Source organism: Nansenia antarctica, assembly GCF_963989245.1.
Source record: "Nansenia antarctica genome assembly, contig: SCAFFOLD_231, whole genome shotgun sequence".
In the NCBI taxonomy this organism is placed as follows: domain Eukaryota; kingdom Metazoa; phylum Chordata; class Actinopteri; order Argentiniformes; family Microstomatidae; genus Nansenia; species Nansenia antarctica.
Genome location: NW_027662923.1, coordinates 1 through 117,507, shown reverse-complemented (window position 1 = coordinate 117,507; position 117,507 = coordinate 1). Strand labels below are relative to the sequence as shown.

The 117,507-nt window shown below is 44.0% G+C and overlaps 10 protein-coding genes across 10 annotated transcripts; 3 read left to right on the top strand and 7 right to left on the bottom strand.

Moving 5' to 3' along the window:
- Positions 1–2,153: 2,153 nt before the first annotated feature.
- Positions 2,154–18,969, top strand: LOC308175390 (vasodilator-stimulated phosphoprotein-like; the record flags this gene model as incomplete). Its single annotated transcript, XM_080551062.1, has 13 exons — positions 2,154–2,325; positions 7,423–7,603; positions 7,999–8,065; positions 9,934–10,016; positions 10,151–10,386; positions 10,602–10,720; positions 13,588–13,639; positions 13,804–13,831; positions 14,043–14,085; positions 14,330–14,386; positions 14,978–15,047; positions 15,143–15,200; positions 17,033–18,969. Coding segments are annotated over 13 exons (1,204 nt in total), but the record flags the coding sequence as incomplete, so codon positions are not given.
- A 1,120-nt stretch (positions 18,970–20,089) lies between these two features.
- Positions 20,090–56,039, top strand: LOC308175382 (clathrin heavy chain 1-like). Its single transcript, XM_080551055.1, has 32 exons — positions 20,090–20,217; positions 25,686–25,893; positions 26,973–27,241; positions 27,773–27,934; positions 28,087–28,200; positions 28,338–28,511; positions 32,458–32,655; positions 35,308–35,508; positions 35,757–35,909; positions 36,034–36,156; positions 36,669–36,806; positions 37,292–37,456; positions 38,060–38,240; positions 38,388–38,551; positions 38,688–38,813; positions 40,618–40,760; positions 41,543–41,777; positions 42,338–42,460; positions 42,556–42,701; positions 43,126–43,309; positions 43,662–43,854; positions 45,604–45,761; positions 45,886–46,050; positions 46,760–46,867; positions 47,189–47,356; positions 48,729–48,878; positions 49,060–49,191; positions 49,634–49,744; positions 49,946–50,116; positions 50,861–51,082; positions 54,414–54,489; positions 54,686–56,039. The coding sequence occupies exons 1-32, from the start codon at positions 20,176–20,178 to the stop codon at positions 54,817–54,819; spliced, it is 5,037 nt and encodes a 1,678-aa protein (XP_080407181.1). The 5' UTR covers positions 20,090–20,175; the 3' UTR covers positions 54,820–56,039.
- A 1,267-nt stretch (positions 56,040–57,306) lies between these two features.
- LOC308175389 (cilia- and flagella-associated protein 45-like) lies at positions 57,307–61,273 on the bottom strand (the record flags this gene model as incomplete). The annotated part of the gene is made up of 12 exons (XM_080551061.1): positions 57,307–57,382; positions 57,506–57,730; positions 57,869–58,062; positions 58,304–58,417; positions 58,546–58,692; positions 58,864–58,993; positions 59,108–59,286; positions 59,471–59,641; positions 60,002–60,133; positions 60,311–60,454; positions 60,879–60,998; positions 61,253–61,273. 12 exons carry the CDS (start codon positions 61,271–61,273, stop codon positions 57,307–57,309), a joined length of 1,653 nt encoding a protein of 550 aa, XP_080407187.1.
- A 1,394-nt stretch (positions 61,274–62,667) lies between these two features.
- LOC308175391 (uncharacterized protein) lies at positions 62,668–70,034 on the top strand. Its single transcript, XM_080551063.1, has 3 exons — positions 62,668–63,146; positions 68,411–68,486; positions 68,683–70,034. The coding sequence occupies exons 1-3, from the start codon at positions 62,925–62,927 to the stop codon at positions 68,814–68,816; spliced, it is 432 nt and encodes a 143-aa protein (XP_080407189.1). The 5' UTR covers positions 62,668–62,924; the 3' UTR covers positions 68,817–70,034.
- Positions 70,035–71,301: 1,267 nt separating this feature from the next.
- LOC308175388 (cilia- and flagella-associated protein 45-like) lies at positions 71,302–75,375 on the bottom strand (the record flags this gene model as incomplete). The annotated part of the gene is made up of 12 exons (XM_080551060.1): positions 71,302–71,377; positions 71,501–71,725; positions 71,864–72,057; positions 72,299–72,412; positions 72,542–72,688; positions 72,860–72,989; positions 73,104–73,282; positions 73,465–73,635; positions 73,961–74,092; positions 74,270–74,413; positions 74,838–74,957; positions 75,355–75,375. 12 exons carry the CDS (start codon positions 75,373–75,375, stop codon positions 71,302–71,304), a joined length of 1,653 nt encoding a protein of 550 aa, XP_080407186.1.
- Positions 75,376–79,101: 3,726 nt separating this feature from the next.
- LOC308175386 (cilia- and flagella-associated protein 45-like) lies at positions 79,102–83,165 on the bottom strand (the record flags this gene model as incomplete). Its single annotated transcript, XM_080551059.1, has 12 exons — positions 79,102–79,177; positions 79,301–79,525; positions 79,664–79,857; positions 80,099–80,212; positions 80,342–80,488; positions 80,652–80,781; positions 80,896–81,074; positions 81,257–81,427; positions 81,751–81,882; positions 82,060–82,203; positions 82,628–82,747; positions 83,145–83,165. 12 exons carry the CDS (start codon positions 83,163–83,165, stop codon positions 79,102–79,104), a joined length of 1,653 nt encoding a protein of 550 aa, XP_080407185.1.
- A 6,223-nt stretch (positions 83,166–89,388) lies between these two features.
- On the bottom strand, positions 89,389–93,458 carry LOC308175385 (cilia- and flagella-associated protein 45-like; the record flags this gene model as incomplete). The annotated part of the gene is made up of 12 exons (XM_080551058.1): positions 89,389–89,464; positions 89,588–89,812; positions 89,951–90,144; positions 90,386–90,499; positions 90,629–90,775; positions 90,945–91,074; positions 91,189–91,367; positions 91,550–91,720; positions 92,044–92,175; positions 92,353–92,496; positions 92,921–93,040; positions 93,438–93,458. 12 exons carry the CDS (start codon positions 93,456–93,458, stop codon positions 89,389–89,391), a joined length of 1,653 nt encoding a protein of 550 aa, XP_080407184.1.
- Positions 93,459–97,184: 3,726 nt separating this feature from the next.
- Positions 97,185–101,260, bottom strand: LOC308175384 (cilia- and flagella-associated protein 45-like; the record flags this gene model as incomplete). Its single annotated transcript, XM_080551057.1, has 12 exons — positions 97,185–97,260; positions 97,384–97,608; positions 97,747–97,940; positions 98,182–98,295; positions 98,425–98,571; positions 98,745–98,874; positions 98,989–99,167; positions 99,350–99,520; positions 99,846–99,977; positions 100,155–100,298; positions 100,723–100,842; positions 101,240–101,260. 12 exons carry the CDS (start codon positions 101,258–101,260, stop codon positions 97,185–97,187), a joined length of 1,653 nt encoding a protein of 550 aa, XP_080407183.1.
- Positions 101,261–104,986: 3,726 nt separating this feature from the next.
- LOC308175383 (cilia- and flagella-associated protein 45-like) lies at positions 104,987–109,058 on the bottom strand (the record flags this gene model as incomplete). Its single annotated transcript, XM_080551056.1, has 12 exons — positions 104,987–105,062; positions 105,186–105,410; positions 105,549–105,742; positions 105,984–106,097; positions 106,227–106,373; positions 106,543–106,672; positions 106,787–106,965; positions 107,148–107,318; positions 107,644–107,775; positions 107,953–108,096; positions 108,521–108,640; positions 109,038–109,058. 12 exons carry the CDS (start codon positions 109,056–109,058, stop codon positions 104,987–104,989), a joined length of 1,653 nt encoding a protein of 550 aa, XP_080407182.1.
- Positions 109,059–112,784: 3,726 nt separating this feature from the next.
- Positions 112,785–116,433, bottom strand: LOC308175381 (cilia- and flagella-associated protein 45-like; the record flags this gene model as incomplete). Its single annotated transcript, XM_080551054.1, has 11 exons — positions 112,785–112,860; positions 112,984–113,208; positions 113,347–113,540; positions 113,782–113,895; positions 114,024–114,170; positions 114,338–114,467; positions 114,582–114,760; positions 114,943–115,113; positions 115,437–115,568; positions 115,746–115,889; positions 116,314–116,433. Coding segments are annotated over 11 exons (1,632 nt in total), but the record flags the coding sequence as incomplete, so codon positions are not given.
- Positions 116,434–117,507: the final 1,074 nt, after the last annotated feature.

Genomic DNA, 117,507 nt, shown 5'->3' with positions numbered 1-117,507 from the left:
GAGAGGAGAGAGGAGGAGGAGAGGAGAGAGGAGGAGGAGAAGAGACAGGAGGAGGAGAAGAGAGAGGAGGAGGAGAAGAGAGAGGAGGAGTAGGAGAAGAGAGAGGAGGAGGAGAAGAGAGAGGAGGAGGGAGAAGAGGTGGGAGGAGAAGAGAGAGGAGGAGGAGAAGAGAGAGGAGGAGGAGAAGAGGTGGGAGGAGAAGAGAGAAGAGGAGGAGAGGAGTAGGAGAAGAGAGAGGAGGAGTAGGAGAAGAGAGGAGGAGAAGAGAGAGGAGGAGGAGAAGAGAGAGGAGGAGAAGAGAGAGGAGGAGGAGAAGAGAGAGGAGGAGAAGAGAGAGGAGGAGAGAGAGGAGAGAGGAGGAGGAGAAGAGATGGGAGAGGATGGAAGAGGAAAAAGAGAGACATTAGACTGACAGCTTGCTACATATTTCTCTTTTTCTCTCTTTCTTGCCTCATCTCTCTTTCTTTGTTCTCTCTAACCTGACTGGGATCATGTTTGTTGAGGCAGAGCGGGAGGGTGGCACTCAGCATCTGTGTCTGTGTCATCCTGCCAACACACCTGTCAATGCCACCATACACACAGCACAACACCACAGTTCTATATATTGTTGTTGGTATTCACAGAACACGCGTCTTCTTTGAACGTGTACGTTGTTTCTCCGTCAGATATGGGGTAGCGGTGCCACAGAGCAGAGCAGTCCTATTTCCCTAAGGGGCTACTTTTCCAATCCAGTCACTTTTTGTTTGTTCTACAGGATCTGTTTTGTTTCTCAGTTGACTTAATGCAAATCTCTGGTGTGTGTGTGTGTGTGTGTGTGTGCAAATCTCTGGTGTGTGTGTGTGTGTGTGTGTGTGTGCAAATCTCTGGTGTGCGTGTGCGTGTGTGTGTGTCTGTCTGTCTGTCTGTCTGTCTGTCTCTCTGTCTGTGTCTGTCTGTCTGTCTGTCTCTCTGTCTGTGTGTCTGTCTGTCTCTCTGTCTGTGTGTCTGTCTGTCTGTCTGTCTGTCTGTCTGTCTGTCAGTATAGGTAGGAGGAGATGTTGATGCCGTGCAGGTAGAAGGCTCCAGAGGCTGAAACACGACACAGCTTCCTGTCTTTGTCAGCCTCCATTGTTGTTCACCGCCCATCTTGTTTAAGATCAGACCAATCTCTCCTCTCCTCATGAAATGAACAAATGACAACATTCCTATTATTTTCTCTCTCTCTCTCTCTCTCTCTCTCTCTCTCTCTCTCTGCCTCCTGTCATTCATTCTTATTTACACTCGCGCTCGTATTGCAAGTGAACACATATTCACATTCATATCTGGCGAATGCATCATGAATCCATTCTCATGCCAAGAGACGACCTAATCTTTAGACTAACTACACACTTCAGTCTGTGGGTTGTGCTGCAGACACGCCACTCAGTACCTGCTGCTGTCCTTCATTCTGGGGGTGTTATTGAGCTGCCCTACATCAGCGCTCGGGTCCATTGAGAACCACAGTGTTGTCAGCCTGTATGGACGGCCTCCCCTCTCAGGGAAGGTTGTCAGCCTGTGTGGACGGCCTCCCCTCTCAGCCTGTATGGACGGCCTCCCCTCTCAGCCTGTATGACGGCCTCCCCTCTCAGCCTGTATGGACGGCCTCCCCTCTCAGCCTGTATGACGGCCTCCCCTCTCAGCCTGTATGACGGCCTCCCCTCTCAGCCTGTATGACGGCCTCCCCTCTCCCCTCTCAGGCGTATCTTATTTATGGCAGTGTGTGATGTGACTCATTTTTGTGATTATTTTTCCGCCCCTCTCTTCTCTCTTCACCCCCCTGCTAACCTCCCTGAGCCCTTCTCCTCCCTACTGCCCTGCCAGTCATCAACTGTTCCTTGTTTCGCCTCTCTCTCCTCTATTGTTTTGCTATCTTTATTTTTTCTCTCCTTATCTCATCTCCACCCTTATTTCTTCTCCTTCTTCTCTCTCTCTCTCTCTCTCTCTCTCTCTCTCTCTCTCTCTCTCTCTCTCTCTCTTTCTCTCCCACACACTCACTCACTCACTCACTCACTCACTCACTCACTCACTCGCTCGCTCGCTCGCACACACACAACAACACAAAGGAAATGTTAATGTAACCAATGTTAATGATGAAGAGTCCAGTAACACTGTGTTCCTCTGTCCCTCTCTGTCAGTGAGTCGAGTATCTGCCAGGCTCGGGCCACAGTGATGATCTATGACGACGGCAATAAGAAGTGGCTCCCCGCGGGCACAGGAGCCCAGACCTTCAGCAGGGTCCAGATCTACCACAACCCCTCCACCAACGCCTTCAGAGTGGTGGGCCGCAAGATGCAGACAGATCAGCAGGTGTGGTGTGTGTGTGTGTGTGTGTGTGTGTGTGTGTGTATATATGTGTGTGTGTGTGTGTGTGTGCGCGCGCGCGCATATGTCTTTCTAGGTCAGCACGAGACACTTAAACGTGCTGTACACTATGTGTCTTTTAAGCATTTGTTTATACCATATACCTATATTGTGTACATGCATGCATGCTCAGCTATTGTATGTGAGTATGTGTTTATTCATGTGTAGGAAATGTTACGTCATCAACAGACACTGGATCCCAACTGTGCACGTCTAGTAGCAACAAGACTGACAGCTGGACAGTATAACACCCCTCTCTCACCCTAGGACCAACTGGAACTGCACCTGACCAATGCTCGTTAGCCTCCATAGTGACACTTGCACATGTGCCCTAACCCAGGTTCTCTGTGCTGGGTGAGAGCCGTATGCTTCGTAGACAGGGTTGCCAGATGGGCTGGTTTTTGGTGGATTTAGCGTTTTTAGACTGTGGTTAGGCTGGAAATTGTCAATCCCATCTGGCAACCCAGTCCATAGGCATCTATCTGGGCCAGCAGGGTCGCAAAAGCTTGTGCAACACGATGACGTCAAACTCTGAAACGTGCAACAAGAAGTCATAATGGTGGAGTCTAGGATGAAGAGGTCCGAAGCGTGGCTTCATGTCTCCGAAGCTGTGTCTCTCTGAATGCACCCTGTGTCTCTCTGAATGCAGCTGTGTCTCTCTGAATGCAGCTGTGTCTCTCTGAATGCAGCTGTGTCTCTCTGAATGCACCTGTGTCTCTCTGAACGCAGCTGTGTCACTCTGAATGCACCTGTGTCTCTCTGAACGCAGCTGTCTCTCTCTGAATGCACCTGTGTCTCTCTGAATGCACCTGTGTCTCTCTGAATGCAGCTGTCTCTCTGAATGCACCTGTGTCTCTCTGAATGCACCTGTGTCTCTCTGAATGCAGCTGTGTCTCTCTGAATGCACCTGTGTCTCTCTGAATGCAGCTGTGTCTCTATGAATGCACCTGTGTCTCTCTGAATGCACCTGTGTCTCTCTGAATGCACCTGTGTCTCTCTGAATGCAGCTGTTTCTCTCTGAATGCACCTGTGTCTCTCTGAATGCGCCTGTGTCTCTCTGAATGCAGCTGTGTCTCTCTGAACGCAGCTGTGTCTCTCTGAATGCACCTGTGTCTCTCTGAATGCAGCTGTCTCTCTCTGAATGCAGCTGTCTCTCTCTGAATGCACCTGTGTCTCTCTGAATGCAGCTGTGTCTCTCTGAACGCAGCTGTGTCTCTCTGAATGCACCTGTGTCTCTCTGAATGCACCTGTGTCTCTCTGAATGCAGCTGTCTCTCTCTGAATGCACCTGTGTCTCTCTGAATGCACCTGTGTCTCTCTGAATGCACCTGTGTCTCTCTGAATGCAGCTGTCTCTCTCTGAATGCACCTGTGTCTCTCTGAATGCACCTGTGTCTCTCTGAATGCAGCTGTGTCTCTCTGAATGCACCTGTGTCTCTCTGAATGCAGCTGTGTCTCTCTGAATGCAGCTGTGTCTCTCTGAATGCACCTGTGTCTCTCTGAATGCAGCTGTGTTTCTCTGAATGCACCTGTGTCTCTCTGAATGCACCTGTGTCTCTCTGAATGCACCTGTGTCTCTCTGAATGCACCTGTGTCTCTCTGAACGCAGCTGTGTCTCTCTGAATGCACCTTTGTCTCTCTGGGCGTTGGGAAATTCAGAGCGTTCAGAGCGTCCCCATTCGAAAATTCAGAGCACTGTGCTCTGGGAGCACTATATTATCACTATATTATCATTCACTATATTATCATTCACTATATTATCATATATATATTATCATTCACTATATTATCATATTATCATTCACTGTATTATCATTCACTATATTATCATATATATATTATCATTCACTATATTATCTTTCACTATATTATCATATATATATATTATCATTCACTATATTATCATATATATATATATATATATATATTATCATTCCTCAAACCACAGATGTAACGCTGACGCAGCACAAGCTGACCATTATAGCTAGCTATCGGCTTATCAAATAATGATCACAAAGCTAGTCAAAGTTGTGTGTTGCACGTTATAGCTACCGTGCCATTATAGACGTGCCGTTATAGCTAGTAATTGCAATATATGTGATTATGTCTGCCCATAGCGTAAATCATTTTTGCCCTAATGTTCAAGAACACATTTTGTTCCTGTTGTTATTATTATATGTAAACTAAGCATTGTGTTCAAACATTGTCAGGTTTTCACTAGTTCAAGTTCAAGTTTATTGTCATGTATTACAGTTTTTCCCAATTGCTAAAACACAAAAGCCAATTCTCTAAACCAAATGACCAGTTCTCTAAACACATTTATCAAAACTAGCCCCCATTTGCCAAAACCATAAACACATTTCACATGAAGACACAATTCACAAAACACAATCCTCCTTTTCTCATAAATCTAAACACATTTTGTCTTGCTAAAACACAAGTTGCAAAAAACTCGGCTCAAATTCTCAAATTAAAGCTCATGTGATGCAAAATGCTTGCCACAGTCAGCAACATTTGAACACAATGAACACACCTGGCTTCGTTCATTAAACATAACGACTCAAAATGTAAGACACTTGTTGCAAATGATTGTGGTGTGTGTGTGTGTGTGTGTGTGTGTGTGTGTGTGTGTGTGTGGTATAGTTCCATAAATAAATAAATAAACATCACACCCTGAACATTGTTTTCAGTGAGTATTGTTGTGTGTAATGGATCCTCTGTAGTGTTTGCATTGAGTTGTGATACAGTACAGTAGTGTACATGTTACGGTACATGTGGGAATACGGTACATGTGGGAAAACTAGGGTTAGGTGCTAGGGTGCTACGGTTAAGGTTAGGGTTAGGATTAGGGGTAGGGTTAGGGTTAGGTTTAAGGTTAGGATTATGGTTAGACATGCCAGCATGTTAATGAATGAATGGTCTTTATTGTCATTACTGTAATACAGTACAGGTACCGTACAACGAAATTTAGGAGGGGGGGGGGGCTCCCCTCCTAAAAACAAGAGAGCCAAGGGTAAAACAAAAAAGAGAAAACGAGCTGGTTGACAAAAATAAGATGTAATAATAATAATAAAATGTACACTATCTACTATACAATAAAACACTGTGCTGTACACTATGCTATGCTATAAATATCCTAACTTTTTCCTATATCTGAACCTTATGTAAACATGGGTTATCATATTGCACATAATACTTGTTGCGCATTCATTAAAGTGTCGCAGTAGCAGATTTAGAATGTTCACAGTTACAGTAATGTACCAAGTCACCCTAGCACCTAACCCTAACCCTAGTTTTCCCACATGTACCGTATTCCCACATGTACCGTAACATACATACTGTATTTTCTGTAGATTTACATACTGTTCATATGAAACACACAAATCTATGAATGCCCAATACTCTACAGTGATATATTCTGAGAACAGATACTGTAAGGTTTCTAAAAATGTGCTTTGGCAGTTGTGAAAAAAAAGAACATTCTCACACACTGAACATTGTGTTTTCAGTTGTTTTGTTGTAGTCTGTAATGATGCATATAGTGTTTACATTTTTGCAGGCTTTGAGCAGCTGTTTTGGTGTGAAAGTTTGAGTTTTGAAGAGAGAAGGTGTGGTTTTGTTTATGTAGCTTTAGAAAAGTGTGTTGTGTTTAGAGTTTTGGGAAAATGGAGGAAAGTTTTGGGAAATGTGTTTTAGCAATTGAGAAAAACTGTAATACAATGAAATTCTTCAGCCTCGTCTCTCTCTGTAGTATCACACACAACAACATAGTCCACAATACAAACAAAACAACAATACAGTACAAGGTGGTCAAAGTGTACCTGTGTTCTCTGATTGACGTTGAAGAACAGATTTCCAGAGCGTATTAAATAGACCAGAACAGATTTCCAGAGCGTATTAAATAGTCATAAATAAATAATAATAATAACAATAACTACTCAAGTATTAAATATTCATACACATTTATTAATGCACCCCTAATTTATATGTACAAATGTTACGTTCAGATATTATACACTGTGTTCACAGACTCGAGATAATAAAACAGCTGCGTTGACGCTGAAACCCTGTGTAGGCGTTACCTACTTTTTTTCCACACAGAATTTTTTTATCAGAAATCGATAAAGAATCGAATATGAATCCAAGCAAGAATCGATAATGGAATCGGTATCAATGACATCTTATCAATTCCCCATCCCTAAACAAGACACTCTCACGGCTATCTCACTACCCCATCCCTAAACAAGACACTCTCACGGCTATCTCACTACCCCATCCCTAAACAAGACACTCTCACGGCTATCTCACTACCCCATCCCTAAACAAGACACTCTCACGGCTATCTCACTACCCCATCCCTAAACAAGACACTCTCACTGCTATCTCACTACTATCTCACTAACCCATCTTCCTTCATCTCTTCCCCATCCTCTCCAGCCCTCTCTGTCCCACTCAGTCACACAAGTGTTCCCAAGAGACGTGCCTTAAAGTGGATCTTTCCTGAGAGATGGTTGTGACCATTAAAGAAGCCTCCCCCCCACTCTCCATAGCTCTCTCTTTCTCTGGGATCCAGTCCCTCAGCCCTTCTATCTCTGTATGTACCCCTGATATCTGTCCCCTGTCCCTGCCTGTCTCTGTTTTGACAGGCCTGAAGGTCAGGAATACCATTACGGTGCCTCAGTTCAACTCGCCAGCCTCTCTTTTTAGCGCGGGAGGCTTCCTCTCTCGCTCTTCTGCTCTGTGGAATTTTTTGGGGTTGTAAAACAAACAGAGAAATGACGCGTCAGCACATTCAGTGCGGCTCTAAACCCAGAGCACTCTTCCACCGACTCACAGGACGGGCACCACCTGCTGGTCTGAATACGTATCTCTGTGTGCTTGCGGTTATGGAATGTACTACCTTTGTTTATTATGCAACCTGACTACCAACCTGTCTGAAAGATTCTGTTCATTTTCAATATTACAGACTATTTACTTGGTGTACTTTGGTATGGACGTTTCTTGTCTTGGTGATTTAACTGGGTAGTGCAATTGTTGTTTAACAGGTGGTGATTAACTGTCCAATCGTGAAGGGTTTGAAGTATAACCAAGCCACACCCAACTTCCACCAGTGGCGGGACGCGAGGCAGGTTTGGGGGCTTAACTTCGGCAGTAAGGAGGACGCCACCTTGTTCGCCAATGGCATGACGCACGCTCTAGAGGTGCTCAACTCCTTGGCAGACGCAGGTACTGTTAAAATGTGTGTGTGTGTGTGTGTGTGTGTGTGTGTGTGTGTCAGGAGACAGGACTGTCAGTATTAAATGTACATGGCTGTCAAAGTACATGCTGCCTTAACAGACATTCCAGCAGCATGCCATGAACAATCAATCAATGAATCAATCAGACTTTATTGAACACATTTTATACACAAACATACCCAACCACAATGACTTTACAAGAAGAATAAATAAAAACATACGGAGATGATTTAAAAAAACAAAACAAACAAACAAGAAGATAAAAACAAAGGAGGATAATAAAAGTATGACCTCCGTGGAGGTTCAGGTGTGGGAACATGAGTACTCTCGCAGCTCTCCTCCTCAGAGTCATGCTAAGCCAGGTTACTTCCCCTCTTTCTCCAGGGTACGCTACCCTCCCCCGACCAGTGTCAAACGGGCCATCCCCAGAGGAGCTGGAGCAGCAGCGAAGGTACCAAGAGTGGGAACCCATGGTGGGGAGGGGAGAGTACACATTTGGGATGGTGGTTTCCCTGATGTAGGCTAAATCACACTCTTTGACTAAAGGTTTAATCTGTGTCAGGAAACCCAGCACTTTATCTTGATTTTTGCTAATTTACCTCTATATACAATTCCACTCTGCGGTCAAGTTAATCATTCTGTTTTAGTGCCAGTAAATAGATTGGGGGTGGGAACAACAGGTATGCCTATTTAGTGCCTCCAGTAGATTTCACAGATGGTTCAAACTGCTAACTGAGTGAAAGTTACTTCCCCATTGCATTGTCATTTGGGATGAACACTCAATGATCAACTGAAGACGATGGCTCTGTATAAACACGGTCCTGTTGGCACAGTGCTGCATAACCACATTTGCACGCTGAGAGGATTTGACAGGATTAGCGTCAGGCTGCTTAGCCCTCAGCCTGTCTCTTAAGGTCAGAGGTTAAAAAGCCGAAGAGGGTCAACGCCTCTGACAAGTAAATCCCTCCCTCCCTAGTCATTCTGGACCCACCATTTGCCCCAAATATGCCTGGCTTTAACCCTATCCTCATTTACTCTAACGGGCAAAATGTGACACAACTGAATAGGCTTTGGCATAGGTTGGCGAGGTTGTCTGTCAATTGGCGCCACTCATGGTCATTGATATGGGGTTCATCCAGTTGGACAGAATGTTTATAGAAAGGTATCATGTAGCATTGAACATTTTGTCCATCCTTCATGTCACATATATACATGGACAAAAGTATTGGGACACCTGAACATTACACTGATAGGTGCTTGTTGAACTTCTCATTCCAAAACCATGGGCATTAATATGGAGTTGGTCCCACCTTTGCTACTATAACAGCTTCCACTCTTCTGGGAAGACTTTCTACTAGATTTTAGAATATGGTTGTGGGGATTTGCTCCCATTCAGCCACAAGAGCATTAATGAGGTCAGGCACTGATGTTGGGCGAGAAGGACTGGCTCCCAGTCGGCGTTCCAATTCATCCCAAAGGTGTTCGATGGGGTTGAGGTCAGAGCTCTGTGTGCAGGCCAGTCAAGTTCTCCCAGGCCAAACTTGGCAAATCATGTCATTATGGACCTCACTTTGTGTATGGGGCCATTGTCATGCTGAAACTGGAAAGGGCCTTCCCCAAACTGTTGCCACAAAGTTGGAAGCATACAATTCTCTAGAATCCCATTGTATGCTGTAGTAAGATTTCCCTTCACTGGAACTAAGGGGCCTAGCCCAAACCATGAAAACAGCCCCAGACGATAATTGTGTCCACATACTTTTGTCCATATAGTGTATATAGTATGCTGCCAAGGAACAGCTCCTGTGGGTAACAGATGTGTTGGGGGAGGGAAGAGGGGCTGCCGTGGCCCGAATTAAGCTGTTTTGACCAGATGTGGACTTTAATTCCAGTGCTCGGCTAATCAGAAGCTGTGACATGCCTACCGATACACTGGGTATGGCCGCCTTGTCAGCAGAATCTAATCACAAAATGTGGTTTTGATTTTGACACTTCAAAATGCCACCTGTCACAATTAAACAGTATATCTAGAATTGTTTGGGCAAGGAGGTTGTTGATTAGATGAACAAAGTCGTCCTTAGTAGGAGGAGTCTTGTCCTTAGTAGGAGGAGTCTTGTCCTTAGTAGGAGGAGTCTTGTCCTTCATGGGCTACGGCGTCTTCTGACATGCTTCTGCCACTCCTTTTCAAGTGCTGCCATCTCATTCATACCTTCAGCCAATAAAACATTGAATGTTTTGTATACTAATCTCGATCCAGTAATTGTTTATGGGCATGCTTTCATGTGTCTGTTTGATTGTATGTGTCTGTGGTTGTCCCTCCAGACTAGAGCAGCAGAAGATGGAGCAGCAGGAGAGAGAGCGCCAGGAGAGAGAGCAGCAGGAGAGGGAGAGACAAGCTGCAGCAGGTAGCCTTAGTTAACTGAACTACACTGGCTCACAATAAATGCATATCATTTTGGGGGGGCAAAATGACACTATGAAATGTACAGTGAAAAGATAAGGAGTAGTCTGTCACAGTGTCTATGACTTTCTTGTTTAGTTCCCGTTCCCCCGGCCCCTCCTCCGATGGCCCCTGGAGGTCCCCCAGCACCCCCAGGCCCTCCTCCACCCCCCGGCCCCCCTCCTCCTCCGGGACCCCCTCCCTCAGGCCCACCCCCTGGCTCAGGCCCACCCCCGGCCCCACCGCTGCCCTCCTCTGGAGGAGACAGCGGCGGGGGGCTAGGCGGAGGCCTGGCAGCAGCTTTGGCTGCGGCCAAGCTCCGCAAAGTGGCCAAGGTGAGAGAACAAGGAGGAGGAGCTATATATCCTCTACAAGTCTACGTTTACATTGGCATCTGATATCTGAAGTTGTGTAGACTTAAATGCCAATGATTTAGTATGCTCAGCCATACCAAGAATTCAAACATTTACTGGATTGCTGAAGGTGTGCCCAGATAGTTTGATGTGTTCGTAACTCCTTTTTTCTGATGTTTATCTACTGACCTCTGCAGGATGACAGTGGTGCTGCAGCCCCAGCTGCCAAGGCTAGCAGTGGTAGTAGCAGTGGTAGTGGTGGAGGAGGAGGAGGAGGCGGCTTGATGGGAGAGATGAGTGCCATCCTGGCACGAAGGTGGGTGGCAGGGACCATGGCTCTCTCAAAGCATGAATATTGCCTTAAGCCCTGAATGTTGATCCCTCTAGCTCTAGTTGTTCTAAACCAGGGGTCACCAACACGGTGCCCGCGGGCACCAGGTCGCCCCCAAAGACCACTTGAGTCGCCCGCAGGCCTGTTCTAAAAATAGCGTCTAGTGAGCTGCGTCTAAAATGAAAAAAATGGAAAAAAATAAATAAAATAATCTATAATTTATATATATTTGATTCTGTTGCTATTCTTTTTTAATCACACTTGCATTCATATAGATTTAAAAATGACAATATCTTAAAAATATGTTTATTATACATAAGTTTAGATAGGTGAACTCTGACCTACTCTAGTTCTAACGTCAGTATTGTGCGCGACAAGTGGAGAGTAAGTTGGCGGGCGCAGCGAAGGTGGGCGCTTAATGCAGTTTAGTACCCCAAAAACATGGCAGAAAAAATAATGAAAACGTATCACTTTCACAACGATTGGGAGGAGGAGTTCTTTTTTACGACTGTGAAAGAAACCTGCGTGTGTCTCATTTGTGGGGCGACTGTGGCCACGGCAAAGCGGCACAATGTGGAGAGACACTTCACTACCTGTCACAAAAGCTACCATGCTAACTACCCACCAGGGACCGCACTACGGGCAGAAAAAGCCCGCGACCTAAAGGCAGCTTTGGGTAAGCAACAATCTTTTTTCACGAGGCCGGCGAAAAAGTCACAAAAAGCAACCGAAGCCTCGTTTAGAGCTACACATTTTCTGATCAAGAAGAAGAAGGCATTTTCAGACGGAGAAGTTGTCAAAGAAGCAATGCTTATAATTGCTAACACTGTACTAAACGATGAGAAAAATGTAACCGATCTAATCTCCGCTCTCTCCGACGTCCAACTGGGGGCATCTACGATGGCTAGACGAGTGTCAGCTATGTCTGGTAACTTGGCCGATCAGCTGGACCAGGATCTGGCTAAGTGCAGCTGGTTTAGCATCCAGTGCGACGAGTCCGTGGACAGCAGCAGTACAGCGCAGCTGTCGGTTTTCATCCGGATGGTGTTTTAAGATTTCTCCACAAGAGAAGAACTCCTGACACTACTGCCCTTAAAGACAACTACGAGGGGAGTTGACATTTATAACACGGTGAAGGAGTTTTTCGTGCAGAAAAAGATACCGTTGGAAAAGCTGGTAGCGGTGACTACAGACGGGGCTCCTGCTATGATCGGCCGACATACAGGTTTCATCGCTCACTGTAAAGGTGACCCAGACTTCCCAACATTTCTGCATTACCACTGCATTATTCACCAGCAGGCGTTATGTGCAAAAGTGATCGGCTTTGAGCACGTGATGACTCCCGTTGTGAAAATCATAAACAACATCCGTTCCAAAGCAAAGCAGCGCAGGATTTTCAAGGTGCTATTGGAGGAGATGTCAGCTGAATATGGTGACCTGCTGCTACACACAGAAATCCGATGGCTCAGCAGAGGACGAGTTTTACATCGTTTTTTGTCACTTTTGGGTGAAATCAAAGCGTTCATGCAGTCCAAAGGCGAAGATGTCTCACTGCTAGAGGACACAGAGTGGACACTTGACCTTGCATTTTTGACAGACATTACTGGGAAACTAAACAACTTGAACTGCGAGCTGCAAGGCAAAGGTAAGACTGTTGTTGATATGATAAGTGCTTTAAATGCATTTAAAGCCAGTTTTTTCTGTGGATATACAGAGAAAGAAGGTGCTGCACTTTCCCTCTGTGCAGTCGGTGCTGAAAGACAATGCTTCTGCATCTGAGACATTTGACAAAGTTGCAGAAAAGTACTGTGAAGTCAAACAGACTTGGGCAAGAGTTTGAGAATAGGTTTTGTGACCTTCATCGGCTTGAGCCATGTGTGTCATTCATTTCCAATCCTTTCATGAATGTGGACACAACATGCTGTGCTGAGCAACTAAGTGCAACGTTCAACTTGGATGCTGGACAAGTGGAGATTGAAATCATAACATTGCAAAATGACCTCCACCTCAAAGCCCACCAGGCTGCACCAAACTTTTGGTGCCTTGTTGATACAGAGAAGTACAGTGGTGTATGCACAGCAGCTATGAAGGTTGCCAGCCTGTTTGGTTCAACCTATCTCTGTGAATCAGTGTTTTCTGACATGAACTTCATCAAGAACAAACACAGAACACGCCTCACTGATGCACATCTGAAAGACTCACTTACAGTTGCAGTGTCAAGTTACACACCAGATTACAATATACTGGTGAACAGCATGCAATGCCAGTCTTCCCACTAACAAAGAAACAGATACCAGATGTTGTCAGTGGCAACATGGCAGTGCCATGGCAAAGTGTAATTAAAATATTGAAGAATTGTGTTCAATTTAAAAGTGTGTTCATGACATGTAACAGTTATAATTAGTTAAAAATGCAGCAGATTTGGTCATTAGTTCAAAATGTGACAAGATGTATTTAAAAATATGTAAGTTGATTTTTCTTTAACATTACATAATTGATAACTTTTTGAAACATAAGTGATCATCTGAAAATGTAACAATTACTGAGATTAATAGAGATAAAGTGCTGAATATTGATATCTGTTTCCCACCTTGTTGTCATTTTTGAGAATTATTGTGAGAAATCATTAACGTGATCAGTGTCTTCACATAGATGAGTATCATTAATCATTATTAATAATATATAACTAAAGGCAAACTGAGCAAATGTGTTATTTCAGAAGAGCGTATCAAACTGGTAGCCCTTCGTATGACTCAGTACCCATGAAGTAGCTCTCAGTTTCAAAAAGGTTGGTGACCCCTGTTCTAAACAGTCAAATGTTTATTCTTATATCATCTTTCTGTCCTCCTCAGGAGAAAAGTAACTGATAAGGTTGAGAAGCCAGCGGCTAAGACGGAAGATAATGTAAGTATTTGGTTTATTATTAGTCAGTTGCATGTGTGTACCTCTAATTACCCGATAGCCAGGTAGTCATGGAGGATCAGAAAACTAATAGGGAGCTTTTAAGGTGAATGAGGGATTTCAGAGGAACAAACTCAAGTCTAACTTTGCTTCTTTTCTTTGTACAGGATGACTCAGAATCTCAAGTCCAAAGTGGTGAGCTGTGTGTGTGTGTTGTGTGTGTGTGTGTGTGTGTGTGTGTGTGTGTGTGTGTGTGTGTGTGTGTGTGTGTGTATGTGTGTGTGTATGTGTGTGTGTGTGTGTATGTGTGTGTGTGTGTGTGTGTGTGTAATCCGTTTTTATAGTTATTGCTATTATTGTAATTTCCTGTTTTTATTTTTCAAATGGGCCTTCCTCTGTTTCTTAGACACACTTAGGAAACCTTGGGAAAAGTCAGCCACTATGCCCAGGTAAGAATTCAGCTTTGTGCGTGTGTGTGTGTGTGTGTGTGTGTGTGTGTGTGTGTGTGTGTGTGTGTGTGTGTGTGTGTGTCTGTGTGTGTTTGTGTCTGTGTGTGAAGAAGAGTTGCCTGTCAGTTCTTAAGAGCAACTTATGTTTGTCCCATTGCGTGTTTCAGTCCCCAAGTAAAAAAAGGGTGTGTGAGATTTGATTGATTTCTGTTCTAAGAGCAGAGTGTGTGTGTCTCACAAACAGGAATAACTCCATCCCCAAGAGCATGGACTCCACCACTTCCTTGCCCCAGGGTTCCAGGTACAATGCCCCTATCTCCCCAATGAAGAGACAGGGCTGTTGCTCTCTCTCTCATCTCCCTCTATCATTTGGTCAACTGTGACACGGCTTCTGAGAGGTGTGCTGGGGCATTGCACGTCACTGTTGATAGCGCCATCTAGTGGAATGACAAAATAGAATGAATATTATGGCATAGTTCATCAGGGATCAGAGCTTTGCGCATTCCTGTGTGATTGTTACATGAAATCATTCTGGTAATAAATGTTTTTGTGTTGGATCAATTGCATTTATGCTAAAATGATTTGTGTTTTATTTCTGTGACATTTCTGGGCATTTGGTGGTGTCAATCTAACTAAAACAAGAATAGGGTTGTCCGGGTGTGTGTGTATGTTGCTCCATGAGGCGCTATGGTGATGAGTTTGATTGTCAGCAGGGGTTGTCATGGTGATGGACTTGCCTGGCTCTGGCAAAAGGCTGCTCCTGGCTGCAAGATTTTAGCATGCAGTTATTTGAATGTCTCTCTCTCTCTCTCTCTCTCTCTCTCTCTGTCTCTCTCTCTGTCTCTCTCTCTCTCCCTCTCTCTCCCTCACCCCCCCCTCTCAATTCATTCAGGATGAAGCATGGGGGTGGTAGTAGTGATGCAGGAGCTGGAGAAGAGTCCGATATGGAGAGAATTAAGCAAGTATGTCTTCTTTTCTTACGACACCACTTCTAGTCCAAATCAATATAAGAATGAAAATGATAGAACTGTTTGTTTGGAATGTGGCCTTTCTGCAGGATATTCTGGAGGAGGTGCGGAAGGAGTTACAAAAAGTCAAGGAGGAGATCATTGGAGGTGAGACCATGCAGATTTATATGTATATACATATACATATATATATACATGATTTGAACAAAATGATGTTTCAAATGAAAAGATTGAAGTAATTTACTAAAATATATAATTTTGCCCATCATTGAAATGGTCCCCAAATATAATTATTTCAGTCTCAGAATGACTCATAGGAATTGTGCTAAAAGACAGTTATGACTAAAACAACTGTAGTTCTCTAGTACTGTAGGCAGTGGGAGTGTGTTATCAACACACTTACACACACTCTCAAGCAAGGAATAGAACCAACTTTTATGATTTTTGCTTGATGATTACATGATTACATTTCTTATTTACATATTTCGAGCTGCAAAGGACATTTTGATGATGAGATGATTGAATCCTTAGTTTGCATCCATGTATTGGGTTTGCTCCAAACACTCTAAATTAAAAATAAAAACACAAGTAGTAGCGGGTAGTGGTGGTCTAGTGGTAGTGAGATGGACTTGTGATCGGAAGGTTGTGAGTTCAAATCCCGCCTGAAACCACACCACTACTAGTGTGCCCTTGAGTAAGGCACTTAGCCCTCAGTTACTCCAGGGGGAATGTCCCTGTAATTCGTAATTGTAAGTCGCTTTGGATAAAAGCGGCCATACAAACCGATTTGATGCAGTGTGCGGTGTATGGTCTGGGCACTGACAGGCTGACATCGCACTTCTGCAACCTCTGCAGCAATGCTGGAAGCACTCGCACGTCTATTTTTGGAAACCAACCTCTGGATATGACGCTGAGCACGTGGACTCAACTTATTTGGTCGACCCTGGCGAGGCCTGTTCCGAGTGGAACCTGTCCTGGAAAACCACTGTATGATCTTAGCCACTGTGCTGCAACTCATTTTCAGGGTGTTGGCAATCTTCTTATAGCCAAGGCCATCTTTGTGAAGCGCAATAATCCTTTTTTTCAGCCGCTCAGAGAGTTCCTTGCCATGAGGTGCCATGTTGTCCAGCATTCAGAGAGATTGTGCCCAAAACACCAAATTTAACAGCCCTGCTTATCATTTACACCTGAATCCTTGTAACACTAACGAGTCACATGACACCAGGGCGGGAAAACAACATCATTGGGCACAATTAGGACATGTTCACTATGGGGTGTACTCACTTTTGTTGCCAGCTGTTTAGACATTAACAGCTGTGTACTGAGTAATTTTCAAAGGACAATAAATCTATACTGTTATTCAAGCAGCACACTGACTACTTTTAGTTATATCAAAGTTTCAGTAGGATAGTGTTATCCCCTGAAAGGATATAACAGAATATTTGCAAAAATCTAAAGGGTGTACTCACTTTTGAGATATACCGTACTGTATATGCATGTGTTACGGTACATGTGGGAAAACTAGGGTTAGGGTTAGGTGCTACGTCGACTTGGTACATGCTGGCATGTCTAACCCTAACCCTAACCGTAACCCTAACCCTCCCCCTAACCCTAACCCTAGCACCTAACCCTAACCCTAGTTTTCCCACATGTACCGTAACACATGCACTGTGCGTGCAGCATTTTATCAGCAACTCATAGCCTACTCATAATGAATTAGGAATTAGGACACATCTTGAGGACTCCTAAATACAGAGTTATTTTTTATCGTTTTTTGTTTTGTTTTTACCGGTTTTTTTTTCTTTAAAGAATCTTGATAACTTGGATAGCTGAGGTTTTTTATGCACAAAGTTATTATATTTGACCGTTTCAATGGTGGGCTGATATAAATAAACTTAAAATACATGTTGAGTAAAATTCCACTTTAAGCTGAAATTAGACAACGGTTGTATAGTTTTGTTTCTTTTCCCTCTTCACAGCTTTTATTCAGGAGCTGCAAAAGCGGGGCTCCACATAGTTCTGCTAAACGATTGCTGGGAGGGATGGAGGGATGGGATGGAGGAGCTTCTGGCCCTGTGTGGACCGTTGATGATATGGTGTGGGACTATCCGCCATCACCTCATCCTGACTAGCCCAGGGATTTCTCTTTCTCGCACACACACATGCTGTCTCATATACACATGCATACATACTCACACACACCTACTTGTTTATCCAGGGAACCCATTCACATCCAAAGCCAGGACCCTACTTGTGATGATACCACCTCTCCTCTGGCTCACACTCTCATCCCCTCTTCTGTCCAAATCCTTCTTCATTTCACGAGAACTACTGCAGAGCTGCTGAACTGTTACTCCCTGTCATGTACAGATGTATCTCTCCCTATGTAAATTCTCCATTTACTCCTTCCCTTTGTCAGACATACCAGTTCTTATTCTGGGGACTTCAGTATTCAGGGAAGATCATGTCATTCATACAAGTTACTGTAATATGAGTGCTGGCATGTGTGGCTTTGTAATAATCATCTCTCCTATCCTACCTGGCACCACTAGCTTCAACCTCAAATACTGCCTTCATAGAATCTTTTTGACAACCCTTAAAAACAAACACAGTGTCTTTGTTCACCTTGAGAACATTTGAAGATGAGAGGACACGATCTGATGGACTCCAGGGTGGATAGCTTTCACCCATAGAACACACTGCCCCCACAGGTCTGGGGGTAAAGTAGCAATCTTATTCTGCCCCCACTGCCTCATAGTAAGGGTTACACAGCTCCCATTGTCATTGGCCAAAAAAGAGACATAACACAAACATCAATGCAGAGCGTTAGAGGAGACGTTGACAAGGGAATGGGACAGACGACTAGAGTGCTGAGAGAGAGAAGAGGGCTGTGGTTTAACATAGCCACATAGGGAATCACAATTCTCTCTGCATTGCACTTGGCCCAGAGGAAGTGTGTCTTGTGTGCGATTCAATCGACACACACTCTTTTCCTCCCGCTCAGAATGAGACACTAATAGTTGGCCTGTGCAGTGGTTCTAAACTGTGCATCTCATGTATTTTTTCTTCTATTTTAGGTCTGTTTTCTAATAACATTGAAATATGAAAAAAAATGGCCATGACTAGGTCAATTAATTGACCGTGACCAACTGCCTTGAGAATCGATATATAAATATATATCAGGGGGAAAAAAATATATATATTTGTTGGGAAAATTGTTAGCAAAAAAATTAAATGCTATTTCTTTTTTTTAATTGAGAATGACTGGTGAAGGGGGATTTTTTTTTTTTATGATTGTTTTCTTTTTAATAGATGTTATTTTGGGTTTACTGTTATCTTTTTGTTTCTTTTTTTTCTAATAGAGTATAGGCTTTTTACACTGAAATATAAAGAAAACAGCGTAGAGACACTGGAGTAGAGATGCCTTTATAGTCGAATACAGCTGCTTCTTGTAATGCATCTGCGTCTTGAGTCTTCCTTTTTATTGGTCTTTCAATTGAATCACAATGCCTTCCAACCTCTCATTATAGGCCTACATTTTTATAATAGCATACCATCTACCTGTAGGCATTCAATGGTAGGGTATTGTTACATTCATATTTTGGGCATTTACCAGACATCCAAAGCGATTTACAACAAATCCATTCTGTGTAGACCTATGCATTGAGAAAACGAAATACATTTATTAAAATCAAGGGTGAACCAAGAGAATGCAATTATACTATTTTATATTTTTTTATATTAAACTTGACATCCTCAGGGAATTTGTTGTTTATTTTCACATAAAAACAACATGCACCATTTATCTGAATTACATTGAAGTCCGACTGAGATTAACATCTTTAAAAGGGATTGTACAAAACATTGCTTCATTCGATTGGTTCTGTGTGGACTGGACATGGCATCATAACCAATGTTTCCCGAATGGTTTGAAGCATCTTGGTAGACTGTCGACCTTGAAAGTGTCATAAATGGCAGGTGGATTGGGGGTAAATTGAAAAAGACATGTTATTGAAACAAACAGAAATGTATTTATAAGAATTCAAGTGTAAAGAAGAGCTGTCAAAATATGCGACCGTCCAAAATGTGGATCGATCTATCTCATATCAGTAAATGTGGATCTATCTATCTCATATCAGTAAATGTGGATGTATCTATCTCATATCAGTACTTGGTCTAAAGACAGCTCGCTGCATCTCTGCTGTGTTGAACGGGCCGGAACTGACGTCCCAGGGCGAATGACGTGGCAAAAATAGCTACTGAATATAATCCGAATATAGCCAATAAAGTATAAATATAACCAATAAAGCCTTTTTTTTTTTTTTTAAAGTGTTCCCTATCAATAGCAAAAGTCAAATGGCAGGTGGCATGTTGGTTTAGTGTGTTTGAGTGGGATGTCCTTCCAGAGAGAGAGAGGTGCCTGGCTGCTTCCGGTCTGAGACAGGCTGATCCATCTGACTGAGGCTGTGTTCGGAATGGCGTACTAGCATACTACTCATACTAGATATGACGTAGGTTTTGAGTATGCAGTGCGTTCACACTGTAGAGTATGTGAAATTTGAGTATGCAAGACATGTATGTAACTAGATTTTCGGTCGGCTGGTATTGGCATACTTATTATGAATTTAGTAGGCAGTATGCAGTATATACTAATTGAGTATGCTAGTATGCAGTATATACTAATTGAGTATGCTAGTATGCAGTATATACTAATTGAGTATGCTAGTATGCAGTATATACTAATTGAGTATGCTAGTATGCAGTATATACTAATTGAGTACGCTAGTATGCAGTATATACTCATTGAGTATGCTAGTATGCAGTATGCCATTTCGAACACAGCCTGAGACCCGCCGCCGTCCGTCGCGTTGAGGCAGTGGAGAGAGCCCGCTCACACCCGGCTGGGACACTTTGGACACATTCGACATTCCCTTGTGGCACCACAGCTAAAACATATAAAACATATCATATTCACATGTATCGGGACTGTATGTTCACTTCTGACTGACGCCCACCGAGGACCGCTCAGTGACGAGGTCGTTGCTAGGAGGCTGCCATTAGCCAGCTAGCTGCTTTAGCTAGCCTCTCAGACCCCCGGAGCAGCCAGAGGGAGACCACCACCATGGCCCAGATCCTGCCCATCCGCTTCCAGGAGCACCTGCAGGTACGTCAGCTAATAACATCTACACGGTCACAGCGGCTGTCAGGAGCGAGGTTAGCTGTTTAACCTAGCCAATTTACCCACACAGTCTGTCAGTAGCCCTACACGGCGTGATGTGCCTAGCTTACAAGCCAGCAACCCCCCAACACCCTGGGCCAGATGGATGACCTCCCCCCCCCCCCGTTAGCATACGAGATGACAGCTAGCTAGCTGCTATAGTACATGAGATGACAGCTAGCTAGCTGCTATAGTACATGAGATGACAGCTAGCTAGCTGCTATAGTACATGAGATGATGGCTAGCTAGCTGCTATAGTACATGAGATGATGGCTAGCTAGCTGCTATAGTACATGAGATGACAGCTAGCTAGCTGCTATAGTACATGAGATGATGGCTAGCTAGCTGCTATAGTACATGAGATGACAGCTAGCTAGCTGGCTAGTGCTGTGTCAAATGGCCATGTTTGATACAGCTAGCCGATTATTGTATCAATTACCCATTATAGCTAAGCACTGACTGACATGTTCAACATAAGGATACTTTATAGATGAACTAATGTGTATGAAACAGGGCATGTTGACACACGAGCCGGAGAGCGTCCTCCTCCACACATCCACTATGGACAGACAGACAGTCCTCCTCCATACATCCACTATGGACAGACAGACAGACCTCCTCCATACATCCACTATGGACAGACAGACAGTCCTCCTCCATACATCCACTATGGACAGACAGACAGTCCTCCTCCACACATCCACTATGGACAGACAGACAGTCCTCCTCCATACATCCACTACGGACAGACAGACAGTCCTCCTCCATACATCCACTATGGACAGACAGTCCTCCTCCATACATCCACTATGGACAGACAGACAGTCCTCCTCCATTCATCCACTATGGACAGACAGACAGACAGTCCTCCTCCATACATCCACTATGGACAGACAGACAGTCCTCCTCCATACATCCACTATGGACAGACAGACAGTCCTCCTCCATACATCCACTATGGACAGACAGAAAGTCCTCCTCCATACATCCACTATGGACAGACAGACAGTCCTCCTCCATACATCCACTATGGACAGACAGACAGTCCTCCTCCATACATCCACTATGGACAGACAGACAGTCCTCCTCCATACATCCACTATGGACAGACAGACAGCCCTCCTCCATACATCCACTATGGACAGACAGACAGTCCTCCATACATCCACTATGGACAGACAGACAGTCCTCCTCCATACATCCACTATGGACAGACAGTCCTCCTCCATACATCCACTATGGACAGACAGACAGTCCTCCTCCATACATCCACTATGGACAGACAGACAGTCCTTCTCCATACATCCACTATGGACAGACAGTCCTCCTCCATACATCCACTATGGACAGACAGTCCTCCTCCATACATCCACTATGGACAGACAGACAGTCCTCCTCCATACATCCACTATGGATAGACAGACAGTCCTCCTCCATACGTCCACTATGGACAGACAGACAGTCCTTCTCCATACATCCACTATGGACAGACAGACAGTCCTCCTCCATACGTCCACTATGGACAGACAGACAGTCCTTCTCCATACATCCACTATGGACAGACAGTCCTCCTCCATACATCCACTATGGACAGACAGACAGTCCTCCTCCATACGTCCACTATGGACAGACAGACAGTCCTTCTCCATACATCCACTATGGACAGACAGTCCTCCTCCATACATCCACTATGGACAGACAGACAGTCCTCCTCCATACATCCACTATGGACAGACAGACAGCCCTCCTCCATACATCCACTATGGACAGACAGACAGTCCTCCTCCATACATCCACTATGGACAGACAGACAGTCATCCTCCATACATCCACTATGGACAGACAGACAGTCCTCCTCCATACATCCACTATGGACAGACAGACAGTCCTCCTCCATACATCCACTATGGACAGACAGACCTCCTCCATACATCCACTATGGACAGACAGACAGTCCTCCTCCATACATCCACTATGGACAGACAGACAGTCCTCCTCCATACATCCACTATGGACAGACAGACAGTCCTCCTCCATACGTCCACTATGGACAGACAGTCCTCCTCCATACATCCACTATGGACAGACAGTCGGATACTCATCATGTATCTCAATCAGATGACCACAGTTTGTAATAAAGTCCTTCATTCACTCACTCTGATTGTTCCTCTTGTGATTGTCGTCTGTGGCGGGTATAAAGCTTGCCAAATGTGCCTTCCACTAAATAAATAAAAAAATAAGAATGATTTTAAAAAGAATAATACAAAGTTGATCACAAAACAATTAAATAAACGTACTTTTCTGCTACTCGAGGGGTATTACAAAGCGAGCTGAGTTAGCGAGCTAACATTAAGTCTTTACCATCATCCATCATCATCAGTCAGTGAAAGAACTACACTCACCGGCCACTTCATTAGGTACACCTTTTCAACTGCTCCTAAATCTATTAAGTCAATCACGTGTCAGCAACTCAATGCATTTAGGCATTTAGGCATGTAGACATGGTGAATATGATCTGTTGAAGTTCAAACCAAGCATCAGAATGGGTGAAATGCCTTGTTGATGGCAGAGGTCAGAGGAGAATGGCCAGACTGGTTGGAGCTGATAGAATGGCAACTGTGACTCAAATAACCACTCGTTACAACCAAGGGATAAAGAAGGGAATCTAGTCTGAACGCACAGCATGTCGAACCTTGAAGCAGATGAGCTACTGCAGCAGAAGACCACACCGGGTGCCACTCCTGTCAGATAAGAACAGGAAACTGAGGCTACAATTTGCACGGGCCCACCGAAATTGGACAATAGAAGATTGGAAAAACGTTGCCTGGTAGAATTTGCCATTTAGCAGACGCTTTTAATCCAAAGCGATTTACAATTACAGGGACTTTCCTCCTGGAGTAACTGAGGGCTAAGGGCCTCAAGGGCACACTAGTGGTGGCACAGGGATTAAAGTTCTCCGTCGCTACGACGGATTTCCGTCAATTTATTCCAAGTTGTGACGGATTTTACCTGGTGTAATATGATTTGTAGAGGCATACAATCTATTTTGATGTTGGTATTAGGTATATAAATGATATATAATAGCCTATATAGCCTACATATAGGCCTTTATTGGCTACAACTATGCGACAGTAACAGAGTAGTGAGAAGTAGGTGGACATGGTGCGTGGTGCTGAAATAGCCGACATGGTGTGTGGTTTGAAAAAAGTTACGCCAGCTCAGTAAATCATTCAAACTTAATGTTTACTTATAGGCTATGTGAATGTGACTGCACCACACATGTGAACAGTAACAAAGCAAATGCAGTTTAATTTCATGAAAAACATTGACAACAAAATCGGCGCAAAAAAAAGCTGAATCCGCTTAGCCTATATGCTCCTGAAACGACAGAGCAAACACGCTACATTACTATGGATAATAATTACAATGAGCCAATAGAAAAAATAATATTAGGCTATTTAAATCTCACTTAATGAGAAAACTGGCATCTCCCATCGGTCACTATTTGTTGGCTATCTGGTGATATGGACGTCTTTGAGTGTCTAGAAAAGCGCTATAAATATTTTTTTTATTTTTTTATTTGTTTTTCAGATTTTATCCCTTTTTCACCCAATTTGGTATCCAATTGCACCCAACCTAGCATCCAATTATCCCCTGCCTATTGCGTAGGATCCGCCGCACGACCCCGTGGCCGGCAGCCCCAGAGGAGATCGCCAGGCAGACTAGCTGTCTGGCTCCTCGAGCCCGACACCGTTACTCCAGCACCAGACTCTATTATTAATCTATTATTAGATTAGGCACATTTTCGTCATTGTGTGAAAATAATAATGGTACAGTCATGATACTCAAAACCACGGTTTAACCGTAAATCACAGTATTATTTGGAGACTGTCTATCTGTATCAAATATTGGAAACCACCCAAGCCTAGTGTGCGGGATATTTTCTTGGCACACTTTTGGGCCCCTTAGATAATAACAATTGAGCATCGTTTAAACGCCACAGCCTACCACTCATGGCTTTTGCACAATGCACTGGTTAGATGACGAGTTCTTAGTACTTGTACTCTGTCAATGACAATAAGGTTGAATCTTATCTAAAAAACAAACAAACAATGATTTAGGATAATAATACAAACAGAGATATCTGTTTTTGCAAAACAACCCCTAAATATGTTGTACAGTTCAATTGGGAATCATATTTAATTGGATCTGTAATTAGTAAACAATACTTGGATGTTATGAAATGTATTATCATAAATAATAAGGTGAACAGTACAACAAATAAAGTTTAAACTGATTCCGTTGTCGATGCAGTCTGGCACATAGATATTATATACGTATATATTATGGTCTGGCAGAGTTTTTCGTTGTTGTTGTTTTGTCGGGGGCGTTCCACTGACCATTTATAGGCAACTATGGGCATTAAAAGGGTGGGACAAGACGCTCGTTCACGTACGCAAAATGTAAAGTTCATTGTGATATATAAAAGGAAGCAAGCGTGAGACTTGCGTGCGCACCGGTTTATAAATCCGAATGTTAGTGTGCGTGAAGTGAACGTTCTTGCTTGTCTACGTACGCAATTTTACACCAGTTCTACGCAAAGCTTTGTAAATGAGGCCCCAGATCTCAATCCACTAGAGCACCTTTGGGATGTGGTGGAACGGGAGATTAGCATCATGGATGACGTGCAGGTGACAAATCTGCAGGCACTGCGTAATGCTATAATGTCAATATGGACCAAAATCTCTGAGGAATGTTTCCAGCACCTTGTTGAATATATGCCAGAAGAATTCAGGCAGTTCTGAAGGCAAAAGTGGGTCCAACCTGCTACTCCTAATGAAGTGGCTGGTGAGTGTATAAACTGTGTCTTGCTTGGCGGAGTAATTTTTTTGTTGATAAGGACATAGCCTCCGATTCCATCTGTCAATACCGTAGTATTACTAGGACTGGATAGAGGAGGATGCTAACACAGCGCTAGCTAACTAACTAACTAGCTAATCTAACTTAGTACGATATTGGGAAAAAATCACTTGACAGCCTACATGCATCTGTTTGAATTGAATAAGCTAGATAGTTATCTATCCATCACTCTTGATTTGAGCTTGGTTTATCTTAATATGCACACCAATAAGCTAGTCATTATCATTGAAAGCGACCTTTTATAAATGTTTATATAATATAGCTAGCTACATAACGAGATTAAAGTCAAAAGCATGCAAGCAATGTTACAGGCATACTGTATCCATTGGTTAAAGTAAATGGTTCAGGCTCGCTATCTGACATCATTAACTTATTTTTCTTCACTAGTATCTGGATCTATGATTCCAACTGTGTACTGTTGTTTTTCTTCACTAGTATCTGGATCTATGATTCCAACTGTGTACTGTTGTTATTCGTCCATCCTTTTGAACTAGCTCCAGAACCTGGGAATCAACCCGGCCAACATTGGTTTCAGCACCCTGACGATGGAGTCTGATAAGTTCATCTGTATACGAGAGAAGGTGGGCGAGCAGGCGCAGGTGGTGATCATCGACATGGCCGACCCCAACACGCCCATCCGCAGGCCCATCTCCGCTGACAGCGCCATCATGAACCCAGCCAGCAAAGTTATTGCCCTCAAAGGTAAGGCCTCCAACTCAGCATGAATACCAAACTGACCTCTGCAGAAAAGGATTCACCAAGACTGTCAGTATCAACTTAATGCACCTAAGCGCCATTTATTATAGATTTAGTTCTTGCATTTGTCAGTTATCAATCTAGACATATCACAATCTGCTTCACTTGTTAATGTCCTCAACAGGCCTATATTTCTATGTTGTTTTGTAAAACCCAGCCAGTTAAGTACTTGTAATTTGCTAAATAAAGTGTACATTTTAATAGTTTATTAACAATAAGTCAAATATATTTGTCAAACTGTCATACTATCATGAATGCTTTGTCTATTTTTGCTTGATTTTGCTCTTTTTTTCTTTTCTTACTGCTTTCTTATATGTTTGCAGATGGTGAGTTGAATTTTATATATCACAAGTTGTGGTTGTAATCCTGTTTGGACCGTGTTTGCACAGTATATGTTACATTGCATATTTGTTTAAATCACCAGTATTATGTTTTTCAGTGTTGAGTTAGGCTCACAGGAATAGGCTAGAGAGGTAGAGAATAGCAGGTTCTAAAGCCAAGCTCAAATACTCACTTTTGCAGATAGATAGAATGGGTGTGAATGCATCCCAATGCTTCTGGCCACTTCTTATACCCATCACATCTTTTTGTTTTCTGGTCTTATTTTGGCCTAATCTGCATTCAGACACAACCAATACCTACATCCGTCGTCAACCTATTTTGTCATGAGTCCTGTAATTCATGACAAAATCCTGGTTGAATCAACGCTATTTCCTTATGTCAACAAAAATACAAATGGGGGGGGGGGGTTGGGGTGATCAGTTCAGCTGTCTTATGGCCTAAACTAAATGCAGGCCATATCACATTATTGGTTGTCTGTTGTTGATCATGCATTGCAACTACTGTCTTGTATGGTCATGTGGTGGTACTTGCACCAAACCATCACAACCAATATTTAGTGGAATTTGGTATTACCCTATTTTCATTTAATCTGATGTCTGTGTGTGGTAATTTGTAGTAGTCAGTAGTTAGTTATAAGGGAGTGCTAGACTAAGATTATCTAAACCTGCCTCTCTGAATTTCAGCTGCAAAAACACTCCAGATTTTCAACATTGAGATGAAGAGCAAGATGAAGGCCCACACCATGACTGATGATGTCACTTTCTGGAAATGGATCTCCCTCAACACTGTAGCGCTGGTCACAGACAACGCCGTCTACCATTGGAGTATGGAGAGAGACACACAGCCAGTCAAAGTCTTTGACCGACACTCCAGTCTTGCAGGCTGTCAAATCATCAACTACCGCACTGACGCCAAACAGAAATGGCTGCTCCTCATTGGAATTTCAGCACAGGTAGAGAAAAAGATGGAGAAAGTGATTTTATATTCTGTCAACTCTCGATAGTCTATACTGTATATGGGTCATTCCATAAATGAGGGGGCCAAAGTGCAAAAATGTATCCTGCAATGATAATAAATAAATGATAATAAATAAATAAGATGTCATGGAAGCGAGTGAGCAAGAGAAAGGGGGAGGGAGAGAGATAATGGTAGAAAGATAAAGAGACACCTAGGCCCAATCCCATTTCTTATTGTTACCCCTACCCAGTGGTTGAAATCCTCCCCTATGAAATGGAACAACATTTCAAGACCCTGATATGTCATCAGTGGTATGATAGAAAAGCATGTACGCTCGCCATTCATTCAGAACTTACACGCTAGTTACACGCTATCAATTGATCTTAGACGGTCCGCCTAAGACTTTTCACTGCAGGAAAGCCCTGCATTAATAGAATTGGAACATCATCTTGAGATGTTTACTTGCATTTCTGTACAATTGTAAACAGATAGTGCATCATCTGAGTACAGTATTTCCTGTCTCCAGCAAAACCGTGTGGTGGGGGCCATGCAGCTGTACTCCGTGGACAGGAAGGTGTCCCAGCCCATCGAGGGCCACGCGGCCGGGTTCGCCCAGTTCAAAATGGAGGGCAACACAGAGGAGTCCACCCTCTTCTGCTTCGCTGTGCGAGGCCAGGCTGGAGGAAAGGTATGACTCAGCCCAGCATGGAGATGTGAGGTAGCAGGGCTGTGAGGTAGAATAGGGAAACACAGCAAAAAAAAAATAGGTCATTTGACGAATGGGGAAAACAATTCTCTTGTTATATTTCCATTGAACGTGTCGTTGTGTGTCGCCTCTAGTTGCACATCATTGAAGTGGGGACCCCTCCGACCGGAAATCAACCGTTTCCAAAGAAAGCCGTGGACGTGTTCTTCCCTCCCGAAGCTCAGAATGACTTTCCTGTAGCCATGCAGGTACTCGAATCAGCTCAATCAGACATTCAAGTAGCCAAACCAGTTTTCTGCAGACATTCAGGCCCTTCACAGTAATACTGGTCACCGTACAGGTAGTGATGAAGCTCTGTCCCTGTCCTCTGTCCTCTGTCCTCTAGATCAGCTCCAAGCAGGATGTCGTCTTTCTCATCACTAAGTATGGCTACATCCACCTGTATGACCTGGAGACGGGTACCTGCATCTACATGAACAGGATCAGCGGGGAGACCATCTTTGTTACAGCGCCCCATGAGCCCACCGCTGGCATCATCGGCGTCAACAGGAAAGGACAGGTATGAGTCTCTAGTGTCCACAGGAAAGGACAGGTATGAGTCTCTAGTGTCCACAGGAAAGGACAGGTATGAGTCTCTAGTGTCCACAGGAAAGGACAGGTATGAGTCTCTAGTGTCCACAGGAAAGGACAGGTATGAGTCTCTAGTGTCCACAGGAAAGGACAGGTATGAGTCTCTAGTGTCCACAGGAAAGGACAGGTATGAGTCTCTAGTGTCCACAGGAAAGGACAGGTATGAGTCTCTAGTGTCCACAGGAAAGGACAGGTATGAGTCTCTAGTGTCCACAGGAAAGGACAGGTATGAGTCTCTAGTGTCCACAGGAAAGGACAGGTATGAGTCTCTAGTGTCCACAGGAAAGGACAGGTATGAGTCTCTAGTGTCCACAGGAAAGGACAGGTATGAGTAATTTTAATAATTTAATTTTGCCATTTAGCAGACGCTTTTATCCAAAGCGACTTACAGTTACGAATTACAGGGACATTCCCCTTGGAGTAACTGAGGGCTAAGTGCCTTACCCAAGGGCACACTAGTAGTGGTGTGGTTTCAGGCGGGATTTGAACTCACAACCTTCCGATCACAAGTCCAACTCACTATCCACTAGACCACCACTACCCCTCCACTAGACCACCACCACTGAGTCTCTAGTGTCCACAGGAAAGGACAGGTATGAGTCTCTAGTGTCCACAGGAAAGGACAGGTATGAGTCTCTAGTGTCCACAGGAAAGGACAGGTATGAGTCTCTAGTGTCCACAGGAAAGGACAGGTATGAGTCTCTAGTGTCCACAGGAAAGGACAGGTATGAGTCTCTAGTGTCCACAGGAAAGGACAAGTATGAGTCTCAGTATGTCAACAGGAGAACCTTCGGAAATGTGATGTTTCAATATGTTCAGTAATTAGAAGCTGTTGGGCTGGTCTATGAGTTTCCTGTACAAAACACAGAACCATCAAATATGCAGAAGGGTGGAAAGTTTATGGGCTACATATTGTCTATTGCTCCAGCTCCTCTTCTCAGCATTCAGATATACAGTACAGTGTTTAAGTGTTGGATTGAGAGCTCCATATAATGGCCTATATATGGCATTGTGAAAACAAGACTGTGTAGTAGGGGTGCAACGGTTCTCGGTTTTATATTGAACCGTACGGTTCGCCATCCACGGTTCAATACACTAGTGAATACACGGTACACAGTACCACAGTACCAATACACAGTACACGGTTCAATACACTAGTGAATACACGGTACACAGTACCACAGTACCAATACACAGTACACGGTTCAATACACTAGTGAATACACGGTACACAGTACCAATACACAGTACACGGTTCAATACACTAGTGAACCGTGGCAGTTTTTCGGTTCATGCTGCGTTTCATTGAAAGTCGGAGGTGGAGTTTGTCTGGAACGCAGTTGCACCTTGTTCAAAAGTTTGTTCATGGCGACTGGAGTTGAGAACATGGCAACAGGTTTAGGGCTTTCACACCGGCAAAGAACCGTGCCGGTTCGCGTTCGCGTTCGGAAACCTCAGAACGTTGGCGCTGTCTGGCGAACGATACACTGTATGAACGCGGGCTCGTTCGCCAGACAGCGCCAACGTTCTGAGGTTTCCGAACGCAAACGCGAACCGGCACGGTTCTTTGCCGGTGTGAAAGCCTTAGTTGAGGAAGCCCCGGATTGCTACAAATCTGCGTTGTGGAGTCATTTCGGTTTTTGCTTCATGAGTGTCGTATATGCGCATATGGTCTACCTGTCAAGCCTAAAGTGCTTTCACTTTTACATTTGAAAGTGTTTTTTGTTTATATATATTTATATTTTTTATATAATACTTTTGAGCTGTGAGGAATATGATATGGTTGTGTAATTTGTCTATCCTCACGGGGGGCAGGGGGCAGTGTGATCTGGCATTCTTAGTGGGTAAGTGTGAATGGCCAAGATAACGCTAAACAATCACTAACACAACGAACAGGAGGAAAGAGAGGGACGGTAGCCGCAAGTGATGACGCTGGCTGTCCCCAGCTTGTTGATAAGAAGGTGCCAGAAGATAAATCTCACATTATTTTGCTTATAGAGCTAATGATGACAGCTAGCCGACCGAAATCACAAAGCCTATTTTTAAAAGATGTTCCAAGGCTATGCAGTCAAACGGAGGCAACATGTCAAATGAGCCACGCATCTTTCCTATAGGCATCATTAAAATATTAATGTCATTGAGATGAGACCTGGGTCTGTATTATGGGCAGATTATATAACCTTATATTTAGTATAATATTTAATGTAATGTAATGTAAAAATGGAGAGAATTATTTTGTGTTCACTCATTTGTTGTTCATCATAGTATACTAAATGTCAGCTATCAAATCACATTATGGATTCATTATTTAATAGGATATTATTTTACTTTGCCTGATGTTTTTTTGGTTACTGTGGTATCGTTTAAGAATCAAAATCGTGATACTCAAGCTGGCGTTGGTCTCATTTTGGCATCGTGACAATCCTAGCGTGTATTTATTTCCCTGTGACTTCAGTGTATTTGTGTCTGCCTACATGTGGATTTCTGAGCATTCCATCTGAAATGTCAAACTCTAGCGTGTGTATCTGTTAGTGTCCATCGGTGATGTAGCATGTTACCAGATGACCTTAGCTGAATTCATTCTTGTAAATAACGTGCTGCTGTAGCCCCTCCAGCAGAGAGCAGCATGTGACACACACAGTGGGAGGGCCTGCCGGGCGTCCTCGTGTCCTTGGCTCTCACACCCCGAGTCTGCCTCAACAATACGAGCGGATGTATCACACACAAACACTGCTCCCTGGGGTTAGGCGTCTGGGGATTTCAGGAACCTCATGAATCCACTTCTCAGAATGTAACGTCATGTAATGGAATTGTCTTAACTGTATTTTTGCACACAAGTGAACTCAAACATAGAAATTAGCTGAACAAAAAAGCTGTACCATTGCATTGGAAGTAATTGTTACGTACATATGTATGGTTTGAGTAGAACAATATGAAAACCTGCTCTTTCTAGGGGTGTAACGGTACACGTATTCCTATGCATGCGCATACACGCCACAGAGAGATGGCCAGTAGTTTAGCAGTTGTTATGGCGAACGCAAATAAACTAGAGCTTGAACTTGAAGTCTCCTGTTTGGGAAAATAACGGCTTCTCAGTTAACCACAATGACAATTGTCAAAGACAGGTGGATCGGACCAAAGCTATATGCCAGCATTGTTCAACTGTGGTGTGCCGCTGGCTGTGTATCGAACTTGCTCACTCATTTGAGACGGCATCATCCGAATGTGAAATTCACAGGTACAAGAAAAGAAAAAAAACATCTGTCCAAGAAAGTTTGTGAGCCTAGGACTTTTTTTTTTTGTCCAGGCGGTTTTGGGCCTTTGTGGAACACTCTGAAACAGTTCCTCTCTAGATGCACATGCCCACATTACACTCTCCACAGCTTTGTGCTATGAATTACCATATTTTATTTTATTTTATATATATATATAATATATAATAATAAATAATATTTGTTATTTATTTGAGAGAAGATATATTTTTATTTACTTTTCAGTGAATGTAACTTTATTATACAAGTACAGCACAGTTCAAATACAGTTAATTTTCTAAATGCTGCACCTTAATGGATATTTATTTTATTTATTTTAGAGAATATTTATTTTGATTTACTTTTCAGTACATTTGTCATACTTTTTTATTAGTAGGTTGCAGCAGTATTGGCGGGCTGTTTTTATTTCAGAAAGAAAGACTATTGTGTGTTCAGTAAACATTGTTTAATTAATTAATTATTTTTATTTTTATAAAGCAATGTTATGGATCATTTTTATCCTGCTGTACCAAAAGATTTTTGTGTACCGTTACACTCCTAGCTCTTTCTCATATCAAGTCCCGTCAGTGTTTGTATTCATGTGTACAAATGCTTTTCTCCTAGGTGTTGTCAGTGTGTGTAGAAGAGGAGAACATCATCCCCTACATCACCAACGTGCTACAGAACCCAGACCTGGCCCTGCGCATGGCCGTCCGCAACAACCTGGCGGGGGCTGAGGAGCTGTTCGCCCGCAAGTTCAACACTCTGTTCGCAGCAGGGAACTACTCCGAGGCTGCCAAGGTGGCTGCCAACGCACCCAAGGTACTGCCAATGCACCAACATCTAGCCCAATCACTAGCCCAAGCCATCCATTACTCGCCCAATCGACATTGTGCAAGTGTTTACTAGTACATTTTTGAGAAATACATTTGCTTGGTTTGAATTGTATAAAAGAGGATGGCGTAGGGCTCGGCTACGTAGGGCTAGGCTATGCTAGGCTAGGCTAGGCTACACGGCGCCGGATTTGGCTGAAACAGCGATGATTTGATATCGTTTGCTCCTCACGGCTACACGACTCCGCCAAATTCGACAGCTGAGACGGCGACGATATGAAAACTCTGTGAGGGCGTTTCCATATCGTATTTGGAGTCGTGTGGTCGGCCATACGGAAGCGTGTGTTTAAAACGATGGGGTAGAGTCACTGGATAAAAGCGTTTATAAATAAAGTTTGATTGATTGATATACGTATATGCGCATTGCGCTACAGATTAATTTCTCACACGACAAACATGTGATGCATGTTCCAGTTTTATTCTTTGAACAACAGAATAGCAAACGTTAAGTTACACAGATTAATAACGTATGAAACTCAAGAAACTCTCCTTTATTCTCATCCAGCGAAGATATGCAGCCATATTGTCATTACAACTGAAATAAACCTAACATAAACCGCCTCCAGGGGTGGTTTAAATATAATTGCTAATCCAGGTTTAAACTAGGTTTAAAATTACTGGTGCAACAGACTTGATTTAAACCAGGTTTAAACCTGGATTAGCAGAGGCTTAGATTTAAACCAGGATTAAATTAAACTCGGTTTAAGATAGGATTAAAGTTTGGTGCAACAGGATTAGTAGATAAGCCTTGATTTAAACCGGTTTAAAATTTAAACCAGGTTGGTGCAACCCAGCCTAAGAGTTTTGGATTTTACGACATTACGATTTACGATATTTACGGTATACCAATGTCACATTCTAACAATGAGAAACGAACAGCGCAAATCCTGGGTTCTCATTGGCTGGACTGACACACCCTCTCTCTCTGCCCCCCCGTAGGGCATCCTCCGTACACCAGACACCATTCACCCTCTCTCTCTGCCCCCCTGTAGGGCATCCTCCGTACCCCAGACACCATTCACCCTCTCTCTCTGCCCCCCTGTAGGGCATCCTCCGTACCCCAGACACCCTCTCTCTCTCTCTCTCTGCCCCCCTGTAGGGCATCCTCCGTACCCCAGACACCCTCTCTCTCTCTGCCCCCCCGTAGGGCATCCTCCGTACCCCAGACACCATTCTCTCTCTCTGCCCCCCTGTAGGGCATCCTCCGTACACCAGACACCATTCTCTCTCTCTGCCCCCCTGTAGGGCATCCTCCGTACCCCAGACACCCTCTCTCTCTCTCTCTGCCCCCCTGTAGGGCATCCTCCGTACCCCAGACACTAGGGCTGCACGATTTGGGGAAAAAATCGAATTGCGATTATTTGGACAGATATCGCGATTGCGATTAATTTGCGATTAATTTATTTTTAAATAGCAAAAAAAAAAAAAAGGGAGTTTTTGTAAAGTGTGGCCATATCTCCGGCTAGGAAGGTCGTATCAACGTGCAGTTTGTTTGTACGTCTTCAGGGGACTTAGAGGCTCCCTCCTCTAGCACCCCCACAGCCCGAGCTACGAGTGAAAGAACTAAACTTACATTGGGTTGCTTTAAAGTTGGGTTGCTTTAAAATCAAGCTTCAGATTAAAACATGTGATGGAGCATTACTAACCTGACTCAGGTGGTTTGTTTCACACAACCATCTAGGAAAGCTTAATTGGAAGCTGTTTGGAAAAGGGCAGGTACTTTCAAAAAATACTTGGCAGGTGATTGGATGAATCTATCTATCACCTATTTTCAGAGAGCATTACCACATGATACCATCAAACTATTAACTGCTCTAATTCTAATGCAAGGATGAGAACTTAAAAGATATGAATTGGGACAACATATTTATTTATGTTTTTTTTAAACAGCAACACCATTTTGTTTCTCTCAACAAGTGTCTTTTTTTTTTACGTTCATTGACGTTGACGTTCATTGACGTTGAATCCGACGCGCTGTATGACGTATCCCATACGGGTAGTGGTGTTTCTCAACCCTCTCCTCGGGGCGCCCCAGCCGCTCCACATATTTGATCTGTTCCACCACCAGCACACCTGATTCAACTAATCAAGTCCAAAGCAATTATGATTGATTAAGGTTGTGAGTTCAAATCCCGCCTGAAACCACACCACTACTAGTGTGCCCTTGAGTAAGGCACTTAGCCCTCAGTTACTCCAGGGGGAATGTCCCTGTAATTCGTATTTGTAAATCGCTTTGGATTAAAAAAGAGTCTGCTAAATGGCAAAAAAAAAAAAAAAAAAAAAAAAAAAAAAAAAAATCGCAGGCAAATCGCAGGCTTTGCGATTAGCTAATCGCGACATTTCAAATCGCGATTTCGATTTAAAATCGATTAATCGTGCAGCCCTACCAGACACCCTCTCTCTCTCTCTCTGCCCCCCTGTAGGGCATCCTCCGTACCCCAGACACCCTCTCTCTCTCTCTCTGCCCCCCTGTAGGGCATCCTCCGTACACCAGACACCATTCTCTCTCTCTGCCCCCCTGTAGGGCATCCTCCGTACACCAGACACCATTCTCTCTCTCTCTCTCTCTGCCCCCCTGTAGGGCATCCTCCGTACCCCAGACACCATCCGGCGGTTCCAGAGCGTGCCGGCCCAGCCGGGCCAGACCTCCCCTCTGCTGCAGTACTTTGGCATCCTGCTGGACCAGGGCCAGCTCAACAAGTTTGAGTCCCTGGAGCTCTGCAGACCCGTCCTGCAGCAGGGCCGCAAGCAGCTGCTGGAGAAGTGGCTGAAAGAGGACAAGGTAACCATGGGAACCATGACTGTGATGTCAACCTGATTCTGTGTAGCACCCATGTTGGTGAGTTGTATTTGGTGTTGATCAGAAAGCTCAGATCATTGTATTGATGTAGAAGTCCATGAAAAGAGACACATCACATTAAAAAAACATCTTGAGGTTTAAAGTCTCATGATTATTGGTCTATGGTCCTAAATCTACTTTTATTTTGAAAGATTTTTTTGCATTTTCTCAATGTGTTTTCCTGTGTGTAGCTGGAGTGTTCTGAGGAGCTGGGAGACTTGGTGAAGTCTGTGGACCCCACCCTGGCCCTCAGCGTCTACCTCAGAGCCAACATCCCCAACAAGGTGATCCAGTGTTTTGCTGAGACCGGACAGTTCCAGAAAATTGTCCTCTATGCCAAAAAGGTTTGTGGTGTTCATGAAGGAATCCTCTCTAACATGACGGGAAAACTCTGGCTCCTGTGGAGTACTGAGGAAAGGATGATATCCGGTTTGGAAAGAGGTTTTGTTTCCCTTGTTCCTTGTGTAGGTGGGCTACACTCCAGACTGGATCTTCCTGCTTAGGAATGTGATGCGGATCAGTCCAGAACAGGGTCTTCAGTTCTCCCAGATGCTGGTGCAGGATGAGGAGCCCCTGGCTGACATCACACAGGTCAGAGAGCAAAGTGCCGTTGACATTTATAATTTAAAAAAGCTTTATGGTAATATTTTATTTTACAGCCCCTTTTTCAGCTGTTATTTAGTAAGAAACTGGTAACCGGTTTCTGGTACTTTCCTCAATAAATTCAGCACAATCGGTAACTACCTGAATCTAAATGCCACATAGTTGTGCTGGAGTCAGTGAATAGTGAGTGTAATTAATATCCAATGGACCTATCGCTAATCACAGCAAAAGTAAAAAAAACTCAGACAAACAACCCGCTAATATCTGATGTTGAAAAGCTTCTAAACAAAATATTCTTGTCATCTTTAAAAAAAAAACATGTCTATTACTTGCTGTGGTAAATCAGAAATTTGCCAACTCCCGCCATTGTAAGTCATTGAATGTCATTCAGTCACGGTCGCTCAGTCATGTTTTATGTGACGTTTGCCTCTGCAGATCACTATTATATATCCAGTAGGAGACTGTGACTGTAGCTGATGTGTCTTTCTCTCCCTGTGCAGATCGTGGATGTGTTTATGGAGTATAACCTGATCCAGCAGTGTACCTCCTTCCTGCTGGACGCACTAAAGAACAACAGGCCCATGGAGGGCCCCCTCCAGACACGCCTGCTGGAGATGAACCTTGTACACGCACCTCAGGTACAAGTCACACACACATCCAAACACTCGCTTTAACGGTGCTTTTCTACTGAGGCCTAAAGTCTCAGACTCCATTTCTTTCCGTCTCGGAGAAAGGCAAAAAAAATTAAAAAAATCCCATGGCCCCAAGGTCCTACCTTGACCTGTGACCTTGGGGAGATTGTTGGGACTCGGGGCGGGGTTTGGGTTCAGACGTGCAATGTCTACTGTGCCCTCCCATTGTTTGGCTAGGCTAGTCTATTGGACTGCTACTTTTTTTTAAAGGCATGTTAACGGTTAGTTACTTTGATTTGATGTCACATTCAGAAGCACGTATATCCACTGGTAAGTTTGCACAACTGCAGGTTTCATTTCATGGGAAATGATGACTGGCCCACCTGGCTGAGTTTGGGGGTAATCTTAACAGAATTTTTGCCACACAAACACACATTCTCATCTCGCCACCTCATGTCATGATGTGAGTTGTTGGGTGTGTTCTTTCACAGGTTGCCGACGCCATCCTGGGCAACCAGATGTTCACCCACTATGACCGCCCCCACGTGGCCCAGCTGTGTGAGAAGGCCGGCCTCCTGCAGAGGGCGCTGGAGCACTACACCGACCTGTACGACATCAAACGCGCCGTGGTGCACACACACCTGCTCAACCCTGAGGTACAGTACCCAACACACCACCGTGTACAGCAGCATCTGTTTGGAAGGGGGAAACGCAGCTCGTCACGGGTGATTTGAAATCATTTCACTGTAGTGAGTGTTGTATCGAGCTGTCTCCCAACTCCACGTGGACCGGTCAGCTGTTTATTTAAGCAATATCACACGAGAGGGAGTGTGTTATACTGAATATCACAGGAGAGGGAGTGTGTTATACTGAATATCACAGGAGAGGGAGTGTGTTATACTGAATATCAAATTATTATTATTATATATAGACAACAGATTATGATTTGTTTGTGTATTGAATCATTTATTTTGTCTCCGTCAACAAAAAAAAATTCCGCAACTGGACTGTTGCCTAGTAACCTGAACACAAACATCTGCAGGCTAGCTACTTTGTATTAACGGTCATTTCGGAGTGATACATATAGTTAAAAGTCCCAGTGCTGTTATACTGTATATATAATGCCTCTTGTCCAATCAAATTACTTGGTCGGAACTAACTGTTGTATAAGTACTGTTTGAAAACCAGTACCGTGTGTGTATCGTCTCTGGTCATCTGTGCACTGACTATGTGTATATCTGTATGACCTTTCTCTGCAGTGGCTGGTGAACTTCTTTGGCTCTCTGTCAGTGGAGGACTCTCTGGAGTGTCTGCGGGCCATGCTGTCTGCCAACATCCGCCAGAACCTGCAGATCTGCGTCCAGGTGGCCTCCAAGTACCACGAGCAGCTCTCCACACAGTCCCTCACAGAGCTCTTTGAGTCCTTCAAGAGCTTTGAGGGTAAGCTGGCCTTCCACCTGTTTACACTGACCACATCAGTTGTCCTGTCTCCAAAACCATAATACGGATCTCTGTTTTGACTGGAATTGTGTGGAGATGAAGGGAATTGTGTGGAGATTAAGTTCTTTGGTCTGTTGTTTGTTTTAGGTCTGTTCTACTTCCTGGGCTCCATTGTGAACTTCAGCCAGGACCCGGAGGTCCACTTCAAGTACATCCAGGCAGCGTGTAAGACGGGCCAGATCAAAGAGGTGGAGAGGATCTGCAGAGAGAGTAACTGCTACGACCCAGAACGCGTCAAGAACTTCCTCAAGGTGAAGGAGGTGTATTCTGCTTCTGAGGTTTCACAGATCAGAACACTCAAGTGTCTCTCTCGTCAACTTTCTACAAGGAAGGTTTGAATGTTTTTGTTATATCAGAAGCTGATCTGAGCCATTTCGTTCCTAACAGGAAGCCAAGCTAACTGACCAGCTCCCCCTGATCATCGTGTGTGATCGCTTTGACTTTGTCCATGATCTGGTCCTGTATCTCTACCGCAACACCCTGCAGAAATACATAGAGATCTACGTGCAAAAGGTACGTAGAAGGGCTGGCACGGTAATTGCATAACAGTCGCAATTTTTTTCGCGTGTACGCGCATGAAGCGTGCACTGGCACTCAAAACAAAGACGTAATTTCAACAAAAACTAGAGGGTGGCAACATTTTTAAAAATATATAAAAAATTGTTGTGGTTAAGTCATTAAAGCCGAACAGGTGATTTTATATAGAAGGTGATCAAATACCAAGATATCCTACAGCTGCAGCAGAACATGCGGAACGCGCATACAGCACTGAACATATAGCCTACATGTGACTGACAGACACACACACACACACACACACACACACACACACACACACACACACACACAGAAAGATCATCAGCTCATCGAATATGAAGTACACGAGAGTTAATCAGCTCATCGAATATGAAGTACATAAGAGTAGAGTACACAGGGAACCGGGAACGCGCATACAGCACTGAACAACATCCGTAGAATATAAACTTGGGACTGACAGTCACATACACACACACACACACACACACAATGAAAGATCATCAGCTCATCAATACGAAGTAGGCCTACATGAGAGTACACGCACAAAACGAGCTAACGTTACTCATTAACTGTTTACACAAGTAAAATCACAGTGTGACAGTCAGATGGAGCATTCGGTAAACAACCAACAGCAGGGTAATGCATCAGCTGAGTTAAAGAAAACCAACTCTTACACCGACATGAGCCCTGTTTTCCTGTACCTCCGCCGTTCTGTTCGTGATGATTTTAGAGGCAATAGATTATTTTTGCCCCGCCCATATTGCCCTGTAATTAGACCATGCGACCACAGCTCCGTTGTGTCTCTTATTGTCCAAATGTTCCCTGAATTTTAGCTGCATGTTTTTCCAGCATGTAAATCCGTTGTCAATAAAAATTAGACTCTCCTTCTTTTCCCCTGCCAATACTGTGTCGTTTGTGACATTTACCAACGTTTATGCTATGAATAGTTGGAAGCTAGCGTTAGGTGCGAGGCTGCTCGGGAACATTATTTGTTTCACAAAATAGGCTGATTTAGTTGACCATGAACATCAGAGACTACATTACGAATGTTCATTTAAAATACTCTATAGTGAGCACTGGTATAAGAACATGAACCAGAGAACAGCAGTAAATGCAATAACCCACAGTCGTCGCTGATGATGTTGCATTTTCAATTAGGATACGGGGATTAAAGGGACAGGCGATGGGCGAAGAGAGAGGGAAGGGATTTCCAGAAATCCAAATGTCCCGCTAAATTCGGACCAATCACAAAACTGTTTTGCAAGCGCGTTGCCGACGAGGTTAATTGCAACATTGTACCATATTGTAACTTACTACACCCTAAATCGGAACGAAATGTAGGTCTGAAAGCGGCCTAAACTAGCTTCAATCTGCTTTTTTTTCTGTTCTCCGGTCATAAAGTGGACTGAATCAATTAGTGGCGGAGAAAATGTATTTGTGGCGGGCCGCCACGAATCAATGCATGTAGAGGAAACACTGCAATTACAACCATGGAACAAATAAAACAACCACACATTTTTAGAAAACATTTTTAGACTGAGAGACTAGAATGAGTCATTGTTATAGCCCATAGCATGAGGGTTATTATAAGAAAATGCAGATTGTGTGTGGTTGTGGTTGTGTGTGCATCTGGAACCTGAGTGTGCGGCTTCTATTTCTTTCAATTGGAATTTGCTCCAATGCCAGCACCTCGCCTCCATTGTCCGTGGTGTGCGTTCTCTTCTTCTCAACGTGGATGTGTGTGTGTGTGTGTGTCTGTGTGTGTGTGTGTGCGCCATAGGTGAACCCCAGTCGTCTGCCAGTGGTCATAGGAGGGCTGCTGGATGTGGACTGTGCTGAGGATGTGATAAAGAACCTGATCCTGGTGGTGAGGGGCCAGTTCTCCACTGACGAGCTGGTGGCGGAGGTGGAGAAGAGGAACAGGTGAGGACCATGGGGGCAGAGATGTTCAGCAGCTGATTAGTTCATTGTGTTTTTCACCTGAAAGGGAAATAAGGATGCAGTATTGCTGTTGTGGTCCAATGAAATGTAGAAGTATGTGAAAACCTCCCATTTTAAAACTCTTAAATCCTCATTACTCATTCATCCTTGAAAAAGCTTGATGTCCTCTTTCACAATTCCAGGAAAAATATCGATAATATAGCTGTTTAGTAGCTATTATATCTATTAGTCACTTTTTAAAAAAGTTTTCTCTTTGCACAGAGCATAGACAGGGTTGGTGTTCCAACCTTAATGAATATGGTGGTTGTAGTACAGTCCATGAGCAGGTTGTTCCTCAGGAGACACTCAGGATCTGTCACACAGAGCTTGTTTACCTGGGATTGAGCAGTCTGAAGTGGATGGGCTGTTTTTTAATTGTATTTTTAAATTTTATTATTTGTTTATATTACTGACACATTCCATTTAGATTATTTTTTTCAAAGTTGTAAAACAATTTGGCATACATTCTAGCTCGCTAGCTTTGGTAAATAGCTCTGGCATGAAAATGAAAAACAACAGAGATCAAACTTGTGTGAGACGAGGCTGATGGGACAGCAGCAAACTCTGTGTTGTCTGACATAAACTGTACCTGTACCTGGTGTATATAAGACTGACTGACTGTGTGTGTGTGTGTGTGTGTGTGTGTGTGTGTGTGTGTGTGTGTGTGTGTGTGTGTGTGTGTGTGTGTGTGTGTGTGTGCGTGTGTGCGTGCGTGCGTTCCCCAGATTGAAGCTGCTCCTGCCATGGCTGGAGGCCCGTATCCACGAGGGCTGTGAGGAGCCTGCTACCCACAATGCCCTGGCCAAGATCTACATCGACAGCAACAACAACCCTGAGCGTTTCCTGCGTGAGAATCCCTTCTACGACAGCTGTGTGGTGGGCAAGTACTGTGAGAAGAGGGACCCCCACCTGGCCTGCGTGGCCTACGAGAGAGGACAGTGTGACCAGGAGCTCATCCATGTAAGTGGGGAATAGCTGCCTACATTCAGCTGGAGAAGAGCTCCAAGCAGGCCAGTCATGTATTGTACACTACACAGTAGGCTAACGACCCATCTATATTATTCAGTAGTTTCATGATATCCAAAAGCAGAAACTTTAATGCATCGGTACAGCTAAATGCTCTAAATTGACTAATAGACTGAAATAGGAATGAATCTACATTTTACATTTACATTTTTGGCATTTAGCAGACGCCTTATTCCAAAGCGACTTACAATCAATACATTTGACTAAGGAAGTGAATCATCAATCCACCAGTTCTAGCAGGAGGCGTAATCTAGCACAGGCCAGGGCCCCCAATTTTTTATAGACACTGGAGAGACAGTACAAGGGGGACACTGAAGAGACAGTCCCAGGGGGGCAGTAGAGTCTTAGGAGGCGTAGTATAGGGGAGCATCAGGTGTCTCAGGAGACTTAGTGCTGGTGGGTGGTAATGTCTCAGGAGGAGTAGTTAAGGTGTAACCTGAAGAGATGGGTCTCAATCTCTGCTTGTTTGTTTGCCTTTTGTGTTTCTTGTGTAGGTGTGCAATGAGAACTCCCTGTTCAAGAGCCTGTCTCGCTACCTGGTTCGTCGTAAGGACCCTGAGCTGTGGGCCAGTGTGCTGCTGGAGAGTAACCCCTACAGAAGACCCCTCATTGACCAGGTACTGGAGATGCCCACTCCTCTTAATGAAGCTAACTGGTTCCAACCATGTTCTACTTCTAACTGAAGTGTTGTGTGTCTGGCGGGGTGGTGCAGGTGGTGCAGACAGCCCTGTCTGAGACTCAGGACCCAGAGGAGGTGTCAGTTACAGTCAAGGCCTTCATGACTGCCGACCTGCCCAACGAACTCATCGAGCTGCTGGAGAAGATCGTCCTGGACAACTCTGTTTTCAGTGAACACAGGTAAGTCTGCGTGATGTTTAGAAATTTGCAGGTCCAAATAAAAAATTCCCTGTACCCGTGTACTAAAGCGGTAGAATGACAGTTCAATCGTTTTTTAGACTCGGATCTATTCATACAACAAGGGACACAGCACTTTCCCGTTTTTCCCATATTGTCAGCCTCGGAAAAGCGCTATACAAATATAATGAATTATTATTATTACTGAGGCATTTCGAAGAGAGTGCCTCAGCCAACGTTGGACCCGGAAACACGTCACGACTTAACAACCGAATAGGGAAGATGTATTATTCGTTCATCTTACCAAATGTTCTCTAGTAGTTGTATCAGACCAAATAGTATTAACTCTTGTTCATTTCAAGGGGTGGTTTGAATCTTTTGTTATTTCAGTGTACCAATGATGAGAATGGTCCCATGTTGTTTTCAGAAACCTGCAAAACCTGCTTATCCTGACGGCCATCAAGGCGGACCGTACACGTGTGATGGAATACATCAACCGCCTGGACAACTATGACGCCCCTGACATCGCCAACATCGCCATCAGCAATGAACTGTTTGAGGAGGCCTTCGCCATCTTCAAGAAGTTTGACGTCAACACCTCTGCTGTGCAGGTCAGTGGAGTGGTGGCGGGCCTCCCCTACACACCCTTTTAATCATCTCATCAGGTCGCTACTTTTTGTGTCCCTCTTTGCCTCATTTGGTTTATGTTTATGTTTATTTTATTTGTAAAGGGACAATGCATATTAATGTGATGAACATAAAAAATGGAAATACGCCAGTTTTAGCCTGAAGGCAAATTTTCATCCATAGTCCCTTGCCACTTATAAAAAAGGCATATAGACAACACAGAAACACAGTACAGACATATAGCGTTCAGCATAGACAACAGCGGACAAGCTGACATGACACAGAAACACAGGTTAAGAATGTGAATGTGATAAAGCTCTTGTTGGTTGTGTGCAGGTCCTGATCGAGCACATTGGGAACCTGGACCGGGCCTATGAGTTTGCGGAGCGCTGTAACGAGCCTCCTGTGTGGAGTCAGCTGGCCAAGGCCCAGCTGCAGAAGGGCCTGGTGAAGGAGGCCATCGACTCCTACATCAAAGCTGACGACCCCTCCGCCTACATGGAGGTGGGCCAGGCTGCAGCCCAAAGCAGTAAGAGAGACAACGCCACAGTCATCTTCTCTACACATTCCCCCCGACCCGTCCAATGGACCTTATCGCTAAGCCACGAGCCCTTTGAAAACCCGGGACAAACAAACAACGCTTCACTGACAGTGACTGACTGACCGACCGTGACTGAATGACATTCAATGACTTACAATGGCGGGAGTTGGCAAATTTCTGATTTCTGATTTACCACAGCAAGTAATAGATTTTTTTTTTTTTTAAGATGACAAGAATGTTTTGTCTAGATGCTTTTCACCATCAGATATCACCGAGTTGTTTGTCCGAGTTTTCTGCCTGTCGTGACTAGGGCTGCAACGATTAGTCGACATAATCGACGACGTCGACTAAAAAAATTCGTCGGCGTGGAATTTGATTGTCGACTAATCGTATAAAATAAAAAATTTAAAAAACAGGATTATTTTTTTTCCTTTTTTACGGGAGCCATGCAAGAATCAGCTGGGTAAGTTTTAGCTAACGTTGTTAGCCAACTGGCTAACGTTATATTGTTAGGGTCGTAATGTTTATGTTAGCTTTACTGTTACATGTTGGAAAACAACGTCTCATGGACAGGGCTGTACATGCTATGAGCGTTTGTGCTATTAATTTATTTGCCCTGTGGCACGCGTGTGACAGACAGAGGCGCTTGTATGTAACGTTACGTAGCAGGGGTTTTCCATGTTGAAGCCAGGAGAACGCGAGATGAAATGAAGTGAGGGGTGGTCGCTATTAAAATACCAGGTAGTCATGGTGGATGATCATGAATGATGCTTGATAAGTGAATGCTATTTCAATTATGTTGAGTCCACCAGCGAGCTGTCTGTAAGATAAACAGCGCCAAGCGTAGCCTACTAACGTGAGCTGTCTGTAGTCTAGCCAGCAATGCTAGCTAGCCAATCAACTAGCTCTGTGAGCAGCTGTAGCTTGGCGTAACGTTAGGTTAGATAGCTAGTTAAGCCGGATTTATGCTTCTGCGTCGCCATTTACGCGCTGCGAAAAGCCACACGACTAATCGCGACTAACCGGAAAAATAATCGACAGATTAGTCGACTACCAAAATAATCGTTAGTTGCAGCCCTAGTCGTGACTTTTGCTGTCATATGATTGGACAATTTCTATTTTGGGGGCGTGGCTTAGCGATAGGTCCATTCATGTAGGGTTTTACTCTAGGCTTGTTATTTGGATGTTGAGCTGTATCAAATAAAGTCAACGTTTATTAATCATATGCCCAAGATACAGGATGTAAATTGTCCAATGAAATGCTTACTTTGCATGCTTCTTCTCAACAGTGCAAATATCAGGACATAATAAAAATACAATAACACAATAGGCAGTAAGTGTAATGGGCATACATGTAAATAAGGTAATACATTTAACACTGAACAGCCATGAGGGGTCATTTGACCTCTGTGAGTAAAGAAAAGTGTTAGATCTTTGCACCCGATCAAATTTCAGGACCCTCCTTTCATGGCTTTTCCTAGATATGTGCGTTCTACCACCCAGTACCCTTACATTTTCAAAATCAGAATAAGCTAATATCAAACTAGTTTTTCTGTGTAGGAAGCAGGCCAATTTACAAGCGGCCAACTAATGGTCGTTGTGTGTAAATAGCAGCTTGAGCTCTTTTAGTAGGTAGAAAAGGCCTGGCTGTTCTAGTGTTAAGAATATGTATATGTTGGAGGTTGAGCTATGCATACTCCTACTGAGAGCTAAAAAATCCTCCCCAACTAACTCCAGGTAACTGGGAGGACCTGGTCAAGTTCTTGCAGATGGCTCGCAAGAAGTCTCGGGAGTCGTACGTAGAGACGGAGCTGATCTTCGCCCTGGCCAAGACCAACCGTCTGGCCGAGCTGGAGGAGTTCATCAACGGGCCCAACAACGCCCACATCCAACAAGTAACAAGTCCAAACCCTCCCAACAAACACCACTCATCTCTCTCTCACACTCTCACACAGACGGACGCAGCACAGGTCAGCCTGTCCATCTGCTGCATCACTGTCGTGTTTCACTTCCCTCCAGGTCGGGGACAGATGCTACGACGAGAAGATGTACGACGCAGCCAAGCTGCTCTACAACAACGTGTCCAACTTCGGGCGTCTGGCGTCTACTCTGGTCCACCTGGGGGAGTACCAGGCTGCTGTGGACGGGGCCCGCAAGGCCAACAGCACCAGGACCTGGAAGGAGGTTAGATATTCACAATATAACGCAACTATAGTCTATCTATATGCGTTACCGCATTGATTTTAAATGATCCCTGACCGTTTTTAAAGCACTAAATGGACTGGCCCCCCTTTACCTCTCTGAGCTCTTGCACCGCCACACCCCTTCCAGATCCCTCAGATCAGCAGACCAGCTGCTGCTGGTGGTGCCCAGAACCAGGCTGAACACCAGGGGGAACAGAGCTTTTTCGGCTGCTGCACCTAAACTCTGGAACAGCCTCCCCCTCCACGTACGGGCCGCTCAGACCCTGGAGATGTTTAAATCTCTCCTTAAAACATACCTGTTTTCCCTAGCCTTCCCCCCCACCTAGCTATTGGTCCCTGGCTTTTATTATCTTGCGGTTTTTGTTGTAGGTCCCTGGCTCTTATTGTCTTATTGTCTTATTGTTTTATTGTTTTGGTCCTTTTGTCTTCTCTTTTGATTTTGCCATGTTTTGTGTTGCATTATGTTGTGTGCATTGTGCTTGCTTGTTTCCTGCATTTTATCTATTTTTACTGTGAAGCACTTTGGCTCAGCATTGCTGTACATAAGGTGCTATACAAATAAAGTTGACTTGACTTGACTTGACTATAACTATCTCCACGGTAGCAATTGATTTACTTTTCAGACATGAATCGTTCTCGATTCAATGTTTTTTGTGTTTTAATGAATAAAAGTCTTTTTTTTTTCCCAGGTGTGCTTCGCTTGTGTGGACGGGAACGAGTTCCGCCTGGCCCAGATGTGTGGTCTGCACATTGTGGTCCACGCTGACGAACTGGAGGAGCTCATCAACTACTATCAGGCAAGGGTGCAAATGCCACTGAGCCATTATGCCAACACAGTGACAGACATACACTTCATCTACACAGTGACAGACATACACTTCATCTACACAGTGACAGACATACACTTCATCTACACAGTGACAGACATACACTTCATCTACACAGTGACAGACATACACTTCATCTACCACCAAGATCAGATACAGTACACAGTACCTGTGCTACTGCCCATATTCATTTAGAGAAATGTCTCTGTGTGTGTGTGTGTGTGTGTGTGTGTGTGTGTGTGTGTGTGTGTGTGTGTGTGTGTGTGTGTGCATCCGTCCGTCCGTCCACAGGATCGTGCCTACTTTGAGGAGCTGATCACCATGCTGGAGGCGGCCCTGGGGCTGGAGCGGGCTCACATGGGCATGTTCACCGAGCTGGCCATCCTCTACTCCAAATTCAAACCCCAGAAGATGAGGGAGCACCTGGAGCTCTTCTGGTCCAGAGTCAACATTCCTAAAGTAAGAGGCTTCCAAGAAACCTGTACCTGTACATCAGTCTGCATATTTTCACTCTAAATCGATATATGTTCTGATCTTATGTATATGCTGTTTGATCGACAGCAATGTTTTGAATGTATGATATCGTTAGCCTTATAGCATAATTGCCTACATCATATTTCGGCCAGATTGAGATATCTGCCTAACTCTTACTCTCCTAACACTGCCGATTCACTGTGCATTTATTGCCTATGCCATCAGCCTATCAGAATGCTTGTTACATTCCAAAAATCACTCTCTGCCCAAGTCATCTCTTTGACATTGGCATTTTTGACACTACATACAAAGATGGCTCGGCTGACCACAAGTGAAGCATGACTAAAGCCCGGTACACACATAAGGATTTTCAAAATCTTAACAGATTTTTTTTCTGAGACAGACCCCACACATGAAGATAAAAAATCTTGGATTGAACAGCCTTGATCGTATTGTGTGTGGTGTGCGCCGATATTCCCATTTCAGCACCCCACAGACATAAAGATTATCGTTACGACAATCTAGAGTCTCGTTCCCCAAGCCAGAAACCTCGCGTGATCAAACGTGATCTAATGTAGTACCCTGACTGACCTGTACGAGGCAGCCATGTGCGACAGGGCAAATAAAGTGCTGAAGAACGAAAAGAAGAAGTCAGCTCGCTTCTTGATTGGCTACATTCCATCCACGTCACAATCGGACTCGCGAGCAGGGTTGCCAGATGGGATTGACACTTTCCACCCTAACCACAGTCTAAAACTGCTAATTCCACCCAAAAAAACTGAGCCCATCTGGCACCCCTAGTCGGGAGTTGTCGGGAGTCGGGAGTTGCCCCCACACTTAAGGATTTTTGGTCGTAAATATTGAAGACGTTTAACATTTACGATTGTCGGCCCCGACCATTTTCTGAGCAGATTGTCGGGAGAAATTGACTCTTAACACACCTCACACCACAGGATAATCTTGTAGGATAATCTTTAGAGCCATCCGATAATCGGGCGTTTGCTGTCCTTGGTCGGAAGGGGGGAAAAATCGGCCAGATTATCTTTATGTGTGTCCCCGGCTTTAGGCAATTATGCTACGTGGCTAACGATATGGCAGTTGTCTCTGTGCTGCTGTGTGGATATAGCATGTGTTTATCTGTGCTGCTGTGTGGATATACCATGTGTTCATCTGTGCTGCTGATATACCATGTGTTTATCTGTGCTGCTGTGTGGATATACCATGTGTTCATCTGTGCTGCTGATATACCATGTGTTCATTTGTGCTGCTGATATACCATGTGTTTATCTATGCTGCTGTGTGGATATACCATGTGTTCATCTGTGCTGCTGATATACCATGTGTTCATCTGCTGTAGGTTCTCAGGGCTGCAGAGCAGGCCCATCTGTGGGGGGAGCTGGTCTTTCTGTATGACAAGTACGAGGAGTACGACAACGCTATCATCACCATGATGAGCCACCCAGCAGACGCCTGGAAGGAAGGCCAGTTCAAAGACATTGTCACCAAGGTAACGCCGCAAAATGTGCAGGCAGATCAATCGATGGTGTTTTTCCAGCTCTTAAATCTTTTCCTACGGGTGATTCAAATGGTGCGGTATGACACTTGTCAGTATTCAATTCGTTTTGTATTAGACAAGTGTCATTGAATACAGGTCTGACTCGTGAATGTATGATGATGTGTCATTCTAGGTGGCCAACGTGGAGCTGTACTACAAAGCCGTCCAGTACTACCTGGAGTTCAAACCTTTGTTACTGAACGACCTGCTCATAGTGCTGTCGCCACGACTCGACCACACACGAGCCGTCAACTTCTTCAGCAAGGTACTGGGGTCCTGACGCGCCTTTGTCCCCCTATTTTCTTCCAGTGATTTACATACATGTGATTTACATACATGTGATTTACATTCATGTGATTTACATACATGTGATTTACATACATGTGCTTTACATACATATGATTTACATACATGTGATTTACATACATGTGCTTTACATACATGTGCTTTACATACATGTGATTTACATACATGTGATTTACATTCATGTGATTTACATACATGTGCTATACATACATATGATTTACATACATGTGATTTTCATACATGTGATTTACATACATGTGCTTTACATACATGTGCTTTACATACATGTGCTCTATGGTATTTTCTGTTAGCTGAATGGTGATTGATGTTTGTTCAGGTTCAGAGTTATTTACCCGACCAATTGTTTTGAACGGCCCTTGCGTCTCTGTCCCTGTCCCCAGGTCAAGCAGCTCTCCCTGGTCAAACCCTACCTGCGGTCAGTACAGAACCACAACAACAAGTCAGTCAACGAAGCACTTAACAACCTCTTCATCACAGAGGAAGACTATGCGGTACGAAGATCTACAATCTAAGATTTTTTGGATGTTTGTATCGATAGAATCATCCGTGGAGACACTGGAGTAAGAGTATTAACATTGTTAAAAGGGGAAAGTTCCTTGATAATTATTTATTTTATGAACTCTTGACTGTTGCGTAAATAAGTTTCTTTCCATCTCGCCAACCCCTCTGTGCAATTCATCTGTACTATCCAGGCTGTACGCTCCTCCATCGACGCCTACGACAACTTTGACAACATCTCCTTGGCCCAGGGTCTGGAGAAGCACGAGCTGATAGAGTTCAGGAGAATCGCTGCCTACCTGTTCAAAGGCAACAACCGCTGGAAGCAAAGTGTCGAGCTCTGCAAGAAGGACAAACTCTACAAGGTTCCAGTGAAACACTAGTTTATGCCTATTGATCAGTGGCCATGAATTACACTTTAATCCAAAGTGAATTAATGAACACAATAGTAGGCTCAGATGGGAACCCACAACTTTATCCCAGACCTTGCTCCAACCAACTGAGCCATGGAAAAGCTTTGACCATATTTAGTTTAGTTTCAAGTTTATTGTTACATCCCATTATACAAGTATATATAGCCCTATTCCCACGGGACTAGTATTATCTTGGGACCTCTAGTAATTTGTAATAATTGCGGAGGACGTCTGTGACCTTTATCCTGTGTGAATCTGCCATGTTCAGATTCAGGAGGCTAATCTCTCTACACAGCGTGGGGCCCATTCAAGCTCAAATCCAGAGCGAAATCTCGCATATCTATGTTACACAGAGCCTTGACATCATATCCGGGGGATAATATCAGTAAATTCGAGTAAAATACAGACTTCGCTTATCCCGTGCAGACAGACGTGAGGGGTGGGGGTCATTTCTAAATCACATGAGGTCCCCAGGTAATACTAGTCTTGTGCGAATAGGGCTTAAGACAGACAGTAAAACAATTGGTTTCAGTTCCTCGACATTGGACATTGCCGTCTTGGATAGTGGCACAAATTAATTTGGCAGTAGTTGGTTTGGTAAGCTACTATTGCTTGCTTTTAATGCGTGTCATTGTTGCAACCGTACCATCGTGACCTCTTCTCAGGTGTGATACCGGTGCGTCTGTGTCTCTCCAGGATGCCATGCAGTACGCCTCCGAATCCAAGGACACGGAGCTGGCGGAGGAGCTGCTGGCGTGGTTCCTGGAGGAGGACAAGAAGGAGTGCTTCGCCGCCTGCCTCTTCACCTGCTACGACCTGCTGCGGCCAGACGTGGTCCTGGAGACGGCCTGGAGGCACAACATCATGGACTTCTCCATGCCCTACTTCATCCAGGTCATGAGGGAGTACCTCTCCAAGGTGGGTCGGCAAGGACAGGGACGGTCGTTCACAATCTACGGCCTTTCATGCAGCTAGTCAAGCAGGTTTCTTAGGTTTGTAGTGACTCGGAATTGCCTGCTGGATTTCTTTGGAAAGGGGGAAACTCAAAGGGAGTACACAGTGGCATACTGTTGAATAGGTTGTATGTAGTTGTCAGGCATTTGACCTAAGAGCAGGCCATTTGACCTAAGAGCAGCAGGCCATGTTACAGCCAAACTCCAGCAGATCACACAGTGTGCATGCAGTATATCGGGACAGCATATCTTTTTTGTTTTTGTTTTACTGTTTAAATTGAAGCCTGCAACTCAGTTTCTACTTCCTCCATATGATCTCATTCTTATCCTTCTTTGTTCCTGTCAATCATCTTAATCATGTTTTTCTTTTGATTTGTGTTTTTCCATCTCTGCTACTTTTCCATACAAATGTTTTCACAAAGATTCCCACTGTTAAGTTATTCCTCATAGCACACATGTTTGTCACATGGCAGAAAATACCAGTTCTTCCATGCCTGAGATGTCAAGTGATTAAACATCATGGAATGATATACTGGTACCAGAGACAAACGTGGAACGTCATTGAAATGTTGTGATTGAATCGTATGTTAACATGAAATTGTAAAACTGACTTAAACCTGACAATATTTTAGGTACATATTGTGCAATGTATGTACAATTGTTTTAGAAACACTTAATATTAACATCTATTTTTATACATAATCTGCTGACTGACTTAAATGACCACTAATACTTAAATAGCATTTAAAATGAGCATTTGTATCAAAAAATGGCTTATCTACATCTCTCACTGTGATTTTCTCTCCCTGTTTTCTGTTAACTTGATGATTCCATATTTCTTGCTCTCTTTCTGTTAGAGAATTCAGTTTGTTTTTCTCCTCAAGTTGCCTCTCTGAATTCCCTTTCAGGTTGATGCGATTAAGGAAAAGGTGAAAGACGAATCCATTTCAAATCATTATTTTTGCCCCCCTTGTAGCCTGTAGTTTGGAGGAGTGAACCTAGATGAAATTGCATGAGTCTGTCCCCCTCCCCATGTCACTTTGCTGCTTCTGAGTCCACATGCCACACCTTGACTAGAATACCCACCCAGAATGTTCTATAGTGGGGCTCGCCTATCCTGTGTCTGAAGAGCCACTGAGCCTGCTGGTAGTTGTGACGGCTGTTTGTTCCAGCTCTGTGTTCATGGTTGAAGTCAGTGACCAGTGGAAGGTTCTGATCAGAAACTCATTCATTCCAACAACTCAAACAAAGGGACAAATGTCACGCATAACACCAGATCCACATAAACCAGCAAGCTCAGTAATTGTCTGAGTATGAATGGAGATATCTGCGCTGGATAACTGACCTACTGTAGCTAGCCAGTCCTCTCTCCAATATACCTGTACATACTAATGCCAAACTGTGATTTCACTGAGCTGCAGTCAGCTGCTTCCCTACATAACACATGAACAATATGACTTCCTATTTAATGTGTAATGTAGGTGGGGACTGGGAATTGGAGAGCTTACTGTAACTCTAAATTGACTCTTTCCACCATGTTGAGCCTAGCCTGATGTGATATGATTGAGGCATTGGCTAGCGTAATGATATGTTACTATACTACCTACTCGCAAATAGTAATAGCTTTGTCTTTCTCAAACTGGATGAGATTATAATGAATGAATGAATCAATAAAGATTCATACAGCATTTGGACTGTAGACCAGCTCTAGGCTGCTGCAAAGTCTGAAGCCAGAAATTGAAGTTAGAATAATTGATGACGTGACCATTCTTTCAGAGTTTGTTCTTTATTTATTTGTATCTATTGTGGCTATGTATTGGCTATGTCTAGTATGTATTAGTCAATTAACGCTTAATGTGATATATCCCAAGATTTGGGTGTAAATTAATTCCCATTACATTTCCGGTATGCATTATTTGGGGGGTTTTGGTGGTTATATTTTTTTTCTTTCCATTTTATCATTCTTTGTACTGAAGTTGCTATTTTAGCTATACTAGAATGTGTGTGTGTGTGTGTGTGTGTGTGTGTGTGTGTGTGTGTGTGTGTGTGTGTGTGTGTGTGTGTGTGTGTGTGTGTGTGTGTGTGTGAGAGAGAGAGAGAGACAGAAAGAGAGAGAGAGAGAGAGAGATGCAACCTGCAACAAACCTATAGTGTGAATTGACCATGTTGTCCAGGTCAAGCATGCATTTATCCTTTCCATAGAACTAGCAGCACTTTGGACAGACTAGGAGACATAGTTGTTGGCTGTGCCTGCTTCTGGACGTACAAACCATCCCTCCACCCTCTCACTCCCTCCACTGTGGCTCTGTGCCTCTCTCTCATGCACTTTTAACAGAGAAATAACCAAACTGCTGCTTCAGCATGTTTCTTTTCCCTTCTATGGAACTACAGTCTGTTGATCGATCTTGAAACAGCCTACTTAACCAAACTTACTGTAGTTGTAGACGGCAAGTATGTAGAGAACTGAACCCTGTATTGTGATTTAGAGAAATTTACTTTTACATGACAAATATTTCTGAATAATTTTTTTCTGGTGAGTTTCTTTCTGCTTGCTTGATGCTGTGAATTTGATCTTTTATAAATCATGCTCAGACTTGCTTCACTAACCAAGAGGACAAAATAATAAAATTATTATTATTATTATTATATTATTTGCAGATGGTTGTTTATAATTGTATAATTGTAAATATGATCAATTTATCCCTGTAGCCTGTTCTCTTGATTGTAGTTTCTAGTTGATTGTGTATTTCTGTAATAGTTTATGATAGGGTACGTTTCTGAAGCTGTAGTATTGTGATATGTTTTTTAATCTATTGTAATATTATTATATTAAATCATATTTAATTGACTAAAGCTGAAGCATGTTCATGTTTAAATGGGTTTGGTTCTCTACATACAGTTCAAACACCTGAAAAAAAGATACATCTGGTGGCTGGATGGTGGGACCATTGTTGTACGCTGTGTTTCTATGTCTGCTTAGTCTAATCCAAAGTCACACTCCCTACACTTGGACTGTCATGGTCATTCAAGCTTGGTACTGTACTGTAGTATAGCCAATAGCACCTACTATAGTCGTAGCTCCTGCCTAGAAAGCCCTCCCACCTAGTAGCAAGGCCCGTCTCGGCCAGCCTATTTTAATCTTGATTTATTCATCTCTGCCTATCAGGAATGGTCCCATCCGTCAGCCAGTGAAATAACCCAGAGGTCAGTTATAATGGCGACTCAGCCTTGCTCATCAGAGCTCCCCCTGCTGGCTGTGTCAGAGTCCTACATGCTCACCTCTCTGCCTCTTACAGGTGGACAAGCTTGATGCCTCCGAGTCCCTGAGGAAACAGGAGGAACAGGCCACAGAGTCTCAGCCCATCGTTTATGGTAGGAGCTGTACGCTATGTTTATTGTTTATGGTAGGAGCTGTATGCTATGTTTATTGTTTATGGTAGGAGCTGTATGCTATGTTTATTGGATCTGTTATTTTCTTGGGCCACATGGTCTGTTATTCTGTTATTTTCTGTCTGTTATTTTCTTGGGGCATATGGTCACGTGTGTATCCCCTGTGCTTGTGTTTCAGGCACGCCCCAACTCATGCTCACTTCGGGCACCAACGTGGCTGTGCCCCCCCAGCAACCCTATGGCTACGGCGGATACACAGCACCGGCCGGCTACAGCCAGCCCCCCCAGCCTGGCTTTGGCTATGGCATGTGAACCCACCCCCCCCCCCCCCCCCAGTCACCTCTGTTTCTCCTTGTGTTCCTCACCAGCTCCCATGGTCTTTCTACTCACAACAGGGGATTCAAACATGCGCTCATTAAATTATTTTTTATTATATTCTCCATTATAAAACTGTAATGAAGGACTTTTTATTTGTATTGTTTTAAAATAAATTTGATCACATGTTTTTGTTTTGTTTTCCACATTCCATATTTATGACTACTTACATCACTAGAATGAAGGTTTTTGTGTGTAATGATGTATTTCTTTTTATGTTTTTTGTTATGTAATTAAGTGGACTTCAGAATGAAGTAACTGACCTTGGAAATAGGCGGAGAAGCAACTGATTTGCACTCTGTTGTGAGAAGAAACTAATATAGAAATCTCTTAATTTTGATGTACTGAACATGTGAACAGCTTACATTGTCTTTTGTCTGTCTGTATAATGCATTTCATTATTGTATATTCTGGAAAAGGTTACATATAATATTTGAACATATATTGCCACCCAATGGCTATAGATAGCAACACTAAGTAATGATAGTATATTCTGCACATGCGTGTAGCTTTATGGAGTTTTAAATGCATACAGACTGTATGTGTGAGATCTAATGATCTAAATAAGAATTTTAATCCCCCCTCAGCTATATTGGCTCTCTAGTCAATCCAGTAGATGTTAGTCCTCCTGTGTTGGCTCTGTGTGTTCTAGGTGACCTTCTGTTGTACCGTGTACAGTGCTTGTGTGTGAGTCTGTGTATGTGCAAGGGGACCAAGGCTGACTCCTAGGGACCTGTATGTGTATTTACTCACCACCCTTCTTGTGCTGAGGTCTGTGTCAGGTATTGTGGTGTTTCTAGGTCACCATAAGTTTGTGTGGACAGACCAAATGATACATTTAAAAAGTGGAGACCTCCACTGTCCTGTCTTGAATTTACTGAAAGCCTCCTAGCACTAAAATCACCGTTAACCATTTGCCCACAATGGACTTGAGAGTCTTAGTGCTGTGATGCTTTAGAGAAACGTACCCGTTGGGTTTAGTGTGATTGGCACTGAGAACAAATAGTAAATGAGATGAGGAGACAGTGGTTTGGTTTCCCAATGTCAACTTGATCAGGTCAGTAACACTCCTGTAGGTTAGATATTTAGATGGTTATTATGAATAATTAGATCTCAGTACATAATACAGTTCTTTGTCAAGAATGGTCTGAAATAAAAGCCTGTATTTACCTTGATGTATTCTCTCAATGCTTTCAATTGCGTAGAGTCCTAATCTGTTAGAGTGCAGGGAAATCCCTCGGGCCCAACTTGAATACTTTAAAGAAGTGGCCTTGCACCTAAGTACCTACCAACAGATAGAACCCAGGGCCCAGTTGTTCAAAACGTTTCATCTGGATCAGAATGATCCTGATTCTGTTTTGCTATCCAGGATCATTTAGGATATATATAGGGTCTATTTGGTTGATTTCGAGCCGTATAGGGGAAATCAGCTAGCTCGATCTGATCCAGATTAAAGGTTTTGAACAACAGGGCCCAGGAGATGGATATAACTGACACCATAGTGACTGGCTGACTCATTTGTACCATTACTACATAACATCCTAAATGAGTATAATACTGATCATAACAGAATCACGATTGAACAAAATATAATCATCATGACATGGTTATACTGACTTATACTTGTTACATTTACATTTGAACCATCTAGCAGATGGTTTTATCCTCAACTACTAGAGATTACAGGGACAGTCTCCCTGGAGTGAAATAGGGCTAAATGCCCTAGTGGCGTTCCCAAGTTACCCCAGGCTACACTAGTGGTGGTGTTCAGTGTCCAGTTGGGATTTTAACTCATGACCTTCTGATCACCATCATAGGGAATATCATAACAGATGAGAAATCTGTCCCCTCACAAATCCACCAGTTGTGTGTGCTGATGTCATGTACTATGTACTGACTACTTTTAATTAGCAAATCAATCAAACTAGTTAAATTATAACTTTCTTTATGATCATGACCTTTATGACCTGGCTGAAAGATAAATATAGTCTAAATAAAATTGTGTTCAGTTGGTCTTGGGTACTTTTAATGGATCAGTGTGAGGGACAGTCAACAATTGTACAAACAAACGATTTGATAATGTAACTTATTATGAGTAGATATTAAGCCACAATTCGTCATCTGGTACTATCAATAGTTGGAACGTTCAGGTGAACACATTTACATTTACATTCATACAGTTACATTTACACTTTTCAAAAACATTCATGAATCATAATGTGCAATGTATACAGACATCTTTATTCAGAAATGATCTAATGATTATGCTATACTAGTTTCCAGCCTGTGCAATTGATTTTCTGTTTAGTCAACTGTTAGTAGCTTTAGTCAATGTTAAAAAGAGTGACAGTTTCTCTTTTCAAAAAGTAGGATCTAGGACTTTTCCCACCTGTTTTTTTAAGTTTAGGATTTGCATTAATAATGCTAGTGTTCCAGAGTAGGTAAGGCATGTACCTTCCTCTCCACTTCATTGCAGTATTTTTCTGGAAGTCCAGCAGCCCTGAAAGAAAAAACGAGTAAACATGAATTGATTCGGCGTATCGAAAATGGCCTCTTACTGTAGTTTACACACTGTAGAAAGCTTAATGTAAATGCTCTGTCTTTTCTATTGCAATTCACTAACTTGAGTTCCTTCAGCTTCTTCTCCTTGATCTCATCCAGGCGTATGCGACGCTGGCGGGCCTCTTCGTCCAGACGGTCTCCCTCTTTGAAGACCTCCCTGCGCTGTGTGACGGCCTGTAGCTCACGCTCCCTCACCTGCTGACGTATCCCGTCCGCATGGCGAAGGACCTTCTGCCTGTGATTGTCCTCCTTGTCCTTCTCCTTAGAGATGGACACCTGCTGGGCTCTGGTGGAAGAGGAAGCAGGGCAAAGAGACTGTTTGGAACTATAGTTACAACTATAGTTAGTACTGTGTGTAATATTTACTTACGAGCTCAAAAGGCAGTGTTTGTCTTCCGAAGAAAGTGTGACATTGCGGACATACCTCAACACCCTCTCAAATTCAGCCCTCTCTCGCCCGGCCTCAATGGAAAGGAGGTGCTCTTTGTGGGTGACCTGCTCCAAGCGCGCTGCCTTCAATCTCTCCTCCTCCTCTACTTTCTTTTTGAGCTGCTCTTTCTCTTTTCTCCTCCACTCCCTCTCTGCAGCCTCCTGGTTCCTCCGGGCTCGAAGCTCATCCTGACAGTCACATAGAAACACTCCCTGTTAATGTCTCCATGTCCTCTACAGCCAATTAGGTATCATACTAGAATAGCAACTTGTTTGCCTGGTCGCCACAACAAAAGAAATAGGTGTTGGCTAATAGAACAAAGGGTTTGGTGCAACTGGGCAAGCAAAATGTCTTGAGCTGAAAATGAGTTCAGGATGGCTGTTATGGTTGTGTGTGTTAAGGGGATAAATAAGTGAACTTGATGCTAACCTGCTCAGCTTTGAAGTCTCTGTCTCTCTCCTGCAGGGCTCTCAGTCTGGCCACCTCCTTCTCCTTCTCTCTCTTGATGCGTGTCTGTTCAGCCTCATACTCAGCCTCCCGCTCCTGTAGGTCATACAGAAATGAGTCTTTGTCCACCTCAAAGACTAATCTATTGGTTTGTGTGTGTTGGAGGGGGGGGGGGGGTACTGCACTGATCCACACAGTACACACATTTTGTACTGTATTCTCACCATTTTCTTGCGGGTGTACTCCATGGCTCTGAGGTTAGCCAGTCTCTCCTCTTCCTTCTTGTGTTCCTTGGCCAGCAAGCTGTCCTCATTGATGCGGAGGATCTCCAGTTGCAGCCTCCGCTGCTCCTCCTTCTTCCTCTCCAAAGCCTGTACCCACACAACCACAGATTGATCAGTCAGCCACACACACACACACACACACACACACAGACATACAGTGCATATACCACACGCAGCCTACGTCCATACACACCACTCTGAGTTTTCAACTAGTTTGTTCCAGAATGATTATAGAATTGCTGTGCTGCACTAAAATACCTCCAGCTCCTCCACCTGCATCCTCTCTAGGTTCTCCAGCATCTGCTGCCCCTCCTGCTCCTTCACCTCATCCTGCAGCATCCGGTCCTCCAGACGCTCCTGCATCTGATTCACAATCAGCTGCTTTCCCCTGGACACTCACAAAACAGAGGAAAGAGTTGAGGTGTTGTATGGTAGAGACAGACTGACGTCTGGTGTGTGTGTGTGTGCGCGTCTGTGTGTGTGTGTCATAACGAGGCCTCACTGGATCCTCTGATGTTTGCGTTGCTCGACGATCTGGTCCTGGGCCTCCAGGGCTCTCCTGCGGTCCAGCTCCATCATGGCATCCAGATGCGTCTCCTCCTCTTGCAGCTCAGTCAGGATCTGCTGCTTCTCCAGTATCTGAGCATCACGCACTGCGTGGCATTGGGCACCTAGGATCAGCTGAGGACCAGAAAGGTACCCACATGGACAATAGGACACACACGCTTACACAGAGGTGGGAGAGTATGGTCAGTGAGTAGGTAAGATACTGCAGGAATGTGTTAGTTAAGTAATTTAAAATATATATATATTATAAAGGAGGTATGAACCACACAAGTGAAAGAGTGACCAGTTAATTTCCTACCTCATTGAGTTTCTTGACTTCATCCTCCTGCTCCATCCTCATGGCGTTGGCTCTCTCCAACAGGTACTGAGCCTTGTCCTTGGCCTCGGCCTCCAGCTCACTCAGACCCTGGTTCTTCTGACGCGACAGGTCGGCCTGACGGATATTAGCCTTCCTCTCCTCAGCAGCATCCTAGCCAGAGTTAACCATAGTAAACTTAGGTCAGTTTAGGCCTACACCTAATTGTTAAGGACAGGACTGTGGTAAGCTGAGCTGATCATAGATCTGTGTTGTAGGTGTTGAAGCAGATATATGACATAGTTCGTCATACAGCTGTGTCATGTATGAAGGGTTGCTCGCAGAAGAGCAACAGAACACACAAACATACACAGATACACACACACACACACACATATACACAGATACAAACACAAACACACACACACACACACACACACACACACACACACACAACACACACACACACACACACACACACACACACACACACACACACACACACACACACCCTCACAGAGCAACATTCCTCACCATGGCGTCTTCCCTTTCCTTCTTCTGGGCTCCCAACATGGCGTCCCTCTCTTCCTTGGTTGGAACTTGAGATGCTAATGCAATACGCTTAAACTCAGTCGGCCGGAAGATTATGGACAGACCAGGTGGATCCTTACTTGAGATCCTGGCAAAATGACAGTAAATTTGTTCCGAATTTGTATTTGACCACTGGTAAAGTCGTTGTACATGTTTACTGCTACAATGCTGCTTTTGCCAAGTCAAATACTTTAGGATAGGCTTTTCTTAATGTTCATCAGATAATTGCAGTGCATGTTAGTAACTGGATACTTGCTTCAGGTCACGGATGAGGTCCATGGTAATAATGCGAACTGTCTCTGGTTTCTGAGCCTTCTGACTTGTAGCAGAGCAGGGCTGGACCCTGGGTAATGAGCAGCCCCTTCTCTCAGAGTCTTTCACATCACAGGTTGACAGCTTGGGTGGGAAAAAAAATCCAACATAAATTTCCACCATATCTCTCTGATACTCACCTACTTTGAGGTGTAGTGCTGAGGCACAAACATGTACATTTCAAGCCTGCAAACTGTGACACTTTAAATAACGTGAAAAAATACTATTGTGCAATATGACAACCCTAGTTGACTATCTGTGCAGTATAGTACAGTGGATTGTGTACATAGCCTTTATTTATGTAAACCAGCTCCTTACCTTCTTGTGATTTTATTCTTTTTCTAAAAGTTTTTTTTTTTTTTTCCTTTCCTAACACCAGGGGAGCCACCCCTCCTAAATTTCGTTGTTTGGTACCTGTACTGTAGCAATGACAATAAAGTCCATTCATTCATTCATTCATTCATACTCTGCTATTAACCTCCCATGACCCACCTGACCTGTGGCTCACCTGTTTTGGGGTTCCAAAGAGACTTTCATCCACATGGGAGGTGAGGGCATGGGTGCGATAGCGGCGTGGATGGGAGCTGCCCAAGCCTCGTTTAGATGAAGAGCCAGAGGCACTCCGTGTCTGGAGGCGAGACAGGACATGAGACAGGACATGAGTCATGTACAAACCTCCACTTAGCTACTAATGATGCAACGAATGTCAGAGAAGTGTGTCCCACGATTCAAAACGTTAGCTACCATGGTCTTTCAAATTGTTCTCTCTCGCCAACCAACATGACATAATAATTAAAACATTGAACAGAAGATCAACAGAACACCATTATTATAATACGAGATAGTATTATGAAACAGCAGTCCGGTGTATGAAGCAGGTACCAGTTCCTTCGCCTGTATCATTGTAGGCTGTGGGACGTTTGCACGAAGGTGTTTTGTTGTTGTTGCGTCTCCATGGAAACTACTGCGCTGCACGCACGCGTCAACCCCAGCAGCGTCAGGCGCGCGTCTCAACCGTGTCTCACGCTGCTACCGCGGCACGCCACCTAGAACAAAAACAAAACAAAAAACAAATATTATGGACATATTACTACTAGCCTACAGATGGCATGTATAACTGTAGGGGGCCGGACTTATATTTATTTATTTTATTTAGGCATAATTAGCATATTATTGTTTAATATTTTAACTTTCTTTCCAAATGTATGTTATTAATGGCTTATTATCAGTGTTAACAGACTCCTGACACCTATACTGCAGCCAGCCACCAGGGGGCGATCAAGATATTTTGGCTTCACTTTGTTATTACACATTGTAATCATTTTCAGTTATCAATCATGCAAAATGTCACTCTCAGACAACCTGAAGCGTAAAATTCACGTGGAAAACCGCAGTTTTAATGAGGAATGGACTGACAAGTACGCATTCATCTGGCCAACATTTAGTAAAGCAAAACCTGTAGGCTATGCCTCATCTGCACTGAAACGGTAGTTGTTGAAAAACGATACAATCTTCGCCGTTACAATTATACAAGGCATGCATCTTTCAGAGAATCATACCCTGAGAAGTCATACCCTGAGACTGCTCCTCCTGAGACATCTACTGCACCCCAGAACTGCGTCTCCTGAAGACACCCGCTTTTCCCCTCTACTGTGTCCCCTAAAAACTTCTATTGACCCCGTTGTACTGTTTCTCTGTTTCTCCAGATATATAAATAAAAAACAACAACCTGAGCTGGATTATTCTTCCTGCTACGACTGGTCACTGGTGGATTGATGATTCATTTGCTTAGTCAAATGTATTGATTGTAAGTCGCTTTGGAATAAGGTGTCTGCTAAATACCAAAAAATGATGCTGCCATGAAAGGAAGCATTTCTGATATTGCCTCAAGGTGCAGTGCCCAATTGCCAGTACGTTCAGCTCTCAGAAACTTGCGAAGTATGTCCACCATATCCATGTACTGCAACCAGAGGGCAGCTGTCCTGCTACAGGATTTTAAGTATTCACTTTTGCTTTTGAGTTGTTCCTTTATTCTGAGTATCACATCAGCATTGCAAGCCTTCTCTGCAGACACTGATCCCTCCATCAACTGTGCATAGAGGACAGCAACTTCATCCAGATCAGATGCATGCAGGTATCTTTGACCCTCTTATGGAAGCTTGGGCTAGTAATATAAGTAAGTCCAAGATGGCCGCGCGCTTAGACGCTGCAGCTCGGGGGGCTACCACACTGGTGTTTCATTGTGTTTTTAATTACATTTGTATGTTCACTTTTTTTTTGTAGTACTTATAGGGAACAGTTGTGTATATAGTACCTACAGCAGGCTCGACTTATTAGAAGTCGGCACGCAAAACGACAAGATAGTTACGGCGGATTTCCTGGAGCAATACAGGATTGACAAGGACATCGCAAGGCTACCGGGAGAGCCCTGGTTCACAGTCCCCTCCCTGAGGCGGAAACGCCGGCGGCGAGACCGTAGGAAACGGCGAGGCCGCCGGTGAGGCCTGCTAGCAAGATTGAGACGCAGCCCAAACAAACCAGCCTGACGAACAAGATGGATGAACTGAGACTACAGGTGGCCAAAAACAACATCGTAGGGGATAGCTGTGTGATTATTCTGACCGAAACCTGGCTAAATGACAACATTGTGGACGCTACTGTTAGCTTGGAGGGACGAACGCTGCACCGCGCTGACCGAACGCTGCTTAGTGAGAAGACCCGCGGAGGCGGCCTCATTATATCTACGAAGGACAGCTGGTGCTTAAACACGAAAACTGTAAGTAGCCACTGCTCCCCAGACCTGGAATACTTGACTGTTAAATGCCGACCCACATACCTCCCTAGGGAGTTTAACGCGGTGCTAATTACATGTGTGTATATAGCGCCTAGCGCAGACAGCAGAGTAGCATTGGCGCGACTATATGAAGTCATCAGTAGCCAACAAAGCACTGATCCACAGGCTATTCACATCATAGCGGGGGACTTTAATCATGTCGACCTGAAGGCAGTACTACCCAAGTTCTATCAGCATGTGAAATGTGCAACGAGAGGAGAAAAAACACTGGATAAGGTATACACCAACATCAAACGTGCTTACAAGGCTAGTCCGCTAGCTCATCTAGGCATGTCTGACCATGTGTCAATCCTCCTGATTCCTGCATACACTACAATGGGGAAAAGTGCTCCCATCACCACTAAGACTGTCAGAACCTGGCCAGAAGGGTCCGCTCCACTGCAGATCTGCCTAAATGACACCCTATGGCAGGAATATGAGCATGAGGACCTGGAACAGTACACGTCGTCGGTTCTGAACCACATAGTGAACTGCACCAACTCAGTCACCGTGGACAAACGGGTCCGGGTCTACCCCAACACGAAGCCATGGATGACTGGGAAGGTCCAAAAACTGATCAACGAGAGGGACAACGCCTTCTTCGCAGGGAAGAGCACACCGCTGTACAGCTCCATCAGGGCCAACCTAAAGCGCGGCATCAAAGCGGCCAAGGCAGAGCACAGAGAGAAGATTGAGGAATGCCTCCTGAGCAACGACTCCAGGCGGATGTGGCAGGGGGTTCAGCAGATGACAAACTTCAGAGCCAACAGGCTCACAGCCGCAGAGGACGACCCCCTGCTGGCGGGAAAGCTGAACACCTTCTACGCCCGGTTCGACGAGGGGCGAACGGAGGTAACCGCAACACAAACACCACTCTCTCCAGCTCTCAGCAGCCTCACCCTCACAGAGCATGAGGTGAGACGCGTACTGAAGGCGGTGGACCCCAGGAAAGCCTCGGGCCCGGATGGCGTCCTGGGACGGGTGCTGAGAGACTGCGCCGACCAGCTGGCCGGGGTTTTCACCAACATCTTTAACCAGTCCCTGTCCCAGGCCACCGTCCCACCCTGCCTGAAAACCTCAACTATCATCCCAGTCCCGAAGAAAAGCACGGTGAGCTGCCTAAACGACTACCGCCCGGTGGCACTCACACCAATCATCATGAAGTGCTTCGAGAAACTAGTCCGGGCCCACATACTCACACGCCTCCCGCCCAACCTGGATCCATACCAGTTCGCCTACAGAGCCCACAGGTCCACAGAGGACGCCATAGCGACGACTCTCCACGCCACTCTATCCCACCTGGAGAGGGGAAACAGCTACGCGAGACTGCTCTTCGTGGACTTCAGCTCCGCCTTCAACACCATCCTTCCAGACAGGCTAGTGACCAAACTACTAGACCTGGGTCTATCACACTCTATATGTGCGTGGATCAAGGACTTCCTGACCGACCGCCCCCCGAGGGTGCGGGTGGGCCCCCACACCTCCACAGCCCTCAGCCTCAGCACTGGGTCCCCCCAGGGCTGCGTGCTAAGCCCCATCCTCTACAACCTCTACACCCACGACTTCACCCCCGTCCACCCCAGCAACTACATCGTAAAGTTTGCAGACGACACCACCGTGGTGGGATGTATCTCGGGGGGGGACGAGGCGGCGTACAGGGATGAGGTAGAGCAACTGAGCAAGCTGTGCAAGGTTAACAACCTGCTGCTAAACAAGTCAAAGACCCAGGAATTCATCGTAGACTTCAGGAGGACTTCAAAAGTCCGAGATCCAGCCCCTGCTCATCGACGGAGAGAGCGTGGAGAGAGTCTCAACCCTCCGATTCCTGGGACATCACATGTGGGATGACCTGGCCTGGAAGGACAACACAAAAGGCACCATCAAGAGGGCACAACAGCGGCTATACACCCTGAGATGCCTCAGGAAAGAACACAACAAGCAGGAGATACTGGTGGCCTTCTACCGCGGCGCAGTGGAGAGCATCCTCACCTACGGCATCTGCAACTGGTTCTACAGCTGCACAACAGCGGAGAGAAACGCGCTACAGAGAGTCGTGAGAACAGCACAGAAGATCACCGGCGCCCCCCTCCCCTCTCTGGAAGAGCTGTACAACACACGCTGTCTCAGGAAGGCCTCCAAGATCTCCAGGGACCCGACCCACCCTGGGCACGTACACTTTATCAGGCTGCCCTCGAAAAGGAGGTACAGGACCCCGGCCGCTAAGACAAACAGACTGAAGAACTGCTTCTACCACAGGGCCGTCAAGGCCCTGAACACAGCAAAGGCCTAAGTTCTGGGCCCAGGACAGTCTGGACGGATTGTATGGCAGCTAGTGCTGAGGCACAAACATGTACATTTCAAGCCTGCAAACTGTGACACTTTAAATAACGTGAAAAAATACTTTTGTGCAATATGACAACCCTAGTTGACTATCTGTGCAGTATAGTACAGTGGATTGTGTACATAGCCTTTATTTATGTAAACCAGCTCCTTACCTTCTTGTGATTTTATTCTTTTTCTAAAAGTTTTTTTTTTTCCCTTTCCTAACACCAGGGGAGCCACCCCTCCTAAATTTCGTTGTTTGGTACCTGTACTGTAGCAATGACAATAAAGTCCATTCATTCATTCATTCATTCATTCATAATACAAAAAATACTTAAAAAGTGTAAAAGGTCAATCTTTTTTTTTTAATGGGTTAGGGTTAGATGGTCTGATATATATTTTTAGGAATACCTGGAATATGAAATTATAAAAACCTTTCATTACGAATATATTGCAAGAAAACGAACCCACTGGTTCCTCTTGACCCACTTACCTGTATGCATCTATGGGTTAAGAATTTCCTTTTACACACATATAGTACTGCATCCAACTCCATGTCTCATGTAAAACTCATGTTTCTGGGTGATTGTGGACAGTATTGAACACTTTGTGTGGACATCAGACAAGAAGACATGCATAAAAACATTATTTAACATGGGCGTCAAGGGGAAATTGTGGCATCACCAGTTTCAGTATTTTTCAATACTTTCCACCACTTGGATTTCTTAAGACTTTTGATATGTTATGAAGGACATATCCATGAGACTAGGACAGTTGAAAGAGTTTCTGTTGCAATTTGTCTGAGGTCATATTGTATATGCCTGTACTATCAACCCACTTCTGTTCTCTCTCCATCTGTCCTCTTTTCACTCTGTGTCTTGTCTTGCTGTCTGTGTTTTGTCTGTTTCTGACTGTGACATGGCTGTTACTGTCTTCATTGTCTGCGTGTTTGTACTGTCCGTGTCTCTCTCCATGATCTACTCTTCTGTTTGCATGGCTCCCTTGTAAAAGAGACCTTGGTCACAGCTCCCCAGGCTAGACTGTAAAAAAAAGTACATACATACATGAAAGCGCACACACACACACACACACACACATAGACACACACAGACACACGCGCACATGCACACACAGACACACGCACACACACACGCACACACACACACATGTCCAGACACGATATCCAAACCCAGAAGCAAAGGGGAAAACAAAAGTAGTGAAGAAGATATATAAGTCAGAAAATATGCAACCGTGGCCTGTGGTGGTCCAGTGGTCTGGCACCGCTGTCTACAGTGCACACATGTGCCCATGTTGGCATGGGTTCGAGTCTGGCCCATGCCCTGCTGACATGTCCTCTCTCCTTACTTTCCTGTCTGTCTTTACTATATCTGTCCAATAAAATGAAATGTGAGTGGGACAACCCAACTCAGAAAAAATGACTTAAAATGTTATATATTTTTTAAAATATGCAACCGCCTTGAACCGACCTGAAAATGTGTGCGTAAAATGACACCAGGACACCGGACGCCCCGCTACAGGTTAACTCTGGCACATCTGAGCTCTTATCCAAGAGATCAGAGATTAGAAAGACTTCACACACAAACACAGGAGGCTAATTCCCCATGTCAGACAAGTGTGTGTGTGTGTGTGTGTGTGTGTGTGTGTGTGTGTGTGTGAGAGAGAGAGAGAGACAGAAAGAGAGAGAGAGAGAGAGAGATGCAACCTGCAACAAACCTATAGTGTGAATTGACCATGTTGTCCAGGTCAAGCATGCATTTATCCTTTCCATAGAACTAGCAGCACTTTGGACAGACTAGGAGACATAGTTGTTGGCTGTGCCTGCTTCTGGACGTACAAACCATCCCTCCACCCTCTCACTCCCTCCACTGTGGCTCTGTGCCTCTCTCTCATGCACTTTTAACAGAGAAATAACCAAACTGCTGCTTCAGCATGTTTCTTTTCCCTTCTATGGAACTACAGTCTGTTGATCGATCTTGAAACAGCCTACTTAACCAAACTTACTGTAGTTGTAGACGGCAAGTATGTAGAGAACTGAACCCTGTATTGTGATTTAGAGAAATTTACTTTTACATGACAAATATTTCTGAATAATTTTTTTCTGGTGAGTTTCTTTCTGCTTGCTTGATGCTGTGAATTTGATCTTTTATAAATCATGCTCAGACTTGCTTCACTAACCAAGAGGACAAAATAATAAAATTATTATTATTATTATTATATTATTTGCAGATGGTTGTTTATAATTGTATAATTGTAAATATGATCAATTTATCCCTGTAGCCTGTTCTCTTGATTGTAGTTTCTAGTTGATTGTGTATTTCTGTAATAGTTTATGATAGGGTACGTTTCTGAAGCTGTAGTATTGTGATATGTTTTTTAATCTATTGTAATATTATTATATTAAATCATATTTAATTGACTAAAGCTGAAGCATGTTCATGTTTAAATGGGTTTGGTTCTCTACATACAGTTCAAACACCTGAAAAAAAGATACATCTGGTGGCTGGATGGTGGGACCATTGTTGTACGCTGTGTTTCTATGTCTGCTTAGTCTAATCCAAAGTCACACTCCCTACACTTGGACTGTCATGGTCATTCAAGCTTGGTACTGTACTGTAGTATAGCCAATAGCACCTACTATAGTCGTAGCTCCTGCCTAGAAAGCCCTCCCACCTAGTAGCAAGGCCCGTCTCGGCCAGCCTATTTTAATCTTGATTTATTCATCTCTGCCTATCAGGAATGGTCCCATCCGTCAGCCAGTGAAATAACCCAGAGGTCAGTTATAATGGCGACTCAGCCTTGCTCATCAGAGCTCCCCCTGCTGGCTGTGTCAGAGTCCTACATGCTCACCTCTCTGCCTCTTACAGGTGGACAAGCTTGATGCCTCCGAGTCCCTGAGGAAACAGGAGGAACAGGCCACAGAGTCTCAGCCCATCGTTTATGGTAGGAGCTGTACGCTATGTTTATTGTTTATGGTAGGAGCTGTATGCTATGTTTATTGTTTATGGTAGGAGCTGTATGCTATGTTTATTGGATCTGTTATTTTCTTGGGCCACATGGTCTGTTATTCTGTTATTTTCTGTCTGTTATTTTCTTGGGGCATATGGTCACGTGTGTATCCCCTGTGCTTGTGTTTCAGGCACGCCCCAACTCATGCTCACTTCGGGCACCAACGTGGCTGTGCCCCCCCAGCAACCCTATGGCTACGGCGGATACACAGCACCGGCCGGCTACAGCCAGCCCCCCCAGCCTGGCTTTGGCTATGGCATGTGAACCCACCCCCCCCCCCCCCCAGTCACCTCTGTTTCTCCTTGTGTTCCTCACCAGCTCCCATGGTCTTTCTACTCACAACAGGGGATTCAAACATGCGCTCATTAAATTATTTTTTATTATATTCTCCATTATAAAACTGTAATGAAGGACTTTTTATTTGTATTGTTTTAAAATAAATTTGATCACATGTTTTTGTTTTGTTTTCCACATTCCATATTTATGACTACTTACATCACTAGAATGAAGGTTTTTGTGTGTAATGATGTATTTCTTTTTATGTTTTTTGTTATGTAATTAAGTGGACTTCAGAATGAAGTAACTGACCTTGGAAATAGGCGGAGAAGCAACTGATTTGCACTCTGTTGTGAGAAGAAACTAATATAGAAATCTCTTAATTTTGATGTACTGAACATGTGAACAGCTTACATTGTCTTTTGTCTGTCTGTATAATGCATTTCATTATTGTATATTCTGGAAAAGGTTACATATAATATTTGAACATATATTGCCACCCAATGGCTATAGATAGCAACACTAAGTAATGATAGTATATTCTGCACATGCGTGTAGCTTTATGGAGTTTTAAATGCATACAGACTGTATGTGTGAGATCTAATGATCTAAATAAGAATTTTAATCCCCCCTCAGCTATATTGGCTCTCTAGTCAATCCAGTAGATGTTAGTCCTCCTGTGTTGGCTCTGTGTGTTCTAGGTGACCTTCTGTTGTACCGTGTACAGTGCTTGTGTGTGAGTCTGTGTATGTGCAAGGGGACCAAGGCTGACTCCTAGGGACCTGTATGTGTATTTACTCACCACCCTTCTTGTGCTGAGGTCTGTGTCAGGTATTGTGGTGTTTCTAGGTCACCATAAGTTTGTGTGGACAGACCAAATGATACATTTAAAAAGTGGAGACCTCCACTGTCCTGTCTTGAATTTACTGAAAGCCTCCTAGCACTAAAATCACCGTTAACCATTTGCCCACAATGGACTTGAGAGTCTTAGTGCTGTGATGCTTTAGAGAAACGTACCCGTTGGGTTTAGTGTGATTGGCACTGAGAACAAATAGTAAATGAGATGAGGAGACAGTGGTTTGGTTTCCCAATGTCAACTTGATCAGGTCAGTAACACTCCTGTAGGTTAGATATTTAGATGGTTATTATGAATAATTAGATCTCAGTACATAATACAGTTCTTTGTCAAGAATGGTCTGAAATAAAAGCCTGTATTTACCTTGATGTATTCTCTCAATGCTTTCAATTGCGTAGAGTCCTAATCTGTTAGAGTGCAGGGAAATCCCTCGGGCCCAACTTGAATACTTTAAAGAAGTGGCCTTGCACCTAAGTACCTACCAACAGATAGAACCCAGGGCCCAGTTGTTCAAAACGTTTCATCTGGATCAGAATGATCCTGATTCTGTTTTGCTATCCAGGATCATTTAGGATATATATAGGGTCTATTTGGTTGATTTCGAGCCGTATAGGGGAAATCAGCTAGCTCGATCTGATCCAGATTAAAGGTTTTGAACAACAGGGCCCAGGAGATGGATATAACTGACACCATAGTGACTGGCTGACTCATTTGTACCATTACTACATAACATCCTAAATGAGTATAATACTGATCATAACAGAATCACGATTGAACAAAATATAATCATCATGACATGGTTATACTGACTTATACTTGTTACATTTACATTTGAACCATCTAGCAGATGGTTTTATCCTCAACTACTAGAGATTACAGGGACAGTCTCCCTGGAGTGAAATAGGGCTAAATGCCCTAGTGGCGTTCCCAAGTTACCCCAGGCTACACTAGTGGTGGTGTTCAGTGTCCAGTTGGGATTTTAACTCATGACCTTCTGATCACCATCATAGGGAATATCATAACAGATGAGAAATCTGTCCCCTCACAAATCCACCAGTTGTGTGTGCTGATGTCATGTACTATGTACTGACTACTTTTAATTAGCAAATCAATCAAACTAGTTAAATTACAACTTTCTTTATGATCATGACCTTTATGACCTGGCTGAAAGATAAATATAGTCTAAATAAAATTGTGTTCAGTTGGTCTTGGGTACTTTTAATGGATCAGTGTGAGGGACAGTCAACAATTGTACAAACAAACGATTTGATAATGTAACTTATTATGAGTAGATATTAAGCCACAATTCGTCATCTGGTACTATCAATAGTTGGAACGTTCAGGTGAACACATTTACATTTACATTCATACAGTTACATTTACACTTTTCAAAAACATTCATGAATCATAATGTGCAATGTATACAGACATCTTTATTCAGAAATGATCTAATGATTATGCTATACTAGTTTCCAGCCTGTGCAATTGATTTTCTGTTTAGTCAACTGTTAGTAGCTTTAGTCAATGTTAAAAAGAGTGACAGTTTCTCTTTTCAAAAAGTAGGATCTAGGACTTTTCCCACCTGTTTTTTTAAGTTTAGGATTTGCATTAATAATGCTAGTGTTCCAGAGTAGGTAAGGCATGTACCTTCCTCTCCACTTCATTGCAGTATTTTTCTGGAAGTCCAGCAGCCCTGAAAGAAAAAACGAGTAAACATGAATTGATTCGGCGTATCGAAAATGGCCTCTTACTGTAGTTTACACACTGTAGAAAGCTTAATGTAAATGCTCTGTCTTTTCTATTGCAATTCACTAACTTGAGTTCCTTCAGCTTCTTCTCCTTGATCTCATCCAGGCGTATGCGACGCTGGCGGGCCTCTTCGTCCAGACGGTCTCCCTCTTTGAAGACCTCCCTGCGCTGTGTGACGGCCTGTAGCTCACGCTCCCTCACCTGCTGACGTATCCCGTCCGCATGGCGAAGGACCTTCTGCCTGTGATTGTCCTCCTTGTCCTTCTCCTTAGAGATGGACACCTGCTGGGCTCTGGTGGAAGAGGAAGCAGGGCAAAGAGACTGTTTGGAACTATAGTTACAACTATAGTTAGTACTGTGTGTAATATTTACTTACGAGCTCAAAAGGCAGTGTTTGTCTTCCGAAGAAAGTGTGACATTGCGGACATACCTCAACACCCTCTCAAATTCAGCCCTCTCTCGCCCGGCCTCAATGGAAAGGAGGTGCTCTTTGTGGGTGACCTGCTCCAAGCGCGCTGCCTTCAATCTCTCCTCCTCCTCTACTTTCTTTTTGAGCTGCTCTTTCTCTTTTCTCCTCCACTCCCTCTCTGCAGCCTCCTGGTTCCTCCGGGCTCGAAGCTCATCCTGACAGTCACATAGAAACACTCCCTGTTAATGTCTCCATGTCCTCTACAGCCAATTAGGTATCATACTAGAATAGCAACTTGTTTGCCTGGTCGCCACAACAAAAGAAATAGGTGTTGGCTAATAGAACAAAGGGTTTGGTGCAACTGGGCAAGCAAAATGTCTTGAGCTGAAAATGAGTTCAGGATGGCTGTTATGGTTGTGTGTGTTAAGGGGATAAATAAGTGAACTTGATGCTAACCTGCTCAGCTTTGAAGTCTCTGTCTCTCTCCTGCAGGGCTCTCAGTCTGGCCACCTCCTTCTCCTTCTCTCTCTTGATGCGTCTCTGTTCAGTCTCATACTCAGCCTCCCGCTCCTGTAGAGGTCATACAGAAATGAGTCTTTGTCCACCTCAAAGACTAATCTATTGGTTTGTGTGTGTTGGAGGGGGGGGGGGGTACTGCACTGATCCACACAGTACACACATTTTGTACTGTATTCTCACCATTTTCTTGCGGGTGTACTCCATGGCTCTGAGGTTAGCCAGTCTCTCCTCTTCCTTCTTGTGTTCCTTGGCCAGCAAGCTGTCCTCATTGATGCGGAGGATCTCCAGTTGCAGCCTCCGCTGCTCCTCCTTCTTCCTCTCCAAAGCCTGTACCCACACAACCACAGATTGATCAGTCAGCCACACACACACACACACACACACACACAGACATACAGTGCATATACCACACGCAGCCTACGTCCATACACACCACTCTGAGTTTTCAACTAGTTTGTTCCAGAATGATTATAGAATTGCTGTGCTGCACTAAAATACCTCCAGCTCCTCCACCTGCATCCTCTCTAGGTTCTCCAGCATCTGCTGCCCCTCCTGCTCCTTCACCTCATCCTGCAGCATCCGGTCCTCCAGACGCTCCTGCATCTGATTCACAATCAGCTGCTTTCCCCTGGACACTCACAAAACAGAGGAAAGAGTTGAGGTGTTGTATGGTAGAGACAGACTGACGTCTGGTGTGTGTGTGTGCGCGTCTGTGTGTGTGTGTGTCATAACGAGGCCTCACTGGATCCTCTGATGTTTGCGTTGCTCGACGATCTGGTCCTGGGCCTCCAGGGCTCTCCTGCGGTCCAGCTCCATCATGGCATCCAGATGCGTCTCCTCCTCTTGCAGCTCAGTCAGGATCTGCTGCTTCTCCAGTATCTGAGCATCACGCACTGCGTGGCATTGGGCACCTAGGATCAGCTGAGGACCAGAAAGGTACCCACATGGACAATAGGACACACACGCTTACACAGAGGTGGGAGAGTATGGTCAGTGAGTAGGTAAGATACTGCAGGAATGTGTTAGTTAAGTAATTTAAAATATATATATTATAAAGGAGGTATGAACCACACAAGTGAAAGAGTGACCAGTTAATTTCCTACCTCATTGAGTTTCTTGACTTCATCCTCCTGCTCCATCCTCATGGCGTTGGCTCTCTCCAACAGGTACTGAGCCTTGTCCTTGGCCTCGGCCTCCAGCTCACTCAGACCCTGGTTCTTCTGACGCGACAGGTCGGCCTGACGGATATTAGCCTTCCTCTCCTCAGCAGCATCCTAGCCAGAGTTAACCATAGTAAACTTAGGTCAGTTTAGGCCTACACCTAATTGTTAAGGACAGGACTGTGGTAAGCTGAGCTGATCATAGATCTGTGTTGTAGGTGTTGAAGCAGATATATGACATAGTTCGTCATACAGCTGTGTCATGTATGAAGGGTTGCTCGCAGAAGAGCAACAGAACATACAAACATACACAGATACACACACACACACACATATACACAGATACAAACACAAACACACACACACACACACACACCCACCCACACAAACACACACACACACACACACACACACACCCTCACAGAGCAACATTCCTCACCATGGCGTCTTCCCTTTCCTTCTTCTGGGCTCCCAACATGGCGTCCCTCTCTTCCTTGGTTGGAACTTGAGATGCTAATGCAATACGCTTAAACTCAGTCGGCCGGAAGATTATGGACAGACCAGGTGGATCCTTACTTGAGATCCTGGCAAAATGACAGTAAATTTGTTCCGAATTTGTATTTGACCACTGGTAAAGTCGTTGTACATGTTTACTGCTACAATGCTGCTTTTGCCAAGTCAAATACTTTAGGATAGGCTTTTCTTAATGTTCATCAGATAATTGCAGTGCATGTTAGTAACTGGATACTTGCTTCAGGTCACGGATGAGGTCCATGGTAATAATGCGAACTGTCTCTGGTTTCTGAGCCTTCTGACTTGTAGCAGAGCAGGGCTGGACCCTGGGTAATGAGCAGCCCCTTCTCTCAGAGTCTTTCACATCACAGGTTGACAGCTTGGGTGGGAAAAAAAATCCAACATAAATTTCCACCATATCTCTCTGATACTCACCTACTTTGAGGTGTAGTGCTGAGGCACAAACATGTACATTTCAAGCCTGCAAACTGTGACACTTTAAATAACGTGAAAAAATACTATTGTGCAATATGACAACCCTAGTTGACTATCTGTGCAGTATAGTACAGTGGATTGTGTACATAGCCTTTATTTATGTAAACCAGCTCCTTACCTTCTTGTGATTTTATTCTTTTTCTAAAAGTTTTTTTTTTTTTTTCCTTTCCTAACACCAGGGGAGCCACCCCTCCTAAATTTCGTTGTTTGGTACCTGTACTGTAGCAATGACAATAAAGTCCATTCATTCATTCATTCATTCATACTCTGCTATTAACCTCCCATGACCCACCTGACCTGTGGCTCACCTGTTTTGGGGTTCCAAAGAGACTTTCATCCACATGGGAGGTGAGGGCATGGGTGCGATAGCGGCGTGGATGGGAGCTGCCCAAGCCTCGTTTAGATGAAGAGCCAGAGGCACTCCGTGTCTGGAGGCGAGACAGGACATGAGACAGGACATGAGTCATGTACAAACCTCCACTTAGCTACTAATGATGCAACGAATGTCAGAGAAGTGTGTCCCACGATTCAAAACGTTAGCTACCATGGTCTTTCAAATTGTTCTCTCTCGCCAACCAACATGACATAATAATTAAAACATTGAACAGAAGATCAACAGAACACCATTATTATAATACGAGATAGTATTATGAAACAGCAGTCCGGTGTATGAAGCAGGTACCAGTTCCTTCTCCTGTATCATTGTAGGCTGTGGGACGTTTGCACGAAGGTGTTTTGTTGTTGTTGCGTCTCCATGGAAACTACTGCGCTGCACGCACGCGTCAACCCCAGCAGCGTCAGGCGCGCGTCTCAACCGTGTCTCACGCTGCTACCGCGGCACGCCATCTAGAACAAAAACAAAACAAAAAACAAATATTATGGACATATTACTACTAGCCTACAGATGGCATGTATAACTGTAGGGGGCCGGACTTATATTTATTTATTTTATTTAGGCATAATTAGCATATTATTGTTTAATATTTTAACTTTCTTTCCAAATGTATGTTATTAATGGCTTATTATCAGTGTTAACAGACTCCTGACACCTATACTGCAGCCAGCCACCAGGGGGCGATCAAGATATTTTGGCTTCACTTTGTTATTACACATTGTAATCATTTTCAGTTATCAATCATGCAAAATGTCACTCTCAAACAACCTGAAGCGTAAAATTCACGTGGAAAACCGCAGTTTTAATGAGGAATGGACTGACAAGTACGCATTCATCTGGCCAACATTTAGTAAAGCAAAACCTGTAGGCTATGCCTCATCTGCACTGAAACGGTAGTTGTTGAAAAACGATACAATCTTCGCCGTTACAATTATACAAGGCATGCATCTTTCAGAGAATCATACCCTGAGAAGTCATACCCTGAGACTGCTCCTCCTGAGACATCTACTGCACCCCAGAACTGCGTCTCCTGAAGACACCCGCTTTTCCCCTCTACTGTGTCCCCTAAAAACTTCTATTGACCCCGTTGTACTGTTTCTCTGTTTCTCCAGATATATAAATAAAAAACAACAACCTGAGCTGGATTATTCTTCCTGCTACGACTGGTCACTGGTGGATTGATGATTCATTTGCTTAGTCAAATGTATTGATTGTAAGTCGCTTTGGAATAAGGTGTCTGCTAAATACCAAAAAATGATGCTGCCATGAAAGGAAGCATTTCTGATATTGCCTCAAGGTGCAGTGCCCAATTGCCAGTACGTTCAGCTCTCAGAAACTTGCGAAGTATGTCCACATCCATGTACTGCAACCAGAGGGCAGCTGTCCTGCTACAGGATTTTAAGTATTCACTTTTGCTTTTGAGTTGTTCCTTTATTCTGAGTATCACATCAGCATTGCAAGCCTTCTCTGCAGACACTGATCCCTCCATCAACTGTGCATAGAGGACAGCAACTTCATCCAGATCAGATGCATGCAGGTATCTTTGACCCTCTTATGGAAGCTTGGGCTAGTAATATAAGTAAGTCCAAGATGGCCGCGCGCTTAGACGCTGCAGCTCGGGGGGCTACCACACTGGTGTTTCATTGTGTTTTTAATTACATTTGTATGTTCACTTTTTTTTTGTAGTACTTATAGGGAACAGTTGTGTATATAGTACCTACAGGTTTCTCCTTGTGTTCCTCACCAGCTCCCATGGTCTTTCTACTCACAACAGGGGATTCAAACATGCGCTCATTAAATTATTTTTTATTATATTCTCCATTATAAAACTGTAATGAAGGACTTTTTATTTGTATTGTTTTAAAATAAATTTGATCACATGTTTTTGTTTTGTTTTCCACATTCCATATTTATGACTACTTACATCACTAGAATGAAGGTTTTTGTGTGTAATGATGTATTTCTTTTTATGTTTTTTGTTATGTAATTAAGTGGACTTCAGAATGAAGTAACTGACCTTGGAAATAGGCGGAGAAGCAACTGATTTGCACTCTGTTGTGAGAAGAAACTAATATAGAAATCTCTTAATTTTGATGTACTGAACATGTGAACAGCTTACATTGTCTTTTGTCTGTCTGTATAATGCATTTCATTATTGTATATTCTGGAAAAGGTTACATATAATATTTGAACATATATTGCCACCCAATGGCTATAGATAGCAACACTAAGTAATGATAGTATATTCTGCACATGCGTGTAGCTTTATGGAGTTTTAAATGCATACAGACTGTATGTGTGAGATCTAATGATCTAAATAAGAATTTTAATCCCCCCTCAGCTATATTGGCTCTCTAGTCAATCCAGTAGATGTTAGTCCTCCTGTGTTGGCTCTGTGTGTTCTAGGTGACCTTCTGTTGTACCGTGTACAGTGCTTGTGTGTGAGTCTGTGTATGTGCAAGGGGACCAAGGCTGACTCCTAGGGACCTGTATGTGTATTTACTCACCACCCTTCTTGTGCTGAGGTCTGTGTCAGGTATTGTGGTGTTTCTAGGTCACCATAAGTTTGTGTGGACAGACCAAATGATACATTTAAAAAGTGGAGACCTCCACTGTCCTGTCTTGAATTTACTGAAAGCCTCCTAGCACTAAAATCACCGTTAACCATTTGCCCACAATGGACTTGAGAGTCTTAGTGCTGTGATGCTTTAGAGAAACGTACCCGTTGGGTTTAGTGTGATTGGCACTGAGAACAAATAGTAAATGAGATGAGGAGACAGTGGTTTGGTTTCCCAATGTCAACTTGATCAGGTCAGTAACACTCCTGTAGGTTAGATATTTAGATGGTTATTATGAATAATTAGATCTCAGTACATAATACAGTTCTTTGTCAAGAATGGTCTGAAATAAAAGCCTGTATTTACCTTGATGTATTCTCTCAATGCTTTCAATTGCGTAGAGTCCTAATCTGTTAGAGTGCAGGGAAATCCCTCGGGCCCAACTTGAATACTTTAAAGAAGTGGCCTTGCACCTAAGTACCTACCAACAGATAGAACCCAGGGCCCAGTTGTTCAAAACGTTTCATCTGGATCAGAATGATCCTGATTCTGTTTTGCTATCCAGGATCATTTAGGATATATATAGGGTCTATTTGGTTGATTTCGAGCCGTATAGGGGAAATCAGCTAGCTCGATCTGATCCAGATTAAAGGTTTTGAACAACAGGGCCCAGGAGATGGATATAACTGACACCATAGTGACTGGCTGACTCATTTGTACCATTACTACATAACATCCTAAATGAGTATAATACTGATCATAACAGAATCACGATTGAACAAAATATAATCATCATGACATGGTTATACTGACTTATACTTGTTACATTTACATTTGAACCATCTAGCAGATGGTTTTATCCTCAACTACTAGAGATTACAGGGACAGTCTCCCTGGAGTGAAATAGGGCTAAATGCCCTAGTGGCGTTCCCAAGTTACCCCAGGCTACACTAGTGGTGGTGTTCAGTGTCCAGTTGGGATTTTAACTCATGACCTTCTGATCACCATCATAGGGAATATCATAACAGATGAGAAATCTGTCCCCTCACAAATCCACCAGTTGTGTGTGCTGATGTCATGTACTATGTACTGACTACTTTTAATTAGCAAATCAATCAAACTAGTTAAATTATAACTTTCTTTATGATCATGACCTTTATGACCTGGCTGAAAGATAAATATAGTCTAAATAAAATTGTGTTCAGTTGGTCTTGGGTACTTTTAATGGATCAGTGTGAGGGACAGTCAACAATTGTACAAACAAACGATTTGATAATGTAACTTATTATGAGTAGATATTAAGCCACAATTCGTCATCTGGTACTATCAATAGTTGGAACGTTCAGGTGAACACATTTACATTTACATTCATACAGTTACATTTACACTTTTCAAAAACATTCATGAATCATAATGTGCAATGTATACAGACATCTTTATTCAGAAATGATCTAATGATTATGCTATACTAGTTTCCAGCCTGTGCAATTGATTTTCTGTTTAGTCAACTGTTAGTAGCTTTAGTCAATGTTAAAAAGAGTGACAGTTTCTCTTTTCAAAAAGTAGGATCTAGGACTTTTCCCACCTGTTTTTTTAAGTTTAGGATTTGCATTAATAATGCTAGTGTTCCAGAGTAGGTAAGGCATGTACCTTCCTCTCCACTTCATTGCAGTATTTTTCTGGAAGTCCAGCAGCCCTGAAAGAAAAAACGAGTAAACATGAATTGATTCGGCGTATCGAAAATGGCCTCTTACTGTAGTTTACACACTGTAGAAAGCTTAATGTAAATGCTCTGTCTTTTCTATTGCAATTCACTAACTTGAGTTCCTTCAGCTTCTTCTCCTTGATCTCATCCAGGCGTATGCGACGCTGGCGGGCCTCTTCGTCCAGACGGTCTCCCTCTTTGAAGACCTCCCTGCGCTGTGTGACGGCCTGTAGCTCACGCTCCCTCACCTGCTGACGTATCCCGTCCGCATGGCGAAGGACCTTCTGCCTGTGATTGTCCTCCTTGTCCTTCTCCTTAGAGATGGACACCTGCTGGGCTCTGGTGGAAGAGGAAGCAGGGCAAAGAGACTGTTTGGAACTATAGTTACAACTATAGTTAGTACTGTGTGTAATATTTACTTACGAGCTCAAAAGGCAGTGTTTGTCTTCCGAAGAAAGTGTGACATTGCGGACATACCTCAACACCCTCTCAAATTCAGCCCTCTCTCGCCCGGCCTCAATGGAAAGGAGGTGCTCTTTGTGGGTGACCTGCTCCAAGCGCGCTGCCTTCAATCTCTCCTCCTCCTCTACTTTCTTTTTGAGCTGCTCTTTCTCTTTTCTCCTCCACTCCCTCTCTGCAGCCTCCTGGTTCCTCCGGGCTCGAAGCTCATCCTGACAGTCACATAGAAACACTCCCTGTTAATGTCTCCATGTCCTCTACAGCCAATTAGGTATCATACTAGAATAGCAACTTGTTTGCCTGGTCGCCACAACAAAAGAAATAGGTGTTGGCTAATAGAACAAAGGGTTTGGTGCAACTGGGCAAGCAAAATGTCTTGAGCTGAAAATGAGTTCAGGATGGCTGTTATGGTTGTGTGTGTTAAGGGGATAAATAAGTGAACTTGATGCTAACCTGCTCAGCTTTGAAGTCTCTGTCTCTCTCCTGCAGGGCTCTCAGTCTGGCCACCTCCTTCTCCTTCTCTCTCTTGATGCGTCTCTGTTCAGTCTCATACTCAGCCTCCCGCTCCTGTAGAGGTCATACAGAAATGAGTCTTTGTCCACCTCAAAGACTAATCTATTGGTTTGTGTGTGTTGGAGGGGGGGGGGGGTACTGCACTGATCCACACAGTACACACATTTTGTACTGTATTCTCACCATTTTCTTGCGGGTGTACTCCATGGCTCTGAGGTTAGCCAGTCTCTCCTCTTCCTTCTTGTGTTCCTTGGCCAGCAAGCTGTCCTCATTGATGCGGAGGATCTCCAGTTGCAGCCTCCGCTGCTCCTCCTTCTTCCTCTCCAAAGCCTGTACCCACACAACCACAGATTGATCAGTCAGCCACACACACACACACACACAGACATACAGTGCATATACCACACGCAGCCTACGTCCATACACACCACTCTGAGTTTTCAACTAGTTTGTTCCAGAATGATTATAGAATTGCTGTGCTGCACTAAAATACCTCCAGCTCCTCCACCTGCATCCTCTCTAGGTTCTCCAGCATCTGCTGCCCCTCCTGCTCCTTCACCTCATCCTGCAGCATCCGGTCCTCCAGACGCTCCTGCATCTGATTCACAATCAGCTGCTTTCCCCTGGACACTCACAAAACAGAGGAAAGAGTTGAGGTGTTGTATGGTAGAGACAGACTGACGTCTGGTGTGTGTGTGTGCGCGTCTGTGTGTGTGTGTGTCATAACGAGGCCTCACTGGATCCTCTGATGTTTGCGTTGCTCGACGATCTGGTCCTGGGCCTCCAGGGCTCTCCTGCGGTCCAGCTCCATCATGGCATCCAGATGCGTCTCCTCCTCTTGCAGCTCAGTCAGGATCTGCTGCTTCTCCAGTATCTGAGCATCACGCACTGCGTGGCATTGGGCACCTAGGATCAGCTGAGGACCAGAAAGGTACCCACATGGACAATAGGACACACACGCTTACACAGAGGTGGGAGAGTATGGTCAGTGAGTAGGTAAGATACTGCAGGAATGTGTTAGTTAAGTAATTTAAAATATATATATTATAAAGGAGGTATGAACCACACAAGTGAAAGAGTGACCAGTTAATTTCCTACCTCATTGAGTTTCTTGACTTCATCCTCCTGCTCCATCCTCATGGCGTTGGCTCTCTCCAACAGGTACTGAGCCTTGTCCTTGGCCTCGGCCTCCAGCTCACTCAGACCCTGGTTCTTCTGACGCGACAGGTCGGCCTGACGGATATTAGCCTTCCTCTCCTCAGCAGCATCCTAGCCAGAGTTAACCATAGTAAACTTAGGTCAGTTTAGGCCTACACCTAATTGTTAAGGACAGGACTGTGGTAAGCTGAGCTGATCATAGATCTGTGTTGTAGGTGTTGAAGCAGATATATGACATAGTTCGTCATACAGCTGTGTCATGTATGAAGGGTTGCTCGCAGAAGAGCAACAGAACATACAAACATACACAGATACACACACACACACACATATACACAGATACAAACACAAACACACACACACACACACACACCCACCCACACAAACACACACACACACACACACACACACCCTCACAGAGCAACATTCCTCACCATGGCGTCTTCCCTTTCCTTCTTCTGGGCTCCCAACATGGCGTCCCTCTCTTCCTTGGTTGGAACTTGAGATGCTAATGCAATACGCTTAAACTCAGTCGGCCGGAAGATTATGGACAGACCAGGTGGATCCTTACTTGAGATCCTGGCAAAATGACAGTAAATTTGTTCCGAATTTGTATTTGACCACTGGTAAAGTCGTTGTACATGTTTACTGCTACAATGCTGCTTTTGCCAAGTCAAATACTTTAGGATAGGCTTTTCTTAATGTTCATCAGATAATTGCAGTGCATGTTAGTAACTGGATACTTGCTTCAGGTCACGGATGAGGTCCATGGTAATAATGCGAACTGTCTCTGGTTTCTGAGCCTTCTGACTTGTAGCAGAGCAGGGCTGGACCCTGGGTAATGAGCAGCCCCTTCTCTCAGAGTCTTTCACATCACAGGTTGACAGCTTGGGTGGGAAAAAAAATCCAACATAAATTTCCACCATATCTCTCTGATACTCACCTACTTTGAGGTGTAGTGCTGAGGCACAAACATGTACATTTCAAGCCTGCAAACTGTGACACTTTAAATAACGTGAAAAAATACTATTGTGCAATATGACAACCCTAGTTGACTATCTGTGCAGTATAGTACAGTGGATTGTGTACATAGCCTTTATTTATGTAAACCAGCTCCTTACCTTCTTGTGATTTTATTCTTTTTCTAAAAGTTTTTTTTTTTTTTTCCTTTCCTAACACCAGGGGAGCCACCCCTCCTAAATTTCGTTGTTTGGTACCTGTACTGTAGCAATGACAATAAAGTCCATTCATTCATTCATTCATTCATACTCTGCTATTAACCTCCCATGACCCACCTGACCTGTGGCTCACCTGTTTTGGGGTTCCAAAGAGACTTTCATCCACATGGGAGGTGAGGGCATGGGTGCGATAGCGGCGTGGATGGGAGCTGCCCAAGCCTCGTTTAGATGAAGAGCCAGAGGCACTCCGTGTCTGGAGGCGAGACAGGACATGAGACAGGACATGAGTCATGTACAAACCTCCACTTAGCTACTAATGATGCAACGAATGTCAGAGAAGTGTGTCCCACGATTCAAAACGTTAGCTACCATGGTCTTTCAAATTGTTCTCTCTCGCCAACCAACATGACATAATAATTAAAACATTGAACAGAAGATCAACAGAACACCATTATTATAATACGAGATAGTATTATGAAACAGCAGTCCGGTGTATGAAGCAGGTACCAGTTCCTTCTCCTGTATCATTGTAGGCTGTGGGACGTTTGCACGAAGGTGTTTTGTTGTTGTTGCGTCTCCATGGAAACTACTGCGCTGCACGCACGCGTCAACCCCAGCAGCGTCAGGCGCGCGTCTCAACCGTGTCTCACGCTGCTACCGCGGCACGCCATCTAGAACAAAAACAAAACAAAAAACAAATATTATGGACATATTACTACTAGCCTACAGATGGCATGTATAACTGTAGGGGGCCGGACTTATATTTATTTATTTTATTTAGGCATAATTAGCATATTATTGTTTAATATTTTAACTTTCTTTCCAAATGTATGTTATTAATGGCTTATTATCAGTGTTAACAGACTCCTGACACCTATACTGCAGCCAGCCACCAGGGGGCGATCAAGATATTTTGGCTTCACTTTGTTATTACACATTGTAATCATTTTCAGTTATCAATCATGCAAAATGTCACTCTCAAACAACCTGAAGCGTAAAATTCACGTGGAAAACCGCAGTTTTAATGAGGAATGGACTGACAAGTACGCATTCATCTGGCCAACATTTAGTAAAGCAAAACCTGTAGGCTATGCCTCATCTGCACTGAAACGGTAGTTGTTGAAAAACGATACAATCTTCGCCGTTACAATTATACAAGGCATGCATCTTTCAGAGAATCATACCCTGAGAAGTCATACCCTGAGACTGCTCCTCCTGAGACATCTACTGCACCCCAGAACTGCGTCTCCTGAAGACACCCGCTTTTCCCCTCTACTGTGTCCCCTAAAAACTTCTATTGACCCCGTTGTACTGTTTCTCTGTTTCTCCAGATATATAAATAAAAAACAACAACCTGAGCTGGATTATTCTTCCTGCTACGACTGGTCACTGGTGGATTGATGATTCATTTGCTTAGTCAAATGTATTGATTGTAAGTCGCTTTGGAATAAGGTGTCTGCTAAATACCAAAAAATGATGCTGGTGTAGTGACTACATTATGGGTTCATGTTCTCCTCTTACTGTTGGTTGTGTAGTGGGAGGGAACCAGTTCTGGCACTAGGGGCAGAGGGGAGGATTATTAACGTTGCAACTTCCTGTTTAGACACAAGAGTTTTGGTGATCGATTTCCTGGTCCTGTACGGAGAGTACACGTTGTTATTTTGATTAAACAGTTATCATTACGTTGCCTACGTCTTTCCTTTTTCCTCCGGCACTACACTGGTGACCCGACGTGGATTTTTGTTAACGTAATTGTGTACAAAAACCAGCGAGCGAACATTACAATCCTGCAAAATGTCCGGGCGAGGAAGCAGCCGGTGGACTGGACGGCGGAGCGTGTCAAAGCCTTTCAGGACACCAAGGCGGCCCTGGCCCGCGCTGCCATGTTGGCCCACCTCTCGCCCTCGGCACCCACTGCTCTCACCACGGACGCCTCTGACTTCGCTGTGGGAGCGGTGTACGAACAGTGGGTTGGGGACGCCTGGCAGCCTCTTGCATTCTTCAGCCGCCAGCTGTCTCCCAGAGAGCAAAGGTACAGCACATTCGACAGGGAGCTCCTCGGGCTGTGGCTTGCTGTCAGACACTTCCGTTTTTTACTGGAGGGCCGCGAGTTTACGGCCTACGTGGACCACAAGCCACTCACGCACGCCATGTCCAAGGTGGCGGAGCCGTGGTCCGACCGCCAACAGCGCCAGCTCGCCTACATATCCGAGTTCACCACAGACATCCAGCACGTTGCTGGGAAGTCCAACCAGGTCGCGGATTGTCTCTCCAGGGCGGTGGTTGGTGCGGTCCAACTGGGTTTGGACTACGCGCGCATGGCTGCAGACCAGGCCGCCGACCCCGCCGTCCAGGCTCTCAAGTTGTCGGACACAGGACTGCGCCTAGAAGAGGTGGTTTTCGGTGACGCAGGGGCCACGCTCCTGTGCGACGTCTCCATGGGTCAGCCACGACCGGTGGTCCCCGCCAACTGGAGGCGCCCCGCCTTCGAGGCGATACACGGCTTGTCTCACCCTGGTAGGAAACCGTCCTCACGGCTGGTGTCGGAGAAATTCGTCTGGCATGGGCTCAAGAGGGATGTGAGGGCCTGGGTAGACACGTGCATTGCCTGCCAGCGCGCCAAGGTGCATCGACACGTCAAGGCCCCCCTGGAGCAGTTCTCTGTGCCTGAGCGGAGGTTCGATCATGTAAACGTGGACCTGGTAGGGCCGCTGCCCCCCTCGCACGGATACACCTATCTCTTTACCATGGTGGACAGGACGACTCGCTGGCCGGAGGCAGTTCCGCTCTCCTCAACGACAGCCCCCGACCTGGCCCGGGCGTTCATCGCGGTGTGGGTCTCCCGCTACGGCACCCCTGCTGATCTCTCCTCTGACCGTGGCTCACAGTTTACTTCAGAGCTGTGGGCAGCGGTGGCGGAGAATCTGGGGGTCAAGCTCCACCGCACAACCGCCTATCACCCGCAGGCGAACGGGCTCTGTGAGCGTTTCCATCGATCCATGAAGGCCGCCCTTCGAGCCAGCCTCACGGACAGCAACTGGCTTGACAAGCTGCCGTGGGTCATGCTGGGGCTCAGGACAGCGCCTAAGGAGGACCTCCAGTCGTCGTCCGCTGAGCTGGTGTTTGGACAGCCGCTGCGGGTCCCCGGTGACTTCATTCCCAAGTCAACGGAGCCCTGGTCCGCCGCCGCTCAGCGCGCCTCCCTGCTGGACAGCGCCAGGACCTTCGTCCCGGTCCCGACTACGCAGCATGGTGTCCCTACTTCGAGGGTGCCACCGGAGCTGCACTCAGCGAGGTTCGTTTTCATTCGTCATGATGGCCACAGGACTCCACTACGTCCTCCTTATGACGGGCCTTTCCGTGTCATCGAGGCCGGAGCCAAGAACTTCATGGTTGACATGGGGGGTAGGCCTGAGTGTGTGTCCGTTGATCGCCTCAAACCGGCCCACTTGGACCTTGAACTGCCCCTGGACTTGGCCCTGCCACCGCGCAGAGGCCGGCCTCCAGTCCTACCTCCCCTGCAGCGCCCTGGCCATTCCCCCCTCCGACCCCGACAACCCCCCGCAGCTCGCGAGCCCCCGGTCGTCACTGCCCCCCGTCCTTCCCTGCAGGAGGACGTGATGGGCGATGTCACACCTCCTCCCGCACCTCCTGACTTTACCTACGATCGTAGGGGCCGGGCCATACGCCCTCCTCGCCGTGAGGATTTCCAATATTGAGGTGAACACTGGGGGGGCTGGTGTAGTGACTACATTATGGGTTCATGTTCTCCTCTTACTGTTGGTTGTGTAGTGGGAGGGAACCAGTTCTGGCACTAGGGGCAGAGGGGAGGATTATTAACGTTGCAACTTCCTGTTTAGACACAAGAGTTTTGGTGATCGATTTCCTGGTCCTGTACGGAGAGTACACGTTGTTATTTTGATTAAACAGTTATCATTACGTTGCCTACGTCTTTCCTTTTTCCTCCGGCACTACACTGCCATGAAAGGAAGCATTTCTGATATTGCCTCAAGGTGCAGTGCCCAATTGCCAGTACGTTCAGCTCTCAGAAACTTGCGAAGTATGTCCACATCCATGTACTGCAACCAGAGGGCAGCTGTCCTGCTACAGGATTTTAAGTATTCACTTTTGCTTTTGAGTTGTTCCTTTATTCTGAGTATCACATCAGCATTGCAAGCCTTCTCTGCAGACACTGATCCCTCCATCAACTGTGCATAGAGGACAGCAACTTCATCCAGATCAGATGCATGCAGGTATCTTTGACCCTCTTATGGAAGCTTGGGCTAGTAATATAAGTAAGTCCAAGATGGCCGCGCGCTTAGACGCTGCAGCTCGGGGGGCTACCACACTGGTGTTTCATTGTGTTTTTAATTACATTTGTATGTTCACTTTTTTTTTGTAGTACTTATAGGGAACAGTTGTGTATATAGTACCTACAGGTTTCTCCTTGTGTTCCTCACCAGCTCCCATGGTCTTTCTACTCACAACAGGGGATTCAAACATGCGCTCATTAAATTATTTTTTATTATATTCTCCATTATAAAACTGTAATGAAGGACTTTTTATTTGTATTGTTTTAAAATAAATTTGATCACATGTTTTTGTTTTGTTTTCCACATTCCATATTTATGACTACTTACATCACTAGAATGAAGGTTTTTGTGTGTAATGATGTATTTCTTTTTATGTTTTTTGTTATGTAATTAAGTGGACTTCAGAATGAAGTAACTGACCTTGGAAATAGGCGGAGAAGCAACTGATTTGCACTCTGTTGTGAGAAGAAACTAATATAGAAATCTCTTAATTTTGATGTACTGAACATGTGAACAGCTTACATTGTCTTTTGTCTGTCTGTATAATGCATTTCATTATTGTATATTCTGGAAAAGGTTACATATAATATTTGAACATATATTGCCACCCAATGGCTATAGATAGCAACACTAAGTAATGATAGTATATTCTGCACATGCGTGTAGCTTTATGGAGTTTTAAATGCATACAGACTGTATGTGTGAGATCTAATGATCTAAATAAGAATTTTAATCCCCCCTCAGCTATATTGGCTCTCTAGTCAATCCAGTAGATGTTAGTCCTCCTGTGTTGGCTCTGTGTGTTCTAGGTGACCTTCTGTTGTACCGTGTACAGTGCTTGTGTGTGAGTCTGTGTATGTGCAAGGGGACCAAGGCTGACTCCTAGGGACCTGTATGTGTATTTACTCACCACCCTTCTTGTGCTGAGGTCTGTGTCAGGTATTGTGGTGTTTCTAGGTCACCATAAGTTTGTGTGGACAGACCAAATGATACATTTAAAAAGTGGAGACCTCCACTGTCCTGTCTTGAATTTACTGAAAGCCTCCTAGCACTAAAATCACCGTTAACCATTTGCCCACAATGGACTTGAGAGTCTTAGTGCTGTGATGCTTTAGAGAAACGTACCCGTTGGGTTTAGTGTGATTGGCACTGAGAACAAATAGTAAATGAGATGAGGAGACAGTGGTTTGGTTTCCCAATGTCAACTTGATCAGGTCAGTAACACTCCTGTAGGTTAGATATTTAGATGGTTATTATGAATAATTAGATCTCAGTACATAATACAGTTCTTTGTCAAGAATGGTCTGAAATAAAAGCCTGTATTTACCTTGATGTATTCTCTCAATGCTTTCAATTGCGTAGAGTCCTAATCTGTTAGAGTGCAGGGAAATCCCTCGGGCCCAACTTGAATACTTTAAAGAAGTGGCCTTGCACCTAAGTACCTACCAACAGATAGAACCCAGGGCCCAGTTGTTCAAAACGTTTCATCTGGATCAGAATGATCCTGATTCTGTTTTGCTATCCAGGATCATTTAGGATATATATAGGGTCTATTTGGTTGATTTCGAGCCGTATAGGGGAAATCAGCTAGCTCGATCTGATCCAGATTAAAGGTTTTGAACAACAGGGCCCAGGAGATGGATATAACTGACACCATAGTGACTGGCTGACTCATTTGTACCATTACTACATAACATCCTAAATGAGTATAATACTGATCATAACAGAATCACGATTGAACAAAATATAATCATCATGACATGGTTATACTGACTTATACTTGTTACATTTACATTTGAACCATCTAGCAGATGGTTTTATCCTCAACTACTAGAGATTACAGGGACAGTCTCCCTGGAGTGAAATAGGGCTAAATGCCCTAGTGGCGTTCCCAAGTTACCCCAGGCTACACTAGTGGTGGTGTTCAGTGTCCAGTTGGGATTTTAACTCATGACCTTCTGATCACCATCATAGGGAATATCATAACAGATGAGAAATCTGTCCCCTCACAAATCCACCAGTTGTGTGTGCTGATGTCATGTACTATGTACTGACTACTTTTAATTAGCAAATCAATCAAACTAGTTAAATTACAACTTTCTTTATGATCATGACCTTTATGACCTGGCTGAAAGATAAATATAGTCTAAATAAAATTGTGTTCAGTTGGTCTTGGGTACTTTTAATGGATCAGTGTGAGGGACAGTCAACAATTGTACAAACAAACGATTTGATAATGTAACTTATTATGAGTAGATATTAAGCCACAATTCGTCATCTGGTACTATCAATAGTTGGAACGTTCAGGTGAACACATTTACATTTACATTCATACAGTTACATTTACACTTTTCAAAAACATTCATGAATCATAATGTGCAATGTATACAGACATCTTTATTCAGAAATGATCTAATGATTATGCTATACTAGTTTCCAGCCTGTGCAATTGATTTTCTGTTTAGTCAACTGTTAGTAGCTTTAGTCAATGTTAAAAAGAGTGACAGTTTCTCTTTTCAAAAAGTAGGATCTAGGACTTTTCCCACCTGTTTTTTTAAGTTTAGGATTTGCATTAATAATGCTAGTGTTCCAGAGTAGGTAAGGCATGTACCTTCCTCTCCACTTCATTGCAGTATTTTTCTGGAAGTCCAGCAGCCCTGAAAGAAAAAACGAGTAAACATGAATTGATTCGGCGTATCGAAAATGGCCTCTTACTGTAGTTTACACACTGTAGAAAGCTTAATGTAAATGCTCTGTCTTTTCTATTGCAATTCACTAACTTGAGTTCCTTCAGCTTCTTCTCCTTGATCTCATCCAGGCGTATGCGACGCTGGCGGGCCTCTTCGTCCAGACGGTCTCCCTCTTTGAAGACCTCCCTGCGCTGTGTGACGGCCTGTAGCTCACGCTCCCTCACCTGCTGACGTATCCCGTCCGCATGGCGAAGGACCTTCTGCCTGTGATTGTCCTCCTTGTCCTTCTCCTTAGAGATGGACACCTGCTGGGCTCTGGTGGAAGAGGAAGCAGGGCAAAGAGACTGTTTGGAACTATAGTTACAACTATAGTTAGTACTGTGTGTAATATTTACTTACGAGCTCAAAAGGCAGTGTTTGTCTTCCGAAGAAAGTGTGACATTGCGGACATACCTCAACACCCTCTCAAATTCAGCCCTCTCTCGCCCGGCCTCAATGGAAAGGAGGTGCTCTTTGTGGGTGACCTGCTCCAAGCGCGCTGCCTTCAATCTCTCCTCCTCCTCTACTTTCTTTTTGAGCTGCTCTTTCTCTTTTCTCCTCCACTCCCTCTCTGCAGCCTCCTGGTTCCTCCGGGCTCGAAGCTCATCCTGACAGTCACATAGAAACACTCCCTGTTAATGTCTCCATGTCCTCTACAGCCAATTAGGTATCATACTAGAATAGCAACTTGTTTGCCTGGTCGCCACAACAAAAGAAATAGGTGTTGGCTAATAGAACAAAGGGTTTGGTGCAACTGGGCAAGCAAAATGTCTTGAGCTGAAAATGAGTTCAGGATGGCTGTTATGGTTGTGTGTGTTAAGGGGATAAATAAGTGAACTTGATGCTAACCTGCTCAGCTTTGAAGTCTCTGTCTCTCTCCTGCAGGGCTCTCAGTCTGGCCACCTCCTTCTCCTTCTCTCTCTTGATGCGTCTCTGTTCAGTCTCATACTCAGCCTCCCGCTCCTGTAGAGGTCATACAGAAATGAGTCTTTGTCCACCTCAAAGACTAATCTATTGGTTTGTGTGTGTTGGAGGGGGGGGGGGGTACTGCACTGATCCACACAGTACACACATTTTGTACTGTATTCTCACCATTTTCTTGCGGGTGTACTCCATGGCTCTGAGGTTAGCCAGTCTCTCCTCTTCCTTCTTGTGTTCCTTGGCCAGCAAGCTGTCCTCATTGATGCGGAGGATCTCCAGTTGCAGCCTCCGCTGCTCCTCCTTCTTCCTCTCCAAAGCCTGTACCCACACAACCACAGATTGATCAGTCAGCCACACACACACACACACACACACACAGACATACAGTGCATATACCACACGCAGCCTACGTCCATACACACCACTCTGAGTTTTCAACTAGTTTGTTCCAGAATGATTATAGAATTGCTGTGCTGCACTAAAATACCTCCAGCTCCTCCACCTGCATCCTCTCTAGGTTCTCCAGCATCTGCTGCCCCTCCTGCTCCTTCACCTCATCCTGCAGCATCCGGTCCTCCAGACGCTCCTGCATCTGATTCACAATCAGCTGCTTTCCCCTGGACACTCACAAAACAGAGGAAAGAGTTGAGGTGTTGTATGGTAGAGACAGACTGACGTCTGGTGTGTGTGTGTGCGCGTCTGTGTGTGTGTGTGTCATAACGAGGCCTCACTGGATCCTCTGATGTTTGCGTTGCTCGACGATCTGGTCCTGGGCCTCCAGGGCTCTCCTGCGGTCCAGCTCCATCATGGCATCCAGATGCGTCTCCTCCTCTTGCAGCTCAGTCAGGATCTGCTGCTTCTCCAGTATCTGAGCATCACGCACTGCGTGGCATTGGGCACCTAGGATCAGCTGAGGACCAGAAAGGTACCCACATGGACAATAGGACACACACGCTTACACAGAGGTGGGAGAGTATGGTCAGTGAGTAGGTAAGATACTGCAGGAATGTGTTAGTTAAGTAATTTAAAATATATATATTATAAAGGAGGTATGAACCACACAAGTGAAAGAGTGACCAGTTAATTTCCTACCTCATTGAGTTTCTTGACTTCATCCTCCTGCTCCATCCTCATGGCGTTGGCTCTCTCCAACAGGTACTGAGCCTTGTCCTTGGCCTCGGCCTCCAGCTCACTCAGACCCTGGTTCTTCTGACGCGACAGGTCGGCCTGACGGATATTAGCCTTCCTCTCCTCAGCAGCATCCTAGCCAGAGTTAACCATAGTAAACTTAGGTCAGTTTAGGCCTACACCTAATTGTTAAGGACAGGACTGTGGTAAGCTGAGCTGATCATAGATCTGTGTTGTAGGTGTTGAAGCAGATATATGACATAGTTCGTCATACAGCTGTGTCATGTATGAAGGGTTGCTCGCAGAAGAGCAACAGAACATACAAACATACACAGATACACACACACACACACATATACACAGATACAAACACAAACACACACACACACACACACCCACCCACACAAACACACACACACACACACACACACACACCCTCACAGAGCAACATTCCTCACCATGGCATCTTCCCTTTCCTTCTTCTGGGCTCCCAACATGGCGTCCCTCTCTTCCTTGGTTGGAACTTGAGATGCTAATGCAATACGCTTAAACTCAGTCGGCCGGAAGATTATGGACAGACCAGGTGGATCCTTACTTGAGATCCTGGCAAAATGACAGTAAATTTGTTCCGAATTTGTATTTGACCACTGGTAAAGTCGTTGTACATGTTTACTGCTACAATGCTGCTTTTGCCAAGTCAAATACTTTAGGATAGGCTTTTCTTAATGTTCATCAGATAATTGCAGTGCATGTTAGTAACTGGATACTTGCTTCAGGTCACGGATGAGGTCCATGGTAATAATGCGAACTGTCTCTGGTTTCTGAGCCTTCTGACTTGTAGCAGAGCAGGGCTGGACCCTGGGTAATGAGCAGCCCCTTCTCTCAGAGTCTTTCACATCACAGGTTGACAGCTTGGGTGGGAAAAAAAATCCAACATAAATTTCCACCATATCTCTCTGATACTCACCTACTTTGAGGTGTAGTGCTGAGGCACAAACATGTACATTTCAAGCCTGCAAACTGTGACACTTTAAATAACGTGAAAAAATACTATTGTGCAATATGACAACCCTAGTTGACTATCTGTGCAGTATAGTACAGTGGATTGTGTACATAGCCTTTATTTATGTAAACCAGCTCCTTACCTTCTTGTGATTTTATTCTTTTTCTAAAAGTTTTTTTTTTTTTTTCCTTTCCTAACACCAGGGGAGCCACCCCTCCTAAATTTCGTTGTTTGGTACCTGTACTGTAGCAATGACAATAAAGTCCATTCATTCATTCATTCATTCATACTCTGCTATTAACCTCCCATGACCCACCTGACCTGTGGCTCACCTGTTTTGGGGTTCCAAAGAGACTTTCATCCACATGGGAGGTGAGGGCATGGGTGCGATAGCGGCGTGGATGGGAGCTGCCCAAGCCTCGTTTAGATGAAGAGCCAGAGGCACTCCGTGTCTGGAGGCGAGACAGGACATGAGACAGGACATGAGTCATGTACAAACCTCCACTTAGCTACTAATGATGCAACGAATGTCAGAGAAGTGTGTCCCACGATTCAAAACGTTAGCTACCATGGTCTTTCAAATTGTTCTCTCTCGCCAACCAACATGACATAATAATTAAAACATTGAACAGAAGATCAACAGAACACCATTATTATAATACGAGATAGTATTATGAAACAGCAGTCCGGTGTATGAAGCAGGTACCAGTTCCTTCTCCTGTATCATTGTAGGCTGTGGGACGTTTGCACGAAGGTGTTTTGTTGTTGTTGCGTCTCCATGGAAACTACTGCGCTGCACGCACGCGTCAACCCCAGCAGCGTCAGGCGCGCGTCTCAACCGTGTCTCACGCTGCTACCGCGGCACGCCATCTAGAACAAAAACAAAACAAAAAACAAATATTATGGACATATTACTACTAGCCTACAGATGGCATGTATAACTGTAGGGGGCCGGACTTATATTTATTTATTTTATTTAGGCATAATTAGCATATTATTGTTTAATATTTTAACTTTCTTTCCAAATGTATGTTATTAATGGCTTATTATCAGTGTTAACAGACTCCTGACACCTATACTGCAGCCAGCCACCAGGGGGCGATCAAGATATTTTGGCTTCACTTTGTTATTACACATTGTAATCATTTTCAGTTATCAATCATGCAAAATGTCACTCTCAAACAACCTGAAGCGTAAAATTCACGTGGAAAACCGCAGTTTTAATGAGGAATGGACTGACAAGTACGCATTCATCTGGCCAACATTTAGTAAAGCAAAACCTGTAGGCTATGCCTCATCTGCACTGAAACGGTAGTTGTTGAAAAACGATACAATCTTCGCCGTTACAATTATACAAGGCATGCATCTTTCAGAGAATCATACCCTGAGAAGTCATACCCTGAGACTGCTCCTCCTGAGACATCTACTGCACCCCAGAACTGCGTCTCCTGAAGACACCCGCTTTTCCCCTCTACTGTGTCCCCTAAAAACTTCTATTGACCCCGTTGTACTGTTTCTCTGTTTCTCCAGATATATAAATAAAAAACAACAACCTGAGCTGGATTATTCTTCCTGCTACGACTGGTCACTGGTGGATTGATGATTCATTTGCTTAGTCAAATGTATTGATTGTAAGTCGCTTTGGAATAAGGTGTCTGCTAAATACCAAAAAATGATGCTGCCATGAAAGGAAGCATTTCTGATATTGCCTCAAGGTGCAGTGCCCAATTGCCAGTACGTTCAGCTCTCAGAAACTTGCGAAGTATGTCCACATCCATGTACTGCAACCAGAGGGCAGCTGTCCTGCTACAGGATTTTAAGTATTCACTTTTGCTTTTGAGTTGTTCCTTTATTCTGAGTATCACATCAGCATTGCAAGCCTTCTCTGCAGACACTGATCCCTCCATCAACTGTGCATAGAGGACAGCAACTTCATCCAGATCAGATGCATGCAGGTATCTTTGACCCTCTTATGGAAGCTTGGGCTAGTAATATAAGTAAGTCCAAGATGGCCGCGCGCTTAGACGCTGCAGCTCGGGGGGCTACCACACTGGTGTTTCATTGTGTTTTTAATTACATTTGTATGTTCACTTTTTTTTTGTAGTACTTATAGGGAACAGTTGTGTATATAGTACCTACAGGTTTCTCCTTGTGTTCCTCACCAGCTCCCATGGTCTTTCTACTCACAACAGGGGATTCAAACATGCGCTCATTAAATTATTTTTTATTATATTCTCCATTATAAAACTGTAATGAAGGACTTTTTATTTGTATTGTTTTAAAATAAATTTGATCACATGTTTTTGTTTTGTTTTCCACATTCCATATTTATGACTACTTACATCACTAGAATGAAGGTTTTTGTGTGTAATGATGTATTTCTTTTTATGTTTTTTGTTATGTAATTAAGTGGACTTCAGAATGAAGTAACTGACCTTGGAAATAGGCGGAGAAGCAACTGATTTGCACTCTGTTGTGAGAAGAAACTAATATAGAAATCTCTTAATTTTGATGTACTGAACATGTGAACAGCTTACATTGTCTTTTGTCTGTCTGTATAATGCATTTCATTATTGTATATTCTGGAAAAGGTTACATATAATATTTGAACATATATTGCCACCCAATGGCTATAGATAGCAACACTAAGTAATGATAGTATATTCTGCACATGCGTGTAGCTTTATGGAGTTTTAAATGCATACAGACTGTATGTGTGAGATCTAATGATCTAAATAAGAATTTTAATCCCCCCTCAGCTATATTGGCTCTCTAGTCAATCCAGTAGATGTTAGTCCTCCTGTGTTGGCTCTGTGTGTTCTAGGTGACCTTCTGTTGTACCGTGTACAGTGCTTGTGTGTGAGTCTGTGTATGTGCAAGGGGACCAAGGCTGACTCCTAGGGACCTGTATGTGTATTTACTCACCACCCTTCTTGTGCTGAGGTCTGTGTCAGGTATTGTGGTGTTTCTAGGTCACCATAAGTTTGTGTGGACAGACCAAATGATACATTTAAAAAGTGGAGACCTCCACTGTCCTGTCTTGAATTTACTGAAAGCCTCCTAGCACTAAAATCACCGTTAACCATTTGCCCACAATGGACTTGAGAGTCTTAGTGCTGTGATGCTTTAGAGAAACGTACCCGTTGGGTTTAGTGTGATTGGCACTGAGAACAAATAGTAAATGAGATGAGGAGACAGTGGTTTGGTTTCCCAATGTCAACTTGATCAGGTCAGTAACACTCCTGTAGGTTAGATATTTAGATGGTTATTATGAATAATTAGATCTCAGTACATAATACAGTTCTTTGTCAAGAATGGTCTGAAATAAAAGCCTGTATTTACCTTGATGTATTCTCTCAATGCTTTCAATTGCGTAGAGTCCTAATCTGTTAGAGTGCAGGGAAATCCCTCGGGCCCAACTTGAATACTTTAAAGAAGTGGCCTTGCACCTAAGTACCTACCAACAGATAGAACCCAGGGCCCAGTTGTTCAAAACGTTTCATCTGGATCAGAATGATCCTGATTCTGTTTTGCTATCCAGGATCATTTAGGATATATATAGGGTCTATTTGGTTGATTTCGAGCCGTATAGGGGAAATCAGCTAGCTCGATCTGATCCAGATTAAAGGTTTTGAACAACAGGGCCCAGGAGATGGATATAACTGACACCATAGTGACTGGCTGACTCATTTGTACCATTACTACATAACATCCTAAATGAGTATAATACTGATCATAACAGAATCACGATTGAACAAAATATAATCATCATGACATGGTTATACTGACTTATACTTGTTACATTTACATTTGAACCATCTAGCAGATGGTTTTATCCTCAACTACTAGAGATTACAGGGACAGTCTCCCTGGAGTGAAATAGGGCTAAATGCCCTAGTGGCGTTCCCAAGTTACCCCAGGCTACACTAGTGGTGGTGTTCAGTGTCCAGTTGGGATTTTAACTCATGACCTTCTGATCACCATCATAGGGAATATCATAACAGATGAGAAATCTGTCCCCTCACAAATCCACCAGTTGTGTGTGCTGATGTCATGTACTATGTACTGACTACTTTTAATTAGCAAATCAATCAAACTAGTTAAATTACAACTTTCTTTATGATCATGACCTTTATGACCTGGCTGAAAGATAAATATAGTCTAAATAAAATTGTGTTCAGTTGGTCTTGGGTACTTTTAATGGATCAGTGTGAGGGACAGTCAACAATTGTACAAACAAACGATTTGATAATGTAACTTATTATGAGTAGATATTAAGCCACAATTCGTCATCTGGTACTATCAATAGTTGGAACGTTCAGGTGAACACATTTACATTTACATTCATACAGTTACATTTACACTTTTCAAAAACATTCATGAATCATAATGTGCAATGTATACAGACATCTTTATTCAGAAATGATCTAATGATTATGCTATACTAGTTTCCAGCCTGTGCAATTGATTTTCTGTTTAGTCAACTGTTAGTAGCTTTAGTCAATGTTAAAAAGAGTGACAGTTTCTCTTTTCAAAAAGTAGGATCTAGGACTTTTCCCACCTGTTTTTTTAAGTTTAGGATTTGCATTAATAATGCTAGTGTTCCAGAGTAGGTAAGGCATGTACCTTCCTCTCCACTTCATTGCAGTATTTTTCTGGAAGTCCAGCAGCCCTGAAAGAAAAAACGAGTAAACATGAATTGATTCGGCGTATCGAAAATGGCCTCTTACTGTAGTTTACACACTGTAGAAAGCTTAATGTAAATGCTCTGTCTTTTCTATTGCAATTCACTAACTTGAGTTCCTTCAGCTTCTTCTCCTTGATCTCATCCAGGCGTATGCGACGCTGGCGGGCCTCTTCGTCCAGACGGTCTCCCTCTTTGAAGACCTCCCTGCGCTGTGTGACGGCCTGTAGCTCACGCTCCCTCACCTGCTGACGTATCCCGTCCGCATGGCGAAGGACCTTCTGCCTGTGATTGTCCTCCTTGTCCTTCTCCTTAGAGATGGACACCTGCTGGGCTCTGGTGGAAGAGGAAGCAGGGCAAAGAGACTGTTTGGAACTATAGTTACAACTATAGTTAGTACTGTGTGTAATATTTACTTACGAGCTCAAAAGGCAGTGTTTGTCTTCCGAAGAAAGTGTGACATTGCGGACATACCTCAACACCCTCTCAAATTCAGCCCTCTCTCGCCCGGCCTCAATGGAAAGGAGGTGCTCTTTGTGGGTGACCTGCTCCAAGCGCGCTGCCTTCAATCTCTCCTCCTCCTCTACTTTCTTTTTGAGCTGCTCTTTCTCTTTTCTCCTCCACTCCCTCTCTGCAGCCTCCTGGTTCCTCCGGGCTCGAAGCTCATCCTGACAGTCACATAGAAACACTCCCTGTTAATGTCTCCATGTCCTCTACAGCCAATTAGGTATCATACTAGAATAGCAACTTGTTTGCCTGGTCGCCACAACAAAAGAAATAGGTGTTGGCTAATAGAACAAAGGGTTTGGTGCAACTGGGCAAGCAAAATGTCTTGAGCTGAAAATGAGTTCAGGATGGCTGTTATGGTTGTGTGTGTTAAGGGGATAAATAAGTGAACTTGATGCTAACCTGCTCAGCTTTGAAGTCTCTGTCTCTCTCCTGCAGGGCTCTCAGTCTGGCCACCTCCTTCTCCTTCTCTCTCTTGATGCGTCTCTGTTCAGTCTCATACTCAGCCTCCCGCTCCTGTAGAGGTCATACAGAAATGAGTCTTTGTCCACCTCAAAGACTAATCTATTGGTTTGTGTGTGTTGGAGGGGGGGGGGGGTACTGCACTGATCCACACAGTACACACATTTTGTACTGTATTCTCACCATTTTCTTGCGGGTGTACTCCATGGCTCTGAGGTTAGCCAGTCTCTCCTCTTCCTTCTTGTGTTCCTTGGCCAGCAAGCTGTCCTCATTGATGCGGAGGATCTCCAGTTGCAGCCTCCGCTGCTCCTCCTTCTTCCTCTCCAAAGCCTGTACCCACACAACCACAGATTGATCAGTCAGCCACACACACACACACACACACACACACACAGACATACAGTGCATATACCACACGCAGCCTACGTCCATACACACCACTCTGAGTTTTCAACTAGTTTGTTCCAGAATGATTATAGAATTGCTGTGCTGCACTAAAATACCTCCAGCTCCTCCACCTGCATCCTCTCTAGGTTCTCCAGCATCTGCTGCCCCTCCTGCTCCTTCACCTCATCCTGCAGCATCCGGTCCTCCAGACGCTCCTGCATCTGATTCACAATCAGCTGCTTTCCCCTGGACACTCACAAAACAGAGGAAAGAGTTGAGGTGTTGTATGGTAGAGACAGACTGACGTCTGGTGTGTGTGTGTGCGCGTCTGTGTGTGTGTGTGTCATAACGAGGCCTCACTGGATCCTCTGATGTTTGCGTTGCTCGACGATCTGGTCCTGGGCCTCCAGGGCTCTCCTGCGGTCCAGCTCCATCATGGCATCCAGATGCGTCTCCTCCTCTTGCAGCTCAGTCAGGATCTGCTGCTTCTCCAGTATCTGAGCATCACGCACTGCGTGGCATTGGGCACCTAGGATCAGCTGAGGACCAGAAAGGTACCCACATGGACAATAGGACACACACGCTTACACAGAGGTGGGAGAGTATGGTCAGTGAGTAGGTAAGATACTGCAGGAATGTGTTAGTTAAGTAATTTAAAATATATATATTATAAAGGAGGTATGAACCACACAAGTGAAAGAGTGACCAGTTAATTTCCTACCTCATTGAGTTTCTTGACTTCATCCTCCTGCTCCATCCTCATGGCGTTGGCTCTCTCCAACAGGTACTGAGCCTTGTCCTTGGCCTCGGCCTCCAGCTCACTCAGACCCTGGTTCTTCTGACGCGACAGGTCGGCCTGACGGATATTAGCCTTCCTCTCCTCAGCAGCATCCTAGCCAGAGTTAACCATAGTAAACTTAGGTCAGTTTAGGCCTACACCTAATTGTTAAGGACAGGACTGTGGTAAGCTGAGCTGATCATAGATCTGTGTTGTAGGTGTTGAAGCAGATATATGACATAGTTCGTCATACAGCTGTGTCATGTATGAAGGGTTGCTCGCAGAAGAGCAACAGAACATACAAACATACACAGATACACACACACACACACATATACACAGATACAAACACAAACACACACACACACACACACACCCACCCACACAAACACACACACACACACACACACACACACCCTCACAGAGCAACATTCCTCACCATGGCGTCTTCCCTTTCCTTCTTCTGGGCTCCCAACATGGCGTCCCTCTCTTCCTTGGTTGGAACTTGAGATGCTAATGCAATACGCTTAAACTCAGTCGGCCGGAAGATTATGGACAGACCAGGTGGATCCTTACTTGAGATCCTGGCAAAATGACAGTAAATTTGTTCCGAATTTGTATTTGACCACTGGTAAAGTCGTTGTACATGTTTACTGCTACAATGCTGCTTTTGCCAAGTCAAATACTTTAGGATAGGCTTTTCTTAATGTTCATCAGATAATTGCAGTGCATGTTAGTAACTGGATACTTGCTTCAGGTCACGGATGAGGTCCATGGTAATAATGCGAACTGTCTCTGGTTTCTGAGCCTTCTGACTTGTAGCAGAGCAGGGCTGGACCCTGGGTAATGAGCAGCCCCTTCTCTCAGAGTCTTTCACATCACAGGTTGACAGCTTGGGTGGGAAAAAAAATCCAACATAAATTTCCACCATATCTCTCTGATACTCACCTACTTTGAGGTGTAGTGCTGAGGCACAAACATGTACATTTCAAGCCTGCAAACTGTGACACTTTAAATAACGTGAAAAAATACTATTGTGCAATATGACAACCCTAGTTGACTATCTGTGCAGTATAGTACAGTGGATTGTGTACATAGCCTTTATTTATGTAAACCAGCTCCTTACCTTCTTGTGATTTTATTCTTTTTCTAAAAGTTTTTTTTTTTTTTTCCTTTCCTAACACCAGGGGAGCCACCCCTCCTAAATTTCGTTGTTTGGTACCTGTACTGTAGCAATGACAATAAAGTCCATTCATTCATTCATTCATTCATACTCTGCTATTAACCTCCCATGACCCACCTGACCTGTGGCTCACCTGTTTTGGGGTTCCAAAGAGACTTTCATCCACATGGGAGGTGAGGGCATGGGTGCGATAGCGGCGTGGATGGGAGCTGCCCAAGCCTCGTTTAGATGAAGAGCCAGAGGCACTCCGTGTCTGGAGGCGAGACAGGACATGAGACAGGACATGAGTCATGTACAAACCTCCACTTAGCTACTAATGATGCAACGAATGTCAGAGAAGTGTGTCCCACGATTCAAAACGTTAGCTACCATGGTCTTTCAAATTGTTCTCTCTCGCCAACCAACATGACATAATAATTAAAACATTGAACAGAAGATCAACAGAACACCATTATTATAATACGAGATAGTATTATGAAACAGCAGTCCGGTGTATGAAGCAGGTACCAGTTCCTTCTCCTGTATCATTGTAGGCTGTGGGACGTTTGCACGAAGGTGTTTTGTTGTTGTTGCGTCTCCATGGAAACTACTGCGCTGCACGCACGCGTCAACCCCAGCAGCGTCAGGCGCGCGTCTCAACCGTGTCTCACGCTGCTACCGCGGCACGCCATCTAGAACAAAAACAAAACAAAAACCAAATATTATGGACATATTACTACTAGCCTACAGATGGCATGTATAACTGTAGGGGGCCGGACTTATATTTATTTATTTTATTTAGGCATAATTAGCATATTATTGTTTAATATTTTAACTTTCTTTCCAAATGTATGTTATTAATGGCTTATTATCAGTGTTAACAGACTCCTGACACCTATACTGCAGCCAGCCACCAGGGGGCGATCAAGATATTTTGGCTTCACTTTGTTATTACACATTGTAATCATTTTCAGTTATCAATCATGCAAAATGTCACTCTCAAACAACCTGAAGCGTAAAATTCACGTGGAAAACCGCAGTTTTAATGAGGAATGGACTGACAAGTACGCATTCATCTGGCCAACATTTAGTAAAGCAAAACCTGTAGGCTATGCCTCATCTGCACTGAAACGGTAGTTGTTGAAAAACGATACAATCTTCGCCGTTACAATTATACAAGGCATGCATCTTTCAGAGAATCATACCCTGAGAAGTCATACCCTGAGACTGCTCCTCCTGAGACATCTACTGCACCCCAGAACTGCGTCTCCTGAAGACACCCGCTTTTCCCCTCTACTGTGTCCCCTAAAAACTTCTATTGACCCCGTTGTACTGTTTCTCTGTTTCTCCAGATATATAAATAAAAAACAACAACCTGAGCTGGATTATTCTTCCTGCTACGACTGGTCACTGGTGGATTGATGATTCATTTGCTTAGTCAAATGTATTGATTGTAAGTCGCTTTGGAATAAGGTGTCTGCTAAATACCAAAAAATGATGCTGCCATGAAAGGAAGCATTTCTGATATTGCCTCAAGGTGCAGTGCCCAATTGCCAGTACGTTCAGCTCTCAGAAACTTGCGAAGTATGTCCACATCCATGTACTGCAACCAGAGGGCAGCTGTCCTGCTACAGGATTTTAAGTATTCACTTTTGCTTTTGAGTTGTTCCTTTATTCTGAGTATCACATCAGCATTGCAAGCCTTCTCTGCAGACACTGATCCCTCCATCAACTGTGCATAGAGGACAGCAACTTCATCCAGATCAGATGCATGCAGGTATCTTTGACCCTCTTATGGAAGCTTGGGCTAGTAATATAAGTAAGTCCAAGATGGCCGCGCGCTTAGACGCTGCAGCTCGGGGGGCTACCACACTGGTGTTTCATTGTGTTTTTAATTACATTTGTATGTTCACTTTTTTTTTGTAGTACTTATAGGGAACAGTTGTGTATATAGTACCTACAGGTTTCTCCTTGTGTTCCTCACCAGCTCCCATGGTCTTTCTACTCACAACAGGGGATTCAAACATGCGCTCATTAAATTATTTTTTATTATATTCTCCATTATAAAACTGTAATGAAGGACTTTTTATTTGTATTGTTTTAAAATAAATTTGATCACATGTTTTTGTTTTGTTTTCCACATTCCATATTTATGACTACTTACATCACTAGAATGAAGGTTTTTGTGTGTAATGATGTATTTCTTTTTATGTTTTTTGTTATGTAATTAAGTGGACTTCAGAATGAAGTAACTGACCTTGGAAATAGGCGGAGAAGCAACTGATTTGCACTCTGTTGTGAGAAGAAACTAATATAGAAATCTCTTAATTTTGATGTACTGAACATGTGAACAGCTTACATTGTCTTTTGTCTGTCTGTATAATGCATTTCATTATTGTATATTCTGGAAAAGGTTACATATAATATTTGAACATATATTGCCACCCAATGGCTATAGATAGCAACACTAAGTAATGATAGTATATTCTGCACATGCGTGTAGCTTTATGGAGTTTTAAATGCATACAGACTGTATGTGTGAGATCTAATGATCTAAATAAGAATTTTAATCCCCCCTCAGCTATATTGGCTCTCTAGTCAATCCAGTAGATGTTAGTCCTCCTGTGTTGGCTCTGTGTGTTCTAGGTGACCTTCTGTTGTACCGTGTACAGTGCTTGTGTGTGAGTCTGTGTATGTGCAAGGGGACCAAGGCTGACTCCTAGGGACCTGTATGTGTATTTACTCACCACCCTTCTTGTGCTGAGGTCTGTGTCAGGTATTGTGGTGTTTCTAGGTCACCATAAGTTTGTGTGGACAGACCAAATGATACATTTAAAAAGTGGAGACCTCCACTGTCCTGTCTTGAATTTACTGAAAGCCTCCTAGCACTAAAATCACCGTTAACCATTTGCCCACAATGGACTTGAGAGTCTTAGTGCTGTGATGCTTTAGAGAAACGTACCCGTTGGGTTTAGTGTGATTGGCACTGAGAACAAATAGTAAATGAGATGAGGAGACAGTGGTTTGGTTTCCCAATGTCAACTTGATCAGGTCAGTAACACTCCTGTAGGTTAGATATTTAGATGGTTATTATGAATAATTAGATCTCAGTACATAATACAGTTCTTTGTCAAGAATGGTCTGAAATAAAAGCCTGTATTTACCTTGATGTATTCTCTCAATGCTTTCAATTGCGTAGAGTCCTAATCTGTTAGAGTGCAGGGAAATCCCTCGGGCCCAACTTGAATACTTTAAAGAAGTGGCCTTGCACCTAAGTACCTACCAACAGATAGAACCCAGGGCCCAGTTGTTCAAAACGTTTCATCTGGATCAGAATGATCCTGATTCTGTTTTGCTATCCAGGATCATTTAGGATATATATAGGGTCTATTTGGTTGATTTCGAGCCGTATAGGGGAAATCAGCTAGCTCGATCTGATCCAGATTAAAGGTTTTGAACAACAGGGCCCAGGAGATGGATATAACTGACACCATAGTGACTGGCTGACTCATTTGTACCATTACTACATAACATCCTAAATGAGTATAATACTGATCATAACAGAATCACGATTGAACAAAATATAATCATCATGACATGGTTATACTGACTTATACTTGTTACATTTACATTTGAACCATCTAGCAGATGGTTTTATCCTCAACTACTAGAGATTACAGGGACAGTCTCCCTGGAGTGAAATAGGGCTAAATGCCCTAGTGGCGTTCCCAAGTTACCCCAGGCTACACTAGTGGTGGTGTTCAGTGTCCAGTTGGGATTTTAACTCATGACCTTCTGATCACCATCATAGGGAATATCATAACAGATGAGAAATCTGTCCCCTCACAAATCCACCAGTTGTGTGTGCTGATGTCATGTACTATGTACTGACTACTTTTAATTAGCAAATCAATCAAACTAGTTAAATTATAACTTTCTTTATGATCATGACCTTTATGACCTGGCTGAAAGATAAATATAGTCTAAATAAAATTGTGTTCAGTTGGTCTTGGGTACTTTTAATGGATCAGTGTGAGGGACAGTCAACAATTGTACAAACAAACGATTTGATAATGTAACTTATTATGAGTAGATATTAAGCCACAATTCGTCATCTGGTACTATCAATAGTTGGAACGTTCAGGTGAACACATTTACATTTACATTCATACAGTTACATTTACACTTTTCAAAAACATTCATGAATCATAATGTGCAATGTATACAGACATCTTTATTCAGAAATGATCTAATGATTATGCTATACTAGTTTCCAGCCTGTGCAATTGATTTTCTGTTTAGTCAACTGTTAGTAGCTTTAGTCAATGTTAAAAAGAGTGACAGTTTCTCTTTTCAAAAAGTAGGATCTAGGACTTTTCCCACCTGTTTTTTTAAGTTTAGGATTTGCATTAATAATGCTAGTGTTCCAGAGTAGGTAAGGCATGTACCTTCCTCTCCACTTCATTGCAGTATTTTTCTGGAAGTCCAGCAGCCCTGAAAGAAAAAACGAGTAAACATGAATTGATTCGGCGTATCGAAAATGGCCTCTTACTGTAGTTTACACACTGTAGAAAGCTTAATGTAAATGCTCTGTCTTTTCTATTGCAATTCACTAACTTGAGTTCCTTCAGCTTCTTCTCCTTGATCTCATCCAGGCGTATGCGACGCTGGCGGGCCTCTTCGTCCAGACGGTCTCCCTCTTTGAAGACCTCCCTGCGCTGTGTGACGGCCTGTAGCTCACGCTCCCTCACCTGCTGACGTATCCCGTCCGCATGGCGAAGGACCTTCTGCCTGTGATTGTCCTCCTTGTCCTTCTCCTTAGAGATGGACACCTGCTGGGCTCTGGTGGAAGAGGAAGCAGGGCAAAGAGACTGTTTGGAACTATAGTTACAACTATAGTTAGTACTGTGTGTAATATTTACTTACGAGCTCAAAAGGCAGTGTTTGTCTTCCGAAGAAAGTGTGACATTGCGGACATACCTCAACACCCTCTCAAATTCAGCCCTCTCTCGCCCGGCCTCAATGGAAAGGAGGTGCTCTTTGTGGGTGACCTGCTCCAAGCGCGCTGCCTTCAATCTCTCCTCCTCCTCTACTTTCTTTTTGAGCTGCTCTTTCTCTTTTCTCCTCCACTCCCTCTCTGCAGCCTCCTGGTTCCTCCGGGCTCGAAGCTCATCCTGACAGTCACATAGAAACACTCCCTGTTAATGTCTCCATGTCCTCTACAGCCAATTAGGTATCATACTAGAATAGCAACTTGTTTGCCTGGTCGCCACAACAAAAGAAATAGGTGTTGGCTAATAGAACAAAGGGTTTGGTGCAACTGGGCAAGCAAAATGTCTTGAGCTGAAAATGAGTTCAGGATGGCTGTTATGGTTGTGTGTGTTAAGGGGATAAATAAGTGAACTTGATGCTAACCTGCTCAGCTTTGAAGTCTCTGTCTCTCTCCTGCAGGGCTCTCAGTCTGGCCACCTCCTTCTCCTTCTCTCTCTTGATGCGTCTCTGTTCAGTCTCATACTCAGCCTCCCGCTCCTGTAGAGGTCATACAGAAATGAGTCTTTGTCCACCTCAAAGACTAATCTATTGGTTTGTGTGTGTTGGAGGGGGGGGGGGGTACTGCACTGATCCACACAGTACACACATTTTGTACTGTATTCTCACCATTTTCTTGCGGGTGTACTCCATGGCTCTGAGGTTAGCCAGTCTCTCCTCTTCCTTCTTGTGTTCCTTGGCCAGCAAGCTGTCCTCATTGATGCGGAGGATCTCCAGTTGCAGCCTCCGCTGCTCCTCCTTCTTCCTCTCCAAAGCCTGTACCCACACAACCACAGATTGATCAGTCAGCCACACACACACACACACACACACACAGACATACAGTGCATATACCACACGCAGCCTACGTCCATACACACCACTCTGAGTTTTCAACTAGTTTGTTCCAGAATGATTATAGAATTGCTGTGCTGCACTAAAATACCTCCAGCTCCTCCACCTGCATCCTCTCTAGGTTCTCCAGCATCTGCTGCCCCTCCTGCTCCTTCACCTCATCCTGCAGCATCCGGTCCTCCAGACGCTCCTGCATCTGATTCACAATCAGCTGCTTTCCCCTGGACACTCACAAAACAGAGGAAAGAGTTGAGGTGTTGTATGGTAGAGACAGACTGACGTCTGGTGTGTGTGTGTGCGCGTCTGTGTGTGTGTGTGTCATAACGAGGCCTCACTGGATCCTCTGATGTTTGCGTTGCTCGACGATCTGGTCCTGGGCCTCCAGGGCTCTCCTGCGGTCCAGCTCCATCATGGCATCCAGATGCGTCTCCTCCTCTTGCAGCTCAGTCAGGATCTGCTGCTTCTCCAGTATCTGAGCATCACGCACTGCGTGGCATTGGGCACCTAGGATCAGCTGAGGACCAGAAAGGTACCCACATGGACAATAGGACACACACGCTTACACAGAGGTGGGAGAGTATGGTCAGTGAGTAGGTAAGATACTGCAGGAATGTGTTAGTTAAGTAATTTAAAATATATATATTATAAAGGAGGTATGAACCACACAAGTGAAAGAGTGACCAGTTAATTTCCTACCTCATTGAGTTTCTTGACTTCATCCTCCTGCTCCATCCTCATGGCGTTGGCTCTCTCCAACAGGTACTGAGCCTTGTCCTTGGCCTCGGCCTCCAGCTCACTCAGACCCTGGTTCTTCTGACGCGACAGGTCGGCCTGACGGATATTAGCCTTCCTCTCCTCAGCAGCATCCTAGCCAGAGTTAACCATAGTAAACTTAGGTCAGTTTAGGCCTACACCTAATTGTTAAGGACAGGACTGTGGTAAGCTGAGCTGATCATAGATCTGTGTTGTAGGTGTTGAAGCAGATATATGACATAGTTCGTCATACAGCTGTGTCATGTATGAAGGGTTGCTCGCAGAAGAGCAACAGAACATACAAACATACACAGATACACACACACACACACATATACACAGATACAAACACAAACACACACACACACACACACACCCACCCACACAAACACACACACACACACACACACACACACCCTCACAGAGCAACATTCCTCACCATGGCGTCTTCCCTTTCCTTCTTCTGGGCTCCCAACATGGCGTCCCTCTCTTCCTTGGTTGGAACTTGAGATGCTAATGCAATACGCTTAAACTCAGTCGGCCGGAAGATTATGGACAGACCAGGTGGATCCTTACTTGAGATCCTGGCAAAATGACAGTAAATTTGTTCCGAATTTGTATTTGACCACTGGTAAAGTCGTTGTACATGTTTACTGCTACAATGCTGCTTTTGCCAAGTCAAATACTTTAGGATAGGCTTTTCTTAATGTTCATCAGATAATTGCAGTGCATGTTAGTAACTGGATACTTGCTTCAGGTCACGGATGAGGTCCATGGTAATAATGCGAACTGTCTCTGGTTTCTGAGCCTTCTGACTTGTAGCAGAGCAGGGCTGGACCCTGGGTAATGAGCAGCCCCTTCTCTCAGAGTCTTTCACATCACAGGTTGACAGCTTGGGTGGGAAAAAAAATCCAACATAAATTTCCACCATATCTCTCTGATACTCACCTACTTTGAGGTGTAGTGCTGAGGCACAAACATGTACATTTCAAGCCTGCAAACTGTGACACTTTAAATAACGTGAAAAAATACTATTGTGCAATATGACAACCCTAGTTGACTATCTGTGCAGTATAGTACAGTGGATTGTGTACATAGCCTTTATTTATGTAAACCAGCTCCTTACCTTCTTGTGATTTTATTCTTTTTCTAAAAGTTTTTTTTTTTTTTTCCTTTCCTAACACCAGGGGAGCCACCCCTCCTAAATTTCGTTGTTTGGTACCTGTACTGTAGCAATGACAATAAAGTCCATTCATTCATTCATTCATTCATACTCTGCTATTAACCTCCCATGACCCACCTGACCTGTGGCTCACCTGTTTTGGGGTTCCAAAGAGACTTTCATCCACATGGGAGGTGAGGGCATGGGTGCGATAGCGGCGTGGATGGGAGCTGCCCAAGCCTCGTTTAGATGAAGAGCCAGAGGCACTCCGTGTCTGGAGGCGAGACAGGACATGAGACAGGACATGAGTCATGTACAAACCTCCACTTAGCTACTAATGATGCAACGAATGTCAGAGAAGTGTGTCCCACGATTCAAAACGTTAGCTACCATGGTCTTTCAAATTGTTCTCTCTCGCCAACCAACATGACATAATAATTAAAACATTGAACAGAAGATCAACAGAACACCATTATTATAATACGAGATAGTATTATGAAACAGCAGTCCGGTGTATGAAGCAGGTACCAGTTCCTTCTCCTGTATCATTGTAGGCTGTGGGACGTTTGCACGAAGGTGTTTTGTTGTTGTTGCGTCTCCATGGAAACTACTGCGCTGCACGCACGCGTCAACCCCAGCAGCGTCAGGCGCGCGTCTCAACCGTGTCTCACGCTGCTACCGCGGCACGCCATCTAGAACAAAAACAAAACAAAAACCAAATATTATGGACATATTACTACTAGCCTACAGATGGCATGTATAACTGTAGGGGGCCGGACTTATATTTATTTATTTTATTTAGGCATAATTAGCATATTATTGTTTAATATTTTAACTTTCTTTCCAAATGTATGTTATTAATGGCTTATTATCAGTGTTAACAGACTCCTGACACCTATACTGCAGCCAGCCACCAGGGGGCGATCAAGATATTTTGGCTTCACTTTGTTATTACACATTGTAATCATTTTCAGTTATCAATCATGCAAAATGTCACTCTCAAACAACCTGAAGCGTAAAATTCACGTGGAAAACCGCAGTTTTAATGAGGAATGGACTGACAAGTACGCATTCATCTGGCCAACATTTAGTAAAGCAAAACCTGTAGGCTATGCCTCATCTGCACTGAAACGGTAGTTGTTGAAAAACGATACAATCTTCGCCGTTACAATTATACAAGGCATGCATCTTTCAGAGAATCATACCCTGAGAAGTCATACCCTGAGACTGCTCCTCCTGAGACATCTACTGCACCCCAGAACTGCGTCTCCTGAAGACACCCGCTTTTCCCCTCTACTGTGTCCCCTAAAAACTTCTATTGACCCCGTTGTACTGTTTCTCTGTTTCTCCAGATATATAAATAAAAAACAACAACCTGAGCTGGATTATTCTTCCTGCTACGACTGGTCACTGGTGGATTGATGATTCATTTGCTTAGTCAAATGTATTGATTGTAAGTCGCTTTGGAATAAGGTGTCTGCTAAATACCAAAAAATGATGCTGCCATGAAAGGAAGCATTTCTGATATTGCCTCAAGGTGCAGTGCCCAATTGCCAGTACGTTCAGCTCTCAGAAACTTGCGAAGTATGTCCACATCCATGTACTGCAACCAGAGGGCAGCTGTCCTGCTACAGGATTTTAAGTATTCACTTTTGCTTTTGAGTTGTTCCTTTATTCTGAGTATCACATCAGCATTGCAAGCCTTCTCTGCAGACACTGATCCCTCCATCAACTGTGCATAGAGGACAGCAACTTCATCCAGATCAGATGCATGCAGGTATCTTTGACCCTCTTATGGAAGCTTGGGCTAGTAATATAAGTAAGTCCAAGATGGCCGCGCGCTTAGACGCTGCAGCTCGGGGGGCTACCACACTGGTGTTTCATTGTGTTTTTAATTACATTTGTATGTTCACTTTTTTTTTGTAGTACTTATAGGGAACAGTTGTGTATATAGTACCTACAGGTTTCTCCTTGTGTTCCTCACCAGCTCCCATGGTCTTTCTACTCACAACAGGGGATTCAAACATGCGCTCATTAAATTATTTTTTATTATATTCTCCATTATAAAACTGTAATGAAGGACTTTTTATTTGTATTGTTTTAAAATAAATTTGATCACATGTTTTTGTTTTGTTTTCCACATTCCATATTTATGACTACTTACATCACTAGAATGAAGGTTTTTGTGTGTAATGATGTATTTCTTTTTATGTTTTTTGTTATGTAATTAAGTGGACTTCAGAATGAAGTAACTGACCTTGGAAATAGGCGGAGAAGCAACTGATTTGCACTCTGTTGTGAGAAGAAACTAATATAGAAATCTCTTAATTTTGATGTACTGAACATGTGAACAGCTTACATTGTCTTTTGTCTGTCTGTATAATGCATTTCATTATTGTATATTCTGGAAAAGGTTACATATAATATTTGAACATATATTGCCACCCAATGGCTATAGATAGCAACACTAAGTAATGATAGTATATTCTGCACATGCGTGTAGCTTTATGGAGTTTTAAATGCATACAGACTGTATGTGTGAGATCTAATGATCTAAATAAGAATTTTAATCCCCCCTCAGCTATATTGGCTCTCTAGTCAATCCAGTAGATGTTAGTCCTCCTGTGTTGGCTCTGTGTGTTCTAGGTGACCTTCTGTTGTACCGTGTACAGTGCTTGTGTGTGAGTCTGTGTATGTGCAAGGGGACCAAGGCTGACTCCTAGGGACCTGTATGTGTATTTACTCACCACCCTTCTTGTGCTGAGGTCTGTGTCAGGTATTGTGGTGTTTCTAGGTCACCATAAGTTTGTGTGGACAGACCAAATGATACATTTAAAAAGTGGAGACCTCCACTGTCCTGTCTTGAATTTACTGAAAGCCTCCTAGCACTAAAATCACCGTTAACCATTTGCCCACAATGGACTTGAGAGTCTTAGTGCTGTGATGCTTTAGAGAAACGTACCCGTTGGGTTTAGTGTGATTGGCACTGAGAACAAATAGTAAATGAGATGAGGAGACAGTGGTTTGGTTTCCCAATGTCAACTTGATCAGGTCAGTAACACTCCTGTAGGTTAGATATTTAGATGGTTATTATGAATAATTAGATCTCAGTACATAATACAGTTCTTTGTCAAGAATGGTCTGAAATAAAAGCCTGTATTTACCTTGATGTATTCTCTCAATGCTTTCAATTGCGTAGAGTCCTAATCTGTTAGAGTGCAGGGAAATCCCTCGGGCCCAACTTGAATACTTTAAAGAAGTGGCCTTGCACCTAAGTACCTACCAACAGATAGAACCCAGGGCCCAGTTGTTCAAAACGTTTCATCTGGATCAGAATGATCCTGATTCTGTTTTGCTATCCAGGATCATTTAGGATATATATAGGGTCTATTTGGTTGATTTCGAGCCGTATAGGGGAAATCAGCTAGCTCGATCTGATCCAGATTAAAGGTTTTGAACAACAGGGCCCAGGAGATGGATATAACTGACACCATAGTGACTGGCTGACTCATTTGTACCATTACTACATAACATCCTAAATGAGTATAATACTGATCATAACAGAATCACGATTGAACAAAATATAATCATCATGACATGGTTATACTGACTTATACTTGTTACATTTACATTTGAACCATCTAGCAGATGGTTTTATCCTCAACTACTAGAGATTACAGGGACAGTCTCCCTGGAGTGAAATAGGGCTAAATGCCCTAGTGGCGTTCCCAAGTTACCCCAGGCTACACTAGTGGTGGTGTTCAGTGTCCAGTTGGGATTTTAACTCATGACCTTCTGATCACCATCATAGGGAATATCATAACAGATGAGAAATCTGTCCCCTCACAAATCCACCAGTTGTGTGTGCTGATGTCATGTACTATGTACTGACTACTTTTAATTAGCAAATCAATCAAACTAGTTAAATTATAACTTTCTTTATGATCATGACCTTTATGACCTGGCTGAAAGATAAATATAGTCTAAATAAAATTGTGTTCAGTTGGTCTTGGGTACTTTTAATGGATCAGTGTGAGGGACAGTCAACAATTGTACAAACAAACGATTTGATAATGTAACTTATTATGAGTAGATATTAAGCCACAATTCGTCATCTGGTACTATCAATAGTTGGAACGTTCAGGTGAACACATTTACATTTACATTCATACAGTTACATTTACACTTTTCAAAAACATTCATGAATCATAATGTGCAATGTATACAGACATCTTTATTCAGAAATGATCTAATGATTATGCTATACTAGTTTCCAGCCTGTGCAATTGATTTTCTGTTTAGTCAACTGTTAGTAGCTTTAGTCAATGTTAAAAAGAGTGACAGTTTCTCTTTTCAAAAAGTAGGATCTAGGACTTTTCCCACCTGTTTTTTTAAGTTTAGGATTTGCATTAATAATGCTAGTGTTCCAGAGTAGGTAAGGCATGTACCTTCCTCTCCACTTCATTGCAGTATTTTTCTGGAAGTCCAGCAGCCCTGAAAGAAAAAACGAGTAAACATGAATTGATTCGGCGTATCGAAAATGGCCTCTTACTGTAGTTTACACACTGTAGAAAGCTTAATGTAAATGCTCTGTCTTTTCTATTGCAATTCACTAACTTGAGTTCCTTCAGCTTCTTCTCCTTGATCTCATCCAGGCGTATGCGACGCTGGCGGGCCTCTTCGTCCAGACGGTCTCCCTCTTTGAAGACCTCCCTGCGCTGTGTGACGGCCTGTAGCTCACGCTCCCTCACCTGCTGACGTATCCCGTCCGCATGGCGAAGGACCTTCTGCCTGTGATTGTCCTCCTTGTCCTTCTCCTTAGAGATGGACACCTGCTGGGCTCTGGTGGAAGAGGAAGCAGGGCAAAGAGACTGTTTGGAACTATAGTTACAACTATAGTTAGTACTGTGTGTAATATTTACTTACGAGCTCAAAAGGCAGTGTTTGTCTTCCGAAGAAAGTGTGACATTGCGGACATACCTCAACACCCTCTCAAATTCAGCCCTCTCTCGCCCGGCCTCAATGGAAAGGAGGTGCTCTTTGTGGGTGACCTGCTCCAAGCGCGCTGCCTTCAATCTCTCCTCCTCCTCTACTTTCTTTTTGAGCTGCTCTTTCTCTTTTCTCCTCCACTCCCTCTCTGCAGCCTCCTGGTTCCTCCGGGCTCGAAGCTCATCCTGACAGTCACATAGAAACACTCCCTGTTAATGTCTCCATGTCCTCTACAGCCAATTAGGTATCATACTAGAATAGCAACTTGTTTGCCTGGTCGCCACAACAAAAGAAATAGGTGTTGGCTAATAGAACAAAGGGTTTGGTGCAACTGGGCAAGCAAAATGTCTTGAGCTGAAAATGAGTTCAGGATGGCTGTTATGGTTGTGTGTGTTAAGGGGATAAATAAGTGAACTTGATGCTAACCTGCTCAGCTTTGAAGTCTCTGTCTCTCTCCTGCAGGGCTCTCAGTCTGGCCACCTCCTTCTCCTTCTCTCTCTTGATGCGTCTCTGTTCAGTCTCATACTCAGCCTCCCGCTCCTGTAGAGGTCATACAGAAATGAGTCTTTGTCCACCTCAAAGACTAATCTATTGGTTTGTGTGTGTTGGAGGGGGGGGGGGTACTGCACTGATCCACACAGTACACACATTTTGTACTGTATTCTCACCATTTTCTTGCGGGTGTACTCCATGGCTCTGAGGTTAGCCAGTCTCTCCTCTTCCTTCTTGTGTTCCTTGGCCAGCAAGCTGTCCTCATTGATGCGGAGGATCTCCAGTTGCAGCCTCCGCTGCTCCTCCTTCTTCCTCTCCAAAGCCTGTACCCACACAACCACAGATTGATCAGTCAGCCACACACACACACACACACACACAGACATACAGTGCATATACCACACGCAGCCTACGTCCATACACACCACTCTGAGTTTTCAACTAGTTTGTTCCAGAATGATTATAGAATTGCTGTGCTGCACTAAAATACCTCCAGCTCCTCCACCTGCATCCTCTCTAGGTTCTCCAGCATCTGCTGCCCCTCCTGCTCCTTCACCTCATCCTGCAGCATCCGGTCCTCCAGACGCTCCTGCATCTGATTCACAATCAGCTGCTTTCCCCTGGACACTCACAAAACAGAGGAAAGAGTTGAGGTGTTGTATGGTAGAGACAGACTGACGTCTGGTGTGTGTGTGTGCGCGTCTGTGTGTGTGTGTGTCATAACGAGGCCTCACTGGATCCTCTGATGTTTGCGTTGCTCGACGATCTGGTCCTGGGCCTCCAGGGCTCTCCTGCGGTCCAGCTCCATCATGGCATCCAGATGCGTCTCCTCCTCTTGCAGCTCAGTCAGGATCTGCTGCTTCTCCAGTATCTGAGCATCACGCACTGCGTGGCATTGGGCACCTAGGATCAGCTGAGGACCAGAAAGGTACCCACATGGACAATAGGACACACACGCTTACACAGAGGTGGGAGAGTATGGTCAGTGAGTAGGTAAGATACTGCAGGAATGTGTTAGTTAAGTAATTTAAAATATATATATTATAAAGGAGGTATGAACCACACAAGTGAAAGAGTGACCAGTTAATTTCCTACCTCATTGAGTTTCTTGACTTCATCCTCCTGCTCCATCCTCATGGCGTTGGCTCTCTCCAACAGGTACTGAGCCTTGTCCTTGGCCTCGGCCTCCAGCTCACTCAGACCCTGGTTCTTCTGACGCGACAGGTCGGCCTGACGGATATTAGCCTTCCTCTCCTCAGCAGCATCCTAGCCAGAGTTAACCATAGTAAACTTAGGTCAGTTTAGGCCTACACCTAATTGTTAAGGACAGGACTGTGGTAAGCTGAGCTGATCATAGATCTGTGTTGTAGGTGTTGAAGCAGATATATGACATAGTTCGTCATACAGCTGTGTCATGTATGAAGGGTTGCTCGCAGAAGAGCAACAGAACATACAAACATACACAGATACACACACACACACACATATACACAGATACAAACACAAACACACACACACACACACACACCCACCCACACAAACACACACACACACACACACACACACCCTCACAGAGCAACATTCCTCACCATGGCGTCTTCCCTTTCCTTCTTCTGGGCTCCCAACATGGCGTCCCTCTCTTCCTTGGTTGGAACTTGAGATGCTAATGCAATACGCTTAAACTCAGTCGGCCGGAAGATTATGGACAGACCAGGTGGATCCTTACTTGAGATCCTGGCAAAATGACAGTAAATTTGTTCCGAATTTGTATTTGACCACTGGTAAAGTCGTTGTACATGTTTACTGCTACAATGCTGCTTTTGCCAAGTCAAATACTTTAGGATAGGCTTTTCTTAATGTTCATCAGATAATTGCAGTGCATGTTAGTAACTGGATACTTGCTTCAGGTCACGGATGAGGTCCATGGTAATAATGCGAACTGTCTCTGGTTTCTGAGCCTTCTGACTTGTAGCAGAGCAGGGCTGGACCCTGGGTAATGAGCAGCCCCTTCTCTCAGAGTCTTTCACATCACAGGTTGACAGCTTGGGTGGGAAAAAAAATCCAACATAAATTTCCACCATATCTCTCTGATACTCACCTACTTTGAGGTGTAGTGCTGAGGCACAAACATGTACATTTCAAGCCTGCAAACTGTGACACTTTAAATAACGTGAAAAAATACTATTGTGCAATATGACAACCCTAGTTGACTATCTGTGCAGTATAGTACAGTGGATTGTGTACATAGCCTTTATTTATGTAAACCAGCTCCTTACCTTCTTGTGATTTTATTCTTTTTCTAAAAGTTTTTTTTTTTTTTTCCTTTCCTAACACCAGGGGAGCCACCCCTCCTAAATTTCGTTGTTTGGTACCTGTACTGTAGCAATGACAATAAAGTCCATTCATTCATTCATTCATTCATACTCTGCTATTAACCTCCCATGACCCACCTGACCTGTGGCTCACCTGTTTTGGGGTTCCAAAGAGACTTTCATCCACATGGGAGGTGAGGGCATGGGTGCGATAGCGGCGTGGATGGGAGCTGCCCAAGCCTCGTTTAGATGAAGAGCCAGAGGCACTCCGTGTCTGGAGGCGAGACAGGACATGAGACAGGACATGAGTCATGTACAAACCTCCACTTAGCTACTAATGATGCAACGAATGTCAGAGAAGTGTGTCCCACGATTCAAAACGTTAGCTACCATGGTCTTTCAAATTGTTCTCTCTCGCCAACCAACATGACATAATAATTAAAACATTGAACAGAAGATCAACAGAACACCATTATTATAATACGAGATAGTATTATGAAACAGCAGTCCGGTGTATGAAGCAGGTACCAGTTCCTTCTCCTGTATCATTGTAGGCTGTGGGACGTTTGCACGAAGGTGTTTTGTTGTTGTTGCGTCTCCATGGAAACTACTGCGCTGCACGCACGCGTCAACCCCAGCAGCGTCAGGCGCGCGTCTCAACCGTGTCTCACGCTGCTACCGCGGCACGCCATCTAGAACAAAAACAAAACAAAAAACAAATATTATGGACATATTACTACTAGCCTACAGATGGCATGTATAACTGTAGGGGGCCGGACTTATATTTATTTATTTTATTTAGGCATAATTAGCATATTATTGTTTAATATTTTAACTTTCTTTCCAAATGTATGTTATTAATGGCTTATTATCAGTGTTAACAGACTCCTGACACCTATACTGCAGCCAGCCACCAGGGGGCGATCAAGATATTTTGGCTTCACTTTGTTATTACACATTGTAATCATTTTCAGTTATCAATCATGCAAAATGTCACTCTCAAACAACCTGAAGCGTAAAATTCACGTGGAAAACCGCAGTTTTAATGAGGAATGGACTGACAAGTACGCATTCATCTGGCCAACATTTAGTAAAGCAAAACCTGTAGGCTATGCCTCATCTGCACTGAAACGGTAGTTGTTGAAAAACGATACAATCTTCGCCGTTACAATTATACAAGGCATGCATCTTTCAGAGAATCATACCCTGAGAAGTCATACCCTGAGACTGCTCCTCCTGAGACATCTACTGCACCCCAGAACTGCGTCTCCTGAAGACACCCGCTTTTCCCCTCTACTGTGTCCCCTAAAAACTTCTATTGACCCCGTTGTACTGTTTCTCTGTTTCT

What these genes read in the sequence shown, in the direction of transcription:
- LOC308175382 (XM_080551055.1), top strand. Translation starts at nt 20,176, where the DNA reads ATGGCCCAGATCCTGCCCATCCGCTTCCAGGAGCACCTGCAG. An exon ending in GAGGCCAGGCTGGAGGAAAG is followed by an intron (nt 27,935 to 28,086) that starts GTATGACTCAGC and finishes TGTCGCCTCTAG; the next exon opens with TTGCACATCATTGAAGTGGG. An exon ending in TCTGTTTTCAGTGAACACAG is followed by an intron (nt 42,702 to 43,125) that starts GTAAGTCTGCGT and finishes TGTTGTTTTCAG; the next exon opens with AAACCTGCAAAACCTGCTTA.
- LOC308175391 (XM_080551063.1), top strand. Translation starts at nt 62,925, where the DNA reads ATGGATGAACTGAGACTACAGGTGGCCAAAAACAACATCGTAGGGGAT. An exon ending in GGTGCTTAAACACGAAAACT is followed by an intron (nt 63,147 to 68,410) that starts GTAAGTAGCCAC and finishes TGCCTCTTACAG; the next exon opens with GTGGACAAGCTTGATGCCTC. An exon ending in GTCTCAGCCCATCGTTTATG is followed by an intron (nt 68,487 to 68,682) that starts GTAGGAGCTGTA and finishes CTTGTGTTTCAG; the next exon opens with GCACGCCCCAACTCATGCTC.